Source organism: Vigna unguiculata, chromosome 3 (genome assembly GCF_037176805.1).
Source record: "Vigna unguiculata cultivar grain cowpea cultivar isolate G323 ecotype 2 chromosome 3, ASM3717680v1, whole genome shotgun sequence".
Lineage (NCBI taxonomy): Eukaryota > Viridiplantae > Streptophyta > Magnoliopsida > Fabales > Fabaceae > Vigna > Vigna unguiculata.
The window spans coordinates 47,619,244-47,762,982 of record NC_140794.1 but is presented as its reverse complement, the minus strand read 5'-3'; the positions used below and the strand labels follow the sequence as shown (position 1 = coordinate 47,762,982).

Genomic DNA, 143,739 nt, shown 5'->3' with positions numbered 1-143,739 from the left:
ATTTATATATTATTTGAACATATTTTACACTAATTTATTTTATTTAATCATCCAATTTTTTTAATTAAAATATTTATTTTTTTAGTTTATCAAGTTTGTTACATCGTTCAAAAATTCTTACAAATTTTTCTTTTAAATCCTTTCTTCTATTCTTTCAAATCTTTTCATCCAAACAACATCACAATTCTTTCTTCATCACATCAAATCTCTCCATTCACTCCCTCTAAAGTTCTCTCTCCAAACCAAGCACACAATGTTAGAAAATAGTAAAGTAAACTAACTACATATTATCCTAAAAATACAAAATATTTTTCTAATTTCAATTCAGAATCATTATTATATTAATTCATAAAAATTGATAACACAATTGTTTATAAATACTAAACTACATGTCTACTAACATATATGTTTTATGAAATTAAATATAATATGCATTAAAATTATAAATAATAAACTTATTATCTAAAAAAGAGTATGAAATATTTAACTGGTAGACAGGACCAAAAATAAGTTAATTGGCGTGGTTTTTATTTCTATCAAGGAAAATAATTTTTTAACAACATTTTATTGACAAACTTTTAATAATGCACACATAATAATATTTTAATGGATAAAAGAAATATTTGATATAAGTTGAAAAAAAATTGATGTGTTAAAGTCCAAACTTTGTTGAACTTTGTAAATAAAAATTGTTACTTCTACTAAACACAATTCATATGTAATTATTATAGTATCTTTTTAAGTTATTCTGACTTTTTATTAACACGGTCTAATCCGAGTGACACCCAAAAGGTTTGTTTAGGCTTATATGTGAAAAGTATGAAAATGAAAAAAGGAAATCATTAAAAGCTAGTTTACAAAAATAAAAAAATGCAGTTACTTAAATTTGAGTGTAAACTAATTACAGCTACCATGTATAGCTGACAATTATATTTTTCCTATATGCTTAAAGCACAGAAATATAACATGAATTGAGTCTCTCCTTTTTTTTTTTCAAAAATAATGAACTGAAGTCTTTTTTTTTTTTTTTTTTTTTTTTAAATTTTCATTGCTCTATACATGTTACACATTGCAACTTTGTCATTGCTCAGAAACTAAAACAAGCACATAATAAAACCTCTTTGATTCAAATTTTGGGTTATCTCTGGTATCTGCTACTAATAATAGTATGAAAATGATTAAACGCAACGATGAATAAATGATGCGTAAGAAAGGGGCACAAGACACAAGCCTCTGCTTCTTAGGTTTGGCTTCACTTCTTTATCCACTTTATTTGTATTCTGCAACCAAACCCACAAAACAAAAACAAAAAATAATCAATATCACGTATTGAATATATTATCAATTTATAATAACCTAATATTTGTACATTTATATTCTTTTAGTCCCCACTCTTAGCCTAGGAGTCAAATTGTGAACAGAAATATCAAGAAAATTAGGAAGCTAAAGTATCTGCTTTTCTTACCAGCTGCACCATTCTATTGCTTTGCGTGGATTTCATGTAAGGAATGCTCAAAGTCTGTAATGAACCAAGAAAATGTGAGTAAATGAAAGAAATAAACGTGATTTGTTAATTTATTTTCTTTTCCCTAATTTCTATTTAGTTAATACACATCGGCTATAATTTACATTGGAAACAACACAATTTTGGTGTAATATTTTTTATCTTTTTATTTATTTTATACTAAAGTTTTAAGCTTCACTTCAGTAACTATAATATAAACTTCTGATTATAAAAGTCTAATTTTAATTAATAGATATGCCAGAGACCCCTAAAGTATTGCACTCAATTATCTTCCATATTTGGATTATATCGTTTCCAAATTACATGACATTTTTTATTTATAGGTATTTCTATAATTCTCCTATATAAGCACATAAATAAAAAAGTTAAACATTTGAACTCTTTCTTTTAACAATCTTCCTTGTTAGACTAATAAACACAAACGTCTCATTTAGCAATTACTTTTTAAAAGAACTTAACGAGATGTATATGTAATGTTCATACTATATACCTAAGAAAATGCAATATTTCTAATTGAAGTAAAGAAACAAGCAAAATGAGAAAGTAGAAGTATATATATATCATTAATTGGTTTGAAATTAAAGCATAAAATATCACTTGAAAACTATTACTTAGTGTATCCTTACCTTACAAGAATTCAAAGACCTCTATTTATAGTTATACTCACAGCAAAATTTTAAAATTATTTTGTTCAATAAAGAACGATTGATCTAATATAGTGTCTGAATATCCACCTGGATTTGTTGGTGAAGGAAATGGATGTAGCCAATGGCTTCACTTAAGACAGAGGCTGTACTGGTCTGCAAATTAAAGAACATAATCTAATTAGAGTGTCAAATTAAAAGGAAAAACAATAATATATATATATATATATATATATATATATATATATATATATATATATATACACACACACACACATTATGTATATCAGACTCTAATTAAAGATCAGAAATGATTTACCTTCCCAAAAGGTGCTACTAATCTTTGAAGAGTTTGAATCCTATCCCCCAATTTTTCCTTTCTTATCTGCTTTAAACTCAATCCACATGATTTTACTTTAACGTGAAAGTGACGCAAATCATAATTTTAAATAATTTTTCATCATAAGATATACCTTCAGGGGAGGACATGATGATGTCCTTGACCTCTTAGCTTTGGCCTCTGATTCTTTTGGTAGAGAAAAACTGCTAGGCCTTTTCGTCGTTGCAACTTCACTTATAAATGATGAAATCTGAAATCCACTTCAAAAATTTAACTAACCCAACTGAATAAAATCAACGAAAGGACAATTATTTTGTTTATAGAATGTATAAAAACGAAATTCATGTTTCCAAATATTGCTCACTAATTAGTTTTAGCCATTGCTATGCTTACAGAAATACAAAGACACCTGATTTAAACAGTATGAAATACAAACACACACACACACACACACTATCAATGATTACTATTACTGCTTAACTTTCGCAAAAATCAAAATTGGCGAACAAACATAAGAAAAAGTTGTGTATAAATGTTAAAGCAGAAGAAAAGTTTTGGTCGTAATATTTGTGCATTTGTATGCATTGCACGTGAGAAAGAGATGTAGAGAAAGCACAGTACTCACTTTTGAGCTATTTGATGGACTACTTTCGCGGCCATGCATGTCGCTGTGGCACAAAGCTATGCTCTCGTTTAGACCAAAAGTATCATAGCAAGGTTGGATTTCACAACCCTCACTGTAACTTGTATGCAGATCAAACATTTTAGGATTTAAACCCAAAGAACATGAAACCAAAGATGAGGTCATATCTAGGGTTGGTAAGTTCGAAATCAAGCAAGCATCATCAAAGTTGTTATATCTCTTGCTTAGGGTCTTGTCATTATGAAAGACATTCTCCGAAGGAAAAAACTCTAGACCAGTTACACCAAGACTAGATAAGAAACTAGGAGGGTATTTTTGTTCATGAATTGGGATTAGTGAACATGATTCCTCCATAGCCTTCATGGAGGTGTTCATCATTTCACCTTTGATTCTTGCTGCAAAGAGATCACTAACTGGCTGTTGAGCAAGGCTTTTTCCATTGTGGAAACCCAAAGCTTGCCTTGTTGAGATTCTAAGTGAATCAGTCATGGCGTGCTTGTGCTGTACTTCTCTTGAATTTGTAAAGCTCTCGGTTAGAAAGCCACTGTTATTACAACCATTGCTGCAACCAAACACACACGTATAGATATCATATAACCCATTGGGTGCATGTTATCACTGTTTCAAAGATGAAACAACTAGAAAGGAATCAAAGAAAGAGCGGTAGAATAATCATGAAATGGTAAAATGTGAAATTATAAGATCAGTATATATTATTTAAAAGCATCACAACAGCTAGCAGACTTTAATAATTAAAAGATTTTATAGTGGAGAGTTCTGTGCAAAGTGGTGTATATGCTTTTCTGCTATACATATCTATAGTTTTGTTGAACCACAAACCCGAGAAGCAATATAAGAAGCCAGCGATTAAGGGGGTTTCAAACATGGTATAACACCTGGTTCGAATAAGAATTCATGGTAATTTCACCTGAGACAATGATTATTACTACTATATAAGTAATAGTGAGTTGATGTTGAAGGAGTGTGAAGGAACTTACTATATGTTGCTTGGGATCCATGATTGATGAGTGGTGGTGATGGAAGGTTTAGAGTGAGGTGGTGGGGTTGGAGAAGTTATAGACTGAACAGATTCTTCTTGAAGCTGATGCTGAAGATGGAAACTAGCAAACTCCATGATTACATAAAACCTTGAAGATCCCCAAACAAAAGTGATGGAGCTAATTAGCTAGCTAGGGTATGGAGCTTGAGAGAGCTTTCACTTTTTACAATGTAACAAGATGGGGTATATTGATATATATATTTGATAGCATGCTCAAGTTGAAACCCTTTTTCCTTGTTTTGCTCTCTTCCCTGGTTAAGTGATCTTTTTGAGATCACTATGCTCACTCGAAAGAACTCTAGTTATAGAGGGAAATTCCCAAAGCAACTGCATAGAGCTTTGAAAAAGGGTCCTGAAAGAAGGTTATGGTGGTAGACAGCAAGGTTATTATATATACTGGTCCTCTTGGATCAGCAAGTTGACTGTGTTTATGCTTTTAGGATAGACACAGACATGACACCTTCGAGGAATATGCATGAATATAAGTAAATTCTTTCTAAAGCTCAGCTAGTGGCATGGACCTTTTTCCTCGGTAAAAGGTTAGTGGACCTTTTGTTTTTGCTTACAATAATATAGACTGTTTCAAAACAATACTATTTAATTTTGGTTAAGATCGAATGTGACTCATGCGCCAAACTGTGATTGAGTTAATTATTTGAACCATATCTCTGTTGGGGAAATTGTACTTGTATTCTCAAACCAGTTTTTTAGCCACCATCATTATTGATTGTGAATGGTGATTTGGTTTAATAATTTAAGCCAGATCTTACTTAGGGAAGTTGTAGTTGTATTTGGTAAATCGTTTTCTCAGCCACCATAGTTTTTCTGATGGCTTAAGGGTTATCAGTTTTTCTTTTTGATACATCGATCACTTTATCTTAGGGTTTGAGAGAAAACGTTATTCAATTTCAGTAGTATTGAACCTAATTAACTTGCACCGATCTAATCAAATTTGGATTAGATTGGTTTAGGTTTTCGAGTCACATAAATTTAACTTTGTAACTTTTCACAGAAATAGTTTCATAAATAATATAAATAAAAGGCTTAAAAGGTTTAAATAATGAACTTTTTCAGGTTAAAAACATTACTTTATTTTTAAAAGGTACTTTCTCATGGAGGAATCTTTTCAGAAACTAGCTTCATTATTCTTTTGTAAAACTCTCTCCAAAACGTTTCTTTCATTGGGATGATTAAAAAAAGACTAACAACGAAATATTAATAAGATAAAATGTATAACCAGTGCATTTATTAAGGAAAGTGAGAAGATAGTTCCAATAATTCAATTATAATTTTAAAAGATAATATTAATAATTAACAAATTTTATATCCATTTCTGATTTGACAGGTCAAGGAAAAAAATTGTAAAATTTGACACCTATGTGCAGATAAAAAACTGATTAGCAAATTGTATAAACTAACTAAATTACTTATATCTCTTAATTGTTGTGAAATAGTTAGAAAAAAGACTAGGAACACGATCGTGGTATATTCATAAAAAATAAAACGAAATTCAAAGCAAAAAGATTAAAAGAAAAATAGTGAGACTAAAAAAGTTATATGTAATCTGTTTTAAATTAGGTAAATTACGTGTTGAACCTCTCCTTTGTGATTCGTTGTTTATACATCTTATTTGTTGGCATTTTCTCCTATTTCTGTACGTGTAATTTATAAACGTGTTATTTTCTTCATCCCTCTGTAAATTATTCTACAAAAGATAAATAAAGTTTCTGCGCTTTTTGTTTTTTTTTTTTTTACAATCAAGTAAGATTTGAATTTAATAACAACAATAACTATAATGCTATTTGGTTCTAGGTCTTTAGAAATGATATTATTTCTATCTAACCAAAATGATTTTATGTTTGCAAACCATTCGAATCGCCACGCAGTCCTTGATGTGCTAATGTTGTAGAAAATGTGTAACAATCTCTTTATGCAAAACACCTAAATGCGTAACCAATACGGAGTAAAATAAAGTTAGAAAAATTACATGAAAAAATTAATAGATGATTACTATAGTTTCTTGAGAATCCGTCGGTAATTCAAATTTACCGATAAAAATATATTCGTCGGTAAAATTTCGTCGATAATTTCAATTTTTTTTTGTAATGAAAATTGTCAATATAATGACTTCTTTTTATTTTGCTCTATTTTGTAAGTGTCCCCTCTTAGTGTATCAGACTACATGAAGACATTACCTTTTATATCTCATATATGTTACCTATCTTTTGTACTTTATCAAAGAACTAATAAGTAGGATCTTATGTATATGTTGTACCTTGCAATTAAATCAGTTTCTCCTCCAACTAAGATTTCACTCTCATTTCTCTTACAATCTTTCCATCTTCGTAATTGTGTTTTTTTTTTCTGAAGTGTTGAAGATATGTATTTCAATGTGAAATCACATGCAAATTTGTCCTTTCAGAATTCGATTTATTGACCATTACCAACTTTTTTTCTATGTTACCCTCACCAATTCCCTTGACTTCTCGGTCCACATGCACCTAGATCTTTCTACCATACATAATAGTAGATCTTTCTACCATACATTGTAATCTAATTATTGTAAATACACTTCATAATCACTAGAAATTGTTTATTGATTATTTGATCTTTGTAGGTTTCTATAATGTTGTTTTACTACCTTGATGAGAAAATTGTTGTTTAACTGGTTCCTTAGCAACTTAATTTATCTCCAACAATTTGTGGAACTCGAATAACTAGTTGTCTAATACGTTCTTGACCCAAAGGGCATGAATGACTACTAGTTTATCATTTGATTTAGTGGATTTCTTCATTATGATTATTTTGAATTAAATCACTCCCACTAATCTAGTCATTTACAAGAAACTTGACATTCTTTGATTCCACAATTCTAGTATTATGAGATGGACAATAAAACATTGTAACCTTTTGACTTTTTAAGTATATCCAATGAAATATCGACTAATAGTCTTAGGTTCTAGTTTCTTCTCTTGTGGGTTATAAAATGTCACTTTAAAAAGGCATTTCCAAAGGCCTAAATGTTGTAAATTGGGTTTCCAACCTTTGAATAACTCAAAAGGTGTTCTTAAAACAGTCTTGGTTAGAACTCGATTCACTATATACACAACCATCTTAAGTGTTTCAATCCACAATAATTAAGGAAATTTTGCATGACTCCTCACGTTTTTCACCATATCCATTAAAGTTTGATTTCTTTTGCTACACCATTCTAGTTTGGAGAACCAGACATAGTGTATTGGGCAACAATTCCATGTTCTTGAAGATTTTTCGCAAATGGACCATGTGTTTGTCCACTCATAGTGTATCTATCATAATACTCTCCACCTCTATCTAATCTCACAATCTTAATTTGCTTTTTGCATTGCAACTCTACTTTAGCCTTAAAAACATTAAAGACATCTAAAGTTTCATCCTTAGAACGAAGTAAGTAAAGATACATGTATCGTGAGTAATCATTAATAAAGGTGATGAAGTATCTCAAATTAATTGCATCCATATTTGGACAACAAATATTTGTATGAATAATTTCTAGTAAGTTTGAACTCCTTTTAGCACCTATTTTGGACTTGTTAGTTTGCCTACCCTTAATGCAATCTACACAAGTTTCAAAATCAGCAAAATATAAAGTTCTAAGTACTTCATCATTTATTAATTTCTTGCTTGATTCTCTTAATGAAGATATGTTTCAATCTCCAGTGCCGTAACATAGAGAAATTCTCATTCACAACAAACTATTTAACCCAGCAGAAAGATGCATTGAACTATAAGCAGTGTTATTTGTAAATTAATGGAGTAAAGACCATCACATAGTTCACAAAAACCAATAACTTTCGATTTATTCAACAAAGTAAAATCATATTCTATAAAATTAAAAGAAACACTCAAAGGTGCAAATCGCAAAATGAAAATTAAGTTTTTATCAAAACTAGGAACACAAAAGATATTTTCTAAACACAAAATAAAACCACTGCTAAAAATCAAACTGCATGTCTCAATGGCCTCCACATGTGAACTCATCTTGCTTCTTGAATAGATGCAATGTTCACTTCCCATTGGTCTCCTTAGGTTTTGCATACCGTATATGGTATTACAAGCATGGATTGTAGTTCTAGAATCAATCCACCATGTGTGTTGATGAATACTAGTTATATTAGATTCATAACAAATAAAAGTAAAATAATTACCTTTCTTCACTAGTCAATTCTTAAACTTTGTGCAATCCTTCTTCATGTGTCTATTATTTTACAAAAGAAACACTTGGACTCCTTTTTTATGTTGGGAAAAACGCATCATCAATTAAGAATATTACTGCCTTTACCCCAAGAATCATCCTATTAATAAAGAAATAAGATAAAAATAAGGAACACAAGAATATAACGTGGAAACCCCAAAAATTGAAGAAAAACCACGACCATCAGAGAATAACACTATGTGAGAATTTGTACAACACATAGAGTACCCTCCCATCCCTTTAACTCCAAGTACACCCATATTACAAGAATATAAGAAAAGTCAAATACAACCTTAAGGTGTGTTTGACTGGGGCAAGAAACATTATAGACTTAAAGCCCATTATATAGTTACTAACACACATCCCATTGGTTATAAAGACGATGTGAGACTTTTCAAGACATGTTATTTTCATCAGTCCAACATTATCCACCTTGATTAAAATAAACACATCTTCATTGCCTATACCATCATTCATACTCCACCATAAGGAGTATCACTTGGAATCAAGTCATCCCGAAAAATTTTACTTGGAATCAAACTATCCCAAGAATTTTCACTTGGAATTAAGGGTGGGCAAAAAATCCAATTTTTATGATCCAATCCTTTTTTTCTATGATCCAATCCATTTAATATCCATTCTATTAAAAATTCAATCCATTTAAAATCCATTTTATTACATCTCGATATCAATCTAATCTACATTTTATATATTTTATGGATTGGATATTCATTCTCGAAATCTAGATTTTCAAAATGGACAATTCAAAATATTCAATCCAAATTTTCACTTTATATTTTTTGTTAGGTTAGGCTAAAGGTTGAGACAGACTAGCCCAAATTTAGTTATATTTGATTGAGTTGTCGTGACCCTGTACAAAATTTGGCCGAATTAGGCCAAATTCTGTCAAGTCGGTCCCGATCGAGATTTGACCAAGTTGGTCCTAGACAAAATTTGGAAGTATTCGACAAAATCTGTCAAATTCTTTGGTGTCAGCCCTATGAACACAAATTTGGATCCACATCCATTATTTGAATCCAAATTGGATGTGGATTAGATTTTCGATAGGGCTGACACCATAGAATTTGAGAGATTTTTTGTCAGGGCCAACGAGGCCAAATTTCAGCATGGGATGAACTTGGATGACTTTCGAACGAATTTCGGTCGGGGACGATGTGACCAAATTTGGGCCAAGGTCGACTTGACAAAATTTTAGTCGAGATCGACTTGACTGGATTCGATTGAATTTTGGTCAGGGCCGATTTTGCCTAAAACGACCAAATTTTGGCCAGAGCCGACTTGACAAATATGGCCACGTTTGGGTCAGATCTTGATCAGTCAAATTTCAGTCAGGGTTGACTCCACTAAATTCATCAGTCGGGACCGACTTAACTGAATATGGCCAATTTTCGATCACAACCGACTAAGTTGAATATAGTCAAATTTTGTTCAGGACTTACTCGATTGAATACAGCTAAATTTGGACTATTGCCGACTCGACCAAATTTTGGTCATGACCAACTCGACTGAATTTGGCCAAATTTAGTTTAGGATCGACTTGCCTAAATATGACCAAATTTCGGTCGTGATCGACTCTGCAGAATATGACCAAATTCAGGCCATGACCAACTCGGTCAAATTTTGGTCGAGGCCAACACGACCGAATTTTGACCAGAGCCGACTCGGCTGAATTCGGCCGAATTTTGGTAGTGGCTGACTCAAATGAATACGGCCAAATTTCGATCGTGACCAACTCATTTGAATACGACCAAATTTCACCCTAGGCTGTCTCAGCCAAATATGACCAAATTTGGGTCACGGTCGACTCGGCCAAATCTCAATCGAGGCCAACTAGATTGAATTCGACCAAATTTTGACTAGAGCCAACTAGGCTGAATACTGCCAAATTTTGGTCATGGTTGTCTCGACCGAATACGATCATATTTTGTCTAGGTCGACTCAGGCCAATGCAGTCAAATTTAGGTCGGGGTGAACTCAACCGAATACTTCTAAATTTTGTCCAGGACCAGCTAGGTCAAATTTCGAGTCGAGACCGACTTGATAGAATTCGGCCAAATTTTTTATAAGGTCACGCCAACTCAATCAAATACGACTAAATTTGGACTAGTCGGTCTCAACTTTTAGCTTAACCTAACCAAAAATATAAACTGAAAATTTAGATTGGATATTTTAGATTATCCATTTTGAAAATCTAGATTTAGAGAATGGATATCCAATTCATAAAATAAATAAAATATATATTAGATTGATATCCATATCCAATAAAATGGATTTTAAATGGATTGAATTTTTAATAAAATACATATTAAATGGATTAGATCATAGAAAAAATAGATTGGATTATAAAAAATAGATTTTTTGCCCACCATTGATTACAATTTTGTGACACATCTCTTCGCATATTGAATGTCATAACAGAAAACCAATAAAAAATATTGTTTGTCAACATTTAAACACTTTTCTAAAATCATCCATGTAATGATAGCAGACATCTGCAAAAGCTTCAAATTATTTTTGTTCCATAAGTTTAGCTTTTCTATTTCCGGTAAAATAATGTTCTTTCTCTTCTTTCGATCAAGAAGAAACTTGAAGAATGATAAATAACAAAGAAGAACCTTAGTTATACTACAACCAGTAAACCAAAGCACCATTATTTTAAAAAAAATCAAGTATTTCAGTACAATAATGTGAGACGTGCAACGTGAGACATGCTACGTGGGACGTTAAAGGTGAGACGTGAGCGTGATATGTGAACCATGGGACGTGATACATGAGATGTGAGACGTAGGACGTGGAACGTAAGACGTGAGAAGTAGAACATGAGACGTAGTACGTTGGACGTGAGTGATGTGTGACGTGAGGCGTGAGACATGAAACATAAGACATGAAACATGAGACATAAGACGTGAGACGTGGAACGTAAGACGTTGGACGTGATACGTTCGACGTGAGACGAAAAACATGAAACGAGAGACGTGAGACGCAGGAGGTGACACGCTGGAGGTGAGACGTGAGACTTGAGAGGTGAGAGGTGAGACGCGATACGTGAGATGTGAGACACAGAACGTGAGACGTGAGACATGAGACATGAGACGTGAGACGTAGGACATTAGACGTAAGACGTGAGACGACGTGGAACGTGAGACATGAAATGTGAGACTTGGGACATGAAACATAAGACGTGGGACGTGGTACGTGCGATGTGAAACGTGAAACGAGAGACGCGGGAGGTGAGACGTGGAACGTTGGACGTGAGACGATGTGGAACGTTGGACGTGAGACGATGTGGGACGTGGGACGTGGGACGTGGGACGTGAGAAGTGAGACATGAGACGTGAGACGTGAAACGTGGGATGTGAGACGACGTGACATGTGAGACGTGATACGTAAGACGTGTGACGTGTGACGTGTGGCGTGAGACATGAGACGTGAAATGAGAGGCGTGACACGTGGGACGTGTGACGTGAAATGAGAGATGTGAGACGAGAGACGTGACACGTGGAACGTGAAACGCGGGATGTGGAACGTGGAACGTGTGACAGTGGACATAGGATGTAAGACGTAGGATGTTGAACGTAAGACGTAAGACGTGAAACGTGAGATGTAAGACGTGAAATGTGGGACATGGTACGTAAGACGTGAGATGTGAGACGTGGGACGTGAGACATGTGACGATGTGGAACGTGGGACGTGAGACGTGAGACGTGGGACATGGGACGTGAAACGAGAGATGTGAGACGTGAGACAAGAGACGTATGACGTGAAACGAGAGACGTGAGACATGAGACGAGAGACGTGACACATGGGACGTGACACGTGTGACGTGAGACATGGAACTTGAGTCGTGGGACGTGAGTCGTGAGACATGAGACATGACACGTGGGACATGAGACATGCGACGTGATACGTGAGAGACGTGAGACGATGGACGTGACACATGGGACGTGACACGTGGGACTTGAGTCGTGGGACGTGGAATGTGAGACGTGAGACGTGTGACGTGGAACGTGGCATGTGAGACATGAAACGCGGGACGTGAGATGTGAGACGTGAGACGTGAGACGTGAGACGTGAGACTTGAGACGTGGGACATGAGTCGTGAGACATGAGACATGACACGTGGAACGTGGGACATGCAACGTGACACGTGAGAGATGTGGAACGTGAGACGTAAGACGTGAGACGTGCGACGTGTGAGGTGAGACGTGCGACGTGCGACGTGAAACGTCCGTAAACACTAAACCTTGAAATTTATATTCATAAACTTTAAAGCTTAAAATTTAATTGAAAATTTTAGAAGTTTAATTAAAGAATTGTTAATGTATCCATAAATTTGTACCAACAAATTTAAATTATACTCTTGTAAAAAAATGTATTAATAAAAAGATATTAAATACATATGAAATTGAAAGAATGAAAATATGAGGGTAAAAGTAATAATTAATGTTTATTTAACACATAAAAATAAAAATTACGAGGATAACAACAATAATTTATATTTATTGAACTCTTAAATGAGCGGAAGGAAATAGAGGATGATCTGAAAAGTTAAACTAAGGATTGGCAAAAAATCTAATTTTCATTATTCAATCCATTTTTGCTATGATCCAATCTATTTAATATCCATTTTATTAAAAATTCAATCCATTTTATTAGATTTGGATATCAATCTGATCTACATTTTATATATTTTATGGATTGTATATGCATACTCTAAATCTATATTTTCAAAATGGATAATCCAAAATATCCAATCCAAATTTTCAATTTATATTTTTGGTTAGGTTAGGATAAAGGTTGAGACGGACTAGCCCAAATTTACTCGTATTTGATTGAGTTGGCGTGATCCTATACAAAATTTGGCTGAATTAGGTCAAATTCTGTCAAGCCGGTCCGATTGAAATTTGGCTCAACTGGTCCTGGATAAAATTTGGAAGTATTCAGTTGAGTTCACCCCAACCAAAATTTGACTGCATTGGGCTGAGTCGACCTAGACAAAATTTGACTATATTCGGCCGAGACAACCGCGACCAAAATTTGGTTGTATTTAGCCTAGTTGGTTCTATTCAAAATTCGGTCGAATTCAATCAAGTTGGTCCTGATTGAGATTTGGTCGAGTCAGCCCGGGCCCAAATTTGGTCGTATTTGACTGAGACGGTCTATGATGAAATTTGATCGTATTCAAATGAGTCGGTCGCAATCAAAATTTGGCCATATTCAACTGAGTCGGCCACGACCGAAATTTGGCCGAATTCAGTCGAGTCGACTCCAGTCAAAATTCGATCGTGTTGGCTTCGACAAAAATTTGACCGAGTTGGTCCTGGCCTGAATTTGGTCGTATTCGGCAGAGTCGATTGCGACCGAAATTTGGTCATATTTAGGCGAGTCGGTCCTAACCTAAATTTGGCCAAATTCAGTCGAGTTGGTCATGACCAAAATTTGGTCGAGTCGGCACTAGCCCAAATTTAGCCGTATTCGGTCGAGTAAGTCCTGAATGAAATTTGACTATATTCAACTTAGTCAGCTGTGATCGAAAATTGGCCATGTTTAATCAACTCGATCCCAACCGACGAATTTAGTGGAGTTAACCCTGACCGAAATTTGAATGATCAGGCTCTGGCCCAAATGTGGTCATATTTGGCCAAGTCGGCTCTGGCCAAAATCTGGTCGTATTAGGCAAAATCGGCTATGGTCGAAATTCAGTCAAATCCAATCAAGTCGATCTCGACTGAAATTTTGTCAAGTCGACCTTGGCCCAAATTTGGTCACGTCGTCCCCGACCGAAATTCGTTCGAAAGTCATCCAAGTTCATCCCATGCTGAAATTTGGCCTTGTTGGCCCCGACAAAAAATCTGTCAAATTCTATGGTGTCAGCCCTATGGACACAAGTTTTAAAAAATTTAATTTGAATTTATTTTTTGAAAAATGGATTTTGGATTTTGAACTTGATCCAAATATTTAGATTTGGATTTAAACTTGATCTAAATATTTGGATCTGGATTTTTAAAAAATTCAATATACTTTTTTTGAAAAAAAAAAAGATTTCGATCGAAAATCTAATCCAATTATTTGGATCCAAAATGGATGTGGATTGGATCATTAAAAATCCAATACACGATCACCCTTATCCCAAGAATTTTCACTCGAAATCGAACCATCACAAGAATTTCCATTTTATAACTGATTTTCCCTTCTGATTAACTTGATTCTTTTTATTCTTAGAGAAGTAGTCAAGTTCACAGTTTGACCTTCCTCCATTAGCAACCTTTCCTCTTATTAAACACACATGAATAAGCAATTTTAAAATGAGCATATTGATGAGGCAAAATATACAAAATATAATGTACCAGAAGGGAATCAGACATGATAACCTCTAAGGTCTTTAGTTGAGTCACATGTCCCTTATGTTCATGATTGATCATGCACTTCCTTTTTCCCAATGAGCGTTAAGGATAAAAAATACATGATAATAGTGTTGGTAAGAGATTTATCAGATGTGATGAATTATTCATCAATAACCTTTAGCAAATCTCTCAAATTGTCATGCTGATCAACATAACCCCGAATACGAGTAGAAAAGTTGGTCTTTATTAATGTCACAAAGAAACAATTTAACTTCTTCTGCTTTTCATAGAGATCAACAACATCTGGAGTGTTGGTCTTAGCAATAACGATGTTTTTAGTTCTCTAATAATGTCCATCCAATCCAGATGGGAAAGAATTTTCTCCTTCCAAAATAAATAATAATATTCACGTATATAAATTAATCATACAACATGTAATTTATATTAACATATATTACGTACAAAATATATATAACACACAAAACATTATAGTACGTACAAAAACGTATACTACCTACATACATGACCTTATAGTACGTACAAAAACATACATAACATACAAAATCTTATAATATGTACAAAACCTCATAGAATGTAGAAAACATTATAGTACGTAGAAAACATTATAGTACGATTTTCTTCAATTTTATATGAAGGAAGTCTTTTATAAACAAGATTTAAAAGGAGCAATCATACGTCAATCCTTAATGAACTCATACAGTAATTCAAACAAAAGGCATTACTTAACAATGAGTAATGTCTTGCATTACATGAGTACACAAAACAAATCTCGGATTCCTATAACGATTTTGACAAAGCCTCGAAGGGTTGTGATACAGATGCTCTGAGATCTTTTATACCCATAACCGTAAAGCCCAACACTGGGTTAGGGTCCTCATCAAAGGGACACATTCAACGTCGATAATATTATGTTTGAATCATGTTTTGCAATACATTAGTACACAAACAAATCAAAGACATTACTTAACTCTCACACCATAAAATATTTCACCTTATATATATATATATATATATATATATATATATATATATATATATATATATATATATATATATATATACTCCTCGTTACTTTAACTAAATCAAAGGTATATTTTTAATTCATCTTCAACCTCAAAATAATTAACACACCCACTATCCAAAATGGTATTAATTGCCATAAGCAAGTAGCAACGTTTTGCATTACATAAGTACGCAAAACAAATCTCAGTTTCTGGATTCTTAGAGCGATTCCGACAAAACCTCAAAGGGTCGCAATGTGATGCTCTGAAATCTTTTGTACCCATAACAACAAAGTCCAATAGTGAGTTAGCATCACCTCATCAAAGTGACACCTCCAACGTCGATAATATTATGTTCGATATCAAACACAGGAAAGACACAAATAATGAATCATAACCATGACAAATTAAAAAACAAGACAAATATATTTAACCTTAGTCTGATACCAAATGTAAAACTAATGCGGAAGAAGCATTAAGGACTAACATTCAACCATTGCCACTATCATGAGAATCCTTTAATGTGCTTTTTCATTTCAAGCCCTCACTCTCTTACTTTGATAGTATAGTGTACGGTAGAAGAGAGCAGATTTGATGACCTAAAGCACATACGACATGTGAAACTTACGTAATTCTCTGCTTATCACACAGTAATTGTCATAATAAATTGTTGTCAACTCTATAATATTACAGTATCATAAACTATACAACAACTACAGAGTAATTAACAAATGGACCATATCTATAAAATTAATTGACGATGTGAATATCTCATATTATTTCACATATCACATACTTGAAAATTTATTTTTGAACCGTTTCTACAAATTATATTTTCTCAAAAACATCTAAATATTAATTTTGTCTCTATTTTCAATAAGTTTGTTAAATTCAGTTCTAATATATTTTTTTAATCTGATCCAATTTTTATAGACATTTTTTTTAAAATTGAAAAATTAAAAAATTAAAATTTAAAACTAGTTAAAAAAATCCACAAAATACCTATAGCCGCCATTATTCATTATTTGTTAGATTGAAATATCGTTAATAAAAATTAATAATTTTAAAAAAAATTATCGAATATTAAGATTAAATTGTAAAAAAAATAGAATCAAATTAAAAAAACTAAATAAAAGTTAGACCAAATGAATATTTAAACTTAAAAAAAAAGTGATTTTCATATTTTTTGGTTGTTTGAATATTGGTTTATCTGTCTTGTTGACTTTGCTGTGTATCTTTATTTTTCAATTTGCATTTTATATTTTAAACTCATATAAAAAATATTAAAAATTACATATAATTTAGTATGTATCATCTGTTAATCAATTTAAATGATTTTTTATATTACAAAATTTAGGAAATGTTAGTATATTTTATTTCACTTACGATAGTGAAATACTATATGAGTAACAAATTTCCAACCTATACACTACGTGAGGACACATTAATTCCTTGCATATCTTTCTACTTGAATTACTTATCTTTGCTTCCTTACACCCTAGCATCTACCACCATCTCCTCTCTTAGAGCAAGAAATTTGGTCCCATCCATTATATATTCCATTTTTTTTTTCAACCAACTTATATACGGTACAAATGAAGTGTTCTACCATGTTATATTGTTTTTTTTTTTTCTAAAAGTAAAACTTTTTTATTTTTAACTCAAGAAAATTGGATTTTTATCATGATTTTGCGAAAACTTTGGTAAAAACCATTCTCGGCAGCATGATTTCTTGATAATTTATAATTAAATCAAACAAAAAAGATATGTTTATTCAACTTCCGATTTAAAAAGAATAATTGAAAAGAACTTTGTACCAATTATATCCTAATAGTAACTTCATGACTCCTTCCTTTCCCTCTATCTATCCATCTATATCTATATATATCTATATCTATATCTCTCTATATATATATATATATATATATATATATATATATATATATATATATATATTATCAAATTTATCCATCATAATAGAAGTCATAAATTAATTATATGGATAAATAAGTATAGGGTTGACCCTATTGTTGTTCATCACTTCCAATGGTGGCAAGCTTTGGCATAATGCACTTCTCAAACCATTTTTTAGCTTAGTCATTAATGTGCATAAAGAATACAATTCTCTCACTCCAATTTTCTTAAAATTTAAAGACTAACACAAATCTTAGTAATTAGAGAAAGTATATTGTGCCAATTCAACAGCGGAAAGGTATAATACATTGACACCCATATACTAAAAGTATCATCTTGACAACTTAAAATAATAAGATTTTAACTAAATTTATTTTATTTTCTAATTTAAATTTTCATTATTATATTGTTAAATTGGGTGGTAAAGTATATATTGTAGAACAATATATTTTTAGTTTATTTTGATATTTATAATTTAACAAAGTTAATACTCATTTGACATATTATAACATAAATATCACTTAAATAATTTTTAATTACTTGGATTCAATTCGATATTGTATTTAAACATATTAAAATCAAAGCACTATTTTGATGATATGTGAAATGAAATGAGATTATTCCTTTCTTAAAATTCAATATGAACAAAAGGGTGACAATAAATAGGTTAAAATACTTCGTTGATCCTCGTTTTTGTAGCAAAATCTTAATTTGGTCCTCGTATTTTTATTAGTCTCAATTAGGTCCTCATTTTTGTAAATTAGTATCAATTAGGTCCTTTCCGTTAGTAGAAAACTAACACCGTTAAGTAGGTACCACGTGTCAGCTTCTCGTTTTTTTGAATTTTTTTTTAAAATTTTTTAATTTTTTTTTTAAATATTTATGTCACGTGTCACTTCTGTAATGTGCCACGTGTCAATCTAATATGGTGACACGTGCCAAATTAATGTATGAATCTCAATTTGGTCCTCATATTTGTTAATTTGATTTGATTTCAGTCCCAAATTTTTTTAAAATAATTTTAATTTCATATGCTCCAAATTTAGAACAAATTTAATTTTTTTATAAATGTAATGATGATACTTTTATTACAAGTGATATTTCTATTACATATTTTTAACAACATTTAATTTATTTAAATTTATATTTTACATTAAACTTTATTTAAATTTTATTTTAAAATTATAAATATATAAATTAATAAATTTATATTCGAAATATTTGTATAATATTCAATATCAACAATATTTTAGAGTTGGCTTAAAAATAACAATTTTATAAATTCAAATTTAAAATTTTAAAATAATTTTATAAAAAATTAAAATAAATATATTTAAAATTTTAATATTAAATATAATTAATATTATTAAAATATTTAATAAAAATATCAATTTTAATAAAAATAATCATAACATTATATAAAAGTAAAATTTGGTCTAAATTTGGAGTGCCCGAAATTGAAATTTTAAAAAAAAATTAGGACTCAAATCAAATCAATTTAACAAATATGAGGACCAGATTGAGATTCATACATTAATTTGACACGTGTCACCATATTATATTGACACGTGGCACATTACAGAAGTGACATGTGACATAAGTATTTTTTTTTTAAATTCAAAAGAAAATTCAAAAATTCAAAAAAAAATTCAAAAAAAAAAAATCAAAAAAACGAGGAGTTGACATGTGGCACCTACTTAACGGTGTTAGTTTTCTACTACCGGAAAGGACCTAATTGATACTAATTTACAAAAATGAGGACCTAATTGAGACTAATAAAAATACGAGGACCAAATTGAGATTCTGCAACAAAAACGATAACCAACGTTCTATTTTAACCTAATAAATAATGTTTTAAGGTAGTTGCAATGATTATAATGAACAAGGAGGAAGGTGCAACATCCATAAAATTTGATCTGAGATGTGTTTGTGTGCAAGTACAGTACTTCAGTACTCATCACCTTTTAAGTAGTCTCTATCCATGTTCCACGTTCTTACTCACTAATTACCATTTGTGTCTGAACTAAAATGCTATTATTTATCACAATTATGTTTATAGTTTTTTTTTTTATTAATGAGTTTGATTATAACAGAGAAAAAAAATAACAAAGTTATTTTTAACATCAAAAAACCATACTGATCCACTGATAATAGATGTTAACCAAAACTGATACCATAATTTATCCAACAGGACCTCACGTGGGTTTTGACTTCAAAAGCATAGAATTATTTTTCTTCCAATTGACGTGCGTTTCTCTTTTGCTTTTGCGGCATACTAACTTTTTTTTTCTCTCGTGCTAAGTTGTGATAAAGAAGGTTATTCTCACTGGCCAGAAATTCAAAACAGTAGTTGGGAAAAAGGCTGTTATATTCCCTTTTTACAGTCACATTCTATGTATTTGCACCAAGTACAGAATATTAAGATAAGACAAAAAATGGTGAGTGATGGATTGAATAAAAATTTGAATAATTTGATATAGTGCTGATATTTAATTAATATTGGGGCAGTTTTTATTTCCACAGCAGTATGGAGAAAAGGTAGCTATTTATATATGTTATAGATTTTAATTTTAAAATAGGAGGAGGTGAGGGGTAGGTTTAAAATAACATTTTGTATAGTGTATATAGATTCCATAGAACGATATTATTATTATTATAATTATTAGCATGTTGTATAGGGTGATGCATTTAGTTTATATTTTAACTGTAGGAACCCTAATCGTTGTCTATGCCTCTTCATTTGTCGGCATCAAATGCAAATCCACGCTGGAATGGATGCTTCACACACTCATAGGATAAAATGCGAATTATAAAACGAAACTTCTTCTTCATACCTGAATTAAACAAATAGGACATTTACGTACCCGTGAACCAACAAACGAAATCCGTGGTAGAATTGAATGAGTCTAATTGTTTAGTAAAAGTTAAAAAGTTGTATAATACAAGAACAAAAGGTTATAGTTTTATTATCTTTTAAAGTTTTGAATTAAATGTGATGTATTTCATTTAAGTTGGAATTAGACTTATATCTTATTTATGTTGTGTTTTTTTTGTGAATCTGTTCTTGAAAAAGATTCATAAGTAATATCATAACTAAAAGTTTATCTTGAATTGATTGACGATTTAAACAAGTTCTTATATTGAAAATTTTGTTAACAAAATGTGAAACAAATGTGTTCTGTTTAAAAGAATGACGGTTTAAGTAAAGGATACTCGTAGTTAGTTCAAGGAGAAATATACCAATCTCATTGAGTAAATATGAGAAAATTTAATCTCATATAAGGATAAATAATCTTCAACTCATTGTCTTAAAATCGAAGTAATGTCAATCATTTATATATATATATATATATATATATATATGTTGTACTCAGGTTTTATTGGTGATATATTTCCATGATAATCCTTGTTAAAATTCATGTATAAGAGAAAGAAAATGTATGAAGTTATAAAAAGGACATTAATTATCAATGTAGAAGAAATCACATAGTATTATACTTTTAAATAAATAATTAATTCAGATGAAAAATATTATTAACTAACAATGCATCTTTATTAAAATAAATAGTTCATTTAATTGATAAAAGATAAAATCTATTTTGTCCTGATAAGTATATTATTAAGAATTATTTAAGCGGGTTATTTGTAATTATCACCTGTTTGTACTAAAATGGTCAAATAATAGTAAATTTCGTTTTAATTAAAATCTCAATGACAGAATATTATTTAATTCGGTCTGAATACTAAAGTTTAAGTAGAGACAAAAGGTTTTGTGGTTCAAATTGCAAGAATGTGAATGATGCATATAACTTATGATTACCTACTGTCTATTAATATATGTTGTTCAATTAGTGTTAGCAATAAAATTAGTTCTACTAATCTGTGGTGGTAGTTAATTCCCTTTCCATGTTTTATTCTTCTTTTGTTTCTTATACATGTGTGCTTTCTTCTCTAAAGCATGCTCATACATATACATATACATATACATATATATATATATATATATATATATATATATATATATATATCCACAGTTGATAATGCTCTTTCTGATATTATTTCCTTCTCACTGGTTGTTCTTGAATCCTTCTTTGTGGTTCCTTTTTTTCTTTTTTTTTCTTTAAATACCTCATACCAAATAAAACCTATGGATGATAATTAGGGTCTGGTCTGTCGGGTCGGCCCGCAGGCCCACGAAAAAAACGCGGAGTGGGTCAAGGTAGTAAGCTTGTAGGCCTGCAGTGGCTTAATCCGCATAAGCCCGTAGTCCACGCGAGCCGACCTGTAAGCTCGCATAAAAATTAAAAAAAAAACTTATACTTGTGTATATTAATTATTTTTTTTATGAACTCTTGCATTAACTTTTATATATATATATATATATATATAAAAGTTTAAAATTTGGTATTCAATCATACAATTAATATAATAACACAAAATATTTTTTTTTATGTATAGTTAGTAATTATTAAGACTATGCTAATTAGGGATGTCGACGGACGGATAGGGTGTGGATAATAGCTTTCCTATCCTAGGATAAATATCTACTTCGTATCCGTATTCATATTTGTCGGATATACATTATACATGTATTCACATAATTTTTTAATATCAACGAGTACCCGCGGGTATTTACAGAAAATAAAAAATAAAAATAAATATTTAACAAAATATTTTAATCATAAATTCAAATAAAATACAATACATAACATTCATAAATTTTAAACAAAGTTCAAATAACCCATTTAAATAGTGTTGAATGACAATTTACAAAGAAATGATTTTTTTTTAAAACTAATTGATAAAAAATAACTCATTCAAATTCAATATGTTAATATTTTAATCATGTATTTTTTATAATTTAAATTAAAGTATAGCGGGTACGAATATCCATGGGTACAAATACTATGATACCCACCCACACCGTTAACATGCAGGTACTAAAAATACATGTACCCATTATCCACGAATATACATTTATAATATCCATTTTCTACCCTTTGCAGGTTTTATCCGTGGATACCAGCGAGTACATATTTTTTTTAACATCTCTAATGTTGACCATATTATTCTAATTCTAAATTATCTTTAATAGATATTTAATTAAAAATATTTAAATTTATCAATAATTTGAAAGGTGATTTAAACCATTTAATATTATCATAAATTATTCATATTTTTATGTGGGGTAACATAATATTTGACCTTGTTAGTTTTATTCGTACAAATTAGTTTCTTATCCGTGGTGGTAATATGATGTGAACCGGGCGGATATGATACAAGTAGTAGCTTTCACATATCTTACCCATGAGATAAATATTCATTTCGTACCCGTTTCTATATCAGTGTGAGTATATGTTATACGAGTACTCGCATATTATTTTAATATGCACGAATATGTACGAGTATCCACGAGTATTTACAAAAAAAAAAGTTTAAAATATTTAACAACATGTTTTAACTATAAATTCAAATAAAATACAATATATACTATTCGTAAATGTCAAATAAAGTCCAAATAACTCATTTAAAAAGTGTTGAATGACAGTTCACAAAGAAATAAAGATTTTTTTAAACTAATTGATAAAAAATAACCTACTCCAAGTCAATGTGTTAATATTTTAATCATTTTTTTAATTTTTTGATATTTAAGTTAGAGTATAACGAGTAGGGGTATCCACGGATACAAATATTATGATATTTGTACTTACTTCATTAACATGTATAACTTGTGCTCATTACTCGCGATTATTCATTTACGATATCAATTCACAATTTCTTACCTGTTACAGGTTTTATGTGCGAATACCTGTTTCTACGAATTTTATTTGACATCTAGTAAGATGAAAAATGTACTTTTGAATTTTTTTTATTAGAATAACTACAATGAATTTTTTGTAGCGATTATTTAATGCATATTTGGATTAAAGTTTATAAATACAACTGTTAATGAAATTGTTCTCTAAAATCGTTAGATAAAAGACGAGTTTATTCTAATGTGATCATGTTTAGACGTTTTTTTACTTAAAAATCTGTTGATAAAATGAAATTTATTTGAATAATACTGATTAAATCACTTTTAATTAATACTCTTGTTGAATAAATACTACCGAACAAAAATTAATTTTCAAAAGAAACTCATATTTTGTTTGTTATATTGAAATTTATTTATGCTAAAAGGTTCTCGATACCGTAGTCCTTAAATACTGACAAGAGACTCTATATTACTAGCAGAAATCAGGGATTTAGAAGGAAAAACAGACATGACCTGTTTAAAGGTGATAGATTTTTCATTCCATGCGTTTCTTTACTGAAAAGGTTATGGGTTTTTAATATTGGTATAAGGAAAAAGTGGAACTTTACCAAAAAGTGGCTGTAGTTTAGTGGTAAGAATTCCACGTTGTGGCCGTGGAGACCTGGGCTCGAATCCCAGCAGCCACACTACTGTTTTTTTTTTTTTAATTTCAATTTTTTTCTTTTATTATTCAACTCTCTGACTAATAATGTCTGTGTCTTCGAATATATGACTGGGAGAAGCACAGAGAGCAAGGAAGGTAGTAGAATGGGCGGCGATGAGGGCGAACAAGGATGGCGTTACACATGGGAAGCACAGTCGCATGTCCCAACGCTGCGTTTAATGGTCTTCCCCAACGACAAAACCCTAAACCCTTCTCTCCATTGCCACGACCTCGCCATCAACCTTCACTCCTCACACTCTTTCCTCACTCTCACAACTTCCTCCCTCTCCCTTAGGGTTCCGCTTCCAGCCGTCTTGCTAGATGCCGACTCTCCGGTAACATTCCGCCCACTTTCCGACCACATTGAGGTCAAGCTCCTCCTCCTCCTCCCCGTCGACCACCCTATCCTTTCCTCCCTTCACCCTTCACCAACTCCCCTGCCGGACCCTCTCGTATCAGAATCTGGTAATGTCTAAATGTTGTTTCGGATTATTCATTCATGACTTTTAAAATTTTGTTTAACCTTCTTTTTTTAACGTTTGTTTAATAACTTGTGCTTATTTTCCTGTTCCTGTTTTGTTGCAGATGTGAAAAAATTGTCTTCTGCTGGAGAAGTTGACTTTTACTGTAGAACTTGCACCTTCAAGTTGACCGAAATTCCTCTCAGGTAGCATGTCATTATTTGATTCTGCTTTTTCTTAGAAATACATAAATTTAGCCTTAAACACTCATAGAGGAAGAAACTAGATAGAAACAAATACTTACCTGTACATAAACTAAATCTAATTATCTTGTTGGAGATTTTAGTTTTTTTCATTTTCTCATATTTTCTTCTGATATATACACAGGCAGAAAAATTTATGTAAATATAGCTATACTTTTTTCTTTTTGAAAACGTGAAACTATTTATGAATTACAGGTACTTCAATTTGCTTCACGTGTTTGCCGATACCCATACTCTAAGATACTTTATCTATAGATGAAGTATCCAAACCTACGAATCACCACCTATACTATTATTTGTTTTATGTATATGATGATATGATGCTGCTATTTTTTAATATATCATCCATACATGTTGGTGAAGTATCCACGTTTTAAAGCATTTATGTGCGATAAAGTTACAATAAACATATAAGTATCCGTAATATAGAAATAGACATTGTTTCTTCATAGATCAAGGAGGGAAGATGTACTCTTTATAGATTATTTTAAAGAAGTAATTTGATTGATAGTGTTATTCATATATGTAAGTAGTAAACATAATTCATTTTTAATAGTGTTATTCATATATGTAAGTAGTAAACATAATTCATATTTGACGGTGATTTATAATTTTTTATTTCAGCAATGTCTAAAAAATGTGATTTTAATTTGGATTTGTACCGTTTCAGTTATATATTTGTTGTCTTTTGATGAATTTTTATACACTTCTGAATATGTATTTTGCAATATCATATCATCTTAGTTTAACAACTCTATCGCCTTTATTGATATGCTTTTCATGTGATATGCGCCGTCTGCATTCTACCTCCAAACAATGGGTAGTATCATTGAGAGGTCATACTTATGTCACACATGGTTGATTGATATATTAGTTGATTTTTTTTATAGAAAAGTTAATGTTCTGGTAAGGATAGGGTCATGGGCTAATGGTTTTCTTAATGTTTTTGTTCCTGAGGTTTAGTTTGATATTTGTTTAGGAATTTTGTTGAAATGCCATCAGTGAATTGGAGAGAAGTGGCTGACAACTGGTTTGGGGCTTGTTGTTGCTCTTTTGGAGGAATAAGTGAGAAGATGGTGATGAGGTATGTCAGTTCATATACATGCATGCCGGGGGTCTGTCTATTAACTTCTGCTTCAGTCACTATTTGCAAGGATGATCTTGTGGAATATAATTTTCCAGAAGGGTGTGCAAAGCAAGAGTGTACTTCTGTAGCAGAAAACCCCAGAGATGATGGTATTGTCAAACTCTTAAGGAGCTGTGAATTGAATGATGAAAGGACTTCAACTTGCAGTGATGATGAAAGAACTTCAACTTGCAGTGATGATGAAAGAACTTCAACGTGCAGTGATGATGGAGGAGTGAACCTTGCTTTTGATAGCAATTATAGGTTTGAACGCTCTGAGGATGAGAAGCTTTCTATGAAATTGAGAAGTGAAGTTGCAAAGAGTAAACCTGATTGTGGTCATTTCTCTGATTCGCATCCAGATTCAAATGGCACCAAAGATGTCACGGAAATTCCGAGTTGTTGTGCTCATATGAAAAACAATCTTGGGGATGAAGACAGTGAGCATCATTCATGTGGAACTGCTGGAAGGGAAGGAATGCCAACAGAGACCCTGGAAATTCTGGGAAATCAAAAGACTTTGCTCAATGGTTTTCTTGAAGATATTTTCATGGCTAGATTATCGAATCTTACAAAGGATATTGATTGGCGTGAATTTACGTGCCCTCAATGTGCGTCTATAATTGGAGCCTACCCATGTTGTGAGGGGCATACACCTGTAGATGGAGGAGTACGGCTATTCAAATGTTATATTTCAACCTGTTTGCCAGTTGGAGGATCTGAGGACATGTTCAGGTTAGCATAGAATGAATGAATTCACTGTGTCTTAATTCCTTCTATACAAGAAAGAAAAAGGTGCCATGTTTTGTGCCATTATAACTCAGTTGCAGTTGACTACGAGGAAATAGCTCTGCTGAAACATGTATGCTTCTAGGATTTGTTTTAGTGAAACGAATGTCTCGATGGATAATTTGACTTGTCCAGTCAACTAATTCGGGGAATGCTAAGAGAACTAATGAAATTGATTGACATTAATTGGTTAGTAGAAATTTATATTGGGGAAAAAAAGGTGTTGAGTATTTCTTTCATACATGCCTCGGTGGGAAAGACGTGGCAGTGACTGTAAATTGTCAACAATTTTATGTTCGTGCACTATATAAATATTTTCATGGAAGTAAAATTAGTATCGCTCATAGTAAGACAGATTTGTCTATATTCCTTGGAAGGTGGAACAATATTATAGTACTTCCATAACAGTGTGTGCGTAGACTTTACCATCTAATACCATGCATTTATACACGAAAGTGTTCATAGTCTTGATATTCTTGAAAACAAAAGGTTGTAATAAATATATTATAGGCCAAAGGCAAAGTGAAAGCTGTCTTCCTTGCTGATTCTTCTTGATCCAGTGAACGAGCATAACTGTACGCATGCTGTCTATTCCAGACCATAGCTATTCTATTACATTTTTTCTGCAAGGTCTCTCCGGTACTTTTTTGATATGTAATTTAAGCCAGAGAAGGGTTATATTGTTTTTGTTGCCAAGGAGGCCTTGAAAGCTCAGAAGGATTATATTTTGATGTCTGTTTGTTAAATACGGATATACCCTGGATAAATTGTAACGCATTATATTTGTCAACAGCAAATATACATTGGGCAAAATGTTTGCAAATCGGTTGATGGAGTGTGCAAATGACGAATCATTATTTCGGTTTGTGATTAGAGATCTAACAACCAAAGCCCCAGTTCTACAAATCATTCTTTTGAATCCAGATACTTGGTCTTGTTCTGGTAATTGTTCTGGTACAGAAGACAAAGAGTCAGTTCATAAACTGAAGTTACAGCCAATCATCAAAGTGCTTTATTCTGACTTCCACAATGCAACAGAATCTCAATCAAGGTCAGTTATGAAACTGTATATTTTATCATGATAATCCATCAACTTGAGAAATATAATATGTAAAGAATTTTCTTTCCATTGTTCTTTTTTGGTTTGAACTTTAGAATTAGCTTTGCTTTTGTTTTTCTTGATATTCTCCATGTTTGATTACGAGATGCTTGGACTCATTTCTGCCCTTTATTTTGAAATAAGCTAAAATAAGGAGACAATAATTAAAAATAAATAAATAAATATTGTTTTGATTAGAAACAGGTTGGAATAATGATTTGTTTTCCCATTAACTTTTAATAATCTATGGGTTCATCCACAATATATCTATTGATGAATTGCTTCCTGAAAATTTGAACAATTCGTGCAGGATTATAGAGGAATGGGCAACAAAGAATTCGGCGGAAAGCATTTTCATGTCGACTCGTCAGACACAAGAATTGGTGGGATTGTTCAACTCAGCAAAAGAGTTATATCCACCTTCATGTACTTCCTTCCAAGGTTTAGTTTTGTCATCTTTGCAATGGTAGTGATATATTCATGACCTAATTTGGCAACCAAAGTTAAATAGGGCTGAGCCCTTGAATGCATGATTCAAGTTTTATATTGTATGAAGGAAAACTCCATTTTATAGCTAGAATTTACTTGACAGAATAGGATCCAGAATGATATTGCTCATGACTTTTTGGATAGATGAATGGCTTCAATGAGAATTTTTTCTTATCCATAAGTTGTTGTAGGTTAAATTCTGTTAAAATTATTTTGGCTGCGTATCACGACATTACTAGTGTTGATGCGGCCGAACCAGTTTTAGACAGCATCGGAGCTGTTAAACAACTCATTCAAATGAAGGCAAGAGACTTCTGTATTATTGTAGTCTTCATAATTTGTATTAAATTATTTTGAAGCCTAATTATCGCATCACTGTCAATAATTCTAGTAATGACAGCCCATTTATTGACCAATTTTAAAAATATTTAAGTGTATGGACAATCTTCATATTTATAACTAGTATGGATACGGATTGAGTAACAACTTACCCCTCCTTTTGTATTTCCTGAGGTTAGAAGTACCGAAAACTGATTTCATCCTTTTCTTATAGTTTTTATTACCAATAAAATTATCTTTTTAATATTTCCGAAATGATTGAAAATTTGTTTTTAATTAGTCTAAAATCTGCCTAAGACGGACTCTCTAGGCTTAGGAGCTTGTCCACATCGTGACGCACTCTTTAACCTTGAGCTAATTTAGGCCTAAAAGCTTAGGAACTCGATCACATCCTGATAAGATATGAAGTATAATAAAAATAAAATACAAACCCTTTTTTTTTATATAATTTCTACATGTATAACAAAACTGGAATGATTTTAATCAGTTTGTTGTCCATCAACATCAAATGCCAACAATAGTTATTTTAGGAAAGTACCATACCCACAACTTCCAAACATTTTCAAAACTTATATTTAATCACGTTAGCAAAGTCACAATTTACAATTGTTGTGTCGTTGATTGGGAGCACTTTAGTTTATCCAGGCCATGATTGGATTAATTTGAGGAGTAGTCTTCAATTTCAAAGTTATTACAAAATTGATTGCAATTGGTTTCAGATATGGAACTTACATTTAATTCATCTTCATAAAATAAGTTTGTAAGTTATATATTATAATTTTGCATATATATATATATATATATATATATATGATTTTGAAATCAGTGTTATTTTTAATATGCTTTTTATGTCAAGATATTAAGTATGAAAATAGATAAAGATATGATAAGGAGTACTACAATAAGCTTAACAAACTTAAGAAAGTTAACTTAATTTATAAGGTCAATTTAATATGGTATTAAATTTATTGAGAACACATCCTAGTTAAGTTTGTTATATCCGTTGTGTGACATACTCACTCAAGATGTTTAATCTTCTACATGAAATGATGTATTCAAGATTTCATGTAGAATAGAAATACAACCAAATTATAATAAATTATAATGTATAAATAAATACAAATTTTACATTAATCACTGATTTTATGATATAAAGTTAGACTTTTATTTCATAATAAGATATTAAAGCTTATTTATCAAGATATTGAGACTCGTGTCATTTTGCTATTATGTTTATTTTAGTTTTACTCATAAGGTATAATCTTTGGTGTAAAGAATGTGTTAAAAAATTTATATCAATTATAATATATAAATGAGTGCAAAATTGATTTATAAATTAATTTTTTGATGTTTAATTAACTTAAACTTTATTGTTTTAAATTTTAGATACCAAACTTTATAATTTATGTAAGTAATTGAAAATTCATAAATAAATAAAAATTATTCTTTATTACGACTTTATTAATATCTTTGTTGACGAACAAAAAAAAGGTACAACCATTTAATATTAAATACTAAAATTATACTTGTTGAAAATGAAGAAGAATCACGGTTTTAGAAGTGGAAACACTAAGGCTAACTTTATCACGTTTTTCGAGAGAAATAATACACTTTATTATAATTAATAAAAAGAGACCTACTGTATTTTTATATTTTTTAAAATGTGATAATGGTAGTTAAACTAAATAATTGATAGTTTGTGGTAAGTTACTGGAGCAAGTAAATAATTTGAAATGTGCAAATAAAATTATGAGAGAAATAAACAAAATAATTATTATGAAAGTAAAATATGATATGATAAAAAAGTATAAATCAAAATTCTTGAGTACTTGATTTTTTAGTATCTAGCAAACGTTTAAGAACAAAAACATATTTTACATATCATTTTCATCGTGATAACCTTTATTTTTTGAATAGAAAAAAAATCGTAACACATTTGCAAATGAATGGAATGCTTGAAGTGCTACAGTGACATCTTTTACATCGTTAAAAGATGAATGTTTATGTATTTTACTATGTTTTTTTTTTCTTTTGTTGTTGTTATCTCCTTCTTCTTCTGTCATTATTTACAATTAGTAGTGAAAATACATGGTAATAAAAGTAATAAAATTGATGTTATTATAATTATAAAATAAATATATATATGTATATATATATATATATATATATATATATATATATATATATATATCAAAATAGAAAATTTATTTTATATAACAGTATAAAATTTAAAAATAATTATTTAAAGGATAAAAAGAAAAAAAATGTATATATTAGAATAAGAAATCTCTTTATATAATGGTTTATAGACGATAACATCTTTTAAATTGGTATTTTACATTGTTAGGAAGGAATGTTTATGTACTTCACTAGAGTGTGTTTTCTCTTTGATTGTTATCTCTCTTTTTATAATGACCAGTTGAAACTATCGACCCTTGTAACAAAATATGACAAAATAATCGTTATCATAACAAGATCATTGTTACCAAATCAGTACAAATAAAACTAAAAATTTCAACCCATTCTCTACGGGCATTTTACACGGTCCAACGGGTCGAATGATTTGAATAGAAGCGAATCCAGGTGAATTTGCGATTGTGCCCAGAACGGAACCTTCGCCAACGCCTCCAAGGTGTCTGCATCAAGGTCACTGAGAAAAATTCTCTGAAACGACGACAATAAACTATCGAGTTGCCCAGGCATTCGCAGGCAACCCCCAAAAACCCTCTGAATGCCGTTTTCTCTGTCGCTACCCATGTCTTAGGCTCGTCTCTTAGATGTAGATTTTCACTGACACCACCTCACATCGCCTTCCCCAAAATCCCAATCAAGAACCAATCCAAAAATGCGTTGCTCGATGGCGTTCGCCGTTTTATGCCTAGGTGTGTCTATCGTTTACGTCACGCCATTATCTCTGTCTCGTTAAAACCAATGCCGTTTTTTACTTCGGTTTATTTCAGGCGTGCTTTTGCAGATACCATGGATGGCTTCAGTTTCGATACCGACTTCTAATTGCTACGCTTTCGACAATTCAAGTCGCTTAGTTGATTTCGTATCCTTCATTCCAATTGCATTTTTATATTCGTAGTCGTAATTGTGTAGTTGATTCGTTGATTTAGGTTTTAGTATAATGATGGCTCGGTTAGTTATGCTTTTGTTTTTGCTTAACTGGTTAATTAGAGTGGCTGGAGTGGTTACCTTTTCGAGTATGATCAACAGGTAATGCTCTGACTGTTATTTTTGCCTATATGAATGATATTGTTTGTGTTCAATTTTAGACCTGGACATGCTGCTGAGTTCTTCACTGTGTTGATGCAGCAAGGCTCTGACCTGATCGTACGATTCTGCAAAGATGTGGAGAGTAGATCACAAACGGTAGTGCATGCCACCATGCTTTCATTATCATGTGATCTAATTCTTCACCTTTCCCTCCTTGTGTAGAGTATTGTGTTTTCTGAGGAAGAACTTGCTTGTTCTCTTGCATCTTATAATCCTCTGGTATAATTCGCTTCAAGCACTTATGGAACCATGTCTGAAGAATGTAAAGCATATTTAATTTAACTTGGCCTGGATTATTACTGTAAGGCTTAAAAAGATAGCGACATAAATTCATTGATTTATCCATTCATATCGTACACAGTTAACTCACAAGTTGCTTATATGTTCTACTGATAGGTATCTGAGTTCAACCTATTTATCTTTGCTTTTCTTGACAAGCTGGGGATTGAATAGACTAATTTTAGTGGCTACTGTTTGTGTTTCTGGTCGTGTTTATTTTTTGGCGTGAGGTTTTAACATGTTACAAAGGGATAATGACACTTTTCTACTGTTGCATTTTTTGTTTCTATTTCCTTCTCTTCCATCCGCTGTTTTTAGAAAATGGTCGTAGGATGATCTCATGGGATCTTTATTCGCGTCTGTCATTTTTTATTATTATTGTTATAATATTGGAAATAAGGAGTTAATCTTGTATAATCAAGAAAATTAGAATAAGGAACTTATCCTATATAATAAAAAAATGTAAATTATGTATGTATTCTTAAGAACATTTTTATTTATTTCCGTATCATACCTCTTTTTTATTAGAGGATATCAAATTTCTTCTATTTATTACGTTGATTTTTTTTTTCTCATATAGATAAGGTACCCTTGCTGTTTTATTTTAGGTCTATGTTTTCTCTCTTCCTTATATTTAACATGGTATCTAGAACATTTTTCAAAACTGAATTGGCCTAGTAGAGCCATGGCGCCGAGAGGAGTATTTGTTCTGTGAACATTTTTTCCATGTTCTTTTTGACTGATCTAATATATTCTCCTAAAGCTTTTCTTTTTATATTTTCTGTCTTCCAAAATTTTTGAAAAATAAAATGTCTTCCAATGCCACATCAACCTCCAAAATAGATTCACCCATCTCTTCTAACCATATTGTGAGTATTAAGAAGATTGATGAGTCTAATTATTCCACTTCCACTTGTTCCTACATTCTCGGTTGATCCATCTCCAACAACAGTTGAAGATTTTATCAAAAGTGTTATACGTAGCAATCCACTAGTAACACTACTTGAGTTGCACATACAAGTTGTTATTAGTAGAATATTAAGTGCAATACAAGAAGTTGTTAGAAGATTTTAAAGATGTCTCTGTAATTATTACTATAGGGTTAGAAGTCTCTATATATAGAGGTTGATGTACTGTTTCACATTAATTATTTCTTTCATATTAATCCTTTCAAGTTGGTATTAGAGCTCTCGATCATGGGAGTCCTGCTTCGTCATTTCTTCTTTACCATCTTATTTACCTTAGGTGCACCCATTTCCTCTGATAATTGTGGTTGCCTGAAGTGCACTCAACTAGTGATTCTATCATTCTTGCCCTAGTCTTTGTGTATTGTTGTGTATTGTTGAGCATTTTCGAATTGTCATCCAACAATTTTGAATGATATGAAGTGATGTTGATTATTCTCTATTCTATTGTCATTCTCCACACGAATGTATCTATCTCATTGGATGACATTGTTGTCACAAATAGTGAGTAATATGGAGGGTATTGTACAACTAAAACAATATCTTGCTCAACAGTTCGAAAAAAAAGATCTTGTGCATATAAGGCATTTCCTTGATATAGAAGTGGCACAATCCAAGGATGGTGTGGTCATATTTCAAAGAAAATATGCTCTCAATATTGTTAGAAGAAACAAGAATGATAAATGCTAAACCTATAGACACCAATGGACCCAAATATCAAACTTGTACCTTTCCAAGGTGAACTCTATTCTCATCCTAAGAGATATAGAAGGTTTTGGTAAGCTAAATTACCTCATTGTGTCCTATCTTCACATTGTCTTCACAATAAGCATAGTAAGTCAATTTGTAAACTTTTCTTATCGAGACCATTGACATGCAATGGTATGGATCCTCAAGTATATTAAGAAGGCTCTTGGAAACGACCCCATTTATGATGATATGGGAAATACTCAAATTCTTAGGTATTCTAACACTGAATGTGTAGGGCAACCAAACAACAAACCTCCACTTTAGGATATTAAGTTTTTATTGGAGGTAATTTAGTATCATGGAAACGTAAGAAACCAAATATTGTGACAAGGTCATGTTGATATTGTTGAAATAATTATTAAATTTATGTTAGAGTAATTATTAAGTCTAAAATAGGGAGCGGTGTGTTGGGAACTACTTCCAGCTGTACTTATGAGTCTAGTGCACTCTATGAGTTGTACCTAGGTATTTGAGGCAGTCTTTTGATCTTTCATCTTCCATTGTATCAGTTTTTATCATTATAAATAGAAGGTTATGAGACGGATCTATTAAGACCCTCCAATTGTGTATTATCCTTTTATTTTCATATGGTATCAGAGCAGGTGGTTTAGTTTCTCTCGGTCTTGTTTGTGTTGTTCGCCGGCGGCCAGTGGCCGGCGGCGGCTGCCGGAGTCAAGTCTTTCAAAGACTCATGTCTGAAGTATCTCAATGTGCATCCTGCTCTCCTAATCTCAGTTCTGTCCACTGCATTTTCATTGTTGTCCATCGTTTGCTGCTGCCTTCTGCCTCTGGCCACCTACCAGCAGCTGTCCAACTCAGTTCATCACTATCTAAAGCTACCCACTCTCTTTTTTTTTTTTTAACTATTCAACAATGTGAACCGCTGTTCTCTATTAGTGTGCCTCTGTCTGCCGCCTTTCGCCGTCACTGTCCACCGGCACTTGTTGCTGCTGTTCGCGGCTGTCCACCGCCATCCGCCACTATTCGTTACTGTTCGCAGCTGCCCACTGCCGTTAAACACTCTCCAAAGCTACCAGCTGCCACTGTTTACTAAATCGTCACCGTTTGCCACTGTTCCGCCGTCGTCCGTCACTGTTTGCCGTTGGCTGCCGTCTCCAGCCACCTTAGTTTTTGCCGGCGACCACGGGATCTGGAGCGCCTCTCCGAGCGACAACCACCCCTACCGTTGCCAGAACTAGACACCCATCCATGTGTAGTCCACGCGCCGCCTTCTGCTGCTCAGAACGTCACGACGCCACCTCGATAGCTTTCGTCGGAGCCTCCTTTGTTGGTTATGACCTTCAAAAGTTCATTTCAGTGAAGTCCAGAAGCCACCCTTTTGAAAGTCCCTCTAGGTTTTTTGGTTTTCCTTTAGTGTTGTAGCATTTCCTCACTGTTTACCAAAGTTAACAGTTGAAGGTTGCTCAAGGTGTGAGGGGGAGTTTGTTTATGGTCATTATGTCTTCACGAAGTTGCTTTTGCTGCTATGCATATGCTCTCTGTTTTGTCAATCACGCCGTTCCATACATGTATTGTCTATTTGCCATTGTCCAGGCTCGATGGTAATCTTCTAGTCTGCTGCAGTTTGTTGCAATCGGCCATTGTTGGCCACCATCTGTTCTGATGGCAGTCTAGTCTGCCGCAGCTTGTTGCTGTCCGCCATTGTTGGCTGCCATTTGTTGTTGATGGTAATCTTGTCCGCCGTAGTCTATTGCTGTTTGCCACTGTTGGCCGCCATATGTCGTTAATGACAATCTTATTGGAATGATTCATCCTAATTGAAGTTATGTGGTTGTGCATCACTATTTAATATTATTCTCCATAGCTGTTACTAGTTGATTATCGGCCTCAGCTTACTACTGCCAGCCCAATATTGATGTTTGCTGGCCATTGTCATATGGCAGTGCAGTAACCTTCTTTGTCATTGAAACATCTCCAAATATTTTTTGAAGCAAGATGTCTACTTTGCAGTTTGTGTTCAAATCGTCTTTACCAGTGGAGTTATGTGGACTTAATTGTTCTTTTGGTTTTGATAGCACACTCTTGAAGTCCATTATAATCAGTCATCCAATTCCTGTAGTTTTTTGGTTGTGTCAAGGTTCCCACATCTATTGTCTCATCCAAGAAAAAAAGTTGTCCAAAGAAGTTTATACTATGTTTGTCAGATCAAATCAGCTTGCAAATGTGTTGGCAGAAGGACTTGGATTGAGTTTATCTATTCCAAGCTTGGGACATACAATATGTATGCTCCAGCTTGAGGGAGAGTGTTGAAATAATTATTAAATTTTATGTTAGAGTAATTATTAAGTCTAAAATAGGGAGTGGTGTGTTGGGAACTACTTCCAGCTGTACTTATGAGTCTAGTGCACTCTATGAGTTGTACCTAGGTATTTGAGGTAGTCTTTTGATCTTTCATCTTCCATTGTATTAGTTTTTATCATTATAAATAGAAGGTTATGAGAGGGATCTATTAAGATCCTCCAATTGTGTATTATCCTTTTATTTTCACATATATATTTTAGGAAGTTTTGGATTTTGTTTTGTCAAGATATTTTAGGAAGACTTGAAAGGATTAATATGAAAGAAAGAAGATTTTCATTCAAATTGATACATTTGAAATAGTACATCAGTCTCTATATATATAGAACTCTAATCCTAAAGTATAATTATAAAGAGATCTCTAGAATCTTCTAACAACTTCTATTAGCTCTGTGTAACACATTTAATATTCTATCAACTTCTAGTAATGCATTTAATATTCTACTTACAACAAGAAGTTTCATATTTTATTCCTATTGGTTTTAATTTTGTATTGACGGTAACTTAGTTTTATTACTAGCATATCAATCCTACAATCTTAGGGATTTGTTTCCTAGAATAGCCTATGTTTGTTTCCTAATTTATCCAATCAATGTATGATATATATATCAGATGTATGTAATGAAACTGAATAAGAGAGAAATTATTTTCTTTTCTAATTTTAAGAGGTCAAGTGCATAAGCATAATTAAAGGCAATGACATTAGTCACTTGTGAGCTCATATGGCTAAAATAACTCCTCAAAGAGCTTAAATTTGAAGAAATTTTCCAAATGCATCTTGCATGTGACAACTAGGTAGCATTACACATTGCCTTTAATCCTGTCTTTCATTATAGGACTAAATATATTGAGGCGGATTGTCATTTCATAAGAAAAAAACTAGAGTTTGGAGATACACCACCAAAGTTGTATGCTCTAATGAACATTTGACTGACATATTCAGAAAATCTCTAAGGACCAAACATCAAATATATCTTCCGCAACCTAGGCACGAACCATATGCTATATGGAAATAAGAAGTTAAATCCTATATAGTTGGGAATATTGGAATACGGAACTTAACTTATATAATAAAAAATATCTACATTATATATGTATTATTAAGAATATTTTTATTTATCCCTGTATCATATCTTTGTTACTATGGGATATCAAATCTCCTCTATTTATTGTCTTAATTCCTTTTTCTCAATATACATGTTTTCAGCTCTATGTTTCTCTCTTCCCTAAACTTTTAACAATTATTTAAAGGTTGATGTGCAAATTGTTCGTTTGACTTCCAAACACTTAAATTCGGTTAAGTTGCATAAATTTTGGATTTATATCTGAACAAGATTAACATAATTTTTCAATTGGGTCACAGATGTCATGTATGTGGTGAACAGTTATTTCTGGGACATTGGTTTTCTTGTTTCTTATCTTTTGTGTATTATATATTTTAATTTCATTAGCTGATGCCCAAAACTATCAGGGATATGTTGGTTTTGGCCGATTTGATAAATTCAACAACTTTGTTGCTGGTTCTGGCCAACATGACTTTATGCAAGTAAGATCCTTCTGCCTATTCTATATTTTTATTTTTGGGTGAACAAAGTAAAAACCATGAGTGAGGATACTTATTAGAAAACTAGGTCCTCATGGAAGGTGTTTAGAGGGGAGAAAACAAGAGACATGATGAAATCTGTGTGTTTTATACAATGGTAGCCAGTGGAGTGTAATTGTTACCCTAATTACTCCAAATACAAGTTATGTTGGGCTAAGGTTACCCCTATTTACATTCTTTCCAACACAAGGGAATTGTTAAGATTTATATATTATTCTTCCACTGTTTTCGATTTAAGCTCTTTTCTTAGTGAGAATGTTTAGCAGTATCAAACACATTGCGAGATGTTAAATTAGTGCATATAATAATGAAAGATTGAAAGCAAAAATTTCCCTAGGAGCATGCTGATATTTTAAGTCACATAAGCAGTTTTTTAAATCTATGAAAGACTGAAACAATTTCATGTTGCAAATATGATTTATGTTCAAAGGATTTAATTTCAAAATTGTTGCATTTTCATTATGGTCAATGTGAGACTACATGGTCTGATGTAGAGATTAGCAGGTACTAATGTAAGTGCATAGGTAGAGTTTCATGACATAAACACAAAAAAATATATTATTTCAAACTTGATATTTTACATATTGATCTCAGACCACATCCTTTTTTTATACTGTCTGCCCTGCTGTCTTAGCCACTTTCTCTATGTGTAGGAGTATTATAATGGTGATCTTATGGGTTGTGAACAAAGTTATGACAAAATGGGACGAACAGCACAGGTTGGTCCTGAAATTTCCATTTTTGATCATTTATTTTTAAATCAAGTAATCAACTAGCATATTATTTTTGAACATGAATAAAGGATGTATGACCAAGCATAAGTTCCGAGGAAGGAATTGTGATGTAATCTAGCACTATGTTATTTAGCAAGCATACAGACATGATATTTTAGTTATCAAGTATACCGACATGATATGTGCCCACTAGGTTAAGGATGTATATGCCGAAATTTGCTGATAAGCTAGTCTAAAACTTATAGGCGGGCTTCAATTTTATAAGCTAGATTAAAATTTGCAAATTAGCATATTGAATTAAACATGTTTGAGAAAATTTGTTGTTGAAGCACTTATATAATGTCAAAATGAAATAAAGGACATATTTATTTAACTTTTTATATGGATTATATCTTTTTGTTTTGTAGGAAAAAATATGATTTGGTTAGTTTCCGATTTGCTGTCAATTTACTTTTCTTATTAGTTTTGTAATGGTTAAATACTTTGTTAAAAATTAAACCAAATACTGTAGTAGTTATATTAAAATTTGTAAATTAACATATTGAACTAAACATGTTTGTGAAAATTTGTTGTTGAAGTACTTAAATAATGTCAAAATGAAATAAAGGACATATTTATATAACTTTTTATATGGATTATATCTTTTTGTTTTGTAGGAAAAAATATGATTAGGTTAGTTTCCGATTTTCTGTCAATTTACTTTTCTTATTAGTTTTTTAATGGTTAAATACTTTGTTAAAAATTAAACCAAATACTGTGGTAGTTATAGTGAATAGTATTGTGTTAGGAAATGTGTGGGAGTTAGAAACATTGGAGAAATTTCCATTAATGGGCTACAAGCGAATTACACAAGTGAATTTAACAACACATTCAACTAAAAAGTCTTAGGACATTAATTTAGGCATATGGCACCTTCACACCTAATTTTGTTCAACTTGTCTATTTCTACCCAATGTAGAACTTTTTTGCTCATAGACTTGCTACTCCAACCATCTCCCTCTCAAAAGTGAGTCTCTTTCATATCATATGCTCTCCCTCAAGTACAAATTATATTTGTTTCATCTACTAGTTTTAAAAAGGGTGACACTAGTACAGTTGTACTGGTACTGTAGCTATCTACTATTAGTGGTACACGCTGTCTGACTTTTACATTTTGAAGAAGCTTTTGAAGTTTTGATTCAAGGACCCCCACTTGGACTCACTACTTTGTTGTACTTCAGTACTTGTATGAATTGGGACTTGATTGCTCCCAAGGTTTCGATACCACATCTTATGAAATACATAGTGGAATATAACATTGAGGAAACCTTCATCAACAAGCTACGAGAGAATTACACAATTAAACTTAGCACTACATTCAACTTAAAACTTTAAGGCTTTAAGTATATATGTGTCTTTTTTTTGTTATATGTTAATCAATTTGGTTACTTTTTCCCAATGTAGGACTTCTTCATTCACAATTTCCATTCCAACAATATGAAGAAAACCCTCTAAATAAGCTAGTGTATTAAATAGTAGCTATGCAAATTTTTAAGAAAAAGAGAGGGTAAAAAAGGAACTGCATTAAAACAATAAGAATAAAACTGGAGGAAGAAAATTACAATCATGTAAGATGTCTGCTAGTGAGATAAGCTTGCTTGGTAAAACAAAGTTTATAATTTAGTCCAATAAATTAGAAGCTAGCTTATTGATGTGCTAAGCACTTCACGTTTTTGGTCTATTACTGTAAGAAGTATGTACTTCTTTAGCATAATGGTTGCATTGCATCATTATGTGGTGTGTTAGCCTTTTACAATTTACATTCATGTCTTTCAGGTTAATATGGTATGTGGGAGTTGTTCAAATGGACTATGTAAAGGTATGCGCATATTTTGAGATATTTGTTAGTACTAGCAATGATCCAACCCTGATTCCTTTCCACCCAGTTTTTTTTTCTTGGTGAGCTGTATTTACGGGCTGTTTAGAAGCAAAAGTAATTGAAATGTACATGATAAACTAAATTCTGAAAAATATAGGAAAAAAACTAGGGAGATAATAACAAATCGTTGAGAGATCTGTGTAAAGCAGATTTTCTCCATGATGTTGGTCATTAACTGTCTTGGTGCCATGTTGAAAAGACGTTTGCTATTTTAAGTCCCCTTTCAAGTAGTACTCACATTTTTGTTTTGTTTTTGTCTATTGCAGGTCGTCCTGGATGCATATGTAATGTCACACATGAATCAAACTGCAGGTCTTTCATACTCTACATATTCTGAACTGTCATTTTTCATTGTACAATTCAGATTTCAATGTTTGTTATCAATTAAGCATTTCATTATGTTAACTTTTAAGTCACATTAAAGAATGTTCTTTTCTTTAAGTTGGTGCTTTAAAGACAATAACACTTTGTTTGAAGACTTCTCTTTTTGCCCCTTCCCATTTAAATGTATATTTTAGGTTTAAGTGGGAAATTAACCCATTGTGTTTGTGTTGTGTTTTTTGGATATCGATCCCTATTTTGTCACGTATTTAGATATTGATCCTTAGCATATAAGTTATCAGTTTCTTGTTTTTTTTTTTTTCTTTACAGGCTTTAGTCCTCCTACAGAATTCATTTAAGAAATACCCTTTATTTTCCATGAAGGATTTCATGCTTTCCATAGTTTTCACCTATTAAGGTATTGATCCTTGTGAGACTAAAACCCACATGAATGTAAATACTGGAGTCAATATGCAAATAAAAGAGTTATATGGGGCCAACACTGAAATATAAAAATCAATGGAGAAGTTTGTAACACAAACTTGAAAACTTCAAAAATTTGACAGTGGCTGATGTTTTTTCTTCATTAGATGATTGCGACATGTATAGACTAGATTATGTTTGATTAAGAAATTTCAAGAGGCTAAAAACTGTACAACTCTAGAGAGACGAAGAATCTGTATTGGTTATTATTGATAAATAGACTTTTATTTACAAGAATTATTCTCCACAATGGGTGTATGTTAAGAAATTTCACATGGTTAGGAATATGTCCATTGTCCTCCTTGTCTGAGTAAGTCTTGGTGCAATCCTCTTCTTTGAGCTAACTTTTAGAGTTGAGTTAGATCCAGTGCATGGTTGTCAATTGCCTTAGTCATCACTTGTTAATTGCCTCATAGAGCTGATGTTTAGGAATTATTGTCTATAATTATGCTGATTTGTAATGATACTATATATATAATATTATTAATACCAGATTATTTGTGTGCAATCAATACAGTTTCCTTCTGTTCTTGAATGTGAAAAGGGAGAAAAATTGTGTAGAAATATTTTTACTAAACTAATTACTTTAAAACTGTAATTAGTCCATATCATGATGATTTTCTTGTTTGTTAATGTACTTCTTTTCATCTTACTATTTTCAGAAATAATGTATGCTTTTTATTACTGTTCTTGATTTCCTATATTAGTTGTTTTGGATGTGTATAAATCACGTCAACCTTGATGTCTTTCAGAGTTTTAGTGGACCTTGCAATACCATGTGATAAACAAGGCCCTCACGTATTTCAAGGCTTCACTGTTGGTTTTCATCCAAGATCATGGGAACTTGTGAGCAGTTTCTACCACTTACACTATGTTTGCTTGAAGAAAATATGCATAATACCTGGAATTAAATTAGTGGGAACTCTCATTTCAGTCCTCACTAGAATATTGGAACATCAATTTACTCCAAAAAAATAAAAATTGACGTCAAAGCGTTCTTATAGGATAAATTTGGGTCATTGAGGTAGCTTGACCGTGATAGAACTGGTACCAATTAGAGAGACAATTTAATATTTGCAAGAACTTTATTCTTTCTGATGTGTCTCAACGTGGAACGAGGCCCAAAAAACGGACAGTACGATACAAGAATGCCGAGTAATTTGAGAGTCTCCTAATAGGAGTTCTATTCCTATCATAGTGTTTGGTTGACAAGTTGGAACAGAAACAGAACATAACATTTTTTAACACAAAAAGGCATGCAAAAGCATCACAATAGAGACAGGCATCCCAACATGCCTGGCACCTCTGCTACTACTAATCATTTGCAGGAGACCAAACAATTTTTAGAAATGGAAAATGAGAGAACAGAAATACATTGGAAGAACACATAACATATACTTAATGTATTTAGAAAATAAAACAGGACAGAACATAGAAATTAAATAGTGGGACAATTTGGTCCCATAAAAAGGGTAGATCAACTAAGAATAAAAATGAAATGTAGATTTATAAGACTGAATTTAGTATTATAAATCTGCGTGCAGTTTTATAATACTACATTATTAAATTGAATTATAATATTAAACTTTCCTTTTATGAAATTGTAGGTTTATAATGGGTTGACCCAAATTGGTTTTGAGGAACCCCACCATGATTTTAGGTCAGGATTGCTGCTGCTATCACTTCTTTTAGTTAATCATTGACATCTTATTCTTTTGTTATCAGTGGTATGGTTTCACTTACCCAAGCTTTCCTTTAATTAGTACAAATATGTTATGTTTTCTTTTTACAGCTTTCATACAGGGCAAACTCAGGTAGTCCTGTTTATGACTGCGGTTGCCTCACTTTCGTCCCTGGTTCAAAAGCCTAGTTTAAAGGTACATTTTTTTTATTGAATTAGTCTCGGGGGGACTGTTTTTGGCTTTCATCAAGGCACTGAGGACATGACTATTGTTGACTGCTGCTAATTAGGTACATCCAGATAAGGGCCTGGAAGTTAGATTGTCTGGATCTGCTATCAAAGGGATGCCTCCTACAACTTTGTCACCCTCAATGTTGATTGTTGATTGGAGATGTATGGCCCCACTTATTTTAGGAACATCGGTTTCCTGCGTAGTTGCATTCGTTAAACTTTAATGTTTCGACTCTTTCCAGGTGAGGTGGCCCGTGATACCCCGTATGAAGTTAATATCACAATCCCTGTTCAGGGTTATGAGCCAATTCAATTTGTGCTTACAAAACAATGTGGTGAGTGATACTAAGTACTAAGCTAGAAAATTTAAATTCTACTGTTATTCCTCTTGTTCTTTGTATGCATTTAAATTAATATGAATACTGAACGAGTATGGGCATTATGCCTATGGTATTTAAATTTTATGATTTAGTTACTAATTTAGTCCTTGAGTTGTATGAACTTTAATTTTGGTCTTGTGCTTAAAACTTATTCATTTTAATCCTTACAAATAATATTTTAATCTATTTTCATCCCTATGCATATTATTTTTTAATTTATTATAGTCCTTACACTCTAAAATGCTTAAGGACTAAAAGAGACTTAGGATAGTATGTATAAGGACTAAAAATGATGATTTTTAGGTGTTAGGGACTAAAAGGTCATGTTTTTTCAATTTTACCTAATTTTCCTTTTTCTTTCAACTACCGTTTCTGTTGAATGAACGACCAGTCCTGTTGATTGTTGCAGATTATACGCAGGATCCTGGTGGAGGTCGCACAAGAGGATGGGCAATATTTGGAGTGCTGTCCTGCATGTATAGAAACTCTCTTATATTTAATCTGTATTCGATTATGCAAAATAAAAAATTAAACCAAGAATTAAGGGCTGAATATTGTAGTAGTTGATAAATGATTTAAAACGATTTCTTGTAGTCATCATATACAGATGGCAATGTTTTATTATTCTTTTTTATTAAGGGATGAATTTATGGTAATATTGTGTTGGGCAGATTTTTTGTCTCTTCAACACTCTTTTGTTGTGGAGGGTTCGTTTACAAGACGAAAGTGGAACGGCAGGTCAGTATTTTTCTTTGACTTGCAAGTTGTCAGTATAAGATCCAATGTCTCTGTTCCTCAGTGTTCTGCGACTTCTTCATAGCTTATCTTGAATATCTAACATGTTAACCTTTTGCAGCGTGGAATTGATGCTTTGCCTGGCATGACTATCCTTTCTGCGTGCTTAGAGACAGTGAGTTCTGAGCTACTTGCTAACTTTTATTGGAACTGTTGACTAATAGTTGTTTAATTCTGAACTTGATAATATATTGGGTGCAAATTACTCTTATTAGGTCTTGAGCTTCATTAAACTAAATATTAGACATCACTCCATTAAAGTGCTATACCATGAGTTTGAGGAATTTTAAGCATATGGTGAACATCACAATTTCTTTTTATATAATTTATATTTATCCAAATGGCAAAGCGGTGGGGGGAAAATTAGATGAGAAAAAGAAAGAACATATGCAGAGAAATTAGAATAGTGAATATTGATTTAGATAGGTTAACTTCAATTTTTATATTTGTATTTATTGGTCTAATTGAGAAGGCTTGTCAATAGAATAAGAACTTTTATTCAGCTTTATGGAAAAAGGAATATGAATAAGAGCAAAGAGAATGCTGTTTAGGGTTTAGGGTTTAGGGTTTAGTGTTTAATAAGTATTCTTAGCTCGCTGGTTAAGCAATTGAGTGTTAGAAGTGTAAAAACTTCCTATTATTTAGTATAGTGCCCATGAGGTGGTTATTTGCAAAACCTAAGAATAATACTTCCTTGTTCTCTTCATTAATGGCAAAGTTACGTTTAAGCTTCACTTAAAAATGCGATTTTTATTTTGAAAAGATTTAAATATGCAGGAAATGCGGTATTGCGTATACATCACCAACGGCGTTAAATATTAAGTATAAAAGTAACTAGAAAAAACCCAAACTTCAGACACATTTTATTAGTGGGTAACTGTTTTTTCGTATGACCCACATAAAATTTACCAAATAATAGAGAATGTGCAAGCTTTTGTTGCCAGCATTGCTGTTGATATAGTTTTTAGACACATTATGGGTTTGATATTGTTCCCAAATTTTGTACCTTGCTACCTTTTTTCAAACTGAAAAGAATGAAACGTCATAAGACCATGCACAGCAAAATCAACATTGCAGTTTGCAAGTTTGTTTAGCAAGATTGCCTACTTCATTTGCATATCTAACATTTGTTGAGTGTGTGATGACAATAGGTTAGTGGTGTTGGGCATGGCTACTCACGCCCAGAAGAAGTGAATAGTGCCTTTGGCAGTGAAGCCTCTTGGGAACGTCCTCCTGCTCCTCCTGGTCCTTCACAGGGTGAATGGAAACCATCAGAAACAAAATATGGTGCCATTTGAAAGTGTACCATCATACATTTTGTTTTGTTTATTCACAATCTGCCATCGTGTTATCTACTTTTTGGGAATTTCTTCTGCCAAATATGTTGTTTGTATCAACTGATTACGAGGGCTTTGAAGGCCCTCTGATATTTTATTTTGTAAACATAAAAGTCAGATAGAAGAAAAGAAAGGGTAGTTATAGTATCAACCTAGTTGCTGAATTCCATTTAATGAATTTTATAGAAATTTTGATAGGGTCTATCGTTTTTGTTTGATTCCATATTTGAAAAAAATAAATAAATGTATTGTTTGTTTACTTTATTTCAAAGAAATAATGTAATTTTCATCCGCCTGAACAAATTGAATATGAACTATTAGTTCTGTTCTGAGAAGATAATTTAAGCCAAGCAAGTGCCAAGTAAATTATGTGAATAATGAATTAATCGAATCACAATTGAGAGAGAATATAAGATTGCATGGTCGAAGAAAGAAATAAGAGTTTATTAAAGTATATGAAACTAAAAAAAAAAAGAGTAACGAATATAAGTTTGTTCAAGTTAATTATTTTATTAAAGTATGAGGGTTTTTTTAAAACAAAAATAGATATAAAAATGAGTATGAGAAACAAAATGGATATGTATTTATTTATTTTTATTCTCGTACCTAATTTAAAAATTTGATTATTATTGATATATATTATTCTCATACTTGGTTAATGGTTAATGCAGACTCAGTATTCGTTTTATACTTTGAGTTATAACTTAGTCCAGTATTCTATAAATTTTTACAAAGTATAATTTTTTAAAATAATTATGCATTGTTAATAAATATTTTTATTTAAAAATATTTTACATAATATAATATTATGTTTATATTAATATTTTTTTATTTATTACAACATTATAAAACATCCAAATTTAAGCTTTAAACATTTTTTATTATACAATTCTTATTATAATATTTATTTATTTATATTTATTGGATCAATAATGATAAAGATATACTCCTAATCTGTAAATCCACTCTCCTAACGAAATAGGAGGATGTAAGAAAATATTACGAATACTATGAATTTTCTTTAATTTTTTTTTTAACATACCTTATGATTATCATTAAAACTTTCAAAATTTTGTTACTTTTGCTATAAATATTTTGTCAGTTTCTTTAAAATCTGCAGAAAAATCTATACAACTTTTTTTTTTTAAACTCATACAAAAATTTTGAAAAACAATTCTGACAAAATGTAACTTTTTTTATAGATGTATTCTGTGTCATTCGAATTGATATTTTCAACGAGTAAAGTTGAATTAGCTTGCTAATAACTGAAGGCATAAGTTTAGATGAATTCGATTTGACAACTGTAGCTGAAGTTATTATATTATATGGTAAAAGACAGAAGGAGAGTGGACACAGTTGGAGCTAACACACTTTATAATCCAATCCTAATATTCTCTTCAATGCTCATACACTGGCCAACATTTATCTTCTTAGTAAGTAAGGCTATGCATATAATGCTAAACCAATAGAAGACAATCCCACATGAATATTAAACTAGTTATATTCTGCAAAAAATAGTTGGTATCCAACCATACCTGTTCCATTCACCACATTTTACCACAGATTTATCTTCTGTTACCTTTTTATACTTTTTGCTTAGTTATTTGTATATCCTAACAGATGCATAATAATTGAACAATTGTTGAAGGTTTTGAAGTCAAAAAGCATTCACATCTAATATGATAGGTCGACCAGAGCAGCTTCAAAAATATATCTCAGTAGGGTTAAGTCATTAACTGAGTCACTAAGATATAATTATTTATTACAATTAACCATTGAAGTTATCTATGTATAAATTTAACATAATAAAAATACAAATATTTATATGACTTTTTTAAATAATTCTTTTTGCTGATAAATATATTTTAAGATAATTATATTTTTTAATTAACTTTAAACTTGTGGCTTTTATTTGTAGATAAATTATTTTGATCGTATTTTTAGTTTCAAAATTGTTGTATACTATATACATTTTTCTATATATCTTATACATCTTTAAATATTTCCAAAATAGTTTACAATAAAATTAAAAATAGCATACGCTGAACGTTCTAGTGATTAATGTAATGGTTACAAAATTATGAAGTATAATTGTAGCATCAGTGAAGCAACCAAATTAAGATCAACAAAATCTATCTTATGTAAGAAAGTTTAATAGATGTTTTCTTGTAATATAGAAAAAACTTGAAATAAACTATATTACAAAGTCAACTAAGTAGGTGAGTCAACTTTAATTTTTATGGCGTCTCTCTAATAAGACAGAGATCATAACCTGCAGATTGACCAAGCTACCATTTGATATTGTGGTATTCATCTGGAAGCACCACAGGGACCAGGTAGCAAGGTCCTGCTAAATCATCTTTATTTTACTTGTTCCTTAAAACAGCGATTAATCTTTGACCTTAAGGGTGTGTTTGTGCTATAAAATTTACAAGCTTGTAATAAGCACTTCCCAGTAAATAAAAGTTAAATCTAAAAAATACAATTAGGTTTGATCTTAGTTGTCCAAAGTGAATGTATAAAGCAGAAAAGTGTGTATGTGAAATAACGAAGAATTGTCACAGATCTTGAAATAAGATATAGCAGTTAGGTATAATCAAACATGACTTTAACTGCAAGAATACGATAACATTGCCGCAGGAACAGGTTCAAAAACTTCGGCTATTGCTATGTCCAGCATGTTTGCTTTAAGCTATAACTGTGACCTTAGATCTTAAGCTTTTGAAACTAATTGCTTACACAATTATAGGTTCAATTTATAAGCATGCCAACTAAAACTCCCACGTGCTCCTTAATCCAATAAAAACGTGATATATGTAGCAGTAGATAATTCCAAAAAAATGTTAAAGATTCTGCATCAAATATGAAACAAATTTATAGTATATAATGATCGCAAACTTCATCTTATAAATTGATTTTATAAATTGAGTTAAGTTTAAAGTATTTCTTAGTATCAAAGTCATCTGAAACTTATCCTAATGAAATTTTTTATTTGTTGGACCTATCGTGTTACTGCTATTAGATCATTATCGATCCATCCATTAATATTCATTATCATGCTCGAGATATATATGTCTTAATTTGAAGGAGTATGTTAAAGATTACATATGTAGATTAAAGATAAGACGAATATACAATATATAAGTCAATTTTTTATGATTGAATTAGACTTACATCGTGTTCATTTGTGAAGATTTCCCCTCAAAAGAATTAGAGATACATGATTTGAGAGTGACAAGCGTATTTAGCTGTTGGTATTTGAGAGCGAAAAGAATTGAGGAATTTTTTAATTTTCTCATCTCTTCTCATATGGGTTGATTTAAAGGTGATTAATGGTAAAATATTATTGTACCTTCAACTCATTTCTATCTTTTATTCATCTACACGTGTGTTTCTTGTCTATTTTAAAATTATGCTTACAATAGTAATTAATATTCCAAATTTTTAAATTGTTTACCAAAATAAATTCAATATGTAAATATATTGTGTTTTTATTATTTTTTATTAAAACAATTATTTTTTTCTAATTTATTCATTTAAATATGTTTTTTATTAAAATAAATTCAATTCATCTAAATATATTTTTAAATTATTTTCAACAAGAACAATTTAATAATCTTATTTTTTTAAAATTAAATTTAATATTTAATCTATTAAATATTTACATATAAATCCATTCACTTTTACTCTCAAATTTCTTATAAATAATAAGATCAACCTCCCCTTCTAATTTACTCAAATTCCTCATATTTCTCATCTCCAAATCGATCATCACAAGTAAATAGAAGTTCAGCTCATAAAACAAACTATAAATTTGAAAGGGTATTTATGGCTACACCCGTCAATAACCTTTGACATGAATCATGATAGCAAAGCTTCGTGTTGAAGTTATGATATTATAAAATTTTGACAACATTTGAATCGTTCAGACTAGTTAAATTTATTTTCATTAAAAAGCTACTAACTCCATTCTTCCTCCCTTAAGGATATGAAAATTGGTTAGCTACCAACTCCAACTTTTTTCGTTCCTTTCCTCCCATCTCTTTTTTGTAATGCAGTAATTTTCCACCATCTTTCTTTTCTATAAATACCATTCCCCATCACAGCACCATGCAATGCAGCCAGCAGAGTTTGACAACTTCCTTTTCTTCAACCACTTTCTATTCTTCTTGTAGCTTGAAGTGATATTGAAATAAACAACAATGGCCACTTCCATGAGCTTTTTCTTGCTTCTTTCTTCGCTAGCCTTTGCTCCCATGTGTTTGTGTAACTACTACCAAGAGGGTAAACTCTACCCTCAGTTTTATGACTATTCATGTCCACAAGCTCAGAATATCGTCAAGTCCATCCTTGCCACCTATGTTCAACAGCAACCCCGATTGGCAGCTTCTATTCTCAGGCTTCATTTCCATGATTGCTTTGTCAAGGTCTTTCCCTTCTATTTTTCTGACAAGATTACTATTAGGAAGTATATATTGATCTTGTTAACACTGCATAATTAACTTAGTTATATATCACAAAAAACTTCGCATCATTAGCATTTATCGGTATCATATAATTATATGATGCTAGTTCTTAATCCTAATGGGTATAAATATAGTTAAATTATTATGTTATGGTGTTATAAGTCTCATTAAACATATACACATGTTGTGTTGATGTTATATGTATATGTTCAGATGCTTTTTCAAATTCTTAATGCCAAGGTGATGTTGCAGGGTTGTGATGCTTCATTGCTGCTAGATAGCAGCGAAAGCATCATCAGCGAGAAGGGATCAAATCCAAACCGTAATTCAGCCAGAGGATTTGAAGTCATTGATGCAATTAAAGCTGCCTTAGAGAGAGAATGTCCTTCTACAGTTTCTTGTGCTGACATCTTGACTCTAGCTGCAAGAGATTCAGTTGTTCTTGTAAGTACTTCACTACCCTCTCTCATGGTGATTTGGTTTCAGAAAAATACATGCACTGATTTCATGTTTTCTTTACATTTTAGAAAGTGAAATCAGGAAATAAAGATAAAAACATTTTCTGATATTCTAACCTCATTTTCCCACTTTTATCAATCCTGATTCACTATCCCTTTCATACTTGTACAGAGTGGTGGACCAAGCTGGGAAGTACCTTTAGGCAGAAGGGACTCTAGAGATGCAAGCATAAGTGGCTCCAACAACAACATTCCAGCCCCAAACAACACATTTCAGACCATCCTAACAAAATTCCAGCTTCATGGACTTGACCTAGTTGATCTAGTTGCTCTATCTGGTATGTTCCTTAAACTGAAACTTGCATGAATTTTGATGGCAATAGTGAGATAAGACTTTATGGTTGATGTTCTGTTATCCCCATGTCAGCATGCACCAACCTGAGTCAAATCTATCTGATATACTTCCTTTTTTCTAAACAAGTTTTATGCAATTGCTATAGGGGGCCATACTATAGGAAATGCCAGATGCACCACCTTCAGGCAAAGACTCTATAGCCAAATCAGTGGCAATGGCAAACCAGATTCCACTCTTGACCAATACTATGCTGCTGCATTGCGCAATAGGTGTCCAAGATCTGGGGGTGACCAAAACCTGTTCTTCCTAGACTATGCCACCCCATATAAATTTGACAACACCTACTTCAAGAACCTTTTGGCTTACAAGGGTCTCTTGAGTTCTGACCAAATCCTTCTCACAGACCAAGAATCTGCTGAACTAGTGAAGTCCTATGCAGAAAGTAATGACATTTTCTTTGAACAGTTCGCCAAGTCCATGATCAAGATGGGAAACATATCTCCTCTGACAAATTCAAGGGGAGAGATCAGAGAGAACTGCCGGAAGATCAACGCTTGAAGAAGCAATATCATTGCCGCATACTATCAAACATATTGTAGTCATTAATATGTGACAACATTTAATTTATGTTCGTTTTGTTTTGTGGTCAGGAAAATAAAAGTCGAATTCATCATGACCCCTTTGCACTGTGTTTCCTTCCACTGGGGTTTAGTTTAGGCTTTTTGTATCACTTTTGTGTGTCACGAAATTTGTGTATTCCAATTTATTTATAAAGAAGGTATTATTTTTCGAGAAATGATAGGTTGACACCCATATTTGACCACTTTTTTTACTACTTTCATAGGTTATAAGTTAATTTATTTTGGGTTACAAGTTAATTTTAAGGTGATAAAAAAGTGGTCAAATGTGGGTGTCAACCTATCATTTTTCTTATTTTTCGGTACTGGCTGTTTGAGGAGAGAAATCACAATGCTACATTGTAATCAAATTCAAATTTTAGTTATGCATACTTTCATAAATTTTTAATTAAATTTTTACATATTTTTAAAACTTGAAATTGTTTTTTGTTGAGTTTAAATTTTTATTAGTTATTAAAATGTGACACTGTTAACTTTCATTAGTTAATTAAAATTTCATTTTCAATGTCTGTATTCTATTCATGGAATAAGTTCTCACGGATGACGTTCAAAAAAAAAAGGTTTTTTCAATGTAATTAGTAAAATGGAAGGATATTAACCACCTTTGTTTATTAATTTAATTAATTATTGGCATTTTTTCTTATATTTAAATGATGATATTTTACAATGAAATGAGATATTTTTGCGATATATGAATTTCCATCCACAAAGCTTATAGCCTTAACTCATTATATAAGTCAACATGTTTAATTTTTAAAGGTAATATATATATATATATATATATATATATATATATATATATATATATATATATATACACTTTTTAATATTATAATGTATTAAGGTTTTATATATATAAAATCTTAATACATTAAAATATTAAAAAGTATATTATTTAATATTTAGTCAAACAAGCCAATTTATTAGGCCTAAAATATTTTCTAAGTTACTCAAAGCCTTCACCAAGAAGATTCCATAGAATGGCAATGATGTTGTTAAAATTGGTAACAGAGGCAGGTATGACTATTACTCATATTGGCACAACAAAATGTAGTAATCTTCACATGAACAAAACGATCTACTTAAATCACATTTTACCTGGACTGCTATCACCAAGAATTTTATAAATGTTTCCGAGTTTCCCAAAGACAACAATGTGTATTTTTAATTCTATCCGAACCATTGTCTTATTAAAAGCCATGATACCCTTAAGGAAAAGTTAAAGTCCTTCCAAAAGATTCTATTGTGTTTACCTAAAGCTTTTTCTTCTACACTCTTATAATTTTTTATTATGTAGCCTTAATATTAAAAAAAAAATACTTTCTATGTTTTCGTGAAAGACTTTTCTTTCTTTAATGGTGACAACAATGGTGTGTAGCAAATATAACTTCAGAGTATTGGTTGAACTCTTACTAACAATTAAGAATGTATTTGTGTAGAGGTAAGTGGTTGGAAGGGTTAATGCTGTTTTTCAATATTCTTTTTCTATTTTGTTATTCGAAAGTCTTTTAAGATAACTTAAATTTTAAAAAAACACTTGGGTATTACTTTTTTAATGAGCCGAAGTTGTCTAAGAAAATATTATATTTTGAATAATACAATTTGTAGTAACAAGAATGAAGAATTTGAAAAGTCTTATTGAGAAGAGCACTTGTATTATTATGGTAGGTTTTTTCATTAATTTTAAATTAGGTAATCTATAGCCCATCCATGGAAACATATGAAAGAAAAAACTAGTATGGATCATATATCCATTACTTGTTTATACATTTCCAAATTACATGTTTTAGAATGTTATTGTGATTATAAAATTTGAATTCATAATACTTCTAATATTAAATAATATTAAATGTATAATGATTTGATTCACAAAGTTGTAATGAATGATGAGTTTTTGAGGAAAATGTCATATAAAATTAACATGTTCAATATATATCAATTGATTTAACCAAAATTTGGTTAAGTTATGAATGGAATCATTAAAGAAGATGATTGTAATGATATTTTTACAACGAATAAGGTGAGTCATATTATTGTTACACAAAATACGAATAAGCTACATGTAGGTATGTTGTAATCTATTTGTATATGGTGTTTGTTTGCTATGTTCCATGACTTACTTGAATGAATTTAAATGGTTGACTTTTATTTAAGTTTGTCATTGTTATATCAAGATTATACACATCAAACAAACAAGATGTATATGTTGTTAGGATTGAGAAAGACTTAAGTACAAAGCATTCTATGGACTCTAAGCATAGTAAACAAAGTGTGACAACTACAAAAGAATATGTAATGCAAAATATACATGTAGAAAATAAAAAAAGTCTAAGAATAGAAATGTAACATCTAATGAAATTATTTAGTGTAACATATATGTTCATTCTAATAAGTGTTATGGCTTGAGATCAAAATATTAACGTTGTTTGTGGGAACAAAATAGAGGTTCCAAACACAAACTCCTATTCCCTAAGAGAATTAAAATTCTCATTTCCTTAACTCTTAATTAGGGAAATGAAAAATTGATTCCAAATATAAAGTTTTGTTCCCCTTATATCTTAATGGGGGTTGATTCAATATGTTTAATAGTCTTATATCATGTAGGAGTATATATAGAGGACAATTTAAATACACATTTTGCCTTCAACCCTCTGAGAGGTCTTCTATTAATGAAGTTTTGAACTCCAAAGCACACAATAGATACGGTAAGTGACTCTAATAATGTTTTTTCAATAGGCTTAAGTCAATTATATGTTGCATTTATTTAAGATTGTAGGTTTAATACCCAGAGTGCTAGTTAGGGATGACAATACAAGTCGTCCCGACCAGCTTTGCCTTGTCCTACATTTGGCCCACGCGGATTGGGCATAAGAAATACATGTAATTTCTTTGTCCTATCCTACATAACATTTGGACTTCGGGTTTGTCGGTCGGCTCGCGGTCTGCATAAGAATTTTAATAACTTTATTTTTATTTAATTAAATTAGTAGCAATAATAATATCTATAAACTCTTTTCTTAAAATAAGAAATATTCATTACTTTATAATTTATAATTTTTAAGTATAAACTTCTTGAAAATATAAATGACTCTAAACGGGAATAAAACAAGGAAAGGATGAGAATGAGGTCTAAGTGTTGGCTACTTGTGCAACATATATAAGTGGGCTAATATACTTAATCTATTATGTATTTTTTATTTTCAGGCCTACATACCCGTCTACATACATTGTCATCCCTAGTGTTATCATTCTTATAGCATCTATGTCATTAAATCTGAATGAGAAAAGAACTTTATTTTGATCCTTAAAAGATTTTTTACTAAGTGTATTTTCGTCTTTGTCCATGGGAAATCATGGAGTGCAGGAAGAAGAAAGAAGGGGCAATCACGGAAATGAAACCGCCCCGGCCCAATCCAGCCCAAATTCGACGGTTGTTATTCGATCACTTTCCATTTCAGTGTGAACGGAAGGGGCAAATTCGTAAAACAGATAAGCGTCGTCTTCGTGTAGGGTTTAGGCGGAAAACACAGACCCTGTCACCACTCTCATCTCATCATACTCACCAACACCATTACACACCAACAGCTTCTTCCATTCCCCCATCCAATTCAATGCGATGTTGAGAAACAAAACTTGCCACTAACTTCCTCAACAACCATTAACAATGAGGTTCTATTCTCGCTTCAAACACTTATCCCATCTCCTTCAAACCCTAACTCCACATCAAAACCCTCCCCTCGCTTCTGCACGGATCTCGATCTTACCCAACGCGCAATCCCTACTACGACCCTCTCACGCGCGTGGCTATTGCACCGCGTCGCAGTCGCACACTTCGGAGAAGGTGGCGGCCATCGTAGACGAGGTGATGGGACTGACATTACTGGAAGTTATGGACCTGGTGGAGGTGATGCGCGAAAAGCGCGGTGTCAACGAGCTTCCAATCATGATGTTGATGGTGCCGGGAATGGGGGTGCGGGGCGTGCCGAGAGGTGCGCCCAAGGGCGGCGGTGGCAGCGAGGGAGGAGAGGTGAAGGTGGCGGAGAAGACGGCGTTTGATTTGAAGCTTGAGGGTTTCGATGCGGCGGGGAAGATCAAGGTGATTAAGGAGGTGAGGACCTTCACGAGTTTGGGGTTGAAGGAAGCTAAGGATTTGGTGGAGAAGGTGCCTGCGGTGTTGAAGAAAGGGGTCACGAAAGAAGAGGCTGAGAGTATCATTGCCAAGATGAAGGCGGTTGGCGCAAAGGTTTCCATGGAATAATGAGGTATGAAGTGTTGCTGATTAGCTTTGTTCTTGTAGGATCCTGTGTTTTGTTTAGGGTGGCTGGAGAGTGTGCTTCCATGCTTTTACTTGTTGCTCGCACGGTTTTCATAGTTTTGGAAGTTTCCATAACTATATTGGCACCATAATTCAGGCCCCATCACCCGCTTTTACGGTGATTTTGGTCATTTCCCGACGTAGGTAGTAAGTTAGTTCTCATAGTAGAGATTGGTTAGTATGGTCATTAGTTAATAGTTCAATAAGCTCTAAATAGAGCATGTATCACTATTATTTTTATTATTTCAATAGAACTCTTCTCATGCCTTTTAGGCACTCTGGATTTTTGGCCTCAGCAAGCTGGGTCTCGCGTGTGGCTAATGCAGTTCAAAATCTTTTTGTCCACCATCTTGTTAGTTGTGTTTCATGACGTTTTGTTCTGGGGATGGTGGGTTGCTAGAAATTCCGTTGTTTAATAAGGAATTAGAAAGTTTTCGGCTTGTAAAATTAGAGAAGACTAGGTGTATCTTTGCTTGTGCTTTCCAAGCTGATGGCGGGCGGGTTTTTGAAAATGAGAAGCTACATGAAATAGTTTTACTTGGATTTGGGAATTTGGCGTGATGGCATTTGAAACTGTCGTTAAACCAGGCAGGCGTAATACCTGATTATGAGGCTTATCTAGAGAACTTGTTTACATTAACTGAGTTATCTGCCTGGCTATTTGTCACCTACGTTGATATCACACGCTCGTTAGCTCAAGTGGGATATCAACGTTTAGTTGAACAGTTAGAGCATGATAACATACTGCCGAGGTGTGTTTGTTCCATGTCATGTAACATTATTCCTCGAAATGTGAACTTGGGAATATGACATTCCTGTGTTCTTCATAAGCTTTAAAGATATTCTTTTGGGCTTATTGATTCAATTCTCATTGAAGTGTCATTGTCATATTTGACTTCATTTTCCATGTCATGATTACGGATTGGGATGTTGTTTATAGCCCAGCCGTAAGATCTGGTATCTCTCATTTCCACTCCCACTTCTATCTTTTTACTATCATTTAAATTTAAAAAATGGTATTTCCATAAATATTAAATTCTAACCAGACATGTATTTTAATTGATCCAAGAATAGCATTCTGGGGAATGTAATTATATACCTCAAAGCAAACATCCTGAGTAGATATAAATAATTTGAAAGTATCTCAAGTAGCCTTTTTTTATGGTTGAAATTTGATTTAGTGAGTTATCCACATGGCTATTTGTAGGGATCAAAGAAAAAGAAATTTTGTCAGCAGTGATCCTAACAACAACCAAAGTTTGAAGCTCCTAGGTTCAATGAGATGACTTATCCCTCCTTTAGCCAGATTGCTGTACGTAAGCAAATGCTAACCATTGTCTGTTTTCTCATACACTCTTTCTAATGTTAAAAGGATTCTTACAAATGCTGTGGATTTTATATTAAAGATAAGAGTAAGTGTTGGAAGGTTGAACTTCTATGAAATTATCAATAGACAACTAATTTGCCTAGCGCAATGAATTATATATGTTAAACTACGACAATATAAAGTGGGATGTAAGTTGAATCAGTATGTATGTCCTGAAATGGGGAACAGTGTTATACTGTGTATAATTTGGTTTAAACGCTACCATAAGAGATTTTTGTCAATCTCAATTTCTAATTAGTACTTATTATTTGGCCTTGCCTAGGAAAAGACAAGATGACGTACAAAAACATGGGGTAGAGTATTTTTTGCTTCGATCAAGTGTCGCAGCTTATTCCTCACATTCAAGTTATCGGCAGGTGATGGAAGTCAATTAATGCGTTGTTACAAAGCGAAACTGCTATCCCTTGTATTTGAAAACTTTGCTGAGCACACTATGCTCCCACCTCACTGCCTTTTTTTTTATTGATTTCTCCTTTACATAAGGCACATTTTACCTTGAATTTTTTATCATTTCTTAACCAATGTTGTAGAATTGGTTTATGACAATGGAATCATTTTTGAACCAACATATACATGCTTCTTGATGTTGAAGTTCTCGATCCAATTGATTTTCAACTGAACTACCATAATGGTTTGTGGTATTGACTTCATTTTTTCTCTCCTTATGAAGTTTTGATACATCCCTTCCACCTGTTTGCTCTTACACAATGTGCATATGCTGTGCACCTCATTTCTGTTAAATCGATACTTCAATAAACTGTATGGTCATTTTCGTGTATGTAACTTAATGACTGTTGAGCAAAGTGATTTGTGTTTGAATACCTTTCTATTTTAACAATTTGAAAGAATTGGATGGACCTAAAACAACTAGAAACAGTACCTGAATGTGGAACCAACGTTTGAGGAAAGGCCAATTCTGTTGTATGGCCAAGCCTACATTTTGAATATCTTCCACAACGAACCGAACACTCAATCAATCATTACTCATATTTTTTGTTGGTTCAATTTAGTATCCAAATTATTTAAAATGATTTAAGTTTGTCATCTTTGTTAAGTTGGAATTAACACTGTGTCTGAATATGATGTGTGTCAAGTCGTGAAATTTTTTATTTATTTTGTTTTAAAAAGTTATAATGTGTCAGGTTACGTGGCAGGTTTGTCGTGTCACATGACAATAGTAAAACTTGTTTTTAATTTAGTTTTCTATTTTAAATTTTTTGTTCAATTTAGTACTTCTATTTTTTAAAATGATTCAATTTTGCTCTTTTCAATTTGAGATCAAATTAGTAACTAAACTTAATTAGAATTTATTTATACATGTTACAATAATTTTTTTAATATATACATCAAATCATTTCATTTAAATACTCAAATTATTTTAATTTTTATATATTTAACTTTATAATTTTTTACACTTAAAATGTTTTATACGTGTAAAAAATAAAATAATTTGAATATTTAGGTATAGTGATTTGATGTATAAATTCAAAATAATAATTTTAATATGTATATATAAGTTATAATTAAACTTATTTACTAATTTGGTTCCAAGTTGAAAGGATAAAATTTGATCGTTTTAAATCATTTGGATACTAGATTAGATTGAATGAAATTTTATAACAAAGGACTAAATTTAAAATAAGTTTTAATAGTGTCACGTGTCATGATAGTAACCTGTTATGTGGCATGACAGTAACCTGACACGTGACAGGTTATAAATCTTTAGAAAAGAAAATAAAAGTTAAAAAGTTTTACGACTTGACACACAGAATACGAAGGCAACTCCAATTTAACGAAATTGAATCAACAAAAAATATAGATACCAAATTGAACTAAATCAACAAATTAAGGAACTAAATCGGTAATTATATCCATTTTTAATAATCCATTCGTTCAATTCCTGTTAGTTTGCTTCAAATGGAAGTCTAATTTATTTTAGTTGTAATTTTAAGGCAAACTCATTTTCATTACTTAAAATCACGTTTCTTGATAGTTATATTTGTCTGGAATCACGTTCCCCATAATGGTTGAATATCTAAAATATGTATGAGAATGAGACATAATTTTACGGATAAAAAAAAATCTGATGCTTCGTATTTTATCTTGATAGATCTATTTTAAAATAGGTATTCGAGATGTGAATCATTTGATTTTCATCCAATGCTCGACCCAAATGATCGAGTCTGTACCCATCGATTGAGCATGCTTCATCTAAAAAATGTACCCATCGATTTCCACAGCCATAGATTTTTAGATCTTTGGTATTTGAGTGACATGGTATGATCATATTATGGAGGGAAAAACATAATTTAATATAGATTGATGATCTAGCACGATTGATTCTAAGATAAACATATTTAAGAATATTGAAATTCCAACTATAAGAAAGAAGAGAGGATGAGACTTTAATGGATATTAATTAAGACTATTATAATATATAAACTTAAATACTAATATTTATTTATGTGGAGCTTGTTTGGATAACTTCTTTTCATAATAATTCATAAGAATGAAAATTAAATAAACTCTTCCAAAAATCAAAATTTAGTTTATGAAATTAGTTAACAATCATCTTTTGGAGAAGTTAATATGTGAGAAAATTACGAAATAGTTTAGAAATAGACTAATTTAAGAAAAATATTTCACTTTTTTTTTTTCTAATTAAACGTAGGAAGACAAATGATTTATTATTATAATATACAAAGAAGATTCTATTTTATCTTTAATTATATTTTAAAATAATAAAAATAAATATCCAAATGGCAGGAGTAAATAGAAACACAACACAACAAATCACTTATTTTTATATATATATATATATATATATATATATATATATATATATATATATATATATATATATATATATATATTCACATCTCAGTATACTGTGCCTCTTTCTCATTATTGATAATATAAGAAAAATATGGCAATTAATATTAAGAAATAACTAGAAAATAAGGAAACTAGTTTTGGAGGATGTTTTTCAATATGATGAAGTATTTTTATACTTTAAACAATTTTAATTAGATTGTTATTTAACATGATTATATTTTATTGTTTAACAAAATTAAAATAGTATTTTTTTTTTACGTGGAATGTATTATCATTATTGAGGATTAATACTTAGTGTTATCTTTCACGATGACATATTTAATTGAGGTGCATTTTTGTCTTGATCATTGTTGTTACTATTATTGTGAATTATCGATGTCATTTAAATCATTACATTGATACGGTTTGTATTAGGGTGTGTTACGTGTACGGTACATATGACTAATTAACGTTAATTTTTAAATTTAGGAAAAATCCGAGCTCAAGAAAGACAAAGATGAAGAAATTTCCCTAATTGCAAGATTTCTCCTAAATTGAAGAATTAACGTTAATTAGCCATATGTACACATAACACACCCTAATATAACGTGCTACCTGTACAATGCTCCGTTAATGGTTTAAACGGCGTTATAGAAAATGACCAAATAAAACACCAATTGTGAAAATAAGGACCATTTTAAACGTTTTATGAAAATGAACACCATTTTAAACATTACGTCAAAATGAGGATTATCCACAATACACACTACGAAAATGAGAACCAAATGTATTTAAGCCAAAAATAAAAAAATAAAAAATAAAAAAGGTAGAATGAAAAACTTGAGGGGAAATGAGAAAGTAGACACAATATTATTCATTAACGTAATAGACAAAATCAAACCACACTGCTGTTTCATTCATACTATCTCCATTTCGAATTCAGTGTTGAAATCAATTCAACTCTGAATCTGAACCTTCGCATATTATATCATATAATGTCAGGGGAAGCGTCTAAGCGCCACCAATGGCAATGGGAGAACGCCACTGCCGGCGCCGCTGCTGGATTCGCCACCGTCGCCGTTATGCATCCCCTTGATGTTGTTCGAACTAGGTTCCAAGGTTTTCTCTCTTCTCGTATAACTGAACATTTCTGATCTTTCGTGCCTTCCATTCTAAGACGCTTTGTTTGATTCTGCAGTTAACGATGGTCGAGTCGCGCATCTTCCCAGTTACAAGAACACTGCCCACGCCATTTACACCATTGCTCGCTACGAGGTTTGTCATTTCTTAATCCACCAGCGTCTATGTTTTTTATAACTAATGGTTCAATTACCGACGTTCTTCTTTAATTGTCAATCAAAGATTCAATTTTCGCTGTTCAATGAACATGTATTTTGATCACTATATACACAAGGAGATTGCCCTAAGTAATTTGTTTGAGCTCATAGCTTTTGCTACCATATCATGGTTCGTGAAGTATGCCACTTGTTATGATTTTCGTATGTCCTTGTTCATTAAGAAAGAAAACTATCCTGGTAGAATGATTGTCGAACCTTCTAGGCATAGAGTTGTTAGAATGTATTGAATTACGTGACGTCTTTACTCCCTTCCTAGTAAGTTCAGCAGATGTTCAGACTAATAAATCTGACAAGACGAGTACTTGTAACTCACTCCTTTGAACACTTTCTCTTTTATTGATAAAATTTTATTGGAAATTGAAAAATTATCATTAAAAAAGATGTGAGATCCTTATGATTTTGAAATTTCCAATCATTTTAATTAATAAAAGACTGTGTTGCAAGTATTTTCATATGCAAATGTGATAAACTCAGCACTATGGTTTCTGGTCGTCGGTGATGAGTGATGAGAAGCTTGACAAGGTTATTCCAATTGTATTCTTAATACTTTTATAAAAAATCTTTAAATGCCATATAAATTGCAACAGAGGGAGTACGCGGTAAGGTTGTTTGTTGCCCACTTCTGGTCCAACAGGCAAGGGTGGTTGTGGGGGTGGGGGAATCATGAGTCAATGTTTTTGGTTAATGGATGGTTGCTTTTGTCATTAGACGTTATCTTTCACCTTGATATTATCACTGTTGCACTCGCCGTTAAGACCAATAGTAAGGCTCATTGTCCTTCCATCCACATATTATTCATTGGTTTGGTATGGGAAAATTGCTACAAGCAAGAAACTTTTTGCTTTAAGTACTGTGTATGTAATACTATGAATGTGTTACTTATATCCCATGCTGCATCTTGCAGGGATTAAGAGGCTTATATGCTGGCTTTCTTCCTGGGGTTCTTGGGTCTACAATTTCGTGGGGTTTATATTTCTTTTTGTAAGTACTAATTCCATCGGCGATAATTTGATTGAAGTCAAATTTTATGTTTTATCTTATCATTTTTATGTCTGACATCTAGGAGAGAATGATATTATAAAGGATGACTGGCTCTTGGGTGTCTCAGTCCTGTTGTTTGTGCAACAAATATGCATTCTCTCGAGTTAAATTTTAACTTTTTTAAACAAGTTTGAAAATCACTCTCGTACTCACCCACCAAATCAGTATGTCAATCTCTTGGTTACAGTTAATAGTAGTTTCATTAACACCAAACAACTTCTGTAAATTTACTTTCTATGTGCTGCCAAAGGATTATCCTCCCTGTCTTAATTTTTTTACCTGCCGGAATTGAGTGATTAACTATTACCATTAAGTGGTTCTGGTTCATCTGCTTGCTTTCCTAGAAGATCGAAGTCAATGTACCTAACCTTTTTTCATATTGCAGCTATGACAAAGCCAAACAAAGATATGCAAGGAACCGGGAGGGTAAGTTGAGCCCAGGTCTTCATCTTGCCTCAGCTGCTGAAGCAGGAGGTTTGGTAAGTGAGAAAAATCCCAATGTTATGAATAGAAAGTCACATATATAATTCTAGGTGAATGTGTTGTACAACACTGCTTGAATTTTGCTGCCCCTAAGATTTGCTTTGTAAATTTTGTCACTATGGGCTGTATGAGAGATGAAATGTGATACATTGAAGAAATTTGACATATCCAAACCGAGTGATTCACTTTATAGGGAAAAGGGAGATGATATGGCCATTGATTTGAAAATCAACAATTGAGGTTGTGATAAAATACATGTAAATATAATAAAATATGAAATCATCTAAATCTATTCCTTTTATTTTCTTTCTTGTTGATGGATGTTACTTTTATCCATGTTGAAGATCTCACATGGACTGAAGATATAACCAAATTATAATATATATATTATATATATGTGTTTGTGTACAAACCTTATTTTTGGTTTTGTGAAGTTAATTTAGGCCTAAAACCCACGCTTTCTAAGACTCTCTAAAGTGTTCCCGTCAATTTAGATTCATTTTGGAGGAATAAAAACCACAATGAAGTACTTTAGGTAAAGTAAACTGTATTTTATCAATTTGCTAATGAAAATTACTGTTTGATCTTTTTGTGACGATGGAACTAATGTGCTTAAGTTTTCAAATTTATTATCCATCGTGATCTTGCTTAGCTTTCATATTTGTATGATTAGGATTCCATAGCCGGCCAAACATTTTGTGGGACATCTTTGTGTGGGATGGGATCACAACTGAATCTTGTTATTTTTGTTTCCATTGCCTTTGGTCAGGTTTCCTTGTGCACAAATCCTGTCTGGCTAGTAAAAACGAGATTGCAGCTTCAAACTCCACTTCATCAGACACGTCCATACTCTGGGATTTATGGTCAGCTCTCCATCTTAAATTAACTTTATTTTTTTTTTTAATTTTTAACCTTGGGATTTTAATTTTTACAGCATTCATATTATTTGTGCTTTGACTGTAGATGTTAGCCATAATTACATAGCTTAATTATTATCTTTTACATAAGACTATTCTTAAGCTTAGCACCTTACTCTAAATTGTTTTTGAAATTAGTATCTACAAGTTGAATTTGAGTACAAGTATTTAACAGAGAGCATCTATCTCTGCCACCCAAAAATATTTCTATTATGTGTATTCAGTGATTCATTAGTAACTAGTATTAAGCATATTCTTTCATCCTATTTATTTTTTTGCATTGTCTTGGACGATGTTTATTAAGGTTGAGAGAGAGAGAATGAAAAGGAGATTTAGATTCCATGTAAAATGAATTGGTGATCCAAGAGTAACTGACTGTAGTCAATCTATTATATTTAGCTAACTAATCTGTAACAAACCTAACTGAATACAATCAAGTATATGGAGCTCTAACTAACCTATAATAAATCTAAAATTAGAGTTAGTTAGGAAGAAATAAGAGACCATCATACTGCTAAAGTGACAGTTATGCCCATACTACTGCTGTACAGAGAAAAGAAAACTATATTTTTGCCAACTTACTATAATTATGTTGGTTCTGAGGCTAGTTAAAGAAATAGTTTTCAACCTTAATTTAAATATATTATGTAGATGATTTCATTTGTTTTGAGAAAGGAAAAGAATGATCAAGATGTAAGAGTTAGGTGCATAAGTTGACTTTATTTTTTTCTTTTTTTATTTGTGGACAAGGATAGTTATGTTTCACTCAACTACCTAAAATATTATAGTCACTGCGCAATATTGTTTATTATAGTTATGTTCTTCATCATATAAATTGCTAACCAGTCATGAAAATTTTTATCTGTAAAAATTAAATATCAGATGCATTTAAAATCATAATGAGGGAGGAAGGATTTAGTGGACTTTACAGAGGGATTGTCCCTGGTCTATTTCTGGTATGTTGCTGGTTCTTTGTTATTTTACCTATCAATCTTAGAACTTAAAATTTTAACAAATTAAGTATAATGCCTGGGTTGTGCTTACGTAAAGGTAAACAATCTTATTCACCCTAAAAAAAGTCTAGGTCTTTGTTTTCCAAACTATATTCAACATTGTGCCGTTTGCCACTAGCCACTTGCACACTTTTATCTGCCAAACCCCAAAGACTATCAGAAACTTCATTATTGATCCTTCCTTTTAATAACTGTGAGTACGTTTGGCATGTGACGGTCTCATGATCACTATATATGTTAGCATGTTTTGTCTATTGTGGTTATATTCATCAATATATGATTTACTAACTAGTTGTGAAATTGTATTTTAAAATGCAATATCAGATGCATTTAGGACCATACTGAGGGAAGAAGGATTTAGTGCATTTTACAAAGGGATTGTTCCCAGTCTGTTTCTGGTATGGTGCTGGCTCTTGTTTTCTTTACTGTCAATCTTGGCACTTCAAATTTTAAGTTGTAAATTAAATATGAACACCACACCTTTCCAACTGGCCACGATGAACTCTGAATCTCCAATTAACATTATTGTGAAATACCAACTTGACAAGGACACCAAATATGACGTGAGACTATGTCTAATGACCGTAATATAGGACATGGGGGGCAATGCTTTCACATACCTGTGCATATCACAAAGGGTCCTAGATCCTTCAATTAAATTGCTATTAAGTTACTAAGGATGTGTTTATTGTGTGATTGCTACATGATCATTAACTTTTCAGCGAAATGATCTGCTGTACCATCTCCAGCATTCACACATATTCTATGCGAGGACACGATTAAAAATTTGTCCACGAAATTCCTGTTGTCCTTCTACCTTTTTTCCCTTGCTGTGTAGCAGTCTGGTGGGAATTATTCAAGTTGAAATCATGAGTGAAATTATAATTCTTTTTTTACCTGTAGCTTCTGGAAACTTAAGGTATGTAATCTTGAGAGTGGATGCTATTTTTCTAAAGTTTGTTGAACTTTGGAGCTATGAAGAGATTAGTGGGTTGAGGATTTGACAAGGCAATATTGACAATATTCTTTAGGGACCAAAAGTACAATTAAAATATAAGGTTACAAAACTCACTTCCTGAATTTTTTTGCCCAATGACATTTAATATATGCTTGTTATGTTTAAATATAGTGCCAGTGCCAATGTATTTTAGTGATCATGGTAGGTGATCATCACATGACAAACATTCCTGGGGTTACTTAGTGGCAGTAGGACGAAGGGATCTGTTGTGATATTTCTGACAGTTTAAAAGTTTAAGGTGAGAAGTTGCATTTGCCCCAAATTTCAGGTTGAGTATACATTTTATTCTCAAACTTTATATTAAAATTCTCCTAAATTTGGTGTAATTTAGTATACACCACAACCTTCCTTTTCAGAATACCATATCATCATGAAATTTTGAGAAACTTTTATTTTGGGAATCATTATCCAAAATATGTACAGCTTAGAAACATTTAACTAAATGGCTTTTGAATACGAGGAAATTCTTGTTCTAACCATATGTTGACCATTCCACTAAATTATTTTTGAGATTGAAATTTTTTTCTTAAAATTAATAAATTTGGAAATTTTCACTTCATTACCAGCGATTACATGGTAAATAGAAAGTACCTAGCAGAAAATTTGGCTGGAATAGTGTTAAGCTTAAAAGTAAAGGAGGAATCTGCTTGTCATTAAATCTAATTCATTGGGTGGATTGCATCTTTATTTAAATTTATTAACTCTTTCCTTATGAGGATATTAGTAATAACAAGGTTCCCTGCATTTGTATCTGAAAACTAATTGTATTAAACCTTTAGCTTATGATAATTTTTTGCTTAAGCTTTTTAGTTTTATATTCACTAAAGCCATTATTAGGTTGATACTTTACTCTAGGGTGTGGAAAGCCAGTTTTAAAATTTCGATGCCTATTTCAACTATATCAAGTATTGACAAAAGTCCTAAATCATACTTATCAGCTTTTCATTATGTCTCAACAGGTTTCTCATGGTGCTATTCAGTTCACAGCATATGAAGAACTACGTAAAGTTATTGTTGATTTTAAGAGTAAGAGAAGTACAGTACATAATCAAAACCCAGATAAATTGCTGGTAAGTTAGAGGACCTTGGATCCATTTAACTCTCGAGCTCACATGCATTGGACTTTTTACATTTTTCAAATGATTATTTTGATGAATGACCTTTCTAATCACATGCATTGCTCTCTAAGTCATTCTTCTATAATCATAGCTGGTAGTTTGGTAGAGAAAAATGATGCGTGTCATGAATCACGACTCTAATAGTTCCTGCACGTCAGTAGGGGATGCCTATAAGACTTGATTGATTGTATACTTATTTGGTTTTACTGTATTTTAGCTGATGTTAGATACCTCAGCTTTTATTCACCATTTTGAAATGGCTGTGTAATATTCGGGGACATTTAATTGCGAGAAATTTAGCTTTATGCATATCCTACATTTTATTTGTTTCAAGTTTATAGCTTTATAAGATATGTCTGAGTCGCGTACTTTAACTTACTGTTATCTAATGTTTACAAATGATTGCCATTGATTGTGTTATAAACAATTAAACATTTTCTTATCCAGCGCTTACAGTTGTAATGTTTTCACATTGTATTATTTTTCCCAGAATTCTGTTGATTATGCTGTTCTGGGAGCAACATCAAAACTTGCTGCGATACTGCTAACCTATCCATTTCAGGTACAACTGTCTGTCCCATGTTTTGAATTTATATCTTATATAGTCCTTGAAATTGATATATCAGTAATTGATGAAGTTGCTTTCACTCCCTTTCTTTCAGGTTATGCGTGCCCGATTGCAGGTACTGAAATGTCCTTTCAGAGATACATTGCATGTTCCATTCTATTAACTGCATCACTACATCTTCTGAGTTGTTCTGAAATTCCTGTCCCTGCAGCAACGGCCTAGTGGTGATGGTGTTCCAAGATATATGGACACTTGGCATGTTGTGAAAGAAACTGCACGGTACATAACTACACATTAAAACTCACCCAGATTTAGTTTACATCTCTCTATTGACAACTATGCACGGGAGAAACTTGATAATTTCAAATTGAACTATGTTTCTTGCCATTATTATTTTGGAATGTTCTTGCAGATTTGAAGGTATCCGAGGTTATTACAGAGGAATTACCGCAAACCTGTTGAAGAATGCTCCTGCTTCTTCAATAACATTTATTGTGTATGAAAATGTTCTAAAATTGCTTAAACCGACTATAAGGAATGATTGAGAGTATTTCATTTTCCTTCATGTTTTTTTTCCTCTCCTTGGCCTTTATTATGGTTACCGAAAAAAAGATTGATAAGAAAAACAGAACCAAAAATTATTTACATAAAAAAAATTAATAAATGGATATTTATAGCTTTTACTTTTTAATTCTTTGATAACTGCTTAAAATTAATAATAATAATAAACTTAAGTATAACTTAAGTTAATTATATATATATATATATATATATATATATATATATATATATATATATATATATATATATATTTTAAATAAAAGACCCCATGATGTGTAAAACTAAATTATAATAATAAAAATAAATAAATTCTATGTATATTTTATATATTTAAATTTAAATAATTAATCTATTTAACACGTGTTAGCTTTTACTTTATTTTTCTATTTTTTATAATCTACTGTACGAAAGAAAAAGGAGTCAGAAAACAACAGACAAATAAAAGAGCGAAACGCGCAAAAGCTGTTTAAAACGACAGCTTCCAATCTTGGTCGTTGTGGGCTTCATTCATCACAAATCCCAATCCCAAATAATGAGACGGTGGCGGCGCCGTAGACAATGAGAGCAGCACATTGCGATTTCACCCAGAAGCTCCTTCCTTTCAACACCGCCCTCACCAAATTTCCCCTTCAACGCACACAACCCTTCTTTCTCCAGCCCCATCGCATGGCGGATCCCTCGCGAGCCGCCAATACGCCCGCGCCGCACCCAATCCAACCCAAACCCCACGCCCTCACCGATGATAACAATCCCAATCCGCCGAAGGAGATTCCGCCGCCACCGGAGAAGCCGGAGCCCGGCGATTGTTGCGGCAGCGGCTGCGTCCGATGCGTTTGGGATATATATTATGAGGAACTCGAACAATATAATAATCTCTACAAACAGAACGATCCGAGCCCCAAACCTTCTTCATAGTCTTCAGCGTCGCCTGGGTTAGTGTTATTCATTCGTTGTATCCTCAGTTTCGTGAAAACTTGATTATTTTTCTGTCCCCTCTTCTAAGAAGAGGAACCAAGTATTTTTATCTTGTATGTCGAATTGTATTATAAGAAACTCTTTTTCTTTTTTTAAATATCAGGATTAAATTGCACTTCCCAAATATGCCGTCCTCAACATGTATTTTACTTTGAGGATAAGATGCATTGAATTGTATGGAATATCTGTGACAACATAAAGTGTGGTGTCTGGTTTAATCAATATGTACGTCCTGATGATGGTGTATAGGATTATTCTATGTATATTTTGATGAAAATTTTACTACAATGGTCTTTGGCAATCTCACTTTCTGGCTAGTATTTCTGCTTTGATGCTTACTTCTTCACTCTCAGCTCTTATCCTTTATTTATTGTAATTGAAAAGTTTGGTGAGCAAACCTCACTACTTTTTTATTGTTATTTCTCCATTACCTTAGCCACTTTTTGCCTTGAATTTTGTTCATCGTTTTTTAACATGTATTGTAGAATTGGTTTATGACAGTGGAATCAATTTTGAATCATATACATGTTACTTGCTGATCTAATTAGTTGTTCTACTACCATGGCCACGCAATCATTTGTAATGGACAACTAGAATTGAAGTTAAACACTTATTCCCCCAATGTTGCCTCCTGATTTTAGGCTTCTCATGACTGTTTTTTGCAGTTTTTTTTTTTTTTGTGGGATAGACATTATTTTCTCATTATTGTTTATCTCCTTCTATTTTATGGGGTTTTGATAGATTCTTACAAACTGCACCTCATTTCTGTTTAATCTCATCCTTTTCAGAATTGCTTAGGTAGACCGTCTCTGAAAACTGATTTGTTTTGCGAGGAGGGAAGCTAAGCAGCTAGAATGAGTTTCATAGTCTCTTACACGTAGTTGTTTTCTCTCCTCTCCTTTCGCAAACTATACAAAATTCGTTCTCTTTCATTCTTCTTTATCATTTGGATCTTTTTCTTCAAAGTCAAGTCACTCACCAAATAGGCCATAAATGTGGAACCAAATAAGAAGGGAAAATTCCAAATTGTGTGTTTGCAATCGATACTTGCTTTGATTTTGAGAATTCATTAGAAACCTTTTAGTTCTTGTTAATTTTGCTTTAAATTTGCATCCTGATAATATATCATATGAGGTGTTTGGTAATATGAAATCTATTTGGTAAAACATTTTGAGCAATAAAAAACTTTTGACACTGGATTTCTTTTATTTTTTTCTAAATTGTATAATTCATAATTATTTTGAATTAGCTAATAAATTTAAGATTTAGTGTTATTCGTATAACTCATAATTATTTTTAGTGTTCTTTCGGAAGGTAAGTGTAATTTCTGAAAATATAACCCATTGTAAGATTATTTTAGAAGGTCATTTATAACTTGGATAATTCAAAAGTAAATTGATATATTTTGATTGGATAATTTGTAAAGCAATTTTAGATCACCTAATTTGGAATTGGATTTATGACTTGAATTTGACAATTCTATTTTAACATTTTTGAATTGGTTAATTTGGAATTGTATAGTTTGGTATAGATTATGCAATTCAAACATTATATTTTATTCTTTCAAATGCTTATTCCAGAATGTATTTTTTGTTTTAAAAATATAATTTGTATTTGTTTGATAGAATTATAATGGACGATTAACTTTAGATAGAATTATAATGGACAAAGTGATGCTCTTGTGGTGAAACTTGTCGTGTGTCTTGCACAGACTCTGACATTAATGATAAGCTATCTCACTGAGGCAATCATCCTCAGACATCCAATTGAAGTATGAATGTAATATAGATTGATACCATTTCATGTATAAAACCACACATGCAATTAGATGTGTCCCTCTGTTAGATTGATTCATAATTAGGTGATTAACAAAATGTAACCATCTTTCATCTAACTAGTAGTAACTCCCCCGTCATAAGATAAATTTGTGGGAAGGAAAGGGGTGAATGATGATTTGCATGTACAATATTAGTGCAACACATTTAGACAAATGAAGATGTTTGTAAGTTCCTAGGCAAATGTACCTAGAAATCATGGATTTCCACTCAAATGGTTCGTCGATGATGTGATGTTCCTCATACAACTTTCACTTGACAACATTTAAGGTCAAACTATCAAGCTAGAACCTGATTTCTTTAAGCACAGATAATGCCCGACCTACCACATATTTGTTAGTACAAGAATGATCCTTAACATAAGTCGAACTAATATCCTTGAGAATGATGTTAGGAAAATGTTTATATATCCACACCTATTACAATATTGAGTATTGACCAATGTATATAAACTACATTTGCAACGTAGTATCAAACAAATCCAAACGATTAAAGTAGTGACCAGGATAAGTATGACATAACTTGCAAGCTGCCATGTCTGTGCAAATCTAACATTTGCAAGTTGCTCATATAAGTGGGTGAATACAGTTACTTCCTGTGAATATCCCTTCTACAACCTAAGGTATTGAAGATCATAAGGATCATCATACTCTACTTCAAGCAACTCTGCCTAAACACATATTGCCATAGTTGCAACCACACTAACACATGCAAAATTGTCCCACTATAAAAATGTGAAGACATAAACAAGAACCCTTTGTTTATCATCTCATAACTAGTATTTCTGCGTGTCAACAAACCAAAAATCTCTATTATAGCATCAATCCACTCATTTGGGACTTCAAATTTATTAATCTTTCGTGCATGAGACACCAATTTTAACTCCTCGATATCCTACAAAAATAACATTTAGTATGTTATTACAAGCAAACTTATTTCTTATCAATATCAACAATATGTTAATTCAAGAAATATCAACCAATCTAGAGTCTCTCTGACAGAAGTAGAAATGAAAGAGAAATGATACATTGACACCTAAATATAACCACTTTTGTTACCACCTGACGTGGCATCAACTATTTCATTTAATTTTTTTTTTATAACTGACAAATGAAATGACAATGGTGAAGCGTTTGGGGACGCACTCGCACGTGTAGCCAGTTCCCCACTCATCACACGCCACTGACCACTCATCACAGAACACTCACTGTTTTGATATTGGTCTTTCAAAACCAGTCTCCTCCTCCGCTACCCTTCCCGCACACACACCGCTGCTCCTCCTCTTCCTGAAACCGCCCCACAAGACCCTTCCCGCACACACACCCCTGCTCTACGTGTTCTTGAAACCGCGCCACAAAACCCTCCTCGCACACACACACACCTCTGCTCCACCATGAGAGAACCCCTTCTGTCGTGATTATTGAAACCTCAAAACCCCTCTTTGACAAACCCTAACCCAATTTCAATCTTCAAATTGTTCCCTCTATCCCGAATCCCTCTCCACCAACAATTCCCCGCACCTCTCTTCTTTCATTGCTCAATCCCCTAACCCGTCTCAGTTGTCATAAACCCGAAATCCCTTTTCCCCTCCCCCTGAACAACATTATCTCGTTGTTGAAATTTAACATGCGACCCAATCAAATGTAAGCTGTAACCCAGGACATAGTTTTTGGACAAATTTTATGTAACATATTGTAATAAATTAATTATCCAAGGGCCTTGGTGGACCCCAGTTTGTTCCCCCATAGGAAGACACACAATATTTGATTTGTTTTAATAAATGTGTAGTTGATAATTGACAACAAATATTGGTGGACCTTCTTCAGAACTAACGTGCAACCCAAACACAAGTAATATGTAACCCAGGACATAGTTTTTGGACAAATTACTTGTAAGGTATTTTAATAAATTTATTATCCCAGGACATTGATGGATCCCACTATGTTTTCCCTTTGAAGATAGACAATATTTAATTTATTCTAATAAATGCATAGGTTATAAGTGACAAAAAACATGGGTGGACCTTGTTGAAATTTAACATGCGACCCAATCAAATGTAAGCTGTAACCCAGGACATAGTTTTTGGACAAATTACTTGTAAGGTATTTTAATAAATTTATTATCCAAGGGCCTTGAACCCCAGTTTGTTCCCCCTAGGAAGACACACAATATTTCATTTGTTTTAATAAATGTGTAGTTGCATCAAATTAGTCCAAAAACTATGTCCTGGGTTACATATTAATTGTGTTTGGGTTGCACGTTAGTTCTAAAGAAGGTCCACCAATATTTGTTGTCAATTATCAACTACACATTTATTAAAACAAATGAAATATTGTGTGTCATCCTAGGGGGAACAAACTGGGGTCCACCAAGGCCCTTGGATAATAAATTTATTAAAATACCTTACAAGTAATTTGTCCAAAAACTATGTCATGGGTTACATATTACTTGTGTTTGGTTTGCACGTTAGTTCTGAAGAAGGTCCACCAATATTTGTTGTCAACTATCAACTACACATTTATTAAAACAAATGAAATATTGTGTGTCATCCTAGGGGGGAACAAACTAGGGTCCAACAAGGGCCTTGGATAATTAATTTATTACAATACGTTACATCAAATTTGTCCATAAACTATGTCTTGGGTTACAGCTTACATTTGATTGGGTCGCATGTTAAATTTCAACAACAAGATAGTGCTGTTCAGGGGGAGGGGAAAAGGGATTTCGGGTTTATGACAACTGAGACGGGTTGGGGGATTGAGCAATGAAAGAAGAGAGGTGCAGGGAACTGTTGGTGGAGAGGGATTCGGGATAGAGGGAACAATTTGAAGATTGAAATTGGGTTAGGGTTTGTCGAAGAGGGGTTTTGGGGTTTCAATAATCACAGCAGAAGGGGTTCTCTCATGGTGGAGCAGAGGTATGTGTGTGCGGGAAGGGTCTTGTGGGGCGGTTTCGGGAAGAGGAGGAGCAGTGGTGTGTGTGCGGGAAGGGTAGTGAAGGAGGAGACTGGTTTTGAAAGACCAATATCAAAACAGTGAGTGTTCTGTGATAAGTGGCCAGTGGCGTGTGGGGAAGTGGCTACACACGTGAGTGCGTCCCCAAACGCTTCACCACTGTCATTTCATTTGTCAGTTATAAAAAAAAAATTTAAATGAAATAGCTGATACCACGTCAGGTGGTAACAAAAGTAGTCATATTTGGATGTCAATGTATCATTTCTCGAAATGAAAAGGACACAAACCAATAATAACGTTGGTGGAGAATTACGATGACAATGACACAACTGGAGAAAAAGAAGAGTTATGACAAAACTTAATAATACTTACGATGGCTAATTGACAATGACACTTGCTTGAACTATAAAGGTGTATGACGAATGAAAATAGGGTGAAAAGTTTATAATAATTTGATGAACATTAGGAAGAAATTACGGGATAAAAGAAGTAAAACCTCTTATTGGTCATTGTGTATACCTAGTTCACCTTGTACAAATAATCTATAAGTCATCACCCAAACCAATGATGAAAAGAAAAAGAAAAATTAGAGGTCAAAATTATGCATGAAAAAAAAATGACTTTCATACTATCTATTTTAAGTGTTCTTTAGGAAAATCTATTTTTTTACTTTAATAAAATGTTTGTAATATTTTGTTAATTATTTTTTTCCTTTCTATTAGAAGTGAATCGTAAGAATATAAATAGGAAAATAGTAATCAATATTATTTTGATGTTGGATAACGATAAATCATTAAAAGATAGATACTTGATTAATTGATTAGTTTTAATCATGCTTAAAAATGTATTTATATTTATGTGAAAATTAGATAAAAGAATTTTACATAAGAAATTAAGCCAAACAAAATAGTTATAATCTAAGTTTAATGAATTAATTCTTAACTCAACCATGGTGCAAAGTTGATGTATTTTACAAAATAAAATATTATTTTTAATAAAAATAAAATTTAACATTATTTTATAATATATATTAATTCAACCACTCCTTTTTGCACCTCTAATGTCCATACTCAGATTTTTAGTGATGGTAGAAAAAACATAAAAACTCAATTTCTTTAATGCTGAACTTAAAAAGGGTGATATAATCATTGTTTTTATTTACTTTGAAAACATAAAATGTAACCGAAAAGATAGAACACTCAAATCCTTGTTATTTTTAACAAATTGTTATCGGATAAGTTTAAATCAATCTTATGATACAATTTCTCTATCAATCTAAAATATTTTAATTCGAGTTTTTTAGGAAAATATTTTTTGTTGACATTACATCACTACATAATAATCCACTCTAGAGATATTTTAGTCATTCAAAAAGGTTAATTTTAAAATATTAAAAATAAAAAATAGAAAAAAAAGAAAATCACTCAGAAATAACACTTAAAGTTATAAAAAAATTGTAAAAATTTAATAATAAAAAAATAATTTTGCCGAAACGTAAAAATATAATTTCTTTTGTCGCATAACAAATGATCACCAAATAAATTCTGATGTTTTGCACGTGACAAAAGCGCATGTTGGTTGAAAGAGAGAAGCTCTAACAAACAAAATCCAGATACAGTTGAGTGTAGCAGTCACAGTCAATACAACTCTGAATCTGAAGTTTTCCATACTATATAAATGTCAACGGAAGCGCCCAAGCGCCATAAATGGCAGTGGGAGAACGCCACCGCGGGCGCCGCCGCCGGATTCGCCACCGTTGCCGTTATGTATCCCCTCGATGTTGTCCGCACTAGGTTCCAAGGTTCTCTCTTCTCATGTAAACTACGATATCTGATTTTTCGTGCCTTCCATTCTTAGAAGTATTGCTTGACTCTGCAGTTAACGATGGTCGAGTCTCTCATCTTCCCAGTTACAAGAACACCGCTCACGCCGTTTTGACCATTGCTCGCTCCGAGGTTTGTCATTTCCTAATCGACCAACGCCAATGCGTTTTCTCTATTAAGGGTTCAATTGTCAAAGTTCTTCTTTAATCAATAAAATTCTGGAAGCTTCTGATGTGTCCTTAAGAAAGGGAATTAAGTATCTATGTCGCTGGTGCTTAGGCGAGTTATCTAAAGTTAAGGAAAGATGCTTAAAAAAACTCATTCGAGCAAATTACATAAGTAAATTTTTTTAAACAAGTAAAGTTTCTTAACCGGTTCGTATTAATAAAAAACTATTTTTCAATCAAATTTTAATAGGTTGAACAATCACTTTAGAAATTTTAATATCGGAGTGATTTTTGAGTAATTAAAGTTCTTATATCTACGTGATATGCAAGACTTACGAATTTGTGGTAAAATTTAGACAATCATGCATTTAAATGGTGTTGATTGCTGAACCTTCTACACTTAAGATATATAGAGTTATTAATTACATGGCACCTTTTACTTTCTAAACAGTGTAGTTGAAGTTCAGCAGCATGAATAAATCTGACGAATATGATAAAATCAGTACAATGGTTTCTGGTATTTCTGAAAAGTTAAGAGAAGCTTACTAAGATTATTGCCACGACCTGAGATTGTAACAGTGCTAATGAATGCAATAGTAAACTGAGAATGAATATGAATCTTTTTACATATTATTGTATGTCGGATATGGATTACAGTGAAGAAGGCGACTGTAGCAGGTACAAAGATAGTAAAGACAAGGAAATAACAAAAGAATATTTCAGAGAGAGGATTAACATCACTTCTTCCACCCGTTTCTCTGTCCCTCACAGAATGCTATACACTAGTGCTTGGATCGCGCAAAATCCTTTAATCGTGAATTGGTTATTTTGATCCTTGCACTTTTCCTTCTTTTTTGGTTTGGTGGAGCCGTAGCCATGTCTCCCTCTTCAGCTGAGCGAGCTAAAGTCCCTTTTGCCCTTCGAATCTGAATTTGTTATAGTCATCTGAAGGTATGCGTGCACTGTGAGATTCAAATGTGGAATGCTAAAATTTGAAGACATTGAAGAACTTCGGTAGATCATAGAAAGTATACAATAGGATATGGGTCCAACATTGGTGAAACAACCATTTTCAAGTGTCTATGTTTCAAAGTGACGGGGGCTAGGGGAGGGTGGGTTCTCACTTTTCAATTTTGTTTGTTAATGAATGGCTGCCTATTTTCGTTAGACATCACTTTCCACCTTGCCCATGGTCTTACTTTGACGAATTTTATCATGACTGCGGCTGGCATTGTTGCTCAACTTTCATTCCTTCCACGTATTATTGATGGGTTTGGGGGTTGAAAAAATTAACATCGGTTGCAAATTGTAATCAGAGAGATATTCTTTTTTTTGGTACTTTGTGTGTCTTATTATGAATATATTACTACTTATATGCCATGCTTTATCTTGCAGGGATTAAGAGGGTTATATGCAGGCTTTCTTCCTGGGACTCTCGGATCCACTATTTCGTGGGGCTTATATTTCTTTTTGTAAGTACTAAATTCCATCAGTAAGTATTGCACTGAAGTCAACTTTTTAACCGATCATTATATAACTAACGTTCACTAGGAGAGAATGATATTATATAGATGTCTAACTCTTTGATGCTTCATTCTGGTGTTTTGTGCATATATGCACCTTCTCTAATTAAATTTGAACTTGCTTCATATGATTTCGAAATTCTTCTCTATGGCCTACTCCTTCATACATAAAGTAGAAAATCATATCTAAATTATTTTTCTTGGTCACAAATACATTGTTAAATATCTAAGTATGAGTTTGAGTTCCATATTAAATAAAAGTGAAAAAGTTGAGTAACATATAAAGAAGAAGACCTATATATCCCTTGTCTTAATATTTAGGGTTGGAAGTGGTGTTATAATTTCTTATGTGGGTTTGCTCATGACTCGCTAGTACTGATACTTACAAAGCCAAATTCTTAAGGTTTTGAGTTGGAGGTGATGTCGTAATCTTTTATAAGGGTTTACTCCTAATGACTCATTGGTGCTTATACCCGCAAACCTATTGCCTCATAGTAGTGAGTTAGAAATGGTACCGTAATCCCTTATATGAATTTGTTTATAACTTATTGGTGCCAAATCCCTCCAATGTATCCCTCCTAAAAATAGCCAAAACAAATCAGCATGTCATCATCTCCTAGTCTGCAGTCTATAGCAGTTTCATTTAACATCAAACAATTTCTACAAACTCACTGTTAATTATATTGCCAAAGGATTATCCTCCCCATAAATTTTTTTACCTTCCAGAATTGAGTGATTAATTATTATAGTTAGAGTGGTTACCGGTCCATCTGCTTGCTTTCTGAGAAGACCAAGGTCATTGTACCAAAACTTTTTTGACTTGCAGCTATGATAAAGCCAAACAAAGATATGCAAGGAGTGGGGAGGGAAAATTGAGTCCAGGTCTTCATCTTGCCTCAGCTGCTGAAGCAGGAGGTTTGGTATGTGAGAAAAATCCCAATATAAAATCCACATATAATTCTTAATGATTATGTTGCACAACCCTGCTGACATTTGTTGCCACCCGAGGTTCTCTATTTTTAAATTTTGTCAATATTGAGATGTGGGAGAGATGAAAGGATTTGAATCATCCAAAGCAAGAGATTCACTTTAATGGGAAAAAGGTGATTTGAAAATCAGCAAATGAGCAGTATATTGGAGAGTTGTAAATCCACAATGAATTACTTTTGGCGACTTGTATTGATGAATTTTGCACTGAAAATTGTTGTTTGAAATGTTGTGAGAATGGAACTAGTATAATTAAATTTACCATTTACTTATCAACGTGCTTATCTTTGTGATACTACTTAACTTTGATAATTGGATGCTTAGGATAGGATTCCAAAGCCTGCCGAACATACTGTGGCACAAACCTGTAAGTGGTCAAAACTAACTTCCAGTTATTTTTGTTTCCATTACCTTTCGCCAGGTTTGCCTGTGTACAAATCCTGTTTGGCTTGTAAAGACAAGATTGCAGCTTCAAAGTCCGCTTCATCAGACGCAACCATACTCTGGGCTTTTTGGTCTGCTCTCCATTTTAAATTAACTTTAATTAGTATCTTTTACAGTAAGATGTTTCTTAATTTTTGTCACCTCACCCTAAATTGAATTCAAAATTAGTATCCAAAAGTTGAAAGATTGGTCATTTTCAGAGTGGTTCAATATGGGACTCAGTATTTAATTGAGCATTTATCTCTCACCCAAAATGGTCTTGGTTGTGTGGCAGTTTTTATATCACCAGTATATGTGTTTCAGTAATTCAGTACCTACCAGTATTAACTATTGAACATGTGCATTCATCCTATTTGTTCCAATGCATAGTCTTGTATGACGTTAATTTTCGGACTGGTTAAAAAACTAGTTTTAACTTTTATTTATAGATTATTTCAGTTGTTTTTGCAAAAGGAACAATCAAGATGCAAGATTTTGGTGCATAAGTTGACATTTTTTTTCTTTTTTTTTGAGCGGGGACCATGGTGATTATGTTTCGCTCAATGAGAAACGCTAGTAATACGCTTTCTAGCAAACTCTTTTGAACAAACCCCTTCTATTGGCTGAATTTATTCGAAAATAACAATTTTTTGTGAGTTCTATTTTGTAGTACCTAATGAATCCAATAGTTTAGATTGAGTTAAAGGGTTTTGGTAGCACTCCTCTTTAACTCATCTACCTAAAACATTTTATAGTGAATATATATTTTGTTTATTGTGGTTATGTCTTCGCCATATGAATTGCTAACCAGTCATGAAAGTATTTTACCTGTCAAAAATAAATATGAAATGCATTTAGAACCATAATGAGCGAGGAAGGATTTAGTGCATTTTACAGAGTGATGTTCCAGGTCTATTCTGGTGTGTTGCTGTTTCATGTTATTTTACTTATCAATCTTGGCACTTAACATTTTAATCAAATTGAGTATATGTAGGTAACTATCCTTCATAAAGATAAAAGGTCTTATTTACCCAAATTGATTCTAGGTTCAGATCTATAATCAACATTGAGCCATTTGCAAGTATCCACTATGGACTCTTTTATCTGTCAATTAAACCCAAAGACTATCAGAAACAACACAGTTTATCCTTACGTTTAATAACTACAAGTTACTAAAAGAATGTGTTTGCCATATGATTGTCACACAATCACTGCATATGTTAACATATTTTGTTTATTATATTTGTATTCATCAATATATGATTTGCTATCTAGTCATGGAATTTGATTATAATAATATTAATTATCAGATGCTTTTAGGACCATAACGAGGGAAGAGGGATTTAGTGCACTTTACAGAGGCATTGTTCCTGGTCTATTGCTGGTATGTTGCGGACTCTTTATTTTACCTGTCAATCTTGGAACTTAGAATTTTAGTTATAGATTAAATATAATATGTGGTATTGTGCTTTGCAATTTATAGTGGACATCACATCCATTGCGTAGCCACTATGAACTCTTGAACCTCTGCCAATTAATATTATACAATAGTAAAAGCATCACAATCCTTGATCCTTTGGTTCAATTGTTGTTAAGTTATCAAGGAATGTGTTAATGGTGTGATTGTTACATGATCATAAACTCATGTCAGCGATTGATTTGTTCATGTCATCTCCACCATTAGCACATATTCTGTGTTAGGAAATGATTCAAATTTTTTCAATGGAATATCCCTTTGTCCTTCTCCTCCCCCTCCCCCCTTTTTTCCATGCTGTGGCAGTATGGTGGGAATTATTCAGACAAAAAAGTCAAAATGATGAATGAATTTTGGAATTTTTTTTACCTTCACCTTCATGGCAACTTGTGATACGTGGTATTCTTGAGAATGGGTATTATTTTTCTAAAGGTTGTTGAACTTTGAAGCTATAGAGATTAGTGGGGTGGGAGTTTGACAAAGGAACATTCAAAATTTTCATTTGGGACCAAAATTGCAATTTAAAAGGGTATTATTACTTAATGCATTATTAGGTTGCTACTTTTCTCTAGGGTATGAAAGGGGAAATTTGAAAATTATGATGGCTGTATCAATTATCAATTATTAAAATCAAACATACCATTGTCTTTCTATGCTTTATAATGAGCTTATTTCAATTTATATATTGCAGCAGGTCTCATGGTGCTATTCAGTTTACAGCATACGAGGAGCTCCGTAAAGTTATTATTGATTTTAAGAGTAAGAGAAGTACATTCCATAATCAAAATCCTGATAAATTGTTGGTAAGTTAGAGGACGTTGGGTCGATTCAACTTTTGAATTTACATGTATTGGACAATTTACATTATTCAAATGATTTCTTGAGGTTTGACCTTTTCTCCCACTTGTATTACTCTCCAAGTCATGCTCCTAAATCATTGGCCTAGTAGTTTGGTTGAGCCAAATGATGCATCTCAAGAATCACGACTCTGATTGTTGCCTGCATGTGAGTAGTGGATGCCTCAGTTAGCTTTTATTCACTGTTTTCAAATGGCTAGGTACGATCCAGGGACATGTTAAATGGGAGAAATGTAGCTTTATGCATATCCTAAATTTTTTGTTGTTGTTGTTGTTGCAAGTTTATAGCTTTATACGACACGTTTGGGTTTGGTACATTTAGCTTCCTGCTATCTGATGTTTACAGATGATTTCAATTGAGTTTGTGTTAATGGCAATTAATAAATATTATATCTAAAACCTACAGTTGTGATGCTTTAATATTGTATTATTTTTCCCAGAATTCTGTTGATTATGCTGTTCTTGGAGCAACATCAAAACTGGCTGCAATACTGCTAACCTATCCATTTCAGGTAAAACTGTCTGTCTCCTCTCTTTTGAACGAGAATTCTAGCGTCATTCCTTTATGAGTAATTGAAGAATTTTCTTTCTTCTGAATCATGCTCCCCCCTTCCATAATTTCAGGTTATGCGGTCTCGCTTGCAGGTACAAGAATGTCATTACAAAGATATAAATATTACATATTCATTTTGTTTTAACTGGCATCACATCTTTATCTGATCTGGGCTGAAATTTCTGTCTCTGCAGCAACGACCTAGTGGTGATGGGGTCCCAAGATATATGGATACTTGGCATGTTGTGAAAGAAACTGCACGGTAAATAACTACATATTGAAAACCCATCCAGATTTAGCTTACATCTTTATATTGACAAATATGCAAAGGTGAAACTAGATAGAATCATAAGTATTATTGGTGATTGAGATTAACATATTTCTTATACCTTGGCAAATGGCGTATACAATAGGTTGAATCTTGGTGACGTGCTGTCAATGAATTGTAAAGACTACATTGACACTCTTGTTTTTACCCGAATTATATGCTAAAAAGAAATGCTCTTGATCATTTCAAATTTAGTTATGGTTTTGCCTTTATAGATTTTGTTCTGTTCTTGCAGATTTGAAGGTATCCGGGGCTTTTACAAAGGAATTACCGCAAACCTCTTGAAAAATGCTCCTGCTTCTTCAATAACATTTATTGTTTATGAAAATGTTTTAAAATTGCTTAAACCGACAATAAGGAATGACTGAGTATTTCATTTTCCATCAGGATTTTCCTTTATCCTTATTGTTGTTTAATATCCTCTTATTTGATATTTGTAGCAATGGGTATCTATCATTTTTCCTATCACTTTTTCATGATGGGATTCTACAGAGTAACAAATAGATGCAATTTCCAGAGATAAAATTCATGGTTGCTTGTATACCCGTTTTCCATGCTAACAAGTTTTCTGTTCATTTGCTCCCAGAGTGTTCTTACGACGCCTTTCCTTACTGGATTATTGTAAAAAAATAGCTATGTTCATAGAATCTTTTATTTAAATAAAAATCTATGTACATAAGAAACAAAAATATAGATAAGACGACCATTTTCATAGGGGACTGTCTATAGGCAATATTAAAAGTTCATAATCTAAAGTTAGAAAACAAAGTAATTCTTGACCATTTGCATAGCATTTGACTGTTTGCAAGCAAAATTTGACTCAGCTGTAATCTTATCATAGAAGTGAATCTGCATGAGTTTCGTACACTCTTTTCTAATAAACACCAGATCCCCGCATATCTGGAAGTATTATTAAGCTTAACATGCTTCCTGTAGAATTACTAAATCTATTTAAAGTCTATTTAATTGTTCATTAATGACATTACTCACCTTTACTCCCTATAAATTATGAACTTTTTAAATGGATGATTTGTTTGTCTTTCTCTTACACAAACCCACAATTCTAGTTACGTAAAATTGTAGATAATTAACAATGGAAATATAGGAGTTTGCTTTAACAAACAACAATATAAATAGCTAAAAATCCACCATAAAAAAAAGGGTACAAAAATCGGTAACGTTATGTGGAAGCAATGGGGGGAAATTTACGGATGAAGGAGAGGATTTCGTCCGAAATTTGTTGGGCTTTTTCTTGATGTATAAAATGGTGGCCGTCTATAATAACAACTTCAAGGTTGGGAACAAGGCTCTTGAAAATGCCACTTTCCACAAAAGCCTTTGTACCAACTGTTTCAAGATCAAAAGCGATGTCTTTGTTTCCGGCTATGAACTTCGTTGGAACTGTTATCTTTGATCCTTGCCATGGTGCAACAAGCTCCCAGTTTCTGTAACCACACACCATCACCGTAAGTAAAAAGGTGAATTCCTTCATTAACAAATAACATTTGTCGGATTTTATTGTTTACTGTATGTCACGTGTGTGATAAGCATCATAGAAGAAGAATGGTTTATGATAAGATGTAACGTAAAAGTTTATGCTTATCTTTAAACTTATCTTTGTCAAATTAAATTGTTGGAAATATAATATAAAATTAGTCCACAACTTATATACAATTTTATAAGTGCTACCAACGGCTTAAGAAAAAGTTGGTTTTTCCAAGTTTGACTATAGTAGAGAATTCAAAGTTGCATTGTGTACTTCGAAAGTAATTGAATTATTATGTTTTAAAATTAAGCAGAAAAAAAAAAAAAACTTACAAGTCCATTGCTCGGTAATAATTGAGTGGCCCAGTAAAACCAGACTCTTGGAATTTGTCTGCAAAAACCGTGAGTTCTTCCTCAGTTATCCATGATGGCACAACAGAAGGTGTTGGCAGAAAATCAATTAGCTCCATGCCTTCTGGACATGCTAGAATATCTGTAGGTTTTAACAGAATAAACTTCTTCATCACTGTGAGATAATCATATCTAGCAAAAGCTCTCTCTGCTCTGCCTGGTTCCTGCATACCCAACTCAACAAAAACAAATCACATCATCATGTACATCACTAAAAGCAATTTAGGCAAGCTCAAATCTTAGAAATCTTAGATTTGTCATAAAATTCATGTTTTGAAATACATAAAAATGTCAAAACAAACAGCAAGTAAAGGGAACCTGGAACTGGCAGACATGACTCTGATCTCCAAATAATTTTCTGATACTTTCAACCGTTTTACTGGTGGGTGATCTTGGGTGGTAAGGAACACCCAGAACAACAAATCCTTTTACTCTGTCAGGTCTAAACAGACTCAGATACCATCCAATTGTTGATCCCCAATCAGATCCAACAACAAAGGCCTGTTTTGTTGAAGTGGGTCAAAAACAGAAAGACAAACACATAGAAAGGAAGCATGATCATATATACTCATACAAAAAGAACTGAGAAAAATTTGATACCTGTTGTTCACCAAAATGGTCAAGCAAAGCTATAAGGTCACCTACAAGGTGGTGACAAGTGTAGGAAGTAGGATCAATAGGAGAATCAGAGTCACCATAGCCTCTTAGATCAGGTGCAACTGCATGATAGCCATGTTGGGCCAAGTAATTGATCTGGTGGCGCCAGGCGTACCATAGTTCTGGGAAGCCATGAAGCAGAAGAACAAGTGGGCCTGTCCCTTTCTCTGCCACATGTATCCATATCCCGTTGGCTTTGATTCTTTGGTGTTTCACTTCACTCACCATCTCTAAGTGCTCCATAACCTTTGAGATCAAATTAACCAAACTAGGATGTTCCTTAGGAATGAATGAAGAAGATGAAACATGTCTTCAAGACACTCTTAAATGTCATGGCTTGGGTCAAACCCCAACTCTGACTTGATAACCACAACATTTCTGTGTCTATTCCACACACACCATATTAAATAAATCATAAAAGATGAACTAATCTACCCAACACTCATTAACACCATTTTCTCATTATAAGATGAACTACATCAATTAAACAATAAACATGTTATGATATTATGGAAACAAAATTTAGACAATCAAATGAGTTATACTTCTTTTGTATATTATAAATAGCTCATACACTTCTTTTGTATATTCTTCGCCTACAATTCTTTTAAAATTTTGAAGAAACTTAAATTTTGAAATCTTAATTATTTTAAATTTTTAAGTGTTTTATATGTATTTTTTGGATAAATTAATTTAATTTTCTTAAATTTTAAATTCTGCATCAGAGTGTAATATAATTTACTTATTTTTATCTAAGATATTAATCAAGATGAATATTTATTTCTTATTGTGTGAAAAATATATATTTTAAAACTAATTTCGCAAGGTTTCTTTTATGAAATTAAAAATTAAAATAATATTTAATGATTAAAATATAAAAGGTGGAGGAAAAAAATGAAGGGAGAAAGAGAAGGAGCGAGAGTGGAGAAAGAGAATAAAGAAAAAGTATAAATAGAGAAAAAAGATATGTGAGAAAAATAGGGGGAGAGATGGAGAAAGTAAAATAAAAGAGATGATAAAAAATGTAGAATTTTATAATTTTACAATTTTATGATATTTAAATAATCTTTAAATTTATAAAATTTATTTTTTTTAATTCTTTTCTAAAATAACATATCTCATTATTTAAAATCGAAATAATTATCCTTTTGATGTTATTCGAGAGCAGGACAGCTTTAAATTCTATCTAAACCAATCAAGACTAAATATTTAAGGGCTTGTTGTGTGATTACTATCGAATAGCCTACATCTTCATGTTTTTTCTTTCTGCACCTTTATAAAAGTTGTACCTTTATTAAAAATATAATAAAAAATTTTACATTTTTTTTATTTTTAATATCTTTTGAATTAAATATTTTGGAAAGTATGGATCTAGAAAATAATTTCCAAAATATTAAATTTGAAATATAAAAAAAATTCCAAACAGGTTTTTAAAATATATTTCTGGATCCAAAAATACTTTCAAAAATACTTGTTTTGAAAATTTTTATATTCCGCAATATCCAAAATATAAAAAAATTTCGGAATGTGTATTCCAACAGACATTCTCATCTTCAAAAATACTTTTTGAAATAGTCATTCTGACAATTTATTCTATCTTATATTTTGAAAATATAATGATATTTTGATATATTTTTTTATCCATTTTTAATTTATCATTCTTATTATTCTCTAATTATTATTTTTTTAATGATATGATGTAATGATCCAATGTGATTGAAATAATGAGTTAAGAGTAAGTAAAAAAAAATTGAAATAAAATATTATCTATTACGAAATAACTCTTTCAGAAATATATTTCTAAATCCAGAAATACTTTCTGAAACGCTCCATTCGAAATTTAATTTTAAGTAGCAAAGAATTTCGTCCTATTCTCCGATGTTTCCTTCTGCTTCGATCCTATACCACCCATCAATTACCGGCAGCGTCAGCCACGTCCTCCCCAAACTTGAAATCTAAAGTTATAAATAGAATGCAATAGTCTCAACCTCCAAAGAGTTTATTTGAAGAGAGATGCACTTAAAACTATGAAAATAATACAGGTAACATACTTTCAAAATTCAATATATAATACAAGGATGAAAATTTCCAGTACAACAAATTGCTCGTGGTCACTTCGTGGATTTCCAGGACATGTTGAAAGCAGGTCGAAGGTTTTCTTGAACCCTTCCGAAATCCATGCTTCCTACAACTACCACACCTACTCTAAATACAGTCATCCTAATACCATATCCAGAGGATATGTACTGTATTAACCAAATGTGAGGCCCCTATTTTTTACTTCTACCAAGATCTTAAAGATTAAGAACAATGCAACGTATATTCTGCAAAGATCAATTCATTAAATGGACCTGATAAACAAACTGCAATTGACAACATGATGTGTCATGTGACTAAATATACGGGTGCAACGACTTCGGGCTTGCAGAGGGAAAATTCAAGATACATTTCCAAGTACAAACATTTGTTTGAGTGTGGGGGATGGGGAGGGGGGCTGTTCTATTTAGCCAAAGCTTTTGGAAAGAAATTCCACTAGCTGGCTGAATGATTCTAGAATTTTATCCTTTCTAAGAAAATCATTTCAAACTGATTAGGCAATAATGAATAACCATACCAGAGAATAAAAATATTATATACTAATCCGGATTTTACTTAAATTCGTCAGTGAGTAACCCGGTTCAGGAGAAATGTGGAACTGCCAAATCCACTTTTGGTATAACATGTTCTAACTAGAGAGATGACATCTTCTGAATCTGGAAGGGTCCGAGTTCTAATATCCAGAAGTTCATATCGTGTAACAAAGATATATACGTATCTTGAGAAAGGGAAGAGACAGGTAGGCAAATACATAAAGTTAAGCAAGCTTGTTGTGCGAAGTTTAGTAAGCACAAACAGAAATAGAGGAGATTCATCTATATTCTTCCTCGTTATATAATTATTGCGAAACTAAGCAGTATACTCAAGTAACTCACCACTTTTATTATTGTCAACATGTACGAAAAAACTGGCAGCAACTATAAGATAGCACAGCACAAGCATCAAGCCTTTAAAATAATTTGAGGTTCCTTCCTGCAAGTAAACAAATGAAAATGGTTTTCAAACACATTAAAAATAGTGATGATAATAACATTCCATACAATGGAATGAAAAACTGATGCCTGACATGGATTCCAATGAAAAAACACTACCAATACAATTTATAGGTAAGAAATCAATACCTGCATCATAAATGCAACTACCAACACGGTGATAAAAGGCGTGGCAGTCTCAAAGAGTTGAAAATTCAAGTCCATTTCTTTTCCCATGCACCATCCAACAACCACACAGAAGGGGATCTGCAATTTTCAAGAAAACGAAGAATCATTAACTTTAGCAATGATCTACTAATTTTAAAAACATTATAAACTCAAGCCCATTTCTTTTAACACTAAATGTAAACTCCAAATAACCATTTAATAACAGTTCAAGGCCATACCACAAACATAGATATCGGTGTAGACGATCCTATGGCAACTCCAATAGTAATATCCTGAAGAGAGATTGAACACATTAGCAGATCAACAATCCTTTACGGCAAACATGATGGCACTGGCATGTTCTGCAGCATTGCCCACAATTGGAAGCAAGATGACGGAAATAAAAGCCACTGACATATTTAATGACTCAGATGCACCCTGTACAGAAACACAATAAGTTTATGAATCAACTTATGACAGTTTACAGACAATAAGAATATTAGCGTTTCTGTCTGTCAACAAGGACAGGAAAAACAGATATTTTGTAACAGTACTTGGTCCAGATAATTAGATTAGTACAAATAAGGCTATAAGGCCAGTATTGAATATCACCATTATTTAAAATCTTATTAGTAGATTGCAATATATCTCTTTTTACTTCTACCAAAAATTCGGTGCAGAATCGAAGGTTGTTATCCCTTGTGACTTGACCTGATCACATCACTGTTTCTACTGCATAGTTCCAAAAATAAGTAATTCCTTTTTTGTTGAATCTAATTAGTATTAAGCCATTGCTTTTACTCCCGTAACTTCCTAAGTTGTTATATTAAATAAAATAGTAATAGTACTAAACTATGTTAAGAGCTGTTGAGATGGGCTCGTTCCTAACATGACCTAAATATTATTAGTATAAATAAGAGTTTTATAATTTGATCTTTGGCTTTGACCGGGGTACTATAAGGGAGCATGTTTTTTTTATTAATCATACATTATACAATTATAATACTATAAGATCCTCTGTAATATTTTTAAAAAATAATAAATAAGGATATATTAGACCATAGAGACAAATATACAACATATAATCATATATAAGTAGAAACTAGCTATCAACTATCCTGCAACAACCTTTTCAAGGGTGGTCAGTTCATGCCGCTATTCAGTACTAGTGGTTGCAAGAGTCTAAGACCATAAAACACTCCATTTTGCTTTTTAGCTTTCACTAATTACTTGCATTCCGCCACCAAGAACCATTATGTATTGGTTCAAAGTCTTTTTGGTTCACCCATGATTTGTTTGGAATTTTTTCTAATTTTATTAGACATCTTTTTCAGAAGAAATTATACCTTTATTATAAATTACCTTCCTTCAATATTTTTTCTTAAAGGTCGTATGTTTATCACCCTTGAGCTGTCACCACGTGATTCTTGGATTAGTAACTTAGTTATCTATTTATGGCTCTATAAATGAACATCAAAGATCAAAACCTTATATTGCTAAGTAAGACTCTTTTTTGGAATCATCTTGCAAGTTCTAGAGCGCCTTTCCAAAAGAAATCAACAAATAAAATGAAAGAATAATTAAAAAAAATTATAAAGCTCAAACTAAAAGTTCTGAGAGAATAGAGTCTTTGGTAGTACAATCATAGTAATTAATGATCAAGAAGTTTCGAAATGATATAGCTATACCTGTATGGCATCTACGAGGTATCCAGAGAATATAAGACACCCATGCTGTCAAAATAGCAAGCCAGGTTATTGCCTCCCATTGAGTTAATTCAAGTTCTTCTTCCTCATCAGAATTTTCACCATTATCTCCTTCCTACATTATAAAGTAAGAAGATTATGTGTAAATGCACTGTTAAATGATATAGAAAAAAGCATTCAATAGGAACCAATTTACTCAAGTAAATTCCTCTCCATTTCGAAATATATATATATATATATATATATATATGATTATATGTTGATAGCAGGTTGAATACTTACATTAAATTTTATCTTTTGATAGCATTAGTTTTTTATGAATGATTTTAAACATTAATAACACTTTCCTCGTGTTAAGCATTTTATTAATTAATTACCTTTTCAAACTATTAACTATTTTGCCTTTATCAAACTAATTTTTTGTATAACCTTCGTATACTTGTTAATACAAGGAAACTTATATAATGTGACTTAAATCTGTAAATATGTCTTGCACGTGGACTTTTCAAGCAATTTTTCTTATGAATTATGTGATTTTTTTTTCTACACGGAATTTCAGCAAACTTTGCTAAGATTTTGCAGAAAAATATTATTTCCTTAAATTTATTGAAAACTTCGTAAAACTTTTTGCGTATTCATACAAATTTTATTATGTATAAAATACATAATTTTTTATTCAGTAGCAAAAAAAAAGAATAGAAGTCTTAAAAAACAAACTTGGGAAGTGCTAATAATAAATTAAAATACGTTTCAATATCATGAAGAAAAAAAATGATTAAGAAAGTAGTTAATTATTTGAATAGTATAATGACTAAAAATCACTCATAAGGAGTGATATTATCTTATCATGACAGTTTCATTCAATTTAAACATTATAATATTTATTATTTGACCCTTCCAACGTCTTTAGAATTTATTATACAAGCTCTACCACTGCATATGCAATTGTAAAGGAAGTTCTGTCACCATTTAGATTTAAATACATAATCTGTTTTGATGAAACAAAATAATGGTTGTGGCTGTGTTTCCCATTGTCTTTGGGAGTCTACCAAAATTTGACTGAGGAGCTAAACCTCACACCATGCCAATGTAGTCATCTCTTCTTTATTTTTCATGGAAATATTTTCCACTCACTCTTTTGATAAAATGCTTAATTAAATAAAACATTTTAATCTAACAGTTGAAACAAAACACGTTTCTTTCCTATTGTGTATGTATCCTTCATCCACCAAGGGTCTATTGGCGAAATGGTGACCGGTAAATGTGTAACACTAGTTAACACAGGAAAACGACAATGACAGGATGATTAAGTAAACGACCGTAATTGTGACTACTAACAGGTGGCAAATACATATTTATCTCCTTAAATAGTCGAAAACTTAAAATATCTAATTGCCACTATAATGCGTATTTTCCAATGAGAAAGAAAATGATAACAAAACATAGACGGGCTTCACCCCAATCACATCACATGGTGCATGTCATGGTAATTATACATCATAAACATGAGAGAAAAAGCAACAAAAGAACTAACCTCATTAACTTGGAGTATAAACATTCTGCTGACTTCTAAGTTGAAAGAAAAGGTAGCTTGCATATGCCACCAGCATTATGCAGCTGCTAAATCTTGATAGAGACAAAACTGACTTCCCTTCATGAACTTCTGTGTGAGTAAAGTAAAGCACAGCAGGAAACAGGATTCCCATTACAGCCATCAAGAGTAACCCAGAATTGACAACGGCAGCTGCATGTCGCAAAGGCAAACTACAGTGTGAAGTCTGTGACGGAAGGAGGACAAAAACGCAAAGAGACAATTACATGCACTAATTTTCACTAAGATCACGAAATGTACCTTATCAAAAACCTGTACTTTTTTGTAATGGACAATGCCACCGGTAAAGAAAGCACAGCCAAGAACTAGAAGCATATTTGACAGGATAGAACCAAGTAAAGATTGCTGCACAACCCTTATCATATTGCTTTTCAATGCGTAAATGGATATAATCATTTCAGATGCATTGCCAAATGTGGCATTAAGCAAACCCCCAACTGCGCATACCAACAGAAATCAAGTCAGTTCAATTGACCCGTATTCCATGTACTTCGCTACAAGGCGTACACGCATACAAGTAATAAGTACAATAAATAGAGGATGCGTTACTATGCGTTTTATGTCATCAATAAATCACTAATTATTGAACATGGTGATATATACGACACTAGTTACTATAAAAGGTAGAACTATACCTGTTGGTCCCGTGTAGAAGGCAAGCTGCCTGGATCAAGGAATAGGAAATTGAGCGTGTTAGCGATAGATTAAAGAGGAGATTAGATTAGCATAGATTTGAGTAGCGCGTAAGACTTACTCGGTGGCATAACCGAGACGTTCAGCCAAAGGAGTGATACCCAATAACGTGAAGAAGAAGACCCATCCATGGTGTCCGGTGAGATAATGCAGTAGAATGACGAAAGGACCAAATGGAAGCAAGATGTTGATCTTGGCCTTAATTAAGACGAAATATATACTCCTGCTGATGCGTCTGATGTTGAAGGCGGAGGAGGTCCGTAAATCGACGACGGTGGTCTCGAAATTGAAGGGGCGGACTTTGGTGGCGGATGTGGAAGAGGCGAAGGGAGTGTGGTCGTCGTCGTCGTGAAGGATGTGAAAGGATCTCGCTCTATCTTCTCCTCCGGCGAAGCCATCTGCGAGATTTTTTTTCCAAAATAGCACTGTTCGCTTCACGGAAGACTGTGCCTTAGACCATTATTTTGGATCCAACATTTCAACAATGTTTAGAAATACTTTACATTTAAATTGTTTATAATTAAATTTTATTTATTTTTTAAATAATTTGTTTGGATAAAGAAATTAAAATACCTTATATTTTAATTTTTTGTGAGATAAAATTTGAATTTATTGTGAGATAAAATTTAATTTTAACAATATTTATTTTAGGTTTAATTATGTTTTGAGTTCATGATAAATTTGGAAACTCGACAATCAAGAAGGGCCTGACGACACAAGCGGGTTTGACGACCCGGACGGGCCCAACGACCCGGACGGGCCCGACGACCTGGATGGGCCTGACGACCTAGACAGGCCAACGACCTGGACGGGTCCGACGACTCGGACGGGCCTTCCAAACTGTCGGGTCCGTCTGGGTCGTCGGGCTCGTCCGGATAGTTTGACCCATCCGAGTCGTCGGGCCCATCTGTGTTGTTGGGATCGTCCATGTCGTTGGGTCCGTCTAGATCGTCGGGCTTGACGGTTTGGAAGAGTTTGTTTGGGTTGTCGGGCCCGTTCAGGTCGTTGGACCCGTCCAGGTTGTCGGGCCCGAAGGTTTGAAAGGGACCGTTCGAGTCGTCAGGCTCATTCGAGTCGTCAGGCTCATTCGGGTCATCGGACCCATCTGGATCGTTCGGCCCATTCAGGTCGTCAAACCCGTATGGATTGTTGGGCCCGTTAAATCATTAGTCATGTCCGGATAGTCTGCACCGTCCGAGTCGTCAGGCCATTCTAGGTCGTCGGACCCGTTCTGGTCGTAAGGCCCGTCTAGGTCGTCAGGCCCGTTCGGGTCAACGGACGAGCCTGTCTGGATCATCGAGCCCATTCAGGTCGTTAAACTCATCTGGGTCGTGGGGCCCGTTTGGGTTGTCGGGCTCGTCTGGGTCGTTAGACCCGTCTGGATCGTCGAGCCCATTCAAGTCGTTGGACCCGTCTGAGACGTCGGACCCGTCTAGATCGTTGAGCCCATTCGGGTCATCGGACCAGTTTGAATCGTCGGCCCCGTTTGTGTCATCGGGCCTACCAAAGAGTCTAGAATGTGAGGTTGAGTGAAATCCCTCAAATTTCACCTATTTTGGGGGTATTTGAATTTCTACTAATTTAGCTTATTGAAATCCCTCAAAAAAATGCTTGCATTTGAAATGCTTTTTAATTTTTGTATCCAAACAAAGCATTTTATTACAAAGCAATCTAAATTCTTCAAAAAAATGAATTACTTTATTAAAATACTCTATCCAAACACACTCTAAATTTACATGGATAGCATTGTTTTTATTGTAGTTGGAGATTTGGTCCTCTGGAGCCGAATTCCAATCGTTAATGTTTTTTTTTTTCAATTCCATGTCAGAATTCAGTCTCAAGGATCTGAATTCTGAACTTGATTTTTTTTTAAATAAATTAGAATTAATATTTTTTTTAAATTTTAATAAAATATATATAAGAGTTATTTTTTGTTTTTTTGTTTGTAAAAAATGTTACATTAAAGGTTAAATATATATTTTAGGTATTATTTTAAAGAGGAAAAAATAATATTTTTTTCTTTTTGAATTTGTTGATTTAAAAATAGATTTTGTATTGTGTAGTAAGTTTTTTATGTGTAATTTGAAAATATAAACGTCAATTTAATTTAATTTTTTTAATAATTTGTGTAGTATTAATTTTTTTTAATTGGAGTAATTGGGTGCTGCATTTGGAATCTTTCCTTTGTGGACTTTCATTTCATTGTGGGTTCTGTATATGGGGAGTAATGCGGGAATAAGTGGGGGTTTTTCTTAATATTATGAACATCGCTAACAGTTTTGTTAATGTAAAATATGAAACTTGAGTGTTAAGACAATTCGTTGTCATTGTTTCATAGAAAAAAAACTATTTTCATTACCACGAAATTGAAAAACAGCTTTTTTGGATGGTGTAATGAAAAGATGTCCCTTAAAGTATGTATGAGGTATGTGAGGAGTCTTGTTGGATTAAGTTGTGAGTTATTCTTATTATTTTGAACATCAGTTGCAGTAATTCAATGAAAAGTATAAAAATGGAAAATATAAAACTTGAGAATCAAGAGAAAAATGTTCATTGTAATCATATGATAGCATAATAATATTTCTAAGACTACTAAATGTTAATTGGATGGGGATAATGGAAAAAGGTCTCATAACTAATGAATGAGGTAGGTAGGGACTAATGATGGATTAAGTGGGAAGTTACGATGGACATTTTGATCTTGAGTTATGAACAACAAAAGTAAATTATTTCCATGACGACCAAATTGAATAGTAGCTTATTTGGATGGTGAACATTACAAATTATCCCATAAGTAACGTAAATGGTATGTGGGGAGCCGTGTTGGATTAAATGGGGAGTTATTGTAAATTTTTTTATTATCGGTTGCAGTAACTCAAAATATGAAACAAAAACTGGTACTAATGACCAAAATATCCAACATAACTTCCCACTTAATTGTTCTTCACTCCTCAATTTTGAAGATAGTATGACTCGAAAATTCTAAAAATCCCCGTGGCCACATTACCCAACATTTAATGTCATGGTCATGGAAATGAATTTGTACTATGTTAAGGTTAGTGTGAGGATATTATGTTCACAATGAAATTTGATTTTTATATAAAAATTGGGTAATGAAGACCAAAATAGTCATCACAACTCCCCACTTACTACCTCTGTACTCCCCACTTACAAAAATTATCAGTATTAGCACAATTTCAAAAAGGTCCACCTTCCACATAACCCAATAGTGAATGTTGTCATACTGGCTAAATTTTTTAAGTACATAATGTACCATGCATGAATCATTCCATAAGTGGTGAGTATAAAGTAGAATAATGGGAAGTGGTGATGAATATTTTGGTCTAATGTGTACGGCTAAATTGCAGGGTGAGAGTAAATTTCTGAATTATGTATCTTTATGAAGTAGTAAAATTATGTATCTTTATTCGCACACTATCCCAATAGCGTTGACAAGTCTTGTCCAAATTGCAAGGTAAGAGTAAATTTCTAAATTAAATATCAGTCTTGGCACCTCCCAATAAAGTTGACAAGTGTTGTCATAATTAGAAGGTGCAAGTGAGGCCATTTATTTCAAATATGCGTCAATTTTTACAATGGTGAAAGTAAATTTTTGAATGGGCACGTTATCCCAATTGGAGTATCTTTCACCTTTTACAATAGTGATATAATAAATCATCTTTGACACCTCCCAATAAAGTTGACAAGTCTTGTCATAATTAGAAAGTGCAAGTGAGGCCAATTATTTGAAATATGCGTCAGCTTTTACAGTGGTCAAAGTAAATTTCTTAATTGGCACGTTATCCCAATTGAAGTATCTATTACCTTTTAGAAGAGTAATATAATAAATCAGCTTTGGCACCTCCCACTAAAGTTGATAAGTCTTATCATAATTAAAAGGTGCAAGTGAGGCCAATTATTTGAAATATGCGTCAGCTTTTATTGTGGTCAAAGTAAATTTCTGAGTTGGCACATTATCCCAATTGAAGTATCTATTACCTTTTAGAAGAGTAATATAATAAATCAGCTTTGGCACCTCCCAATAAAGTTGATAAGTCTTGTCATAATTAGAAGGTGCAAGTGAGGCCAATTATTTGAAATATGCGTCATCTTTTATAATGGTGAAAGTAAATTTCTGAATGGGCACGTTATCCCAATTGGAGTATCTTTCACATTTTACAAGAGTGATATAATAAATCATCTTTGGCACCTCCCAATAAAGTTGACAAGTCTTGTCATAATTAGAAGGTGCAAGTGAGGCCAATTATTTGAAATATGCGTCAGCTTTTACAGTGGTCAAAGTAAATTTCTGAATTGGCACGTTATCCCAATTGAAGTATCTATTACCTTTTAGAAGAGTAATATAATAAATCAGTTTTGGCACCTCCCAATAAAGTTGATAAGTCTTGTCATAATTAGAAGGTGCAAGTGAGGCCAATTATTTGAAATATGCATCAGCTTTTACAGTTGTCAAAGTAAATTTCTGAATTGGCACGTTATCCTAGTTGAAGTATCTATTACTTTTTAGAAGAGTAATATAATAAATTAGCTTTGGCACCTCCCAATTCAGTCTCTTAAACAAATTTTCCATCATACAATTTTCGTTATCTGACGTCCGTATGTCAAAAATAAGCCAAAGAAATTTGTCTGAATATCATTTTCATAAACACAAATACTTTGTTACATTGCACACACTAAAGTCATTAATGCAAATTAACTACTTATCATAAATATTACTAAACACACTATTCAGACTTCCATAAACACAAAAAGAACTGAGTTTTAGTCATCGACATTATTTCCTGCAGCTGAGTTTGTTGCATCCAAGTTCTCACCTTCAGGAGGATGTAAGGTCACTGAAAGCTTCATTGGGAGATCATGTGGGAGTGGAAGGAAGAAGACAACCATGTCGCGAACATCATCATCTGTGAGGAGCTTAATTGTTTCATATTGGTCCCAGCGTCCTAACACTGGCTTGTGAAACCATACATCTCTGACTCTTCTTCCCTGATTATAACAACGATAGCTTGCAATTTCTTCTTTCAACATCTGTAAATTCATAATAGTCGACACATAAAAAACACAATTAATACGACCTTCGTAGTTAACAGCAACAAGAAAACTATTGTGAATGTTATTCTCGTGATGGATCATCATCCTTGTTTTGGTAATAAGCAGCTATGGTTGTGAACTGAACGACCTAATAATTTATAAGCGGATTGGTTAATTAATAGTCAAAAAAAAATCTTGAACCCTGCATTAAAGTGGGTTCACGTGACAAAGTAAAGTGGGATAAAGCCTGATTGACATTCATCGTGCAGTGTGTATATCAACTATGCTTGTGATGTTGGTATGACGTGATGACATTGATTAAAGCCTACCACTCATCAGGTGCAGTGCTTTTATTTTTAACCTGACATATCACATGCCAAATAATTAAAGTTGCAACACATAAGAAAAATCACAACATCACAAACCACTATGAAAAAAAATCCAAGGTTGTTCTACAAAGTGGATCTAAATCGTGTATGTTCGATTACTCTACTTTGAATCTAAACCGTTAACACAAACAAACAAAAATTGTCATTGCTATAACCCACAATGAGCCATTCAGGCTATAAATAATGCCCTTCATCAATCTAATCAAGTCAGTGTGAACTCCTACCCCCCAATGACATCTACAACATTCACTGTGTTGGTGTACTTCAATGGCAGCATTTATGTTGAAGATAACTATTCCGATAAATTCATTAGCTCCAACATGTCATGGCTGACCATAACAAATACTATGACGTTGTCCCAACTTAAGCAGGCAATCCTCAAGGAATTCAATGGTGCAACGTGTGCAACACGTGCGTCCTTGGAAATGTCAAGCAATATTATGTACAAGGGACCAAGTGTGGGAAATTAGAAAGGTTGAAGGTGTGCACACATGTGCCACACAACTCATAACGCAAGACCACAGGCACCTGGGCTCACGAATAATATCTCAACATGTAAGACAAATGGTGGAGTCAGACCCATCCACACCAATTGCAACAATAATTTCTTCCATCCAAACCTCTATGGGATATAACACAACCTACAAAAAGGCATGGTTGGCGAAACAACAAGCAATTGAAGATGTGTACGAAAATTGGGAACAGTCTTACAACTGATTGTCGTGCCTACTATAAGCCATGCAAACTTATTTGCCTAGGTTTATATACAAGTTGAAAACCAGTCCAATTACAAATGGGGAGGAGGTCCTAGAAAACTAACAACACTTTCGAAGAGTGTTCTGGACATTCAAACCATGCATTGATGGCTTCCCATTTTGCAAACCAATAGTGCAAGTGGACGAAACATTCCTTTACGGAAGGTATAGGGGCACCCTTCTAGTAGCTGTTGCACAAGATGGGAGAAATAATATTTTTCCATTACATTTGCTATAGTAGAGGGTGAAACCGCCGAAGCTTGATTTTTTTTCCTTAAAAACCTAAGGACACACGTTACGCCTCAACAATTTATGCTTAATGTCAGACCGCCACAATTCAATCAGTGCAACATTCAACAAACCCAGTAGTGGCTGGACTGAAGGGAATTGCGTGCAGGTGTTTTGTATTTGACACATTGCACAAAATTTTACAAAAAGATTCAAGAATACAACTTTAAAAAAGGACCTCGTCAACATGGGTAAGTTATTACATATAAATTTGTCTTTTTCATTTTTTTGACTGTTAATTTTTCACACTCATTATTAGAAAATAAATTCTTCTTATAATTATATTTGTTGCGTACGCATTGACGGAACCACATTGTAACTACTACTACAACATCATTAGAGAAGACAACCCAGAAGCAGCAGCTTGGGTAGACCAAATTCCAAGGGAGCAGTGGTGTCTTGCATATGATCAAGGAAGAAGGTGGGGTCATGTAACAACGAATCTGGCTGAAGCAATAAATTTTGTCCTGAAGAAGACAAGGAATTTGCCAATTTTATCCATAGTATTGGCCACGTACACTAGGTGCAACACATACTTCACAAAAAGAAGTAGGCAAATAACTACAATGGTCAGTGTTGGTCATGTGTACTCTGAATATGCGACCAACTTCCTACAAGATGCAGACTCCAAGTCAAACACACACCATGTCCTTGAATTTGATAGAAATACCACAAGATTCAGAGTGGAGGAGATGGTCAATCCTAGAGAAGTACGTCCTGCAGGAAAATTTGTAGTCAGATTAGATGAAAGGTGGTGCAATTGTGGAAAGTTTCAAAAAATACATCTACCATGTTCACATGTTATTGCAGCTTGCAAGCATGCATATCATGACTTCAACATGTACATAAGTCTCCATTATAGGCTGCATGTCATCATGAAAGTATATGACAATTTATTTGGTGAGTTAAGACATGAAGAATATTGGCCACCATACCACGGGCCACAAGTTTAGCCTCATCCAACCACAAAAGGAGCGAGATGGGTCGTCCTAAATCAAGTAGAATTAGGACTGAGATGGACATTAAGGAAGGAAGACAATAAAAAAAGTGTTCTTATTGTAGAACTGAAGGACACACAAGAAATCATTGTCCTAATAACCCTGCACTTAGATTATTCACATCAAACCACTTAGTTTATGTTGTACTTTTAATTGTGTTCAATAAATTTGTACTTGATTCAATTCAATGGTACATCTTTTCTTATTATCTTTTATTGTTACTTATTTTACATAAACTAAAAACAAATAACAAAATTATTTAAAATACAATAATGAAATGCTTTCAAATTATTTTACTTATTTCCATCATTTTTAAAATATTTTTTACAAATTTTCAAAGTTTATAATATACAATTTTTTAAAATTATAAAAAATTAAAAGATAACTGTAATTTTAATATTTATAAACAGCTATTAAAAAAAATTAATACTACACAAATTATAAAAAAAATTAAATTAAATTGACGTTTTTTATTTTCAAATTACACATAAAAAAACTTACTACACAATACAAAATCTATTTTTAAATCAACAAATTCAAAAAAAAAATATTATTATTTTTTCCTTCAAATAATACCTAAAATAACTAAAAACACAATGCTACATCTATTTAAAAAAAATTATTTAACCGTTAATGTAAATTTTTAAAAACAAAAAAAACAACTCTTGTATACATTTTATTAGAAAAATTTAAAAATATTAATTCTAATTTATTTAAAAAAATCTTAAGTTTAGAATTTAAATGTTAAATATCGAATTCTAACTTGAAATTAAATAAAAAATTAAAATTAGAATTCAACTACCAGTTTCCAAAGAATCCAATTCTCAACTATAATAAAAATAATATTATCCATGTAAATTTAAAGCATCATCTACTATGCTGGTAAATAAAGGAGCGACCAGTATTCTTGAAAAGAAAATCTCATCTGCGAAGCACGGAAGAGGAGAGCACAGATCGAGGAAGATAAGAAATGATGACAGAGCTTAGGTACAGAGCTTAGGGTAAAATCTAGGGATGTGATGACGATGAGTGAGGAAGAAGGAGCAGAAGAAATGAGAACGACGATGTGATAGCACACTATTCAATTCAAATCAAATCAAATCATGTCCTGATGGCGTTCGATGGACGGCAACTACGCTGTGCCTGGCAAGTCAGCAGTCACACCTCCGTACCTTCTGCCAAATCTCCTCTTTCTCTCTCTCTAAATCTCTCTCATAGTTCAAATTAAAATTATTTCCATTTATATATTTCAAAGCCCAATCTCAATGTCTTTCTTTTTTTCCTCTGCCTCCACGTGTCTTTCATCCTTAAAATAAATAAATGAATATCCAAACAAGAACCATACTTTCTCAAATACCATCTTTATTTTCTTTCAATTCACTCCTTACCGTTTCCAAATACCCATAAATATATATAAATAAACTATATTTCAAGTAATGTGAAGTTTCTATCATCATCCTAATTGATCTGAAAAGTTAACATTTGTCCTTTTGAATGTAGGTTACTGGGTACATTCGTTGAGGGATGAAATTTACTACATGTCCACAGTAATCATATTTTAACTAATTATTTTTTGTTTTTCACGTTATATATTTAAATATTAATTTAATGTTTTACTGCCTACGTTTAATAAACTTGGTTCATTTCAATTTTCTTATTCTTATAGCGTGGTGGAATTATAAACAGGATTTAATTTTCTTATAGCGTGGTGGAATTATAAACAGGATTTAATTTTTCAAAACAGTCAGTTGCGTAAAGAGATGTCAATTACAAGCATCGTAGAAAAAAATGTATAATCTAAAGAATGTAGTTATTTAGAAAATGGTGTAAAATATCAATACATGATTTATTTATACAAGTACTTCTGACTTTTGCATACAAGTTTTTCTCTTTTTCCTTGGACCATCTTTATTTCAGATGTAATCAGATAGTGGATAAAATAATTATCTCAAGAATTTAAACTTTCTGATTTGATACGTTTATGAAAATTTAGTCACCTGTATTAACCGGGTAAATAGAAATTAAATCAAACGAGATATTTTTCTTTTATGTGAAGTCGGACATTTGAACCTTGTCATGGAGGTCAATATTACCACACTGTAGTCTTGAATCAAACAGCGATTCTTACGGTAAAAAGATAATGTCCATAATTCAGTACGATACAAATATAATGGAACTTCCTATAACGTTTAATACTTTTTATTACGATGTTAATTTCCTTATATAATGGCTTTGATTTTGGAACGTTATAGAATTTTAAAGAAATATATTCCCAAATAATCATGCTAGCAGTTCAAGAAATGAATTCGAGAGCCGATAAGAAGAAATCTTAATTGAATCCCTTTTCCAAATTCATATTATCAAAATGTCAACTCGTGAACTGCACAAACACGTCAAATAAAAATAGATCTACTCGTCAACAACTTCAGAAGGTTATAATATTTTTTCAGAACTCATGTCGCCTTAGGAAAACTCTAACTTCAACCCCTCGCTCAAGTAGACGAACCCTTGAATAGCAGCGTCAACATCGACGGCATGATTAACAGTGCAAGGATGGTCGCATTCGATGCATTCGGTGACGGCCGTCGGCTGGTCGCATTCGGTGACGGTCGTCGGCTGGTCGCAGAAGGAGAGGGGCGAGGTGTTATCCGGTGGAGAGTGAACGTCGCATTCGGTGACGGTCGTCGGCTGGTCGCACAAGGAGGGGGACGAGGTGTTATCCGGTGGAGTGTGAAAAACGTCCGGGGGAACAACGGGAGAGTCAACGGAAGCGCATGAAGTTGAGGGAGAGTGGTGACTGCGTGCTTCGACACAAAGTTCGTGCAAGTATTCTTCCTGCGAAGCGGAAATATGAGAATGATAGACAATAAAGTTGTAAATATCTTCACCTTGGTCGTGAGTGTTGGAATCCGGCAAGGTTACGGGTTCCGCCATAACCGCAAGCTCCTCAGCGGCGCAGAGAAAGAATAGGGTGATAATGCCTTCGATTGACGTCACAACAAAGAATGGAAGTTGAAGCGCCTAAATCACTTATTTATAACCTTTATAACCTTTATAACCTTTGCCTGCCTAGAGCAGAGACTGTTTAAATTAAATATAGCCTTGCATTAAAGTGGCAAGTCTCCATGTCAAGGGACAAAATATCTAATTAAAAATTGGATTTGAGCCCACTTAAAAAAAGAAAACTCTAACTTTGTTTCATTTTACTTTATCATACTTTACTGCTCTTAATTATATCAAATATTTCTAAATTAATAAATATTACTCTTTATCACCATTATAAAGAAAAATATACTAAATATTCATAATTTAAATTTCTTCTTAGTTTTTTATAAAATAGAACTAAATTATATACTCAAAATTATTAAGATTGATCATTCTCTCTTAACAATCATAATAATTTGAATATTTTGAATTTTCTAAATAAAATAATAATTATATCTGTAATATAACAAGTAGTGATTTATGATAACAAAAAATAAAAAAACTATAAAATAAATAATTTTATTATGGATAAATTTTATTATAAAATAAATTATATTAATAAATTTATATTTAATAACAAAATGTCTACGTAATAACAATAATAAAGAAAATCCTTAATGGGCATAGATTATAACTATAAAATCCAGCGTGATCTCTAGGAACATATTTGATTAGAATTTTATGTTTATTCTTGTAACTACTGAAGAAAGAGTCCCTACATAAGAGCCCTTCGCTTCCAATGCTCTTTGTTAAGTTCAATGTCCAAAACAAGTGCTCCCAAGGGCACCAATGAAGACAATCAATGAGGTAGAATGAGTTATAAATAGCAAAAAGGACATCTTCAAAAAACGGAGGTGCAGGATAAAAAGTATACAAACGCAGAAAGTAAAAGCCTAATCTATATACAACAAGCCATAAGTTTCCTTGTTCTTTACAGGCACCTTCTTCCTGCAAATCTATAAGTTTCTTTTTGTACTCATAAAAAAAAATTTCATTTTATCTTTTTCTTAATTATATAATTTGAAAAAATAAAAAACTATCAGATTATCCTATCCAATTGATTATACAATTCAAGTCGGACTACATAATCTAAGCAAAATAGAAATATTTTTTATATGGAGATGTTATGGAGGTGCAGGAAGAAACTACATTTTCATTGGTTAGATAGGGACTAATTCATAGGAAGCGTAACAGGCCATAATATTTTGGGTTGGAACCTTCTACTCAGTGCATGCAAGAGCAGTTTTCCAATCACATTTAAAATTGTCAAATAATAGCATTATTAATAATAACACAAAAGACCTCATCCGACAAAAATTTTAGTCCCTGCGCAGTGAGTTAACATAACCAACAAACACTAGATCAATGTGTTTTTGGGAAGGTTGGGGGTGCTACAAAGCATAGAAACTCCTCTATAACGCTCACGCATTTTTCAGATAATCTCAACTTATTATGCTTTTCAAAGTTGGGTACATAGTTGTCTACGTAGAGTTTCTCCAAGTAATGCAGATTCAAATACCGGTTCAAAATAGCAGGCTATATACATAGGTTAATCAGTAAACAGATTGACACTAACCTTTGTGTACAACATATATTGTTTTCTTTATGCCAAAACATCGTGTACACATCTAACAACCTACTACATCACTATGGTAAAATAACCTTTAATTTCCATGAATCAAGTTTGGCCTCCAGCAAGACAACTTGAAAAATTGAAGAGCTTATGAAATTAGAGTCAAGGCACTATTGAATGATCCTTTTCATTCAGCTAGGCATGCTGACGTTGGATGGGAGGGCAGAGATTGGAGATTTTCAAGTTAATAAGATTATTGTTTTCTTGATGGAATACAGTAATGAAATAGAACATTGTACATACATAATTTAATATTAAATGAAATCAAAACGAGAACTACTTTATAAAATCTATCAAATTTTTCCTTGGTTGTTGCAGATTGAATAGCTGAAGTTTGAATAGATCTTGCAGAGGCTTCACTAGAACTTGTATTCTCCCTTATTTGAGGCTCACTCCTTTGAGATTTTGACCCACACCACTTGTCATCGTGCAGTCTTCTTTCAGCAGCCATGGCAGCAGCTTGTATTGGACTCAGAGAAGACTTAATATTTTTATCACCACCTAAATACTGAGGTCCAGAAGGCAGCAAAGCTCTATGACGTGCCCTGCTTTCAGCACCTACCAATGCAGTCTGGCGAAGTGATGACAAAGGTGGTTGCTGGGAGGACCCACCCAGACGTCTCCCATAAAGGTCAAATTCTTTCCCAGTGCTATTAATCCCTTTCACCATCAGTTCTTCACATTCCTACCTGATTGTTGATGCTAGTAGCTGACATTTATCTTTAGATACTCAAATCATCCATAAAAAATCATGGTTGTTGATTTCTATATTCTCTAACGCTATAGAGATGGTTATCAGATAGCATATGCAGTGATTGTTGCTAGAAGTCTGGGGGCAACGCTTGTGATACCAGACATCAGAGGAAGCCAACCTGGTGACAGAAGGTTAGTGCTGAATTTTATTCTATAAAAAACTATACAGATGAGAACACTTATTTTAATCCCATGTCCATATTTTAACCTCTGCTTTGATAAGAAAGGGTGCCAAAATAGTGATAACGATGGGGAGAAAAGCTGCTACAATGCACAAGAGATTGCAGTGTTTTTGAGGCAGATTGGTTTTGACAAGGATACCACAGTTTATGTCACTGAATCAAGGTGGGATAGCAGCCTTGATTCTCTCAAGGATTTGTTCCCCAAGACGTATACAAAGGTGAGATAAGTTGTTTACATCTATCTATTATCATTCAAATTAGAACCATTGTTTTTGTTTGTATTTGAAAGTTGGTTGTTGGTTGGTGCAGGAAGCCATTATGCCAGCGGATAAGAAGAAAAAGTTCCTAGATTCTGAATTTGAGAAAGTGATTGATTTTTATATAAGTGCAGAGAGTGACGTGTTCGTACCAGCAATTTCAGGTCTGTTCTACGCCAATGTAGTTGGAAAGAGAATAGGTTCTGGGAAAACACGCATACTGGTTCCAGCTTCGTCTGCTTCAGCCTCCAATTTTCTCTCTCCTTATGTCTCCAAGTCACTCAGAAAATTGAAAAAGTCCAAGTCCCATGCACAAATAGGATCACTTCCACTTCATAACTCACATCTAACAATATTACTTCTTCATCTAGAATGTGTAAGGACCACGCATACTGGTTCCAGCTTCGTCTGCTTCAGCCTCCAATTTTCTCTCTCCTTATGTCTCCAACAAAAACCACTTTGCTTATTCTTGTTACTATTAGCAACAACCTGTGCATTTATTTGCTTATTCTTTCCATGTTTAAATTCCCTTAAGATATATTTGAGAAGAAAAAATTGATGTCAGTTATCAGGATTTATATATTTATGACAAAATCATGGTCCTTACACATTCTAGATGAAGAAGTAATATTGTTAGATGTGAGTTATGAAGTGGAAGTGATCCTATTTGTGCATGGGACTTGGACTTTTTCAATTTTCTGAGTGACTTGGAGAAATATCGGGACAGTGGTGTTCTGGGAACTGGGATCAACTTTCCAACAACGGCAAGAGGCCAGCTGTTGCAATTAAATCAATCAGCTGGTTAGCTAGCAAAGTAATAATTGCATATGAAATGAGGGTAGAACTTTCGAGCATTGAACCGGTTGAATATCTGTGAGTTGAAGCATTGTAAAACTACTCTTCAATAAGAATTCAATGAATTAAAAACTTACATTATTGCAACGGGAGAACAAAGGGGGGTTCAATCCGTCAACCCCAGACAAGAAAAAATTTACGTACTTGGCTAAAGACGAATGCGTTGAAAATTAAAGTATTCTTCACTTGTATGGTATGGACTGTGGAATCCTCATTACGTATAATACTTTCACCACAGAAGTTAAGAATCAGAAGAACAATGACTTGATAGAGGGCCTGCAATGGCAAATTATATATAATTAAATGGTAGGATCTAAACAGCCCTATATTTCTCTGATGATCTTAACAAATCTCACTATAGAATAAAACATATTTTTACCTGCACGAGCAAGTTCCTCCACATGATATTTGTTATAAGAGGTTCCCTGAAGCCAAACAAAAGATCGTAGTAAGCCAAGTGAGTGTTTGCAATAAAAATGAGCATAAAATGATAATGTGACGCATGCATTTGAATCAATCAAACTAAACCTTCGGCCAACTGGTTATCTGTGCATAAGGCTGTCTGTTGGAGGTTCCGTAGCCAGCGCAAGAGCTCCAAGTGTGTCCATGATAAGGTTGACCCACAAAAGCTGTACCAAACCAAGAGCATTTAGATAGGAAACCAGTATCTATGACTCATAAATCCATGTTCTTTACTGCTTTTTTTAGTGCCGTTCTTCTGCTGTATTTTTATTAAATTAGTGTACATCATTGAAAACACAGTAGAAAATGTAATGAGAAAATTATTAGAGAATCCAAATTTGACTCTTTATGTAATTTGAATCATACAACTTTAAATAATAAAATATTCAACTAAATTAGAGAAGAAAGTGTTCATAAACAAGTCTCTTTAGATAAACACTCTTTATCTTCAGATTTGTTGTATTTGAAATGAAGCACTACATGGTCTTTTTATAGGCCTTTGGACATGACCCTTCAACTACATTCATTAAATATAATTACTACCTAACTCACAATTAATAAACTCTATTGCATGCTTAATCATAGCTAGACCCACTCTCAACCTTTTGCAATCTCCTAGACAATTAATATAGCAACTTCCAATTACCCACATTTAAGTTTACCTAACAAAATCCCTCCATAAACTTAAATATTGTCCTTCATTCCGAGTATCATCTTGTTGTTCTCGAACAGAGAGGATGGCATCGGCTTTGTAAACATATCTGCAGCTTGTGCTCGACTTTCAACGTGCTCTAACTCTACATTTCCTTCTTTCACTTGTTCTCGGATGAAGTGAAATCGAACATCAATGTGCTTGCTTCTCTCATGATTGACCAGGTTCTCTCATCAATGTGCTTCTCTCAATGGCCGACTTGTTATCAACTCGGATCACAGTCCCCTTTTCTTGCTTCAATTCCAGCTTAGCGGGACCATAGACTACGGAAGTAGCGCTTTCTACGGGTAGATTAGCATACCCGATCAGGTCCGGGGTTGGGATACCTGGTTCCAGTGCTATGAACCAGAAGTTGCTCGATAGGAAGGTCTTCTTTATCAAAAAGAGAAATGATATTTCATAATAGAGGAAAGATGGTAGCCTAGTTTGGATTCAAGGTATGCCACAAGGCTATCCGAGTTCACAGATGTCCCTGCTTATCTCTCTTTTCAGAAGGATTGGGTGCTCATAACACGGGATATCCACAAGAAAAGTCAGAAGGAACCTTAGCTGCTAGAATGCAATATAACTAAACCTCCAACTCTGGTTGCTTAGAAGGTTTCTAAGCCAAACTGCATGGCAAACACTCTAGGATGTTGCAACGTACTCTGCTTCACATGTTGACAGTGTTACAATGGGCTGTTTCTTTGAAAGCCAGGTGAACGCCGTGCTCCCCATGAAGAATACATATCCAAACGTGCTTTTTCGGTCATCAACATCTCCACACCAGTCACTGTTCGAGTAGTCGACTAGTCGATAGTCATCCGTCCTAGTATACATCAGGCCAAGTGACATTGTTCCTCTCACGTTCCTTAGAATTCTCTTTAGGGCCTTCCAATGAGTATACCTCGATTCCTCCATATACCGACTTGCTATTCCAACACTTAGCATTAAATCTGGTTTGGTATTTGTAAGATACCTGAGACTTCCAATCAGACTTCGTTATTTGCTCACATCAACTTGGTCTCCATTTGCATATTTAGAAAGTTTTGTGCCTGGTTCCATAGGGGTGGAAACCGGGTTGCAACTCGTCATCTTGAACTTCTTTAAGACATCCTCAACATACCTTTCCTGCGACACAAAGATACCGTCCTTCCCTTGAATGACTTCCAAACCAAGGAAATACTTCATAAGACCTAAGTCGGTCATCTCGAACTCCTTCTTCATCACTTCTTTAAATGCTTCAATTAGCTCAGCATTATTCCCCGTGAAGATAAGATCATCGACATAGAGGGCAATGAACATCACATCTTCTCCTTTCTTCTTTATGTAAAGAGCATGTTCATAAGGGCACTGCTCATACCCATTCTTCTTGAAGTAAGTGTCGATTCTTTCATTCCATGCTCGTGGAGCTTGCTTCAGGCCACAAAGTGCCTTCTTCAATCTCAGGACTTTCTTCTCTTTGCCTTTTCACATGTATTCAAGTGGCTGTTCAACATATACTTCCTCCTCCAAGACTCCATTCAGAAATGCTGACTTCACATCCATCTGCAAGATTGTCCATATGTGTTGAGCTGCTAAGGAAATCAGCAACCTGATTGTTTGCATCCTCGTCACTAGAGCGAATACTTCATCATAGTCTATTCCTTCCTTCTGCTTGTACCCCTTCACTACGAGTCGAGCTTTATATCGCTCAACTTCTCCTTCAGCGTTTGTTTTCTTCTTATACACCCACTTTACGGCAATAGGCCGAGCTCCTTTGGGTAGATCGGTTAGCTCCCACATGTTGTTGCGTTCGATTGCTTTGATATCTTCATTCATTGCCATTTGCCACTTTTCCTCCTGCACGGCCTCTTCAAAGCTCAAGTGTTCTGAATCTGCCAAGAAACATACAACATGTACTTCGTCAGTCGAGTTGTATATGTCTTGCAAGCTTCGCGCTCTAGGCTGTAGAGGTTCATCTTCTTCATCAGAAGTCTCATGATCTCTCACAGCTGGTGGTGTATCTACTTCCAAGCTTCTAGGTCTTCTCCGAGTTGTTCCACTTCCACTCGCTCTCTTCATCAACTTGAGCATCTTGGCTCATAATCACCTTCTTTGTTATTGGGTTGAACAACCTATACGCCTTGCTTTTTTAATCGTACCCAATAAACACGTACTTCTTGCTCCGATCTTCAAGTTTGGTCCTTTGTTGAGTTGGAACATGACCATAAGCAATGCTGCCGAACACTTTGAGGTGAGACACACTCGGCTTTCTTCCACTCCAGACTTCTTGCAGTGTCTTCTCGTTAAGCTTAACATGTGGACATCTATTTTGCACATAGATGGCACATTGCACTGCTTCCGCCCATAACTCCTTAGGCACGTTCTTGCTTTTCAACATTGTTCGAACCATGTCAAGTATGGTTCGATTTTTCCTCTCAGCTACTCCATTCTGTTGGGGTGAGTATGGTGCTGTCAGAAATCCCCTTATTCCTTGCTCCTCACAATATTTCATGAGCTCGGATGAGATGAACTCACCTCCTCGGTCAAACCTAACAGGTTTGATAGGCATGCCGGTCTCCTTTTCAACCATTGCTTTGAACATTTTAAACACTTGGAACACCTCAGATTTCTCCTTCAAAAAATACACCCATGTTTTTCTTTGAAAATCATCTATGAAAGAAATGAAATACCTTTTCCCATTGAAAGATTCAGGGGTAATTGGTCCACAAATGTCTGTGTAAATTAATCTGAGTTGTTCCTTGGATGCTTCCCGAGCACGCACTCTTCATAGAATTTCTTTTCAAACTGCACAGTCGGGAGTCGTCGCACCATCTCCTTTTTCACCAACTCGGCCAACCCACCCAAATGCAAGTGGCCAAACCGGAAGTGCCACTTCATAGCTTCATCCTTCACGTCAAGTTTCAAGCACCTCTCTTAGACTATTTTCAAGTCCAGCTTGTACATCTTGTTCTTCTTCATCTCTACTCGGGCAATCAATCGATCTGACTTGTCTTTCAAGTATAGTACTCGATCTTTCATCAGAACCGAGTAGCCTTTCTCCATCAGCTGACTCATGCTCAATATGTTGCTTTTGAGATCAGGTACATAGTACACATCTTTGATTTCTCCAACTCGGTTGTTCTTCTGTAGGTACCAGATTGTACCCCGGCCTTTTACTGCCACCTTTGATACATCTCCAAATGATACGTGTCCAACGTCAACTTTGGTGAGCTCCTTAAAAAGATTCTTGTCCCCGCACATGTGGTTGCTTGCTCCTGTATCAAGGTACCAAACTGAGTTGTCAGAACAACTCGGACTTAGCTCGGCGCCTGATCTCCTGGACATCATCAATTCTCCTTCTTCCTCAGCATCCTCAGAAAGGAAGTTCGTTTCCTTCTTGCTTTCAGATCGGCAATCCTTCGCGAAATGTCCAACCTTCCCACAATTGTAACATTTGACTCCTGAGTAGCAGTCTTTAGCAAAATGACCATACTTACCACATTTGAAGCATTCAACTCCTGAGTTGTTCGACTGACCTCCTCGGCCTCTACCACCATGACCTCCACCTTGTCCTCGGCCACGCCAGTTTTGTTGGCCGACCTGTTCTTGACTTCTTCCATATCCTCCTCTGCCTCTACCACCTCGGCCTCGAGTGTTCTGAGTATAAGGAACCTTCTTCTCCCTAATGGTTGCCTTTGATTGGAGTGCTTGATCAAGGGATTCCTTCTTCTTCCTTCTTCGCTGCTCATGTGCTTCAAGCGACCCGGCAAGCTCTTCCCCCGAGAGCACTGTCAAGTCCTTAGATTCCTCTATTGCGCAAACTATATTCTCGAAGTCGTCGATTAACGACCTCAAGATTTTCTCCACCACTCGGCAAGTGGGCAGCGTCTCTCCATTTCTACCGAGCTGATTTGCTACAGTCTTAACTCGGGAGAGTTTGAAGCCGAACTTGCAACCCCTTCATCTTCCTTCATCCTCATCCTTTCAAGCTTGCCTCTGAGAGTTTGAAGCCGAACTTGCTTCACACGGTTATCCCCTTTGTATGCCTTTTCCAGAGTATCCCACGCTTCTTTTGAAGACATCATTTGCTATCTTCTCAAAGCCAGACTCATCAACAGCTCGGTATAGCACGTACAGAGTCGTTTTGTCCTTTGCTCGTGTTGCTTTTAACCTAGCAAGTTGGGCTATCGTCATTTCTCCAACGTCCTCTGGTTCTTGGTGCCCATTTTCGACCACCTCCCATACTTCTTGGGAACCAAGGAGAGCCTTCATCTGCAGGCTCTAATTATCATAGCTGACGCCTTTTGATAACTTCGGCAGGGGCATCTCGATCAAACTCTCTAACTCACTCAAACACTCAAGCTCTCGAGCTCTGATGCCAATTTGTTGACAAACAAGTCTATCTAGATATACACTCTTTGTATTCAGATTTGTTGTATTTGAAATGAAGCACTACATGGTCCTTTTATAGGCCTTTGGACATAACCCTTCAACTACATTCATTAAATATAACTACTACCTAACTCACAATTAATGAACTCTATTGCTTGCTTAATCATAGCTAGACTCACTCTCAATTTTTTGCAATCTCCTAGACAATTAATATAGCAACTTCCAACTACCCACATTTAAGTTTAACTAATAGAAAGAGGGCACCATACCTGTACAGCATTTAAAGGAACATCACCAGAAGATATTGATGCAACAACATTTATTACAAGAGCCGCAACATTAACAGTGAGCTGGAACTGAATAAATTTCTGAATATTTGCATATACAGAACGACCCCAACGAACAACCTACACAAAGTGAACAACAGACCTTAGATAATTTATATATCAGACCAATCCACTAATGCCTCTGTCCAAGTGAAATAAATTTATCACTTCTTAAGCCAAAATCAAATTACATCGATGACCTGTTTACTGCCCATGGTAAATTAATTACAGTCAATTATTTTCTTGCAGACAAGGTACAGATGATAAAGTAATGATAAAAATAAATTAATAGATAAGCCTAGTTTTATCAATTTTAAATGTATTTTTATATAAATTGTAGTTTTAAAGGGGTTTCTATATTGTAAACAGTTATTAATAAATTTCTAAAATTCATTTGATTTTTCAATAAGTTATCAATAACACCAAATGACATACCGATGATTCATGATTGTCTACATTAATTTAGTCTAATAAGTCGTAGCCCAGTAAGGAGCTATTTAACCATTTATAGGAATTGATTAAAAATATAACAAAGTTTTAGGAAGCTATTGAACAATAAAAGCTAGAGAAACCATGGCTAAAAATGTATATGACTTCATAGTTGAGCATGTGAAATCATGTACCAGTGGCAGACACAAAAAAAATGCAATAATACATTCTCTTTAATCTCACAGGAAGAAACACTCTAAGATATCATAACCAATAGATTACGAGTAGAAGAATATAAGAGAGTTTAACAACATTTTCAATCTAAAATTTTAAAACAATAAGATTTTGGGTGTTTTCTAGTAATGTTGCTCAACTTGCCCATTTTATGTAATGTAGGACTCCAATTCAAAGTAACTCCTTGATAAATAATAAGTTTACCTTTACTACTGATGCAAAGTTATCATCCAAGATAATAATATCTGAACCTTCTTTTACAACTTCTGTTCCTTGGATGCCCATAGAAAGGCCGATATCTGCCTAAATAACAAAATAGTAGCACACAATATCAACTATAATAAAGAAATTAACATAATTGCCAATACTGTTATTATCGAATATTTATTTAAGGAACGAATATCATAAGGAATCACAATGAAAGAACAATACTGTTATTTTTTTTGCAACTTGTTCCCTTTCGATTTCTGATAGTTCACGGAATGACTTCCCTTCAATTATATTTGGCTCAACAGCCTTATGAAAAGTATGGAAGATCATCACTAAAGAGCGTCTACTACTTGTTTACATGTGTTTGTCTTAACCGTATTAATAATTTTCTGATATTCTTTTCTTTAGTTTTATATATAGAGAACACACAACTCTTATATGTTGTGTTGACATGTACCCTCTTTATAGAACTTTCTCTTATAATACAATTGTTTTCTTTCATTTTTATTCTTGTGTTTTTCTTTCATTGTTGAATGAACCCAACAATGTGTTATGAGCATATTGATCGGGGAACAAGTCTTTCTTGTTGCCCTATTTATTCAGACAAATGCAATATAGGACAAAAACAAATTTCATCAACTGTAATATAGCACATTTTAACAGTGATCTTTTATTTGCGTTGAACCTTTATTCCAACGATAGCAAGCAAGACCAACTCGTAATCTGGTAAGGACCACTGGTTTAATTCCTCCTCATTAGATGGAACTTTTTCGACATCATACGATCTATATGCAATGCCAACACAACGCAAGCTCTGTGCAGCAATATCTTCGATACCATTCTTGAAGAATATCTGGAAAATAGTGCGAATATTATCAACTGCTACCAACTGCTACCAGTCGCTAAATTTTTGGAAAAATGATGGTACCCAATGTATACTTGCATAAGTTGGCATTGGAGTGACTTCAAAAAGACTCATTGACATGGATAAAGTGACTCGGTGGTAGCCTTATATATGATTTTAAACTTTGGTTAGCTATTAACCAAAAGAAAATGTCTTCTTTTTAATCACCACTGGTTCAGTTCAATGATCTTAATTCCCTCAGTAAAGTTTATATCACATGAAAGCTGTTGTTACAAACCTTCTCTTCTTCAATAGATTTCAAGTGACCATCAGAATCAAGATATTGAGTACATGTTCCAAGAACTATCTCCGCAGCTCCTTTCCAATGTACATGTACTACATTGTCCGGCTGCCAAGCAAATTACATTAGTATTCCTGATTATCATATTAAAGATAATTAATGAAAAACACTCAACTGATATGATTCAACACAAACAATGATTAAATAGATTCAAAATGAGAAGTAAAGATTGAAAAAACATGGGATCGATATTTATGTATCACAATACATGCAAAAAAGAAGAAGCGATGAGTTGAAAAATAACTATATCAAATGATTACCAGTTTCTCGGCAACACCACCTCTCTTTTTCGCAGAATTGAAGGGGAAGACATGGAGAATTGTTGAATTTGATCTAATAAAATCAAAATTCATCCCCAACTGCGACGAGGATTCAAAAGATAAGTTGATCACCTTCAAACCCATTACCAATCAAAGACAAATAAAAAAATGGAGTGTACCTTCACTGCCCAAGAAAGAATTGCCTTCTCTATAGGAGATCCTGACACCTCCATCTCTCCACCATCCTACCAAAGGAAATGCATACACACAGAATATACTAATAAATAGATATCAACACCAATAACGGGTCTTTTAAGAGAATTCACATCATAAAAGAGAACTGTAGACATTATTGTCAACTAAAAAGGCATACCTTAGGCACAAAAACATTGCCAGTCGTATTTTGTGCAATACCCTCATTTATCAGAGAAAGAACTTCCGGATGCACTTTTGTAAGTCATCTGGTTGATTTAGTTTCTTCCTCCCAACATATGCCTCAACTACAGTCATCTATAATCCAAAAAGTTGTAATCAAATACTGATAATTCAAGGATTCAGGTAAAATGAAGTAGGAAAATGCAGATACAGGTGTTCTGGCCCCAGAACCCACCTGATTTAAGGTCAGCGTTCCAGTCTTATCACTGCAAATTGTTGTAGCAGATCCCATAGTTTCGCACGCTGACAACCTTCGCACCTGCATAATATTTATAAAAAAAAGAAGAGCAAATTATTAAAAAATTTAGAAGATACTGTGGTGACTGTTGGAGCACAAAAAGATACTTGCCAAAGCTTTGTCTGCCATCATTTTCCGCATCGAATATGCCAAACTATCATGAGTGTGGCCAAGGAAGAAAATTACACAGATTAGAATGAAACATCATGCAGCTTAGTTTTGGCTATATCTTGTGTTGTACAATGAAATAGTTAGCAGCATTTACTTACGTTAACGTAACTGCTAAAGGTAGACCTTCGGGCACTGCAACCACCACAAATTCACACTCACTGCAATGGTAAAAATTTTGATGACTCCGTCTATTATTTCACTAGTACTGGTCTCTCCAGCAACAAATTGTACTTTTCCATCTAAATCTTTCGTGTAGCCAGAGAAGTATCTAGCATTCCAAAATTATTACATAACTAGTTAAAGTTAGCACCGATCTTGTATTAGTAAGTTCAGAACAGCAAGGACACAAACAGCTACAGTAAGCCCCACTATGCCAATAAAAGTAGCCACTCCATTCAAACGAACCTATTAAACGTCCCTAAAAATTTGTTAAGTTTAAATGTGATACCAACAGTTATTGATTTTAGATACGGGTGAGAGGAACCTGTAATGGAGTCTCTTCTCCGGTATCCTCTGAGATACTTGCCATCAACAGTCCCCACTCGGTATTTATACCAACACCAGTTACCTACAGATGACAGTATAGAATGAATCAGGGTAGTAGCATTCTGAAAATATTTATTTCACGTGCAAAAATATATGCCACTAGAATCATGATAAAGGTGTAAAACAAACTTCTACATATCCATAAGGAGCATGAATGGCAAAATGACAATTAAAATTATGAAAACTAATGAAAAATAGTAAAAAAGTTGAAACCAATGAAAAATTAATTTTATATTTTAGCAAACAGAAAAATGTTACCAATTATACTTCTGTTGATCAAGTAATTGTTAAAATTATGAAAACTAAGGTATTGAGGGAGGATAAGGTGAGAATAAAATTTATTTGCAGTGTATTGACGTGTGTTATTCAATGTCACACAAAGACAACAATGTAATCCTTATTTAAAGTTGTTCTACAATTTTAATCATAATAACATAAGATTTTTATTTTTTTTTACGAAAACAAGGATAAGTAAAAACTTATCCTGAGATAAGAAGGAAAAGAAAATTTTGGCAACCAAAACAAATAGTGATGGAAATTATACCAAAATTGCCTCTCAAACTCATAACGAGCTGGTGGAACCAACTTGAGTTTAAAAACCAATGTACGAAAGCACGCAAGGTCAAATAGGATTGGTAGAGATTCATAACTCGCAATGATAATAGAAGGAAGGAATTATTCTCAAGATAGATACAATAACTCTAGTACTACGTCTAAAGGATGAGGAATTGAATTGGTGAATATTATTCAAGGCGATGTAAATGATAAAAATAATAATCCTTCTTTATGATTGTACTAGACTCATAATCCTGATTACATAAGAAAATAAATCATAGGATAAGAAAATGAAGAAATTAATCCTGAGAGTTACAAAGGAAAATAGAAATATGACAATCACACCAAATAATAACGTTAGTATGGAAATATGGTAACATAATCAGCAAGGTAACGCAATCAGCCCTCTCATAATCAGCTGATATGGCCAGACATCACCAATTTAAAGAAAATATCAACATGCATGCTGCATAAAAGCATAATGTAACATGTGAACTAACTTCTCAAAGCAGAAAGTTTTCACGCTTATGTCAACCTATATTCTACCCATCAAATAACAGACAGACTTGCATAAAAGGGTGTAATACCACATCATACCAGCATAGCGCCAATTCCATCTACTACTTTGCAACCAGACATCAAAAAAGGTGCTTTATGATCCTTGTGAATCTGCAGAACGTTCATTGCTTAAAAATAATATTAAAAAACTAATAGTTAGGTCATTAGAGGGTATGAACAACATACAATCTTGCTTTCACCAGTCATACTGGATTCATCAATGGCAATAGAGTGACCAGTGATAACAACTCCATCGGCGGGAACCTCACGACATCCATAGAGTCATTTTTTTCCATTTACGACTCGGATTAAGTAACACACACGTTTTAATTATATTCAACGAATCAAGACCAATTCTATACCCACTTTAAAACAAAAAGACCTTAAATTTAGAGAGAAACAAAATGAAATAATGTTACAACACAAGAATCACAAAAATCTACATATGAAGTTGTAGGTATGTTACAGGAACGAAGAATCTGCAAAAGAACGCTTTTGGATGCGTGACCAATGCGAGCCTGCCAAAGATTAAAGGTGAAAAAGAGTTAGCCAGAGTGGTATTGTTAACAGAGGAAGCAGAGGCAGGTTGCAAAGGTGGAAAGACGTAGATACCATCTTTAAGACTTCCTTGAAGAAGGAGCTCCTTCGTTACCTGGTGTTTCACATTGCAAAAATCAGGAAAGAATTCAAAATACACATTGTTGTCTCTTGCAAATTTTGAGACACTAAGAAGATTTTTGTTGAGATGTGAAACATGTAAAAGATTACGCAAGATAAACTGAGATTTAAGAGAAGAAGAGGAAAGAACAGCAGAACCAGTATGACTTATGGATAAACCTGAGCCATTTCCTAGTTTGATTTGTTCACTACCATTGTAAGAAGACTTTGATGAAAAATTTGACGGATCGTTATTAACATAGTGCGAAGCCCCGCTATCCCAGAACCACAGAGAATCAAGAACGATGCAAGAAACAGATAGCTGATCATCAATCTTAGTATTGGAAGAAGGAACCTGGGAATTGTGGAGGTGAGGTTGAGGCTGAAAATCGTGGTTGAAAAGATGCTGATCAATATATATATATATATATATATATATATATATATATATATATATATATATTTGTATTGTTGTGTACTCGTGAAGGTTGAAGAAAATTGCCAAGATTGACTAGAATTGGACCGATACATGTTAGAACGACCTCCACGAACGGCTGGGTTTCTGGAATTGGTGCGTCCAGAACGAGTATTGGATCTTGCGCGGTTTGTGTTGTTCCAAGAAGCAGAACTGGCATGAGTTTGAATGACTGGATCAAGATGTTTATGCTTCTCAAGACGTTCTTCCTGAGCAAGAAGGAAGGCTTCGATTTCATCAATGGAGTAGGGATCAAGACGAGAAAGAATTGACGTGACAAAAGCGTCATATTCATCAGACAATCCATCCAAGATTGCTTCAACATGATCTTCATCTGTACTTTTAATCTCCATAAGATAAGTGGATATGTTTCGATCTTTCTTGGCAGTCTTTAATTGTATTTTGAGTTTTTTGATTTTGGCCCTAGATTGGCTAGCGTAATATGTAGATAGTTTCTTCCAAATGGTAGCAGAGGTATGCAAACCTACCATTTTTGTAAGCATGGTGTTTGACATAGAACCAGGGTACTTTGGGTTGACGTTTCCAGTGGCAGCATCAGCGAATGTGAGAAAACGTGGAGAAATATCAGACCCATCAAGAAATTCAAGATCTTGAGGCCTTTAATGGTAGCTAATACTTGGTGTTGCCAGACAAGGTAGTTTTCTTCATCTAACTTGATGAAAACAGGGGTGGTGAAGGTGCAAGGAGTGAATGTGGGGTGGGTGGAAAAATCTGATGGAGTTACAACTAGCCCATGGGCCAACCCTGGCCCACTCTTCATAAAGCCCCTTTTAGGGGCTCCCAAATGAGGGGTCCAAAAAAAAGCCCCAGCTCCCAAAGCCCCCTCTTTCGTGGGTTAGGACTAGGGCTAAGGTGGGTTCCCCAAATAATACTACATTAAGTCAGAGTCAAAAATTAAGTTGAGCAATCCGAACGGGCCTGATGACCCGGACGGGCTCGACGACCCGGACGAGCCCAATGACCTGGACGGGCCCGATGACAAGGACAGACCCGAGGAGCAAGATGAGCCCGATGACCAGGACGGGCCGGATAACCCGGACATGGCAAACAACACGGACGGGCTCGAAAACCCGGACGGGCCAGATGACCAAGATGGGCCCGACGACCAGGACGGGCATGACAACCTGGACATGCCAGACAACACGGACGGGCCCGACGACCCAAACGGGCCCAAGAACCCGGATGGGCCAAACGAGCCAGATGGGCCCTACAACGTAGACGAGCCCAACGATCTGAACGGGCCGACGACCCGAACGGGCCCAATGATCCAGACAGGTCCAACGACCCGAACGGGCCCAATGACTCGTATGGACCCGACGATCCAAACGGGCCCGACGACCCGAACGGGCCCAACGAGCCAAACGGGCCCGATGATCCGAACGGGCCCGACGACCCACTCGGATGGGCCTGACGACCCGTTCGGGTCGTTGGGCATGTCTGGATCATAGGGCCTGTCTAGGTCGTTGGTCCAATCCGGGTCGTCGGGTCCGTCCGGCTCGTCGGGCCCGTTCAGATCATTGGGCATGTTCGGGTCATCGGGCTCGTTCGGGTCATCGGGCCCGTTCGGGTCATCGGACCCGTTCGGGTCATCGGGCTTGTCTGGGTCGTCAGGCCCGTTCAGGTCGTCGGGTCCATTGGGGTCGTTGGGCCTGTCTGGATCATTGGGCCCGTTCGGATCGTCGGGCCCGTCCATGTCGTCGGGCCTGTTCATATCGTTTGTCTCGTCCGGGTTGTTGGGCTTGTCCGGGTTGTCGTGCCTGTCCGGGTTGTCGGGCTCGTCTAGGTCGTATGGCCTGTCTTGATCGTTAGGCCCATCTGAGTCGTTCGGCCCATCTGGGTTTTCGGGCATGTTTGTGTAGTTGGTCCCATCTGGGTCGTCAGGCCCGTCTGGGTCGTCGGGTCCATACGGGTCATCGGGCCCTTTCGGGTCATCAGGCTTATTTGGGTCATAGGGTCTGTCAGGTTCGTCGGTCCTGTCCAGGTCATTGGGCCCGTCCAGGTCATCGAGCCTGTCCGGGTCGTCGGGCCCTTCCATGTCGTTGGGCCTGTCCGTGTTGTCGGGTTTGTCCTGTATTCGGGCCCGTCTGGGTCGTCGGGCCCGTTCGGGTTGTTGGGCCTGTTTGGATCATCGGGCCCGTTCGAGTCGTCGTTCTTGTCGAGGTCGTAGGGCAGGTCTGAGTCGTTAGACCTATTCGGGTCGTCGTGCTTGTCCGGTTCGTTGGGCCTGTCCCACAGATAGTAATATATTTTAAAAAATATATTTTTCGTGTGGAAGATGAAAGCCCATGGATTGGCCCTGGCCCACAGGGCTTTTGTAGGTTTTTGGCCCTGTGGGCTTCTTTGTTGGGGGCTTTTTTTCAATGTGGGCTTTTTTGGCCCTGGCCCACATGGGCCAGGGTCAAACCCTGTGGGCTGGGCCAAATTGACACCTCTAGTTACAACGGAAGCGGATTATTCGAAGCCATGGTTCAGAAATGAGTTCTTGAGACCATGTTGAGAGAGAGGAGAATTAGAGAAAAATGTTCTATTATTGAGTGACTGATACTGAAGAGAGAAAGGAAATAAATAGAGTTCATGCAGGCATGAGAACCGAAACGGTTAAACAGATAATAGCGCTCTGTTAACAAAAACCAATTCGACTACACCTACTTCAAACCAAACAGACCTTAATTTAGAAAAAAACAAAATGAAATATTTCTCAAAATCACCTGATCTCCTATTTTAAGAGGCACTAGATCACCAACAACAACATCAAATATCGATATTTATATTGTTCTTCCACCTCTCTAATGACCTGTAATGAGTTCAAGAGTACATGCTCAGTTTAACTTCCACAAAATTAATGTTTAGTACCATAATGGTACATACCTCTAATTTTATGTTCTCTTTTTCTGCATTCAAGTTCTGAAACTGCAGAGATTGCCCATAATCACTTACAGCTGGCAGAAGAAAAAGACAAGTAAAAACATGTAGTTATCTTTTTACATCCTAGTCTAATTTTTTTTATTTATTATTAGTGAAAACATGTGTATTTCATTGTTTTTTACTATATTTAAAATTTATTAAATTATGAAATAATTATTAATTATTAAAATAAAAATAAAATTAATAATTTTTATTTTTATTTTTATTAAAAAATAAATAATAACTTTTATAACTTTTTATTATGTAAATAATTTTCTATTATAAATAATTATTTGAATTTAAAAGAGTTACTCAAAAAGAAAATTAAAAAAAATATTTTTTTTACTTTGAGTGATTACTTAAATTTAAAAATTAGTTAATAAAAAGATAAAATTGAAAAAAATTATTTATTTAAAATTTAGAAAAATAGTTATTTAAAAGGTCAAATTAAAAAAAATTATGAACATGTTTATTAATGGATAGATATTTCTTTCTAAAATTTATTTTAATATGAATAATTATAAATAAAAGATATTAAAAATACATAAATTGTAATAAATAATAATTAAATGATATTAAAATACTTTTTCACTAAAGTTATGAAAACTTGTAATGTATAAAGGGTTTTATTTTATAATAGATAAATAATAATATTAAAGTAAAAATACTTTCTTGGTCCATGTTTTTGTTAAAAAATCTTAAATAGGTTCTAAGATTTTTTTTAGTCTCAATTGGGTCCATATTTTTTAAAATGTATAACAATTAGGCCCATTCGGTGTTAACGGTGTTAAGGATGTGCCACGTGTCAGCTCCTCATTTTTTTGAATTTTTGAATTTTTTTTAAATTATTCATGTCACGTGTCACATCAATATTGTGTCACGTGTCAAGTCAGTAAGGTGACACGTGTCATTGTTTGAATCTCAATTTGGTTCATATATTTGTTATTTTAATTATATTTCAGTCCATTTTTTTTTTTAATTTTCAATTTCATCCTCTCCAAATTTACATCAAATTTAACTTTGATATAAATTTTATAATGATATTTTTATTAAACATTTTAATAATATTAAGTTTATTTTATATTTTGTTTTAAAATTTTAAAATATTTATTTTAACTTGTTACAAAATTATTTTAAATAATTTATATACAAAGTTGGTTTAGAAATAATAATTTTATAAATTTAAATATAAAATTTTAAAATAATTTTGCAAAAAGTTAAAATAAATATATTTTATAAAAAATTAAAAAATGGACTGAAATGTTATAAAAATAACAAATATATGAACCAAATTGAGATTCAGACAATGATTTGACACGTGTCACCTTACTGACTTGACACGTGGCACAACATTGACGTGACACGTGACATGAATAATTTAAAAAAAAAATCAAAAAATTTAAAAAAATTCAAAAAAATGTGGAGCTGACACGTGACACATTCTTAACACCGTTAACACCATACTAACGAAATGAGCCTAATTGTTACACATTTTCAATTTCAAAAATATGGACCTAATTGAGACAAAAAAAAGATCTTAGGACCTATTTCATATTTTTTAACAAATGGGACCATTTTAACAAATGGACCAAGGAAGTATTTTTACTTTAATATTATTATTTATCTATTATAAAATAAAACCCTTTAATCATTACAAGGTTTCATAACTTTAGTGAAAAAGTATTTTAATATCATTTAATTATTATTTATTACAATTTATGTATTGTTAATATCTTTCATTTATAATTATTCATATTAAAATAAATTTTAGAAAGAAATATCTATCCATTAATATCTATCTCATGTACTTATAAATAGTTTAGGTTTCAGAAATAATAATGTTAAAAAAATCATATTTATTTATAAATAAGTTAGATCTTAGATTATACTATATTTTTTTATATTCGGATATCTCATTATCACCAAAATACAAATATATCATTATAAAAAGATTGTTTCAAAAAAGTATGACTTGATTTGAAAGAAAAAAACTACTATATCTCATATTGCTTTTCATCAAAATCTTGAATTTAAATTTGGTTCTAGTAATTAATATTCAAACTTATTTCTTTATTATAATATTTTATGTAATTATTATGTGTTTTTAATTAAAATAAAATCATATATGTATCTCTTTTGATTATTACGGAAAAATGGTCCAAATATCATGTTCTCGGTAGGTGTAACAGTTAATTAGTGACGTTGGCATATTAAAGAAAGTGTTAATTTCCAACTGAATATATCCAACCAAGGCTTAGCCCACATACAGAGGTTCTTCTCTTGAGCGTCCCTCCCAACCTGATGGCTACACATCACACTAACAGCATAATTAAAACTTAGTCTCTCATATACCACTTTTTTGAGTCCATCAAGTTTTCCCCATTGACAATCAAGTCACTTCATCTTGATTTCATCCATTATTTAACGAAATTAACTAAAGTTATAAACTGGACGTAACATTAGAGTAAATAAATACAATAGGCCTGCTAAAAAAACAGAATATTTGAACTACATGACCAAAAGGGCACATTGAATGTATTTTTATAATAACCATGAACAATAAATGAAAAGTCTTTCCATTGTGGGAAATTTAATGACTTCAAGAGAAAGTTTTGAATAACATGCTATAATGCCACTCTAGCAGTGGAACAGTATGAAGCAGCCTCAACTCACTACAATGGTTGCCATCGTGGAGTGATCATCGCACACCAAATTACTACTTCAAAAAGCCGTGCTATAGAGACATCAAGTGTAAATTCTGTAAAAGCCCTCAGAATGGGGACACAGGGTTTTTTGAGGATTTATTATTGGGATTTCAGTTTACATAAATGAAATCTACTACAACTGTAATAATCGAAAAGATAATAAATATAGTGAATTTTGAGGATGATGATGACTGGTTACTATCTACAAAATTTGTATTTGACTTTTGGTGATATTTACTTGTATATTCGGTTTAAGACACCTATGATTTTGAGGATGATGATGACTGGTTCCTATCTAGAACATTTCAGTATTTTTTATCTTTTTGAGAATTAATATGTATATGTAGTATACAGTATACATTATAAAAACTACATAAAAAAAATTCAAAATAGCTTCATCCCACTGCAACGTTTTTGTGGTTAGCTGCTATGCACTACAATTCAAGATTTAAAACATTGGTTAAATATCAGATAAAATCAAGGTTCATGGACATAATTTTAAATGATAAAAAACTTAAAGTATTCTTGACACAATTGAAACCTAAATGGAAAAAATTGCACAATATAAAATACTGGTGGAGTAAAAATGCAATTGATCCAAAAAAAAATTACATGCAATTTTTCAAAAAATATTTGAACATAATCCTTTTCAATCATGTTCTGTGTCTTTGTCTATCCCAACTAAAATTTATTTACATTCAACCAGACTAAAATGCTTGCAATATGCTAGATATATCAATTGTTTCTGGAAGAAATTAGAGATGCTAAAAACATTCAATTACTTATGGGTGTTTCCTTAGATACAGTGCTACTACGAATCAAGTAAATAAATGGAATTGAGTTTTCGTAAAATGATTTGTACCAGCAGAGAGGAAAATTGTTAGCTAGAACTTCTTCCTAGCATCGTTTCCACTTTTCGCAGATCAGAAAATGAAACCAGTGATGACTACAAATTGCATCAGCAAGAGCTTAGTACCAATTTTGCAATATATAAATATGCGTACCAGTTGAACAATTATGAAAATGAATGCATGATCCCTAGCAACAAGGAACTGAAATTTTAATCTCAACCACCACCGATCTGGTGGGACATTTGCACGTAATATGAAGAAGCCATAGAGCAATCCCACTAAAACAATGGCTAGAACTGCAAAATAGAGGAATACAATGAGTTTCCCATTTCATACAATAATGTCTTTACTTTAAGATAGTTACCACCGTTCATATATATCATTAAGTTTACCAACTTAGTGACAAACTAAACATCCTAGCATGAAATAGTAACAGGTGAAAGAAAAATTGTTAACGTACTGATGAAAAAATTCGTCAATAAATTTATCGATAATTACCAACGAAAACATCTATTGGTAAATCTATCGGTAATTACCGACGAAAAATTCGTCAGTAATTATCGATTAAAAAATTCATCGATAATTACCAAAAAATCTATCGGTAATTATCAAAAAATCCTTTGGTAATTACCAAAAATTTCGTCGGTAAATTTGTTGCACTATTCATCTTCTTCTTCCTCCCTCTTTCATTTTTTTTTTCGTTTTTTTCTTCGTCGTCGCTGCTACCACCGTCGTCGCTGTTGCCACCACCGCCATCGCCGTCGTCTTCTTCTTCTTCTCCTTCTTCTCCTTCATCTTGTCCTTCTTCATCTTCTTCTTCTCTTTTTTCCTCTTCTTTTTCTCCTTCTTCCTCTTCTTCTTCTTCTTCTTTTCCACATTCTCCTTCTTCTTCTCCTTCTTCTTCTTCTCCTTCTTCTTCTCCTTCTTCTTCTCTTTGTCCTTCTTTTTCTTCTTCTTTTTCTCCTTTTCTTCTTCTTCTTCTCCTTCTTTTTCTTCTTTTCTTCTTCTTCTTCTCCTTCTTTTTCTTCTTTTTTTCTTCTTCTCGTCTTTTTATCAGGTGAGAATTGGGCGGGAAAATTCCTGCTCCTTTTACCAACGGATAAATCTGTCGGTAAATTCGTCGATAAAAAAAATTAATTATCAACGAATTTTATCGATAGATTTTGAGTTATGTAAGTACTGACGAATTTATTTACGGAAAAATCCATCGGTAATTCAAATTTGGGCAGAAAATTTCCCACTTCTTTTATTAATGGATTTTTTCGTTTGTAAATTTGTCGGTAAAAAAAATTGAATTACCGACAAATTTATCGACGGAAAAATTCATCGGTAATTCAAATTTGTACGAAAAATTTCTGCTTCTTTTACCGACGAAAAATTCGTCGGTAAAAAAAATTTGAATTACTGACGGATTTTACTGACGAATTTTTTTGTCGATAAATGAAATCTGTATTACTGACAAATTTTTTCGTCGATAATTAAAATTTGAGAATCTGTCAGTAAAATCTGTCGGTAAAATCTGTCGATAATTCAAATTTATCGACAAAAATATATCTGTCGATAATTTCAATTTATTTGTAGTGTCATATGCTGCAAAGTTTATCTTTCCAATTTTGAAGTTTTATTTTGACTTTATCTATAATAATAAAAAGGCTTAATTATGTTTTGATTTCTCGTAAATTTAAATTTTTTTGATTGAGTTCATAATAAATTTTTTTAGTTTATTGAGTTCTTAATATTTTAAAATTTTTCAATTGAATTCCAACAATAAAATTTTGTTAATTTTATGATGTGCCAATTATTTTGCATTGTCATTCCCTTGAATGTTACCATACAATATATTGTTATAAGAGACTGGGATGACGAAATATTTCTCAAATATTTACTATTTTTGATAAAAATATTTTTAAATTTAATTATAATTTAAAATTAAAAAAATACACATATTATAAATATAAAAATATAAAAATATAAAAATATAAACTATGTAATTATAAAATAAAAAACTAAAAAAATTAACAAATTACAAAATTATAAAAGTATATAATTTTATAATTAAGAAATTAGAATTATAAAATTATATAATTATAAAACTATAAAATTACAATGTTATAATATTATAAATTATAAAAATTATCAAATTGTAAATTTGTTAAGTTTAACTTTTTATAATTTATATTTTTTTATTTTGAAATTTATAATTTTTTGAGATTTATTATTTTAATTAAAGTTAAAAATAGATCTCGTAAAGGTCTCTTATAATAAAATATTATGTAGCAACATAAGGATAATAATAATAATAATATAAAATAATTGTCACATTACAAAAGTAACAAAAACATTTAAGAGAGACTCAACTGAAAAATTGTAAAATATAGAAGATTCAATAGACCACGTAATTAAGTCTAATAAAAAAATATAAAATTTAAGAAAGATTTTAATTTAAGTAGTGATGTAATTACTTATTATAGATTTAAATATTAATGTTACTATGTTGTTGTTATTATTATTATTAATCGATTATTAAAATACGTGTACATATACGAAAATTATTTCTCAAACCATCTTGCCTTACAATATTCGGAATAAAGTGAAGAAGACGAAATATAAAACCGAGTGCTGTACTAAAATACAATTCTGTTAAACAAAAAATGTTTCTTCTAAATGCAAACGTTGAACAGAATAACTCGACAGTGCCGTGGTGACCTTTTCTATTGACAACTACAAATCTCTCTCTGTTGGTGCGTGTTTACAACAAACGTGTCATTTGTTGGTGTGACATTTTTAAGATAACTATTGTGCCATAGAAGGTGGATGATAAACCAAACCCCATGTCTCTGCCATAAAAAGCTTGTTTGAAAACACATTCCAAGTTGAATACCCAATGTTTTGTCTCCTTCATCGAAGACAAAGATCTACTTAAGAGGACGGTCGCCACATTCCTTTCTTGCCATTAAGTAGACCTTCTTGGTTTGTGGAGGTTATTTCCCAATGGAGAGATTTCAACAAATTCTCCACTTCACCAATCACACTAGGATCATCACGGACAATCAAATTACCTCCTGGTCTTAGTATTCTGTCAATCTCTGCTACCACAGGAACAAGATTGCACCTGACAAAGACAAACAACAAAAGCACGCTTTAATCAATAATGTTTGTTGTTCTTTCATCACAAACTATCGTGAATGACAAGACTCTTATTTCTGTAAGCACGTGATTCTGATTATAAACTGAAGAAATCGTTGCTTCCATTTTTACCTTTTCATTAGGTTTGAGAAAAGATGATCTGCATGCAGTAGATCGTAAGTTCGTGGATAGGTGCTGAAGGATTCACACCAATCATGGTATATACCAATAAGACCCCGTTCATAGATCACAGGAAGTGTATCGGAAGCATCTATGTTCACCACATTAAATACCCAGACAGGAAGATCCTTCATAGCTGCTGCGAATCTGCATTCACATTAACTTTGATGAATGTACCCTCATAATCAATGATACAACTCTATTAACAACGCATGCATGATAAATTTGTAAAGACTAAAAGTATTGCATACAAATTAAAAATATATATATATATATATATATATATATATATATATATATATATATATATATATATATATATATATATATATATATATACCTACCCTCCATAACTAGCTCGCATGTCCATGATATTTCTGACGTGAGACCAAGATACCCCAATGTTGCTAAGCTCATCGATAACGTTTTTCCAGCGTTCATTATCTGCTGCAAAGTCTTGAGAAAGTTGTTCACCACCTTGCATGTCTTTTAACCACTCTGGGACTTTTTGCAGTCTCTGAGGCCAAGCTTCAGGCCACTTGGTTCCTCTCTCATTGCCAACAGGCAACTTGTGCATGCAAGCCTGAAGCGGAACATACCTGGAATATAAAATATCAGTAATCATATTATTCACACTTTCTGCCATAGAAGTTGTAATAAACACAAGAGAATCGAAAGATTTACCATGCAGAATTTGGATCATCGTCTACTTTGCACATAGGAGGTTGGTTTTGCTCTCTTTGATCGTAGCATTCGTTGGTAAGGGGTTTGCGGTAGAAGGCTGCACCAACTTGATTCAATTTATCCTTTTTTATGGTTACGAGTTCCCAGCAAATGGCCTTGGTCAATGAAGTCATTTCTAGAGAAAAATAACAAAATGTCAGAGCCTACAGAGTGTATTCCTTTATTTTTTTTTAAATAACAATAACAATATATTTGCAGATATCATACGCTTCCATATCTGAGCATCTTCTTCGATCGTTTGGTACACAGGTGTAGCACACCACACAAAATAACCCCCTGGTCTAAGAAGACGATTCAATTCCAAAAGCAACAAGCCACCTACAATAGATTCACACACTTCTCTTCAACAACGAAAAATTGAAACACTAGGTTCAAAAAATGACAAACAAAATTAACGAAAGGAAAAGTGTTGGTGAGATTAAGAACCATCTTCATGCCAAGGTACACGACAACGTGCACAGTGAATGAGATCAAAGGCATGACTGGGGAATTGCAACCTTTGAGTGCCCATGACGGCAGATATTGCCGGAATTCCTCTCTCAAGGGCAAACTGCACTTGTGCTTCATGCTCATCTTTTGGTGCAAAAGACATGGAAATAACATCCCTTTCAAACAGAAAACCTCCAAAACTACCAACCCCACACCCAACATCCAAAATCACTCTAGTGTGCTTTCCCCATCCAATACCTGGTTCAGCCTGTGTAACAGTTACAAGTTCTTTTCAACAATCACGTGGAAGTTGTAATAAAACTTTATATAGATGTAATAAAATGACCTGTTGAAGAAAATCAATGTAGTGGAGAGCACCGTGAATGAACTGGGTGCCCCCTCCTGGGAATGTCAAGAATTCACCCTTCAACTTCATCCAGTTTTGGTGTCCCTTCACGTCTGCTAACAGAGTGTGTGGTACGTTGTGGAACCATACCTGTTACAAAGACATGGTAACTAAAACTTTAATTTTCAGAAACCAACACAAGTTAATGGAACCCTTACACTAAATCTAATAAACATACTTTTCTTTTTTGTGTAAAACACCCCTTCAGTTACTAACTAATTAAGTGTTTCGATAAAATGTTAACGAATGTAATAGGAAAAAATTATTCTGACACCAGCTTTATAAATACATAACAACAATTTAATTATTAATAAAATATTAAGTTAAAATATTAAATTAAATTATTGAATAAAAATTAAATATAAAGAGTTGTTAATGTTAATATATTAGTCTATTATTAAAAAGAGTTTTCAAATGAATGTATTTTTTGAGAAAATGTCCGAAGTATTTTTTTTTATAAAGATAATTAATATTTCAAGATTAACTCAAAGAAGCATAATAATTTTACATATATTTTAAAACTACAATCATTTGACATAAGATTTAATTATATTATATTTAACAATTTAATTTATATTTTGATTTAATATTTCATTATAAAAAAATGATGTCAAATAATGAATATATTTTTAAAAGTCGTGTTAAATTATCATACCTCAAATTAAACTCATAAAAATGAATAAACAATTTTTAAATAAGGACAATGATTGATTGAAATAATTACACTCATTTAACATGTTTTTTTAACAGGAGAGTGATAAAGAACTTGTTAAATGAGTATAAAAATGTGACAAAATATATCAACTTTTTTTTTTTTAGATATGGAAGCATGGAGTAAATGCTTCATCAGTATCATACAGTCTTTCAAAATGTATTATATCATCTTGCATAGTATTTCATTGTTTGTCAAAGTGTTGAATAAATATGATTTTAACCAAAGTTTTCAAATGTTGTTACCTTATCTCTGCTGGAAGGCCATTGGATTGGTACTTTGTAACCCTTGGGAAGTGGGACGAGGCAAGTTGGTGCATCTTCAGGGCAGTGCCTCTCTCTGTGTACGAAGTGTTTTCTAGTTGAAGTTTTCAAATACTTGTCATTATCCAAACACGGAATATAATCACCACCAGTTGAGACATTGCACAGACTCCACTTCAAATCTTGCATCTGCACTTCACCCAATTCCTCCTTCTCTTTCTTCTTCTCACCCTCAGACTCATCCACTTCTGTTGCCACCGTTTCCTTCTTCAACACCTCTTCTTGCTCCTTTTCTTTTGCTTCTTTCTCCATCACCACCACCTCACCTTTGTCTTCCCTTAGTTGTTGCACATTCGCTTCATCGTCATTGTTCTTACCTCCTTGCACATCAAAACTTTGTTGACCCCCACTCGTCCCCTCTTCTTGGTTTTCTCTCGTATTCACATTCTCACCTTCTGCATTTTGTTTTGTATTTGGGTTTTCCTTTTCATCTTGTGCCATGTTCTGGTTCTCTTCTTCAACCTTTTGCTCCCCTTCAGATACTTGAACATTTTGCGCCTCTTTCTCGCTCTTATCACTTTTCTGATCATTCACCACACCTGCAATAGCTTCGTTTCCACTGGAAACTTCTTTCTTATCGGTGTTTCCACCTTCATTTGCTATGGCGTCGTCGGGGAGGTTGCCAGGGTTGTCCCCATATACATTACCTTCCTTTTGGTCTTGGCTTTCGGTGACAGATTCACTTGACTCTTCCGAGGTATTTGTGGTCGTTTCACGTGGCTCTTCGAAGATATTTATGGCGGTTTCACGTAGCTCTTCTGAGATACTTGTGGTGGTTTCACGTGGCTCATCTGAGACATTCGTGATTGCTTCACGTGACGATTCGTCTGCGATATGTGTGGTAGTTTCAAGAGGATCATCTTGCTGGATGATGTTTGTGGTTGATGTGGTGGTGGTGGTTTCAGGTGTGTATTCAGCGAGATCTTGAGTGTTAGTGGATTCAGAGTTGTTATCATCAATGGCAGTGTGTGTTTTAGGTGTGACAACGGAGTTGGAGGTTAGCATCCATATGCCCAGAACACAAAGCGCGGTGAAGATTAGTGTTGTTAAGGTTGATGAGTAAGAAGTTGATGATGAGGATCTCCTGGCTCGTGATTTGGAGGGTTGGGCCATGGGTGTGTGTTGTGTTGGATTTGTTGGTGAAGATAGATATGAGAGTGAAATTGGAAGAGATTAACGAGAGTTGTTGAGAGGTTTGAGAGATGTTTGTGGCGGAAGATTAAGGAGAGAATGAAATTGTTTGTACGTTGGGAGTTAGAAAGTATCAATGATCCAATAGAGTCGGAGTAGGGAGGTTGTTGAGACAACTTGGTTGCCATGTATGTTTCACTAAGAAATCGCACACACCAGACACAGGTTATAATCCTGGTAAATGTTTTAAGTTGAACAAAGTCAATAACAATCTACTCGTTATATGTCTATGAAATTGTAGGTTTAAAATAACTTTATCGTCGTATTTGTTCCAAGAAAATATCAGATAGATTTTATTTTTATTTTTTTAGTGGGTCGTTACTTTTTAAAACAAATAACAATTAGGTTATTTTGGTTTGGTTCTATATTAACCGTGTCAAATATGTATCAAATGTGAGTTCGTGGTTTTATAAACAATTATTTGAAATATTAATTCAAATAAAAAATAATATTAAAGTTTAAATTTATAAAATATCAAAACAAATATATTTAAATTTTTTAAACAAAATTTAAATAAAGTTTAATGTAAAATATAAATTTAGTTTTATTAAAAATATTTAATAAAATTATCAATTTTAATTAGCATTTATATAAAAGTTAAATTTGATATTAAATTGAAAAGAAAGAAACATGTTCGGTTTACAAAAGAAATTGGGATTGATACATGACACGATGCCTTAATATGGGAAAAGAAATTAAAATTTTTAAAAAATAACGAACTGACGTGTGACACATATTTAATATTATTACTACAATATTAACGAAAATAATATAATTGTTACGCATCTTCAAAAATAAGGATACATTTGAAATCAAAATACAGGAACCTACTTGAGATCTCTAAATAAATACGACCAACAAAGTATTTTAACAAAAAATATATGTAAAAGAAAGGAATAAACTAGTTTTAAAACCCACGAATAAACAAATTCATGTTAGTCAATATTGTCCAAACTCGATCATATTTTAACTTTTGCATTAGTGGCTATCTAATGTACATATCCACCATATTTTTGTCTACGTCCCTATCCAAATATTCATTGGTGTTCTCCTCCTCATCCTCATTGTTACCATATTTAAATTACTAAAGTATTTGTAGTTTAGTAGGTACTACTACAAGAAAAAGTATATAAATCGCATTCTCATAAAATCCACACAAATGGAAAAAAAACTCATGCTAATCAATAATAATTAGCTTTCACTCGTCTTCAAGTAAAAACATTGATATATTGTATTTTCCTTGAAACCAAATGAAATGACCACCTGGTCAAATATCAAATACCATTGTCTAAAAGCTTGTCTCATTCTATAAATAGACTTCTTCAACCTGCAAACCAAATGCTCATTGCCTTTTTTAGCAAAGCAATTAGGTTGAACCATATACACTTCCTCAAATAAATCTCCATTCAGAAAAGCTGTTTTGATATACATTTGATGAAACTCCAAATTAAAATGAACTACTAAAACCATAACCATACGTAAACAATTTTTAGCTTTCATTGATTCTATTTGGAAGATCAAGTATCACTTTCCCATTATATTGGTCTAATTACTAATCAGGTACACTTATGCATCTTACTATTTTTTTTATTAAAAACTGCTCTTAAATTTTGGGCATAATTCATTGTACCGATGGTTTGATGCTATTTATGATCTGAATTCATAAAACTCATCTATCATGGGTACAATTATATGAAATTTTTGTGAAAATGATATAATTTAATTATATTATTAATTAATTTGATACTACATTAATTTTAATTACGCCCTATCTATATTTTGTAATTAATGTATTTTATTTTTCTTGATAAAATGTATTTTGAATTTTATTATATTAATTATTTGTCTTTCGATATTATATTTTTTTGACATGAGATGTGCATTGTATTTTTTATTCTAATTATATTTCTTATTTATTATGATTTGAGATCCTTAGACGAGATCATAGTGAATGAGAAATTTGGTATTATAGGCATGTTTTGATGTGTATTCAGAAATATTTATTTTGTTTATTTACACAATAAGTGTGTGTATTAGATGTTTCTTTGTTATTTTCATACTAGCTTCTTTGTCTATGCAATTGACTTCGCTCAAAACTTTAAATGGCACAAATTTTGAGGATTGAAAAGAATATTTGGATTTGTATCTGACAATAACCAATATGAACTTTTCTTTAAGAGAGGAAGAACCCCAACTCTAATACCAATTTGATAAGAAAAATAATATAAGACACAACAAAATAATATATTCAAGTATGAATTCAAAGGATTGTGTATCCAGAATCAATGAAGCATCCATAGAAGCACGTGTGAGACGCTACTGGCTACTTCTCTCTTTCTAGTATTCTAGAACTTATAAAAAGTGTTTTATGTTGCCTCTTAAAATCGAACAAATACGATATCAATTTTATATTCCTACCAGCAGTTATCAGGGACCTCTCAATAAGTAACTGATTAATCAAGTCTATCACATACCAGACCGTTCTCTGAACAATCAAATCCATCACGGGCCGTTCATTAGGAGCCTCTCAATAAGTAACTGATTAATCAAGTCTAGCGCAGACGGTTCTCTAAACAATCTAACTCATCACGAATCATTCATTAGAAATCCAAAATTATGTATTACCCATAAAATTAATAACCATGCGCAATGTATTCGATACTAACAAATAATTTAATTTATTGGTTAATGTTAATCCATAATAATAAACTAGAATAATAGTTTTATATAATTAAATTATATAAATACAACATATATTCGTTTAGGAGATCTATAAAAAAATAATTTATAATGTTTAAATGAATATATAAATTTAACCAACACCTAAAAGAATCAATTGACCACATATATCGAAAGTTAACATTATACAAATCAATACGTAATTTTTAAAATTCATGGCAGCAAACTAATAATAATAATAGAAAGTTACTTGGAGGCTAAACTCTTTTTTTTTTTTTTTTGTAACTGAACCTTCTTTTTCTTTTTCCCAACTTTCGTTCCAGTGACTTCCTTCTACATTTTTTTGTTTTGATAGTTTTAGAAATTAAATTACAAATAGTATAACAAATTTCACACCGGAAATTTAATTTCTAGAATGTTAATTCCAGCCACATGGAATATTCTTTTTTTAAAAAAAAAAGGATAATGTGGTCAAAGAAATTAGTGGGGTGGAAGAAGTTAAAGCCATTTGGGCTTAATTATCCTAGAGAGATTTTTGAGCCTTGCCTTTTACTTCCTGTATACCCACAATTTCTCTGTTTCCCCTTTAAAAATTTTAAATGTCTGTTTTGTCTTTTTGTAAAAGTGACTTTTCAATTACATTTTTTAAAAGTTTTCTGAAAATTTTGAAAGAAAGTTTTTGGAATATTTTCAGAATAGAATTTTTGGAATGAGATTTCCAAAATGTAACATTCTAGAATAAGTTGTTCGGAATGGGATGCTTTCCTGATCATATATAATGTCTTCCACAATAAGTTTTTTCAAATACCTTTACATGAAATATGTTTTGAAAGAAAAAAAACTTTACAGAATACATAAAATACGTTTTAAAAAGAATTTTCTGGAATAATTTTTTTTTCGCATTTTCTCTCTTCTTCTCTCTTTGTAGCTTTTCTTACTCTTCTTCTTCCTCTACAGCATTGATGATGATGAGCGAGTTGACAGTGGCTGTAATGGTATGGTACATGGTGAAGGGTGTTTGAGTCTATCCTTCTTATTGTGGGACACAGTTAGTAATTGTGTGGGTGTGAAAAGAAAAGACCTTGAGCCTTTTGAAATGCTTCAAGAAAATAATTAGGCTTTTTCTTCTTACACCTCAATGATTAATTAACTTGACGAAAAAATTTAGAGAAATACCAAGTAGAAGATGAAAATTGATTCTAAAATGCATTGGGTTTGGTTGGAGTTTTGAAAAGGGAGTGTACGTGTGGCTATTAACAAGGAAAAGAGCTTTAATCAGATATGAAACCAAATTTTGACACAATGGACAAACTGAATCTGGATTACTGAAGTATGGACATAAGAATGTGCACAAAAGTAGACAAAAATGGTAAAATATGTTGCAGACAATAATATGTTCAATGGGGAGTTTTGGCTATAATAGTGAATTCTCAAAACTTTTGGGACAACCCAAACCAACAAGGTTTTATGTAATGTGGTTCTCCATCTTTCCTTGTAATATTTCATACAATTATTTTTTTATCAGGAAAAATAAATATATTAAATAAATGTAATTTGATTATTTCAGTCCATACATAAAATAATACATACAAAATAAAAAGTAAAAACAGTATTATGACTCCTCTTTTATATATATGATACTGCGAAGAAATATTTTTATCATGACAACGTCAACCACATCTAAAATTATACTAAAATGCATTTAATTATAATGTCAGAAATTATGAAATCATTAGTTAGCCGAGGAAATATGATGTTATGGATGGTATAGTTTCACATGCATTACCTCCTTTTCTCTTCCATTTATTGAGCTCGCATTGTTTTTTTACAATATTTTTGTTATATTTTTAACACTTTAATGAGCTTAAGTAAAAATAAATATACTTAACATCTTTAAAATATAGAAAATTTTTCGTACTATTTCATCTTAGTAATTAAGAAAATATGTACAACTAATCATTAGGGTTTTATTTTACTTTGATGGACTATAAATAAAATATTTACTACTAAACACATCAACATATCAACTCTTTAATTTATAACATATTTAGAATATGACATTGGCTGGTGTCATTTGAAAATGTACTAAATAAATTTATATCATAATAATTCGAATTGTACACTACCGTAAATCTAAATATATTTATTTATTATGAAATTAATTTAATTTATAATATATATATATATATATATATATATATATTATAACAAATATTATTTGTTATTAATTTAATCATATACAAATACTTTTATCCAATGTAGATCAAAATAGTAGTTATACAAATTGTAAAACAACTTGAAAAGTGAAAATCTCACTTTTTCCACTCTCTCAATTAAAAATTCTTAAAATCATTTTTTTTTTTGCAATTCACATAAACTTACAGTGTTGTAGCAAAAGTTTTTTTTTTTATCTCTTGAATTTTATCAAATTATCATCTTTTATAATTGCACATTTAATCCTTTTAAATGTCTATTAATTCTATCTATCATTTTCATCTCTATCTCGAAATCAATCTCATTATATTTATTACAAGAAATGGTCCTAGTAATGATTTCATTTTATCACAATTATTAGTAAACGTGTGCCTCAAAGAAGCCATAATAGTTTCATGTTTGAAGTCTAGATGTGTAGCTCAGCTTACTACTCGAAACGTTTTGCTATTCACAATGTTTTTATCCAACTCAAATCAAATTTTCTCCGGTGAAGGATATTATGTTCCATATGAAAGAAACTATATTACAATTAATTGTTTATGGTAAAACTAAAATATATTTTCTATGCTTTATAAAATTATTTATTTTTAAAAATATTTATTAATGATAATTTTTAATTATACAAAATATATTTACCAAAATGCTAGTGTTCTTGAAGAAAAAAATTATTTTAAAGATTTTATAATAATTTGTTACGAATTTCTTGAAAATCTATATAAATTTTGATTTTTTTTTGTTCTTATCGATTTTCATTAGAATTATTTAAATCTTCAAAAAATAACTAATAACATTGAGAAGTCATTGATAAAAAATGAAAACAAGTTACGGAGAGGGAATAATTTCGGAAATGACTTTTTATGTAGATATTTTCATATCTTTTTGGATAAGAAATACTTGGCCAAATAAAAACATTCTAATGTTTAAATTTTGTTTTGTAACCTTTGTTTTATAGCTGATGCCTTTGGTTTTGTCTTTATATCATCGATTCCTTAAATAATGATGTCTCACTTTACGATTAAAGTAAACAACTATTTCAAACTCGGATCAATTTAAAGAGGTAAATCATCTGTGTAAAAAAAAAAAAATTAAACATCCTACTAATGTATATGTGGATCGAGACATGTTAATGTCTCATTCTTTTATTTATATATTAATTATTGTTGATAAAAAAATATAATTAAACATAACATTTCATTTGAAAACAATAAACTTTTGCAGATCACTGTACAATAATTATGTTCATTCTTAAAAATAATAAATGAAAAAAAAAATCAGACTCTACTTGAGTTAAAAACAAAAATTTAATATATTTTAAAAAAATAGAAACGTAGTAAAGGAAAAAGGCCCCAAAATTATTGATGTATAAAATGGAAACCCGCAACATTGTTTCCAAGAGCTTATGTACTACATTGTGTGTACAGTTCCTATTACAAGAAACCTTTCTGTTATGTTTTTATCAAAGAATCAATAAGAAAACAATGTGAAAAATTCCTGATCATTAATATTTTTTGTAATCAAACATTCTGATTTGAATTTTATATCTGGTTATTTTGGTCTGGCTTTTTCATGACTAAAGTTTGAATAATTAAAAGAGTTGAAGTTTGATTTGAATGGTGGAATATAAAGAAGTTTGTTGGTGAGGTCACTGTTGATTTCATGGGTCATTTCGTATGATTAATGAAAAGAATGATAATGAAAAGAAAGGTTTGTGTGTTATGATGGCCCACATCCAATAGAGAGGGAGATTAATTCACTGTGGTGCTGTGAGTTTGTGACACAGCCATATCTAATTAATGGTCTTTGGTGCATTGGTTTCCAACCTAGCTTGATCCAATGAAAAAGTTGATGAGATTCTCCTCTAACATCTTTGCTTTCTCTCTTTGTTTTTTGTCTACCATATAATAATTAATTAATATATACCCACTGGTGACCTAATCCCAATCAAGGCATGGGCTGGGACATTATTCATCACTCAAACTCAAAGGTTACTGTGAAAATATATAAACTCAGTATATAGATATATAAATATTTTCATCTTCTTTTAAATGTGTTGGAATCCCCATGTTTACTTTATTACTATAGGTAAAAACATTGAAAGGAGAAAAGGGTACCTAATAATAGAAACACATAGCTACACTTAATTTCATCATAGATCAGTTATCAAGTTCTGATTAGGTTTTCTGTGGCTGGTCGCTGATTTTTCCAATTCAGGAACTTGATTCCAGTCCAAACAAGCAATTAGTGTTTATATAGCTTAACTTTGTTCTATATCTGAACATGTACAACTATCCGATGTGTAGGTTTAGGTTTAGGGACAATTAAGTTTGGAATATTGAGAGTAAAGTATGCATATAAATTTTTAAAAGTGTCTTGTTGAGAACAAGCAAGTATCATTGATAGAGACAAAGAAATTCACATTGCATTGACGAAGCAGCACAAAAATAAAATAATGAAAAGAAGGTGGTGGTTCATGCAAAAGTTGATGTTGCCATCTTACTATTTTGGGCGGTGCATCACTTTCACCATTCATTGAGACCATAGTATATATGGATGGTACTAATCACCTGCCTGTCCAATCCAGGCAGTTTCAAATTAATGGAAATTCCAGACCTACGAATAATAAATATATAATAAAATTCGAATCCCCGTTTCCAACGTAATCTTTCATTACTTAATTAAATTAAGACTTCATTAAAAAAATAAAAAAACAATATTTTTATTGGAGGGTTTGGAATTTCTCTGCTGGGGACAAGCCCGTGTGGCGACATGCATGCTGCTGGTTCTAGATAACACAGACCCTACATTGAGTTGAAGAAAATCATTAACGCATTTTATCATAATATGCTTTTGAAAACGATAACAATCAATTTGATGACCTACAAAGATTCTTCCCCCTTAGTGCATGGGATATAGACACATGTTACTATTAAAATATATAAATATACCTACTTAAATAAATGAGGTATGTGTGTTGTTCCTATACGCAGTTATTTAATCCCAAACTTGATTAAAAGACTGAAATGATTGGATTAGTGTATTGTTCATCACCAACACTGTCTGACCATGGTTTCTGCAAGTCGTGGGACAGAACACTAGGACTGATATACGTATGGGACACAACACAAGCATAGGTCACATATATGTTGTTTTTGGAAACCCCTTTTTTTATGGGTTTGGTCTGATTGTAGTTCTAATCTTAACAAACATTGGGCCCAGAGATTGTCACTACTTGTTTCTGTTGTTTATTATATATATAATATCGTTCTTACACTTTGAACTTAGATTACACAAGGACCTAGTTCGTGCCACTCACCTACATCGATCTTACTAACCCTCACTCATTTAATTGGTGCATTATTGTACTTCACAGAATGATCCAAACTAACTGGCACATTATTGTACCTGGTGCATGACCTACACGTCTTGTGGTTAGAAAAATTAAATTACATAATGGAATGAATGTGGATGACGATAGTAGCAGGACAACACTATATCAGAGTGTATATAGGCATGCACATATATATATATTCATTACACAGCATTTGTACTGTATATTAATGTCGATATATAAGATGATTTTGACTGAAATATGTATATATCTGTATTTATAGTCTGTAGCTGGTGTCCTCCAGTTATAAATTCGTTATAAAGTGTTTTCCGGAACCATGGTCACAGGCACGCATTAATTTATTTGGCCTTTGGTTTCTGTGTGTGGGGTGGGGGGGCAAAGATTCAAATGCTGTTGAAGATTTTCAAGGTTATATATATATATATATATATATATATATATATATATATATATATATATATATATATATATATATATATATATATATATATATATATATATATATATATATATATTGGAGTTCAAGTTCAGATAACAACTTTCCTTCCTTCAGTACTTTTTGGCTTCAAAATAAGAATAATTATGGATGTTAAGGGTGAGTTTCCCTTTCTATCGTTGTTCTATCCACATCCACATGATTAGTCATGCAATGAGCTTGGATTTCATAAAATAGAAGCATATAAAGAACACCCAATATTAAGAAGCTTATATGAAATCATTCTCTTTTTTTCTTGATGTATGTATATATTATTTTTAAGAAAAGCAAATATGGTTGAGTATTCGATCGTTATGTGTATATCCTGGAGTTTATTAAGGAGAGGTTAAAGAGAAAATATGCTGGTTAAAGCATAATTAGTGGACAAGGCAATAAGTAGTTGGTTGTGTTTTAGTGAAGTTGGCAGAAAGTTTGGGAAGTCAATGATCGGAGCAGAAGGCTTTAAGCTTGATTTACAATGGGGGCATTGACAAATGACTAACCCATCACAGCAGTATCCAATTATGAGGTTTTATGAGTAGCGGTGGATGCATGTTGTAATTGCAGTTTTTCAAAAGGAGCCATAAAAGTTGTGGAATTTTAGGTAAGCTTTGAATACTAATTGGTCGTGAATGAAAGTTACTTGAAGTACCTGTAAGATTCTGTAGTGCATACGACGGTTTCACAAAGTTTTCTTTCTTGATTAGTTTGTGTTATTAACTACTTATTGGTATTAGTCCTGGGAATGGAAAGAATTATCTTTCATTTCCATTATTAGAACTATAGAGGCAAAGTCAAGTGGCATCTGTTGCTGTAGGCATTTGGATTTGGTCCTTACCTAGATAGAGAAGTGAAGTCAGCAAAAAAGGGCCACTTTTTGGTTTGTAAAGCACTCTGATGATGCCAAACCTTGCTTCTAATTAACATCACACAGTAACCCTACACTCAAGCAAATTTTCTGTAGCACACATGCCATCCTTTGACTAGTCACCTTTCAACATATACACAACAAGAACTTGCCATTTGTGCCTACCCAAAAAAGATATTCCATTCATTCATTACGTTTTATATGCAATGTGACAAATCAAATTTCAATTTCACATTATTTTCAATACGATTTCTCTCTAAGCAAATCGAACTCATTCTTTTGCTTATATATTTGTATTAAGGCTGGTTTTTGAATCCACAGCTTGTGTAAAAGCTTTTATGAATGCATTTGAAAATTAACCACCTTAATATTATTACTTTTACCAAAGTATATATATTTACAGCATTTGCTTAATGAAAATCTGGCACATGTTCCACCCTTCTCAACAAATAGATCCAGGAAAGATAAGTCTTGCTCCTTAACCCCACACTACAGATGGACCAGTCTCAGCAAAGTAATTAATTAAATCAAATGAGTCACATATTTAGGTGAATTACTATTCCGTGGTCCTACGTTTGGCTATTCAAACTATACATTTGAAATCAGAAGAGATATTATTACCACAAATTTGAATGTTATTACTTGCAAGTTGTAACCAGCAAATACTCATTTTCCTTCATTTGTTTTAACTCAAAATTAATTACAAGGTAATATCCAAACTCTACATTAAATTCTTTCAAAACAATTTAAGGCTTTACATAAAGAAAAGCCATAGATACATGTATTACTTGACCTAACCGGTCACGAACAGTTAAAATATATTGTATTGTTTGAATCTCAACATAATAGAAGGTGAGTTTCCATAAGAAGGACACTAAACTCATGAATATGCAATTGGAGCAGGAGTGAGAGACATGGCACTGGTAAAATGTAAGCAATATGGTCAGACATGTGCAAGCTTCACAGATGTGAGCAGAGAGATCACAGGAGGCGATTGAAGGGAAAAAAAAAGTTAAAAGAAAAAGATAAAAGCAAACAGTGGTTATTATATATATCAGTGGTTTAACATTTCGTTATGTATAGCGGTATCCTAACTTTTAACAGATCATCAGAGAAAATGGCAGGGTCGGGCAGATAAGATTTTACTGTATGAAAAGCTGTAAAGAAGAATTGAGTTTCATGTTTGGTTCTTGAAAAATAGTTTTGAAGTCCGAAAATAGGAAAAAAAAATGAAGGAGTTAGTGTATGAAAGAAGTAAGGTGAAATGGTAAAAGGAAGAGGAAGAGAGATATATAGGGTCCGTAATGGAAGAGGGTGGGACCTGGAGGCAGAGTGCATGTGAGAGCAGGGTTTGGGTTAGTTGTCGGAGTGGGGTTTAATCAAGAAGAAGAAATGGCAGAATTTCAGGCACCCAAAAATGGGCACTCTGCTCTCAAGCACAATCCAATTTCAAAGAATGTGCTCATTTTTGTTTCTTTTTCTTCTCACACCATTCAATCTGATGGGACTTATGCCTTCCTTCTATACACTTCCCCACTCTGTCTATCCTCACCCAACATTCCAATTTTTCACATATCACTAAATTATTTATGCAACTACCACACTCTAGGCAGAAAAAGAAAACAATTATCATAATTGGAACCCAATTTTATAAATTTAAAATTGAGTTTGTTAATCTAGTAATTTTTGGGAAGGGATTGAAAAAAAAAAGGAAATGAGGCGGTTATTCATTTATGGGTGTGACAGTGACGTTGTGGCACAGTTACCCTTTCTTCCCCAGTGTAACAGAAACAGAAGCATTGATTTCTTCCTTTGGATGAGCCAAGAGAAGGGAGAAAACTACGAAACATATGTGTGTATTGCGTGCATATACAAAAACCTAGAAGCTTTGTTTTGTTCGGATATATGCATGAGAGATTGCCACAAATGGAATTTCTTTCTCTACACAAAACAAACAACACCATCCCATGCACTGCAATTGCATCATTCATTCTCTCGCTCTTCCCATTTTCTGGCTCCACTTCAATGCTTACCAACAACGAGAGTTAGGTAACTTTGGGATTAGTGGTATCTTTTCATACTACTCCTTTTAACTAACGCCTTTTATTTCTTTTTTATTATTATGAGTATTCTTTGTTTAATAATAATATTAATAGTAAAATTTTAATTTTATCGTGTCAAATTTTTGTCTTCTTGATATTTGATATAAGTTCTAATTGAGCACAGTGCAACCTTTGAAATAGTTTAGGAATTGAAGTTAAGTCAATTTAAATATATATATTTTTTTTAATCTTTCAAGATTATTTTAAAGATAAAATCTTGATAGGAGATTTATATTTCAAAGTAGACAATCTAATGATATAATCTTTACGAATATGATTGAAATATTGACATAGTATATGTAAAACCAAATACGATATTTCAAAAACAAACTCTTATTACCTTAACCTTCTTTCTTCTTAAATTTTGAATGAAATTTATTCTAGTACATTTTATAGTATCACATTGTTTGGAACACACAAAAAAACTAA

General features: G+C 32.9%; 10 protein-coding genes, 1 non-coding gene and 3 pseudogenes across 22 annotated transcripts; 9 read left to right on the top strand and 5 right to left on the bottom strand.

Annotated features, from left to right (window-relative positions):
• Window positions 1–1,095: 1,095 nt before the first annotated feature.
• On the bottom strand, window positions 1,096–4,583 carry LOC114176798 (uncharacterized). Of its 2 annotated transcripts, none has more exons than XM_028061959.2 (7): window positions 4,151–4,583; window positions 3,135–3,714; window positions 2,643–2,759; window positions 2,489–2,557; window positions 2,260–2,325; window positions 1,466–1,519; window positions 1,096–1,280 (listed from the first exon to the last, which is right to left on the bottom strand). In XM_028061959.2, exons 1-7 carry the CDS (start codon window positions 4,285–4,287, stop codon window positions 1,179–1,181), a joined length of 1,125 nt encoding a protein of 374 aa, XP_027917760.1. In that variant the 5' UTR covers window positions 4,288–4,583; the 3' UTR covers window positions 1,096–1,178. The 2 variants fall into 2 exon arrangements, with proteins under 2 accessions (XP_027917760.1, XP_027917761.1); XM_028061960.2 differs by having other exon boundaries at window positions 2,489–2,554.
• Window positions 4,584–24,116: 19,533 nt separating this feature from the next.
• On the top strand, window positions 24,117–24,188 carry TRNAH-GUG (transfer RNA histidin (anticodon GUG)). The gene has a single exon. It is a non-coding gene; the product is annotated as a tRNA-His (tRNA).
• Window positions 24,189–24,250: 62 nt separating this feature from the next.
• Window positions 24,251–28,613, top strand: LOC114179863 (HECT-like ubiquitin-conjugating enzyme (E2)-binding protein). Its single transcript, XM_028066342.2, has 5 exons — window positions 24,251–24,670; window positions 24,791–24,872; window positions 25,909–26,790; window positions 27,638–27,895; window positions 28,254–28,613. The coding sequence occupies exons 1-5, from the start codon at window positions 24,271–24,273 to the stop codon at window positions 28,411–28,413; spliced, it is 1,782 nt and encodes a 593-aa protein (XP_027922143.1). The 5' UTR covers window positions 24,251–24,270; the 3' UTR covers window positions 28,414–28,613.
• Window positions 28,614–31,219: 2,606 nt separating this feature from the next.
• LOC114177721 (G-protein coupled receptor) lies at window positions 31,220–45,997 on the top strand. 2 transcript variants are annotated; one of them, XM_028063199.2, is made up of 17 exons: window positions 31,220–31,653; window positions 31,746–31,823; window positions 31,952–31,990; window positions 32,090–32,146; window positions 37,835–37,909; window positions 38,620–38,685; window positions 40,516–40,558; window positions 40,885–40,930; window positions 42,175–42,268; window positions 43,030–43,082; window positions 43,215–43,299; window positions 43,394–43,496; window positions 43,577–43,669; window positions 44,124–44,190; window positions 44,386–44,452; window positions 44,571–44,624; window positions 45,661–45,997. In XM_028063199.2, the coding sequence occupies exons 2-17, from the start codon at window positions 31,755–31,757 to the stop codon at window positions 45,805–45,807; spliced, it is 1,158 nt and encodes a 385-aa protein (XP_027919000.2). In that variant the 5' UTR covers window positions 31,220–31,653; window positions 31,746–31,754; the 3' UTR covers window positions 45,808–45,997. The 2 variants fall into 2 exon arrangements, with proteins under 2 accessions (XP_027919000.2, XP_027918999.2); XM_028063198.2 differs by having other exon boundaries at window positions 31,221–31,653; window positions 31,732–31,823.
• A 3,949-nt stretch (window positions 45,998–49,946) lies between these two features.
• Window positions 49,947–51,921, top strand: LOC114177038 (peroxidase 72-like). Its single transcript, XM_028062266.2, has 4 exons — window positions 49,947–50,273; window positions 50,565–50,756; window positions 50,943–51,108; window positions 51,271–51,921. Exons 1-4 carry the CDS (start codon window positions 50,049–50,051, stop codon window positions 51,681–51,683), a joined length of 996 nt encoding a protein of 331 aa, XP_027918067.1. The 5' UTR covers window positions 49,947–50,048; the 3' UTR covers window positions 51,684–51,921.
• A 3,305-nt stretch (window positions 51,922–55,226) lies between these two features.
• On the top strand, window positions 55,227–58,033 carry LOC114179581 (Ribosomal protein L12 family protein). 3 transcript variants are annotated; one of them, XR_003603487.2, is made up of 3 exons: window positions 55,227–56,025; window positions 57,286–57,390; window positions 57,728–58,033. XR_003603487.2 is itself a non-coding variant. In XM_028065975.2 (2 exons), the coding sequence occupies exon 1, from the start codon at window positions 55,428–55,430 to the stop codon at window positions 56,019–56,021; it is 594 nt and encodes a 197-aa protein (XP_027921776.1). In that variant the 5' UTR covers window positions 55,229–55,427; the 3' UTR covers window positions 56,022–56,025; window positions 57,728–58,033. The 3 variants fall into 3 exon arrangements, 1 of the variants encoding a protein (XP_027921776.1); XR_003603488.2 differs by having other exon boundaries at window positions 57,286–57,394; XM_028065975.2 differs by lacking the exon at window positions 57,286–57,390 and having other exon boundaries at window positions 55,229–56,025.
• A 3,105-nt stretch (window positions 58,034–61,138) lies between these two features.
• FOLT1 (folate transporter 1) lies at window positions 61,139–68,360 on the top strand. Of its 4 annotated transcripts, none has more exons than XM_028065246.2 (11): window positions 61,139–61,398; window positions 61,478–61,554; window positions 62,542–62,618; window positions 63,064–63,157; window positions 63,931–64,024; window positions 64,961–65,034; window positions 67,069–67,179; window positions 67,718–67,789; window positions 67,890–67,910; window positions 68,007–68,074; window positions 68,208–68,360. In XM_028065246.2, the coding sequence occupies exons 1-11, from the start codon at window positions 61,275–61,277 to the stop codon at window positions 68,338–68,340; spliced, it is 945 nt and encodes a 314-aa protein (XP_027921047.1). In that variant the 5' UTR covers window positions 61,139–61,274; the 3' UTR covers window positions 68,341–68,360. The 4 variants fall into 4 exon arrangements, with proteins under 4 accessions (XP_027921047.1, XP_027921046.1, XP_027921048.1 ...); XM_028065245.2 differs by lacking the exon at window positions 64,961–65,034 and adding an exon at window positions 65,416–65,489 and having other exon boundaries at window positions 61,141–61,398; XM_085670724.1 differs by lacking the exon at window positions 64,961–65,034 and adding an exon at window positions 65,416–65,489 and having other exon boundaries at window positions 61,151–61,390.
• Window positions 68,361–68,822: 462 nt separating this feature from the next.
• Window positions 68,823–70,425, top strand: LOC146887918 (oxidoreductase-like protein, amino-terminal protein). Of its 2 annotated transcripts, none has more exons than XM_085670628.1 (2): window positions 68,823–69,288; window positions 70,120–70,425. In XM_085670628.1, the coding sequence occupies exon 1, from the start codon at window positions 68,915–68,917 to the stop codon at window positions 69,269–69,271; it is 357 nt and encodes a 118-aa protein (XP_085526754.1). In that variant the 5' UTR covers window positions 68,823–68,914; the 3' UTR covers window positions 69,272–69,288; window positions 70,120–70,425. The 2 variants fall into 2 exon arrangements, with proteins under 2 accessions (XP_085526754.1, XP_085526755.1); XM_085670629.1 differs by lacking the exon at window positions 70,120–70,425 and adding an exon at window positions 69,435–69,637.
• Window positions 70,426–75,679: 5,254 nt separating this feature from the next.
• Window positions 75,680–82,796, top strand: LOC114179049 (folate transporter 1, chloroplastic-like). Its single transcript, XM_085670616.1, has 11 exons — window positions 75,680–75,921; window positions 75,999–76,075; window positions 77,506–77,582; window positions 78,460–78,553; window positions 79,042–79,135; window positions 80,354–80,435; window positions 81,215–81,320; window positions 81,815–81,886; window positions 81,999–82,019; window positions 82,122–82,189; window positions 82,491–82,796. Exons 1-11 carry the CDS (start codon window positions 75,798–75,800, stop codon window positions 82,621–82,623), a joined length of 948 nt encoding a protein of 315 aa, XP_085526742.1. The 5' UTR covers window positions 75,680–75,797; the 3' UTR covers window positions 82,624–82,796.
• Window positions 82,797–83,322: 526 nt separating this feature from the next.
• Window positions 83,323–85,263, bottom strand: LOC114179047 (alpha/beta-Hydrolases superfamily protein). The gene is made up of 4 exons (XM_028065244.2): window positions 84,752–85,263; window positions 84,470–84,652; window positions 84,074–84,315; window positions 83,323–83,700 (listed from the first exon to the last, which is right to left on the bottom strand). The coding sequence occupies exons 1-4, from the start codon at window positions 85,049–85,051 to the stop codon at window positions 83,436–83,438; spliced, it is 990 nt and encodes a 329-aa protein (XP_027921045.1). The 5' UTR covers window positions 85,052–85,263; the 3' UTR covers window positions 83,323–83,435.
• Window positions 85,264–86,827: 1,564 nt separating this feature from the next.
• LOC114175469 (vacuolar cation/proton exchanger 3-like) lies at window positions 86,828–92,541 on the bottom strand (annotated as a pseudogene). The gene is made up of 8 exons (XR_014993402.1): window positions 92,117–92,541; window positions 91,998–92,026; window positions 91,603–91,799; window positions 91,285–91,498; window positions 89,733–89,865; window positions 88,284–88,482; window positions 88,027–88,143; window positions 86,828–87,877 (listed from the first exon to the last, which is right to left on the bottom strand). The product of XR_014993402.1 is annotated as a vacuolar cation/proton exchanger 3-like (transcript).
• Window positions 92,542–104,172: 11,631 nt separating this feature from the next.
• Window positions 104,173–120,087, bottom strand: LOC114175468 (calcium-transporting ATPase 9, plasma membrane-type-like; annotated as a pseudogene). Its single transcript, XR_014993311.1, has 22 exons — window positions 119,738–120,087; window positions 118,109–118,649; window positions 117,512–117,911; window positions 117,366–117,417; window positions 117,086–117,182; window positions 116,939–117,010; window positions 115,725–115,808; window positions 115,339–115,645; window positions 115,181–115,223; window positions 115,007–115,090; window positions 114,770–114,906; window positions 114,576–114,641; window positions 114,397–114,495; window positions 114,074–114,184; window positions 113,617–113,784; window positions 112,926–113,024; window positions 112,002–112,139; window positions 106,731–106,831; window positions 106,582–106,627; window positions 106,347–106,478; window positions 105,500–106,218; window positions 104,173–105,027 (listed from the first exon to the last, which is right to left on the bottom strand). The product of XR_014993311.1 is annotated as a calcium-transporting ATPase 9, plasma membrane-type-like (transcript).
• On the top strand, window positions 105,078–105,829 carry LOC114176067 (protein MANNAN SYNTHESIS-RELATED 2 pseudogene; annotated as a pseudogene). Its single transcript, XR_014993312.1, has 3 exons — window positions 105,078–105,308; window positions 105,400–105,581; window positions 105,742–105,829. The product of XR_014993312.1 is annotated as a protein MANNAN SYNTHESIS-RELATED 2 pseudogene (transcript).
• A 6,963-nt stretch (window positions 120,088–127,050) lies between the features above and the next one.
• LOC114175467 (putative methyltransferase PMT23) lies at window positions 127,051–131,855 on the bottom strand. The gene is made up of 8 exons (XM_085670886.1): window positions 130,355–131,855; window positions 129,338–129,487; window positions 128,989–129,259; window positions 128,770–128,880; window positions 128,503–128,677; window positions 128,163–128,417; window positions 127,771–127,965; window positions 127,051–127,624 (listed from the first exon to the last, which is right to left on the bottom strand). Exons 1-8 carry the CDS (start codon window positions 131,543–131,545, stop codon window positions 127,432–127,434), a joined length of 2,541 nt encoding a protein of 846 aa, XP_085527012.1. The 5' UTR covers window positions 131,546–131,855; the 3' UTR covers window positions 127,051–127,431.
• Between the last annotated feature and the right edge of the window lie 11,884 nt (window positions 131,856–143,739).

Excerpts from the sequence above, each read along its gene's own strand:
- LOC114176798 (XM_028061959.2), bottom strand. The coding sequence starts at position 4,287 with ATGGAGTTTGCTAGTTTCCATCTTCAGCATCAGCTTCAAGAAGAATCT. Across the intron at positions 2,760-3,134 it reads GTCCATCAAATAGCTCAAAA|ATTTCATCATTTATAAGTGA; the intron begins GTGAGTACTGTG and ends AGTGGATTTCAG. Across the intron at positions 2,326-2,488 it reads TAGTAGCACCTTTTGGGAAG|ACCAGTACAGCCTCTGTCTT; the intron begins GTAAATCATTTC and ends TTTAATTTGCAG.
- LOC114179863 (XM_028066342.2), top strand. The coding sequence starts at position 24,271 with ATGACTGGGAGAAGCACAGAGAGCAAGGAAGGTAGTAGAATGGGCGGC. Across the intron at positions 24,671-24,790 it reads CCCTCTCGTATCAGAATCTG|ATGTGAAAAAATTGTCTTCT; the intron begins GTAATGTCTAAA and ends GTTTTGTTGCAG. Across the intron at positions 26,791-27,637 it reads GGATCTGAGGACATGTTCAG|CAAATATACATTGGGCAAAA; the intron begins GTTAGCATAGAA and ends ATTTGTCAACAG.
- LOC114177721 (XM_028063198.2), top strand. The coding sequence starts at position 31,617 with ATGCGTTGCTCGATGGCGTTCGCCGTTTTATGCCTAG. Across the intron at positions 31,991-32,089 it reads TTTTCGAGTATGATCAACAG|CAAGGCTCTGACCTGATCGT; the intron begins GTAATGCTCTGA and ends GTGTTGATGCAG. Across the intron at positions 38,686-40,515 it reads AAATGGGACGAACAGCACAG|GTTAATATGGTATGTGGGAG; the intron begins GTTGGTCCTGAA and ends CATGTCTTTCAG.
- LOC114177038 (XM_028062266.2), top strand. The coding sequence starts at position 50,049 with ATGGCCACTTCCATGAGCTTTTTCTTGCTTCTTTCTTCGCTAGCCTTT. Across the intron at positions 50,274-50,564 it reads TCCATGATTGCTTTGTCAAG|GGTTGTGATGCTTCATTGCT; the intron begins GTCTTTCCCTTC and ends GTGATGTTGCAG. Across the intron at positions 50,757-50,942 it reads CAAGAGATTCAGTTGTTCTT|AGTGGTGGACCAAGCTGGGA; the intron begins GTAAGTACTTCA and ends ATACTTGTACAG.
- LOC114179581 (XM_028065975.2), top strand. The coding sequence starts at position 55,428 with ATGAGGTTCTATTCTCGCTTCAAACACTTATCCCATCTCCTTCAAACC.
- FOLT1 (XM_028065246.2), top strand. The coding sequence starts at position 61,275 with ATGTCAGGGGAAGCGTCTAAGCGCCACCAATGGCAATGGGAGAACGCC. Across the intron at positions 61,399-61,477 it reads TGTTCGAACTAGGTTCCAAG|TTAACGATGGTCGAGTCGCG; the intron begins GTTTTCTCTCTT and ends TTGATTCTGCAG. Across the intron at positions 62,619-63,063 it reads TGGGGTTTATATTTCTTTTT|CTATGACAAAGCCAAACAAA; the intron begins GTAAGTACTAAT and ends TTCATATTGCAG.
- LOC146887918 (XM_085670628.1), top strand. The coding sequence starts at position 68,915 with ATGAGAGCAGCACATTGCGATTTCACCCAGAAGCTCCTTCCTTTCAAC.
- LOC114179049 (XM_085670616.1), top strand. The coding sequence starts at position 75,798 with ATGTCAACGGAAGCGCCCAAGCGCCATAAATGGCAGTGGGAGAACGCC. Across the intron at positions 77,583-78,459 it reads TGGGGCTTATATTTCTTTTT|CTATGATAAAGCCAAACAAA; the intron begins GTAAGTACTAAA and ends TTTGACTTGCAG. Across the intron at positions 82,190-82,490 it reads GTTGTGAAAGAAACTGCACG|ATTTGAAGGTATCCGGGGCT; the intron begins GTAAATAACTAC and ends CTGTTCTTGCAG.
- LOC114179047 (XM_028065244.2), bottom strand. The coding sequence starts at position 85,051 with ATGGAGCACTTAGAGATGGTGAGTGAAGTGAAACACCAAAGAATCAAA. Across the intron at positions 84,316-84,469 it reads GTCATGTCTGCCAGTTCCAG|GAACCAGGCAGAGCAGAGAG; the intron begins GTTCCCTTTACT and ends TTGGGTATGCAG. Across the intron at positions 83,701-84,073 it reads TATTACCGAGCAATGGACTT|AAACTGGGAGCTTGTTGCAC; the intron begins GTAAGTTTTTTT and ends GTGTGGTTACAG.
- LOC114175467 (XM_085670886.1), bottom strand. The coding sequence starts at position 131,545 with ATGGCCCAACCCTCCAAATCACGAGCCAGGAGATCCTCATCATCAACT. Across the intron at positions 129,260-129,337 it reads ACATTGATTTTCTTCAACAG|GCTGAACCAGGTATTGGATG; the intron begins GTCATTTTATTA and ends ACTGTTACACAG. Across the intron at positions 128,678-128,769 it reads AGATGCTCAGATATGGAAGC|AAATGACTTCATTGACCAAG; the intron begins GTATGATATCTG and ends ATTTTTCTCTAG.